The 144,179-nt window shown below is 40.0% G+C and overlaps 3 protein-coding genes, 1 long non-coding RNA gene and 1 pseudogene across 4 annotated transcripts; all 5 read left to right on the plus strand.

Annotated features, from left to right (window-relative positions):
- The first annotated feature begins 2,527 nt into the window (after nucleotides 1–2,527).
- LOC105046493 (protein neprosin-like) lies at nucleotides 2,528–27,931 on the plus strand. The gene is made up of 7 exons (XM_073260134.1): nucleotides 2,528–2,683; nucleotides 19,938–20,022; nucleotides 20,129–20,268; nucleotides 26,756–26,913; nucleotides 27,045–27,090; nucleotides 27,414–27,560; nucleotides 27,704–27,931. The coding sequence occupies exons 1-7, from the start codon at nucleotides 2,528–2,530 to the stop codon at nucleotides 27,929–27,931; spliced, it is 960 nt and encodes a 319-aa protein (XP_073116235.1).
- Nucleotides 27,932–30,205: 2,274 nt separating this feature from the next.
- On the plus strand, nucleotides 30,206–46,347 carry LOC105046472 (protein neprosin-like). Its single transcript, XM_010925066.2, has 7 exons — nucleotides 30,206–30,401; nucleotides 33,234–33,320; nucleotides 33,435–33,686; nucleotides 33,766–33,927; nucleotides 34,054–34,107; nucleotides 45,700–45,846; nucleotides 45,982–46,347. Exons 1-7 carry the CDS (start codon nucleotides 30,243–30,245, stop codon nucleotides 46,345–46,347), a joined length of 1,227 nt encoding a protein of 408 aa, XP_010923368.1. The 5' UTR covers nucleotides 30,206–30,242.
- A 4,160-nt stretch (nucleotides 46,348–50,507) lies between these two features.
- Nucleotides 50,508–54,578, plus strand: LOC105046471 (protein neprosin-like; annotated as a pseudogene).
- An 18,760-nt stretch (nucleotides 54,579–73,338) lies between these two features.
- LOC105046470 (cytochrome b-c1 complex subunit 7-2, mitochondrial) lies at nucleotides 73,339–79,282 on the plus strand. Its single transcript, XM_010925065.4, has 4 exons — nucleotides 73,339–73,608; nucleotides 73,734–73,891; nucleotides 77,720–77,767; nucleotides 78,958–79,282. The coding sequence occupies exons 1-4, from the start codon at nucleotides 73,497–73,499 to the stop codon at nucleotides 79,024–79,026; spliced, it is 387 nt and encodes a 128-aa protein (XP_010923367.1). The 5' UTR covers nucleotides 73,339–73,496; the 3' UTR covers nucleotides 79,027–79,282.
- Nucleotides 79,283–102,401: 23,119 nt separating this feature from the next.
- On the plus strand, nucleotides 102,402–104,184 carry LOC114914309 (uncharacterized). Its single transcript, XR_012141935.1, has 3 exons — nucleotides 102,402–103,448; nucleotides 103,705–103,763; nucleotides 103,865–104,184. It is a non-coding gene; the product is annotated as an uncharacterized lncRNA (long non-coding RNA).
- The last annotated feature ends 39,995 nt before the right edge of the window (nucleotides 104,185–144,179 follow it).

A 144,179-nucleotide genomic window follows, 5' to 3' on the forward strand; every position in this document is an offset into this window, starting at 1 on the left:
TATAATTTCATAAAAATAAATGAAAAAAGATATGATTTGGACTAGCTTTGTCATGTGGAATAGCCACCAGGAGCTTATGTCTGGGACAACCCCCACAGGCTTATGCATGAAAGAATTTGATCTGAGAAAGATCATAGATATTTGGATCCGAGAAAGATCATAGATATTTTGATCTGAAAAAGATCATCAATATTTTGATTCGAGAAAGATCATAAATATTTCATCCAAGAAAGATCATAAAAATCGATGCGATAAAGATCATCGCATGATCCTGGTTAGTCCAAAGCCAGAAAGAAAGAAAAAAATTAAAAATTATATGATAATGAAAAGAGAAAAGAAAGACAAGACATGAAATAATTGCTGAACAAAAATATTTCACCTATTATCATATGATGATGCATCTCTTTTAACAAGATACATAATTTATAGATGTTTGCATTATTCTGAATATTAAACATGGGATTTAATATTTTATTATTTATCCTTATTTTCAGACTATATTATTATATTAGTGTGATATGAAAATTCTTATTGGACTGTAAAGCTCACACCCTTTCATTTCTCTTTTTTTTTTCTCATAGTTACAGGATACTCATGATTGTCTATGGTTTGGATTTGCGGGTGAGCAGATGGATAGATAGAGTGTCATAATACCTGATGAGAGAAATGAAAAAAAATTATTTATAATTATACAAGTTTTACTAATTATTATTGGAATCAGATGTTATGGATGTTGGGGTTATAATGAATTATTTTTGGCCTTGCATATTTTTTAGGACTTGCTCTAAGGAGTGTGCGGCCATCATGTATCCGATCTGGGTGTTGGGTTCTGGGCATGATAGAAATGGCACGATTTTGTAATTTTTGCTGCCATTGCACTTCTCCTCCCCGGCAAAAGAGGTAAAGTATCATGATGTAGAGGTCTTAGAATCAATACCATTAGCGATGCATGTCAGCATCCATTTATCTGCCCGACTTTGGTTTATCATCATCGAAACAAAGGGACATAACCCGAAAGTGCTACTGAGATATCTAAGAATATATTTCACAATTAACTCATATATGTTGTTTGCCAGGATTCAAGAGAAACAGACCGACAACAGCAACTTCGTTAGTGATTCTAGACCTTGTGCAAACCATGATGAACATCAAACTATTAACTGTGGATTTATAAAAATGCACTACACATAAATTGATGTAGTCCTCAGATAGATGCCCATATACAAGAGAATTCTATACAGAAAAATTACAAATAAGTTCTCCAAAATAGATAAGCAATCCATTGATAAAATTTGCTCAAGTTTCTCTAAAAATAAAGAATCCATTATAGAGTAAAGAATGAACATAGCTTATTGGCCAAGATGCTTAAAATTTGACTTTGTCACAATATAAATGTCCATACATACAACGGATGCTCTTAAATATCTCATTAGCTTGTAGATCCTTGCTAACATCAGGATGATACTAAAGAAAGCCAAAATGAAAACGAAAACACCATAAGTCACAGCCCATTCCGTGGTTGACATTTATGAACATATTCACAAATCAATAAACGACTGTTAAATGCAGATTTTCTTGGCCAAAACAAGAGGTGAAAAACCACACAGTGTACTAATTGTTGGGAAAAATTGTAATCATAAACAATAATATCATAAACTTTTTTCCTCTTTGTGTAATTAAATGATATATGGTAAAGCAACCTACAAAAAATATGACACTACAATTTTGATATAAATCTTCCACTATTTAGAATAATGAAATTATTACAAGTCTTCTCTATAATAACTAGAGGTTACATAAATATACTATAGTATAATTAAATCTTAGGTTGTACAATAAAAACAAAGGTTTTGTTATGGTGCTTCAAAGGATAGTTTAATCCTTTTATAATTAATATATTTTTAACCATCAGATCAAAGACGGATGGTTTAGATTTCTCCATCAACCATCACTTGGGGTATAAGATGTGCATGACTAGTATAGTAAATACCCCAAACATATTCTATTAAAAAAATACCCCAAATATCAGGGTTAAATTGAATTCTATTTTTTATTTTTCAAAAGCTTCGATGAGATGTGCACGGAGTGCAGAGGAGGAGGGGTAGGGCGGCTACCAGGAGGGGGAGGGTGGGTGGGGAGTTCTACAGTAAAAATGAAAAAAGAAGAGAGTTAGAGGAGGGGGCTACGGTGGAGAAGAAGAAAAGAGAGGGTGGGGGAGGTCGGGGCCGGCACGAGTAGGAGGCAGCATGCTTGAGGGAGGGGGCCCAATGGTGGCCTGCGGCAGAGAAGAAGAAAGGAGAGAGGGTTGAGGGGGTGGCAAAGGGAAGAAGAAAAGAGAGCGGGTGGGTGGGGGATGGGGCGGCACAAGCACAAGGAGCCGGGGGGAGCGGCACCATGCGGCAGAGAAGAAGAAAGGAGAGAGGGTGGGGGGGCACAAACACGGGGGCCAGGGGATGGCAGCATTTGGTGGAGAAGAAGGAAGGAGAAAGGGTGGGGGGGCGGCATGAGCATGGAGGGCCAAGGGGCAATGGCGGCCTATGGCGAAGAAAAAGAAAGGAGGAAGATGGAGGAGTGGCCCAAGGAGGAGGCGGCGTGCTCACAGGGGGGCAGGGAGTGGAGGCCGCCTATGGTGGAGAAAAAGAAAGGAGGAGGGCAGAGAGGGGGCCGGCACAAGCAAGAGACGGTGCACTCACAAGGGAGGCAGCATGAGCACAGGGGCCAGGGGGGTGGTGGCCTATGGTGGAGAAGAAGAAAGAAGAGAGGGTGGGGGGGTGGGGGCATGAGCATCGATGAAAGGGTGTTGGAGAGAGGGAGAAGAGATTGTTGGTTGGGATGCTCATGTAGGAGGTAAGGAGGTGGGAGATAGTGGGGATGGGGGGGGGAAGACCCTCAAGGAGGCGAGCAGTGTTGAGAAAAAGTGGAGAAGAAGATGGAGGAGGATAAAATATTTTTATAAAAAAATATAATAAAATATAAGAAATAGATAGCAGTGTAATGTCTAAATTGCCCTTCATAATAGAAAAATATTTATAGAGTGCCATAGCCAAACTCTAAAAACAATCATCACAAATAAAGTGAATTTCATAATAATAGAAATAGAGGGCATACCTCACCAAATGAATAGATGCTTTAATTAATTAATGAAATAGATTTTTCAAATACCAAGACCATTCAACTTGTCTTAATGTCAAGAATAATATATTAAAATTTTATCAAAATCAAGATATACAATCAACCATTCGATTATCTAACAAAGTAGCATCAAAATTTTCTATTTTCTTCTTCTCCATCTTTTTCTTTTTCTCACCGCCTATGATTCTGTGCCACATCTCTTTTACATACAAAAGCTAGAGCTATGTTCTCCTTTATTTTTTATTTTAACATTATGGGCCCCATATGAGGAGGGATCGCATAACAAATCTCACCCTTCTGACTCATGTGGGAGGTTCTACCAAGTCCGCTTTCTCTCTCCAACTAATCAACATTTTTATGAATAAGATTTTAATCATTATATCCAATCCATTATCATTGGTATGGATTTTTTCAAGACAAAACAACTTCATCTCCAAAGCATCCTAAATCTAATGATATCTCCATCAATATACTTGGATCTTGAATGAAATTTTGGATTATTTGAAAGATAGATGATGCTTTTGAGTGTCACAATAAAGAATATACTTCACTTGCTCTAGGCTTAACTCTTATAGAAAAATTTCATCCAAAAAAGTTTTTTACAAACTTCTACAACTGCAATATATCTAGCCTTTGTAGTGGGCAAAATAACATATTCTGTAATTTAGAGTACTATGCCATGCTCCCACTGAAAAAATCAAGTACCCTAATGTAGATTTTTTGGAATTGATATCACTGGTCATATTTGCATTTTGCCATCTAATATAGGTTTGCCTTTACCAAAGCACAAACATATTATAGTAGTGCCTTTGAGATCCCTAAGAATCTATTTAATAATTGTCCAATATTTCTTACCAAAATTAGAGAGAAATCAACTTATAGCTAGTACAAATTGCATAAGCAATATTTGATGTGTGCAAACCATAGTATACATCAGGCTATCAACTATGGATGCATAAGAAATCTTCTTCATTTCATATATCTTTATCTTTCTCACTTGTAGCATATTATTTGAAACTTAAAGTAAACTAGTTTGACCTTGCTTATGTTGAACCTTTTTAATTGCTTTTTGATATATCCCTTTTAAGATAATCAAAGTTTTATGTTCTTTCTGTCATAATTAATTCTCATGCCAAGGATTTATTTAGCCAACCCTAAGTCCTTTATGGCAAAAGACTTGCTCAACTCTATTTTCAAGCTTTCCATCTTTCTAGCATTATGGCTAATAATCAATATATCATCTACATAAAATAAGAGAACAATGAAGTCTATATCAGAGAATCTTTTTATAAATACATAATGATCAGAAATGATTTTACTGTACCTATGGTCTATCATAAATCAAACTTTTTATATCACTACTGAGGTGCCTACTTGAGACCATATAAGCTTTTCTTGAATCTACATACAAGATGCTCTTTATCTTTAACTCTGAATCTCTTTGGCTGCTCCATGTAAATTTTCCTCTCAAAGTCTCTAGGGAAAAAAGCAGATTTCATATTAAGTTGTTTAATTTTTAAATTCATGCTGATAGCTAAACCAAAAACAACTTAGATTGAAGACACCTTAACCACATGTGAGAAAATTTCTTCAAAATTGATACCTTTTTTTTGACTAAATCTACTTACAATTATTCATGCATTGTACCTTGGTTATGAGCTCTTCTCTTTAATCTTCAACCTGAACACCTACTTATTATTGAGTGCTCTCTTGCCCTTAGAAAGTTCCACTAGCTCAAATATGTGGCTCTCATGCAAGGACTTTATCACCTCCTATTGGCTTTTAACTACTCTCTCTTTTGCTCATGACACATGATTTTTTAGTAGCATTATTGTTCTCCCCCATTAGTGATCATCACATACTTATGAAGAGAATATCTCTAGAAAAATTGATACATAATAAATCTTCTCAACTATAACTCAATTGGTGGTTCTGAAAGGATTTAACATATTCATCTGGCATATCATTATTAGATATGGGCTTATCAACCATGTTTCTATCATCTTCTTGTACATCTCTATTGTTTTCATCATTCTCCATAATAAAAGGCATCTGATGTAGATCAATATAATTTCTAGTGATAGATTTTGGCTTCTTAACTTTTTTAATTTTGAATAGTTTGATCTTTTAGAAACACAATATCTTTGCTTTTGATAACCTTCTTCTCAACTAGATCTCACAATATGTAATCAAAATCTTTATGTGTGTAACCTAGGAAGATACACTATATAGACTTGTCATCAATCTTAGATCTCTTATCTTTGGGGATGTGAATAAATACTCTATAGCCAAACACCCTCATGTGATTATATGAAATAATTTTTTTTCTATTTCACACTCTTTCTCACATCACCTTGAAGAGGAATTGAAGGTGAAAGGTTGACCAAATCTACTGTAGTTCTCATCGCTTCATCCCAAAAGAAATTAGACAATATTGCATTAGAGAGCATACACCAAATTTTTTTCATCAATAGTATGATTTATTCTCTTAGAAACTCTATTATGTTGAGATATTTTAGAAACAGATTTCTTAAGTCCAGTGTCATGGGCTCTATAATATTTCTAAAATGGAGTGCTATATTCACTACCATTATCTGATCTAATACACTTTAGTGAAAGAATAATGCCCTACAAGCTAATCGCATATGGGATGCCATCGGATGTTTTCTGTAATTTATCTTCCAAACTCATGTTATAGATATTGATATTTTATAAAATAGATATTTTGATTCATTATATGCTACATCTTATTATTATTTTTAAGATTATAATGAACCCTATAGGTCTGGATAATGATTTTAGGACCGTGATGAGGTCACGTTAGTGAGACCTAAATCCTTGATAGCCATGACTAAAATATTTTCAGTCATTGATTTATTGAGTCAGAGATCAATAATACCAATAAGACTGACATATCTTATATATGCTCATTGATGAGGATGATTGATCTCACAATCACTTGTGTGGCGACACTAATATAAGGATGTGGATACTCATTAGAGAATAAGTTCTCTGAATAGACCTATAAGAGAACATCTGATGGAGTCTTATTTATATGTCAGCTGATGATTTTCTAATGGAAGTTGTATAAATGATCTTTTAACCTGAGATCGCCATGATATCTTGTGTATATTAATCTATATTTTGATTCACTTCTTAACTTGGTTCTTTGATCTTTGTGTGGGATGTTCTGAAAGTGATGAAATATACATAGAGATTGTGAGTAATCAATAAGGAATTAGTTACTCTTAATTAGAGAAGTGAACATCCTATATAATCTCATAGGTCGATAATTCTAGAAGTCCTTAATCAAAGCAGGATGATAATTAGAAAGAAATTTCTATTATATCATCAACTAAATCATCGACTTCTGATCGAGATACATACAGATAAGCAATTAAATTTGACATGATTTTATGCCCACAGCTTATCTAAAATATTATTTGACTAAAAGATTGAATTACATGATAACTTACCATCGAAAGATATTTTGATAATTTTTTATTAAAAATTTTAAATTTTTTAAATAGTTATGACACATTGCTAGATATTAATATTGACTTATGAACTTATCAAAATTAAAAAATTTAATTTAAAAATTAATTAAGAAGAATCCTAGTTGATTGAGACTCTTGAGCTAACCTAATCTGATCGGATTAGGATTATGTTAAGAGTCAGTATCTACTGTTGGCTAGATTTAGAACCTAACAGGTTACATACTTTAAAATTTGATCTTAATCTAATTTAATTTAAATTTAATTTAAATTTTAGGGGTTAATTTGATATGCTAGCATATTGTGTTAACCTAAGTTCCTATTAGGTTCAGTTCAAAGCATTTGAGCTAAATTAGATCAGTTGCCTTTGACCTATTGGGATTGGATCTATTTTAATTTGATTCTTATCTAACTTAGAAGTGTTTCAAGTATGAAAAGAGTCCTCTGCACCCACCAGGTCTCACACCCAAAAATAAATGCCGTCCCCTCCTTAATCACGTTGAGAATTGGAAGAGTCCTTCTTAATGAAGACTCTTATCCAACTCCTCAATTCCCATCAGATTCTTAGTTATTGCATGCCAAATTAATGTGATGAATTTATGAGGTATAGAAGAGGAGGAATCTTTTTGTGTGAAGGCTCTTCTATGCGAAATAAAGACACGAAGAATTTATTCTCTGCGTGAAGAGATGGAGCACCAAGAGTTGGTGCCCCTTGATCCATCTTCACATCTCCGCTTAGCCTATTTATATGGGGCATCCCACATAGGCTATGGGCTGGATTTTACATGAAATAGAGCCAACTAGTGTGTGATATAGGAGAAAAATTTTGGAAAAAAATTGAGAAAAAAAAGTAAAGAAAAATTGAGAGGAAAATTTGTAAGAAGGGTGGTGAAAAAATTAGTAAGTGTTGCTAGTTTGTCCTAAGGTTTGATTTTTTCATGTGTTGGAGCCCAAAATCAAATCTTAGATTGTGAGATTTTTGAAGAGAATTCTCTTGGTATGATTCTAGTGGCAAAATCAAAGGTGATTGGATGTTGGTGCGATCATTTTTCAAGTTTGAAGCCGGTAGTATTCTTGTAAAGAAAAGGTTGCAGCAGTGCATCGGTTAAGAAAGATCTTGATCCATTTTCATGTGAATCATCATTAGAGAGCTTCTACTTTAGAGTCTCATAGAGATCACCATCTTACTATACTGCTCATTAGAGAAAGGATAAACTTCTATCTCTTTACATGCTTGTTTTTATTTTATTTATCTATAAGGTAATTTTAGGATTTGGGCTCCGATTTAATAGTTTTAATTCTTAAAGCTTTCGATATATTTATTTTAAAATTTTCAAAATTTATTTTTTACTATATGATCGAAATCCAATAGTGGTATCAAAACCATCCTTGTTAAATTCGATCAAATAAGTATAAAAGTTATAATACAGTATTGTTCTAGTTCATATTTTCTCAAAAATGTTGCATCGATTTCTAACATTGATCTTAAAATTCAAAAATTATTTTTAATTTTATTTGAATCATGAATTTAAATTTTAACTATTAAAATTTTAAATTTATAATAATATGAAATTTATAGTTTCATGGTTGCTTGATGCTTCAATTTTTGATTAAGAATGTTATGCATGCCTAATTTGATTAGGGTTATTTTCAATTTGACTAAGCTTCTAATATGTTAAGTCATTTTGTGCACCCTTATATGATCATTTTTGGCATGTTAATATGATTGTTATTATAACTTATAAAAGCATGCCAAATTGCATAATCATATACTATATTTTATATAGTAGTAGTTAGGTTGTACTAAGATCAGTTTAAAGACCCTCTATGAAATTATATTAAGTTGTAATATCGGGATTCACTTTCAAATCAAATGTCAAATTCATTTGATCAATTAGTGTCTAAGTAAGTAAGAAAGGTGATTTTCTAATTAGGTCCATATGCTGACCTTGCCAACTTTGTTGTGGTCTAAGAAAAGCTACAGGATGCCTTCCACCTACTGACCTGGTCAATTTGGTCTTATTGAATTTTGAACTTAAATTGATTAATGATGTAGACACTACAAGGGCTTTTCTTCAAGCTTAGTTAACATAATATGTCAAGATCTTAGTGAGCTTGTTGTGCTATCCACAAGGCTTACTATAAAAATTGATATGATATTGACTAAGTACATATTGATGCTTATGGCATATTTGAATAGTATTACTTTATTGTGCTATCCATAAGGGCAGTATTATTTTGATATAACCATATAGGATTGCAGATTAAACTTAACTAGAATACTATAGTTTGTTGTACTATCCACAAGACTATGAGTGATCTAGAGACAAGAGAAAAAAATATTGAGAATTGTATAAAGTATAATTAGTAAAAAGTTACCTACTCTTGAACTCATGAATGCTTATTGTACTATCCACAAGATATTTATGAGGAATAGGGATCTCAACCCTACTTAGAAAAATAAGGATGTTTCTCATTTTTTATATTTGAAGGTTATGAAATTCGTTAAAATAGTGAAAGAGCAAATCAGGTACAAGTTGAATGATCTATTTATGGATTAAAACAAGTATCGAGGATCTAGAACATCTGTTGTGATGAAACAGTCAAATCATTTGGCTTTACCAAAAATTATGGATGAATCTTGTATATACAAGAAGACTAGTAGGATTGCTATTGTCTTCTTGATCTTATATGTGAATGACATACTGCTTATCGGGAATGATATCCCTATGTTACAATCGATCAAAATATGGCTATCACAAAAATTTTTCATAAAAGATTTGGGTGAAGCATCCTATATACTTGGTATAATAATCTATAGGGATAGATCAAAGAGGATGCTTGGCTTGTCTTAGTCTAGGTACATAGACCTTGTATTGAAGAGGTTCAACATGGAGGGAAGTAAAAAAGGTTACTTGCGTATGGGTCATAGCATACAACTCTCTAAGAAGATGTCTCCTAAGGCATCTGAAGAGAGAAATAGAATGGATTTTATTTTTTATACTTCAGCTATAGGATCAATAATATATGCTATGCAATGAACCAAGCCTGATGTAGCTTATGCTTTGGGCATTATAAGCAGATTTCAGATTGATCTCGGAGAAGATCATTGGAAAGCTGTAAAAAATATACTCAAATACTTAAGAAAGACTAGACATATTTTTCTCATATATGGTGATTCTGATTTGAAACTGAAAGGTTATACTAATTCTAGTTTTCAATCTAATCAAATGATAGCAAATCCATATCTGGATATATGTTCACCCTTTATGGTGGAGCAGTAAGTTGGAAGAGTTTCAAACAATAAATTGTTACTGCTTAGTCATTAAGGTCGAGTATATTGCTACTAATGAGGCTGCTAAGGAGGTCGTCTGGATGAAGAAGTCCATCTTAGAATTGGATATAGTTTCAAAAATTGAACAACTAGTGCCCCTTTATTGTGATAATACTGGGGTAATTACTCAAGCCAAAAGAACTGAGGTCTCATCATAAATTCAAACACATCCTAAGATGGTTCTACCTCGTTTAAAAAATAGTCGAAAGACATGATGTGATCGTAAAGCGAGTTGATACCAAGAACAATATAGCAGATCCATTCACTAAGTCTTTGTCATTGTAGCACTTTGATCACTACCTTGATTGCATAGGCATCAAGTATAAAGGCAATTAACTTTAATGGAAGTGGGAGATTGAAAGAATAATACCCTACAAGCCAATCGCATATGGGATGTGATTAGATATTTTCTGTAATTTAGTTTTCAAATTCATGTAATTGACATTGATATTTAATAAAATAGGTATTTCGATTCATTATATGCTGCATCTTATTATTGTTCTTAAGATTATAATGAACCCCATAAGTCTGGACAATTATTTTAGAGCTATGATGAGATCATGCCAGTAACACCTAAATTTTTTATAGTCACAACCTAAAATATTTTTAGTCATTGATTTATTAAATCAGAGATCAATAATATTGGTAAGACTGGCATGTCTTATGTATGTGTAGTGATGAGGGTGGTTGATCTCATAACCACTTGTGTGGTAATACTAATATAAAGATGTAGGTGCTTATTAAAAAATGAGTTTACTCAATAGATCTATGAGAGAATATCTGATGGAGTCTTATTTATATGTCAGTCGATGATTTTTTAATGGGAGTTAAGTGATCCTTTGACCTGAGATTGCTATGGTATCTTATGTATATGAATCCATATTTTGGTTCACTTCTTAACTTGGTTCTCTGATCTTATGTGGAATATTCTAGATATGGTGAGGTATGTATAGAGATTGTGAGTGATCAATAAGGGACCAACGACTACAAATAAGAGGAGCGAATATCCTATGTGATCCCGTAGGTCGATAATTTTGAAAGTCTTTGGCCAAAGCAAGATGATAATTAAAAAGAGATTTCTAATATATTATCAACTGAATCATCAACTTCTGATCAAGATACATATAGATAAACAATTAGATTTGATATGATTTCATGTCCACAGCTCATCTAAAATATTGTTTGATTGAAAGATTGAATTATACGATAACTTACCACTGAAGGATATTTTGATAATTTTTTATTAAAATTTTAAATCTTTCAGATGGTCATGACACATTGCAAGACATCAATCTTGACTTGTGGACTCATCAGAATTAAAAGAGCTTAATTTAAAAATTAATTAGGAAGAGTTCTAGTTGATTGGGACTTTTGAGCTGATCTAATCTGATCAGATTAGGGTTACGTCAAGAGTCTGTATCCACTATTGGCTAGATTTGAAACCCAAAGGAACATACACTTTGAAATTTGGTCTTGATCTGATTTAGTTTAGATTTAATATAAATTTTAGGAGTTAATTTGATATGCTAGCAATTGTGTTAACCCAAGTTTCTAATTAGATTTAGTTCAAAGTGTTTGAGCTAAACTAGATCAGTTGCTTTTGACCTAATGGGATTGGGTCTATTTTAATTTAATTCTTATCCAACTTGAAAGTGTTTTAAGTATAAAAAGAGTCCTCTACACCCACTAGGTCTCACGCTCAAAAATAAATGCCACCTCCTCCTTAATCATGCTGAGAAGTAGAAGAGTCCTTCTTAATGAAGACTCTTATCCAACTCCTCGATTCCCATCAGATTTTTAATTATTATATGATAAATTAATGTGATGAATTTATGGGGCATAAAAGAGGAGGAGTCCTTCTATATAAAGGTTCTTTTGTGCCAAATTAAGACACAAAAAAAATTATTCTCTACATGAAGAGATGGAGTGCCAAGAGTTGGCGCCCCTTGGTCCATTTTCACATCCCCTCTTAGTCTATTTATATGGGGCATCCCATATGGGCCAAGGACTGCATTTTGGGTGAAAATTAGAGCTAATTGGCATGTGATAAAGAAAAGAAATTTAAAAAAAATTGAAAAAAAGATAAAAAAATTGAGAAAAAGTTATAAGAAGGGTGGTGAGAAAATTAGCAAGTATTACTACTTTATCCTAGAGTTTGATTTTTCTATTTATTGGAGATCAAAATCAAATCCTAGACTATGAGATTTCTGAAGAGAGTTCTCTTGGCATGATTCTAGTGGCAAAATCAAAGATGACTAGATGTTGGTGTGATCGTTCTTCAAGTTTGAAGCCGACAGTATTTTTGTAAAGAAAAGGCTGCTGCAGCGCATCTGTTAGGAAGGACCTTGGCCAACTTCTGTATGGATCATTGTTGGAGAGCTTCTACTTTGAAGTCTTGTAGAGATCACCATCTTAGTATACTATTCATTGAATGAAGTAGAAACTTCTATCTCTTTGCATGCTTATTTTTGTTTTGTTCGACACCTACAAGATGATTCTCGAATTTGTGTTTCAATTTGATAGTTTTAATTATTAAAACTTTCGATCAGTTTGTTTTAAAATTTTTAAAATTCATTTTTCACTGTGTGATCAGAACCCAACATTTAGTTGCCTTTCTATTTCTCTTTCGATACTAGTATGACAATACTTGAATACAATGAGCATCTAATCTTTAGATCTCAAAACAAAAGTCTATACTTTTCTATAGTGATCATTAATAAAAGTAATAGAATATATAGCATCACCAAAAGTTCTAGCATCCGTAGTACAAACATTGATATGAAATAAATCCAAAACATATGATCTTCTATGTAGAGGGGATTTATGAAATATAACTTTATTTTATTTGCTAATTAAACAATCAATATATGTCTTTAGGGGTGTATTTTTTATAGAAAGGAGTTTCTTTCTAGTAAGGATGTCCAGTCCCTTCTTACTCATATAGCTAAGCCACTTATGTCATAATTCAATGGAGAAATCTTTATCTATATTTATCTCTACCTTATACAATTTTGCTTACATCTTATAAAGTGTGCTTGATTTCTTCTTTCTTACTATCACTAAAAAAATTTTAGTGAGCTTCTATTTTCTTTCACCAAAGTGGATATGATAACCTTCATCATTAAGTATTCCAGTGAAGATCAAGTGGAGGTAAATATTTGGAATATGTCTCATATTTTTTGGTAATAGTTGATATAGTTGACATTCAATGCTGATTTTCAAGAAAATATTTCTCATATCGACAATCTTAGTTACTCTATCATTTTCTATCCTGATGCTATCAAAATCACTGCTAGTGTAAGATGTGAAGAAATTACATTGAGAAGTAACATGAAAAGAAGCATCTAAACCAATAACCTTAGTACAATTATGCTATGTAAGGTCTACATAATCTTCATCATAAATAATGGCAATATTAACATCAGATGCAACTGCTATTGTATCATTTTCTTCCTTCTTTTCTTTAACTTATTTCTTTCATTGCTCTCTTTTAGATTTTTTGCACTTCCTTTTCATATGCTTTGACTTACCATAATAAAAATATTTTATCTCTTTTGGACTTTGGACATTTTTCTTGACTTATCATGATTGTTAAAATTTTATGAATTTTTGATTTTACCCCTCCTCCCCCCATACACACCTTTCTATAACCAATGCCTATGACTATGTACTTACATCCTGTTCTTTTCTTCTAATTTTCTTATTAAACATACCGTATTTTATCATTTTCAATATTATGATACTATTAGGAGCTGAATTATTGAATGATATAACTAGAGTTTTCTCACTATCAAGTAAAGAACTAAGCAATAATAATACTTGTAACTTATCATCTAGCATTATTTTCATAGCAACCAATTGATTTACAACATTCTAAAATCTACTCAAATGCTCGACAATTGAATTTTTCTCCTTATACTTCACACTTACAAGCTTCCTGATCATGAATGCCTTGTTCTATGCAATTTTTTACTCATAGAAATTCTTCAATTTTTTCATAAACTATGAGTATTAGTCTCTATGGCAACATGATGAAAAATATATTATAATCTATCTACTGTCTGATCAGTTCAGCTATCTTTTTATTTATTTTCTCCTACTCTTGCTGAGTTTTGTTACTTGATTTGGCACTATTTTTTTTAATGGGATCAAATCTTTGCAAAATAATAAATTTTTCTTTAGGGCTTTCAAATTAAATAACTAAAAAATGTGAGTTTAACCACATCTCTACCTATATATTCTTCTATTTAATCAATACAAGAAAATTCAACCAGCAACCATTTTGTTGATAAAAAACTACAATCATAAACAATCATATCACAAGCTTCTTTTTCCTCTTTGTGCAATTAAACAGGATATTATAAAGCAACCTACAAAAAAATAATAAACACCACAATTTTGATATAAATCTTCTACTATTTAGAATAATGAGATTACTAGTGGTCATCTCTAAATCAACTAGAGGTTATATAAACATACCATCAAGAATAATTTTGGGTTTTAGAATAAAAACAATCATCATTAATAAAGTAAATTTCAACAATAATAGAAATCGAGGATAGATCTCACCAAATATATGCATGCTTAAAATAATTAATAAAGAAGATTTTTTAAAAATTGAAACTGTTCAACTTATAACTCTTGATATCAAAAATAGTATATTAAAATTTTATCAAAATTGAGATACAATCAACTATCCAATTATTTAATAAAAATAGTACCAAATTTTCTATTTCTCCTCCTCCAACTTTTTTCTTTTTCTCGCCACTTATGTTTCTGCACTGCATGACTCTTTTTCGCACAAGTAAGGCTACATTCTCCTTTATTTTTTATTTTAACATTGTGGCCCACATGAGGAGGGACCGACAACACTGATTTCCTAACAATAATAGACATAGAAATGCCAAAGAAATCTCAAATTTATTAATATTTCCTAGTTATGCTGAAATTTAAAGGCAAAATTTCCTTTTCCTATAATTTCTTGCAACTGAACAACGTTTCTTTCTGGTAACAAGCATATCATGACAAAAAGCAACAAGCTTTATCCTTCTGGTTTTTATGACCTTCATCAATCTTCTTCTACATCCATTGCTACCATGTGCCACATAATCACTACATCACAAGCATTTTGGAATCTTTTCTCATTACCTTCATCCTGGTTTCTCCTCCTTTCTTACCATTCCCACAAATCTGAGCCCTAGGCAAAATTAATGTGGGCTCTATCAAATGGGTCATGGCCTAGCCATGCATGGCATTTATTTGATTGGAGAAAAGGAATTTTTCATTAAACCCATGCAAATAGAATCTCACCATGAAAAAAAAATAGAACAAGAGGAGAATTTTCAAAAATAGGGCTTAAGTCACTTTTCTTTCTTTTTTATTTTTTTATTAACTAAAAATGAAGTATATATCTTATATTTATAATAATGAGGTCTATCCTTATACAAATTGCATTGAATTTATCTTCTAGTTTTGAAGGGACTTTTTCACCTAAAATAAATGTATTTAGTAGAAATAATCTAAAAAAAGCTAAGACGAAAATTTGTAACGAAAAAATTTATTTTTATCAATAAAAATTTTTTCATCACAATTTTAGTGATGAAATAAAAAATTTTATCGCAATATATAGTGAAAATTTGAATATTTTAGGATTGTCAAAATTTTCTAATTTTTTTTATGATGAAACTAATATTTTATCACTAAATTAAATTATGGATGAAATAAAATATTTTTTATTTTTTTATAATGAAAGCACCTGTTTAAATGCAAATTTTTTTCAGATCAAACATATTTCACATAAAAATATATTAACATAATAAAATATTCAAATTCTAAATAGTAATTTTAAATAGCAATAAGTTTCATAGCAATCATTGTTATATATAAAAATATGAGTTCATACACCATTTAAATTTTAAAAAAACTATAAACTATATATCATAAGAGTCATTGGTCTCATTTCATCCTCCAAGCATCGATCTCTGGCCTGATATATGTTGCGATGGCTGTGCAGAGACGGTATCATGCGGCTATAAAGGAGTTAACTCGGAGGCATCGATACCAAACTGTCCTGTCATCGCAGCCACTATCCTCTCGAGCATCTGACTATAATTTATCCAGTAAGTAATTTGATCCTATATCATGCTCATTGATGTCCTAATTACCTCTGGCACCGAGGCATCATCAGATCGATCGGACGATGAACTATAGGATTTTTTTGATCACATGCTATGCCCAAATCCTAGCTGCCGCTTGAGGACGGCATCTAAGATCACATCATTTGTCATTGAACAAACTTACTATGATCCAGCATCGCTATCAGATCCAACCTCCCTCGTCGCCTACTCTCTCAATTGTAATATTTTTTTTTCACAATAGACCAAGTAACACTATAAATTTATTTCAAAGTCTTTAAAAGTATTTAAAATATAGGGTAATGATACTTACATGATGCTATCTCGCCTCTTCGGTCACAAACTCACCATTCTTGTTTTGATGGAATTTATCGTAAGCATCGACCGTGGATAGTTCCTATTCAAACAAAAAATAAAGGATATCAAAATAATTTAAATATTTAATAAGAACTTACAATATAATTACAAATATAGTTACATACCATCCTCTTCATTCCCTGTGCAAAAGAGGCACTTCCTTGCATGTGAATAGAATCAATCTTACTCCTATTCACCTTATTCACCTTCAATCGATACTACAAAATATACACAATTATAACCAATAAAGGACATAATAATATCAAAATAATTTGAAACACCAGATATACCAAAAATGTCTCACTTTCAAAATGCTCGCATAACCACCGCTAATTGTCACTAAACCCAGCCCGATTTTTATAAGACTGGGTCACAAGGTCAATCCCCTTCATCTGCAGCTCATTACAATATTTATGAAGCCTACATCGTGGATCACTGATCTCTATATCTATTTGCAGCCATTTTGAGAATATATGCCGTCACTTGTCATTGGTGCAATCCTTGAAGTCAATATTATCCTACACATATGAACATTCATCATAACAAAAAGTAAATATATAGAATTATTTATATAATAAAAAATTGTGCTAGACATTCAAAGTTAATTCTTACCTTTATGTGAGATACTAGAGCATCAAGGTATCGAGAGGCTACATGCTTGAAACTTTCAATGGCCCACGAAAATTGATTCCATGTATACAAACTGATCTCATTTGCGACTATACTAACTTCTGTGCCAACTGAATGATCCTGAAATATTTGTATTTTCAATTTTTTATTATGTGTATGCACGTATTTCTCCAAAATAAGGCCCCTACTAGGACCACGCACTGTACGTCGCTGCTGTGTTCCTGCATATGAAAATTCATGAAATGAACATATATCATCTACCAATAGATGTATATAACAAAAAAATATACATAATTTATAAATTGATACAGATGTACCTGTAAGAGGATGATGTTGCGGTGCCATGACCTCCGACTGGGCAAGCTCTGACTGAGCACTAGTCTGCTCTGTGAACTCGGACAATTGAGTTTCATCTAAATCCTCTGACTCATCATGCAAAATGCTAAAGTGAGAATATGTATCATCAAGTGGGGCTTGCTGTCTATCCTACGAATGTCCACGTCCAGAACTAACCATGATGCTGCAACGATTAAAATAATTTATATCAGCACGTAAGCAAAAAAACTTAAGTATTATATGATGTAATAAAAAAATAAATTAAATTATTTATTCATATTAATTATTGTTCTCAGAATCTGAACTCGTGTCCATATAGTTATCCTCAGTAGAACTCATAGAAGGCATCGGCCCTGAATTGCTACCATCATCATCGTTGATGAAGTCATCATTCATATGTGATTATGATCTCAAATTATTATTGAATCGTGTCCGTGCCCGGCCCTTACCGACGTTCCAACAATAAGAACATCCTCAAGTTCCAACAATAGCCATGATGCAACAACTGGAGGTGCAGCAACTCTTAAAGCAATTGAATAAGCCCGTAGTCAAGAGCATCAAAGTCATCCATCCAACTATTCATTCATTTATTCTTATATCGGATTCTTTTGGCTTTTCATGATCAAAAAATATTTTTTGTTCATTCCAAGAGAGTTCTCAACAAATTTTCTGAATGACTTTTTCCAATAAAAATCTATGTTGCAAAGTTGTTATTTATTTAAAGAAGAACCTTAATTTGATTAGAATTTTTTGTATTACTTAATTAAATATTAATCTTCTAAAAAGAATTTTGATCTCTCTCTCACATACTTTTTATTGTTGGTCTTCTATCATTTTTTAAGGATTTAGGTGGTTTTCTTCCCATATTATCCCTACTTAGCGAAATCCCCCATGGTGGCATTTGGTGACCCAAATCAAATCACCATGGTTATCTAAGATCATCAATGATCTGCATCCTATAGTCATCTGATCCCCGGTGATCTAACATCACCATGTTTTATAAGCCATGGTCCAGTAAAATAAAGATTTCCTGATATCCATGAGTAATCTAATTGGTATTCTATAGGAGCCCAAGATTATTGACCATATAATATTAAAATTGCCCATAATATATTCCATAAAAATATATTTTTTAATCATATGAATATATTTTAAATAAATTTTGAATATATTTATTAACATATTAATAATTAATAAATTTTATAAAAATATATTTATTAGTCCTATAAATTATTAATCTTATAAAAATACATTAATTATTATTATATAATTAATATTTATATTTATATTTATAATATGCTATTTATTAATATGAATATTTATTTTGATTAGAGAAAAAGCTAATATATTAGCTACTTTTATTATATAAATATAAAGTATAATAAAATATTTCTAGCTTAATTTAAAATTATCACTGAATTATAATATGTCAATAATATGACTAATATATATTATAATATAATATTAAATATAATATAATATATTAATGGCATACTAATATATCAATTTTTTTGCTTGATCGAGGGATATTTTTGTTTTTAAATTTCAATTCAAAATCACTGTCTAGGGATGATCTTAGATTTGCAACTTTAAAGATAGATATCCCATCACTAGATTGGTGATTTGAGATTATTACCATGTTGGATCATCATAGTGTAATCAAATATGGTGGCCTCATCATTTCCACCCACATCATTCTCGATCTTGGATCGGTCACCCCACGCTAAATGCCCCCTATGGAAATTAAGATATTTTTTTATTTTTTTGTCTAAATATAGAGAATCATCCTAGCCGTTTCTTGTTAGTATGGGAGATTTATCTTAAATTAATGGTCGTTAACTGTTTATCTAATTGCTATTTTTTAATTATTTTCTGTCAAATTTGGACGGCTTCCTCTCGGCTCCATTCCCTCCTCCTTCTTGACTCCTCCCCACCCCCAATCTAATTCAGTATCCCCGATCCCCAGATTCTTACAAGTGGCCCTAAATCCTTCCATTGTGGCCCTAATCTCTAATCTACTGATACATCATGACTTCCTTGCATGGCATCGCTGACTGTATCTTTCCATTCTTTCTGTCGTTGGCCCGATCCGTTGGTGGTTGGGAAAAATCTGGATTATTTTTTATATAACAAATGATAAAACAATTATTCTACATAGTATTTTAGGAAGCACACGGTAGCGAGAAAAATATTTTCGTCCGATGCTATCATAAAACTAAGAATTTTATTGCATTTCTTTAAAAAGAAATTGTTATCTATCATTTACTTGCAGTAGTGCCATCTAATTTATAGAGTTAAAATCATTCCTCTGTACTTATCTGGGCATTATAAATTCTATAGCTATGCTCTTTGTCTAATCTGTTGGCATTTTGTTCTCAGTTTTTAAAAATAATTTTTATTCCTTTCGTTTGTTCATACAACCCCATCTAGTTTCTACTGTAATCTTCCTGGCATTTTTCACTGTGATGCATCTGAATTTGTTGTTTCATTTGTTCTCATGTTTGTTTTCCTTTTAAAAAGAGTCCGGATGGAGATATCATAGACTCTGTCCGCATCTCTCATCAGCCAGCCTTTCCTCTACTCAAGAACGTACCACACTGTCCAGGTGCGCTCTTTCCCCTTCACTTCCTTTTCTTTTGAAATTCTTCCCCCTATCACTTAATGTTTACACCTGGTGGTCTCGTTATTTACTTTGTCTTCACTTTGTGCAGAATCTTCAGATGAGTCCAAGTTTCCCCCCATCGATGAGAACGAGGAATGTAGCTCCATACCTCAGCTTTGGCATCAAAATGGGAGGTGCCCCGTGGACACCATCCCTATTAGGAGGAACAAGAAAGATGATGTTTTGAAGGCCAGTGTCACACCCCGAACCCAACACCTGATCGGATGATGGCCACACACTCTTTAGAGCAAGTTCTAAAGAATATGTAAGGTCAAAAATAATTCATTCAACCTCAACATCCATAGTCTCTAATTTTAATAATAGTTAGTAAAACTTACATAATTATAAATGAAATTCCTTCGATCCTCTGATTAGATATCAATGGCACTCTATTTATGCATCCGCTCACTCACAAATCTATACCATAGCCAACTATGAACATTCTGTAACTCTGAAAAGAAAAAAAAAAATAGAGGGATGTGAGCTTTACAATCTGGTAAGAATTTTTATATCACACCAATATAATAATATAATTTGAAAATAAAGATAAGTAATAAAATATAAAATATCATATTCAATATCCAAAATAATGCAAACATTTATAAATCATCTGTCTTGTCAAAAAAGATGCATAATCATATGTTAAAAAGTGAAATACTTTTGTTCAGCAATTATTTCATGTCCTGTCTTTCATTTCTCTTTTCATAATCATATGATCGTGAACCTTTTTTTTTTCTGGCTTTGGACTAATCAAGTCTATACCTCAATTTCCATCCGTATAAAATTTTACTCATAAGCTTGTCAAGGCTATCCCAGGCATGAGCTCCTGGCCGGCTGTCCCACGTACAAAAGTCCGTGGGGGGCTATCCCAAGCATAAACTCCTAGCAAGCTATCCCAGGCATGAGCTCCTGACCGGCTAATCCATGTATAAGCTCATGGGGCTGTCTCAGGTATAAACTCCTGACGGGCTATTCCAGGCATGAGCTCCTAGTGGGTTGTTCCATATGACAAGACTAGTCCAAATCATATTTCTCTTTTTTTTATTTTCATGAGATTATAATACTTTGACTTCTTTAATTAATTTCAATTTGCAGCGTGATCACAATGAAAATATCATATCCATATAATCATGCCACCAATCACTGATATATATATATTGACATAACATACTCATGCTCAAAAAATCATATAAGCAAATAACGGTGTCTCAAACATAGCAAATTCATTGGTCACAAATTCAATGATGCAAAATTAACATTACAATACCAACGATAAAATAGCATATATAATGGTGATCATGTATTGAGATTCTTACTTTTATCAGTAACCAATCTAAATGCAAAATTCAATGAGCCCCTCAATCTACAAATCCAAAATCATGATATTTTGCTCCATATCTTCTTGTAAAATAATTATATCTCTACATGATCAAGATTAAATATAAAAATCATATATAGAGAAATTATAGATAAATGACCCTCATAACATAAATCCAGGATCTCTCCTAGGATTAACCAAAATTAAAATTTATCTAAGTATCTGGATCCTCCATTAGTCCATAAGAATTCTAGAGTGAGAAAATCCATAAAGAGAGAGAAAATTCTAGAGAGAAAAAGTAGAGAGAGAAAGTGGAGAGAATCTTCGTATCCTTTAGATGAAGCAATGATGATCGAGATTATCGGAAATCATACCAAGATGACTCAATATAAATTTACTAACATCAGATGCTATAAATTTCGAATAAGAGCCAGGCTGGGATCCACCTACTGCATGAATTTCGAAGTAATTTCAGATCATTTTATTTTTATCTCAACTTTATCTTAGGATCTGTGATACAATTAGAGAGGAAAAAAGAGAGTAGAAAGATCTTAGAGAGAGAAAATTTTAGAGAGAGAAAGTAGAGAGAGAATCTAGAGAGAGAAGTTGGAGAGAGAAAGGTAAAGAGAAGAGAGGAAAGAGAGAAAAAAACTCTCTCATTTTCTTTCCCTTTTTTTCTTTTCTTTTCTTTTTCTTTTCTTTTCTTTTTTTTTCTTTTTTTCTTTTCTTTTCTTTTTCTTTTTTTTCTTTCACAGGAGCAGAGGACCCGCACGGTCCTCTTCTTCACAGAACAAGGGAGGTCCTTCCTCCCTCTTGATCCCAAACTAAGAGCCTCCCCCCCAACCGACCATCACTCCGGTTGGTGGAGCAGTCCCCAACGATGTCGAGCAATCGGGTCCGGTGACCAACGATGGCAAACACTGACGGGAAAAACCAAAATAACATGGGAAAAAATAGGGGATCTTCTTTGAAATTTGTTTCCAGCAAAGCTGATAGCCGGTGATAAGATCTGGGGTTATGAGAAGATGAGCAAGTGAGAGAGAAAGAAGGATTGGGACCTTACCTTGGTTCCGATGGCATCTCCGGTCTTGATTTCCTATGGGCATGGTGAAGGCAATCAGTGACTTCAACAGAAGAAAAGAGGGAGAAAGAAGAGAGAGGAAGCCTGATGTTTTCATGGCTTGCTTAAGATTGAGAAGAGAGAATTTATAGATGGGATCTAGGGCTCCTAGAGTCTCAATCCCATTCTGATTCAAAGAGGGAATACAAACTCTATCAGGAGTCCTCTTCCATTCTCTTCTTTCTTCTTTTTTTAAAAAAAATCTGAGTTATTACATTCTCCCCCTTAAAATAATTTCATCCTCGAAATTAACTTTGCTTGATTAATAACTTTGAAAGAACATCGATTATGTCAGTCTCGAACTTTTAATAGTCAGTCTTATATAGTACTTGTTTCACAAGATTTTGATATAACAAAATTATGTGAGATCTCAAACTCATTCTCTTCATGCTGGTTTCTCTTTTTGTTTTAACAAACAATAACATCTTGACCTGATATTTAAATACCAAAATTCTTTATTCATTATGTTAATTGATTAACTCATTACCTTTAGTAGAAACTAAAGATAGCCTAAACATCAAACATTTCTCATAATTACAAGCTTCTTTTTCTCTTTTAACCTTCCAACAAATTTAACAACTGGACTTCCATCTTAGGAAAACCTCAACCTTCTACATCAGTTCGAGTAATAATATTAAATCTAAAAAAATGAGATCCATGTCAAAATATTCTAAGTTTGAACTGACAGAAAAACTATCAAGTTATTAACAATAAACCTTGAGATATATAAAGTTTTTTGGCATTATCTGTAATAAAATAACCTACTGATAAAAAATATGGCCCGGCTCTGATCAGATTAGCTCAAAATCTATAGTATTTTTTCACTATCAATAAACTCTTTATTTACAACTAATGCATTCCATCATAATATCTTCTAAATCAAGAAATTAATATTTCTAATCGATTTAAACCATCATGCTTTTACTGCGCACTCTGATCTTAATTTACTAAATTATATAGGTTTATTGAAAGATAAGAATATCCTTGTATATTAGATCAATCAAAGATAAATCCAACTTTCAAATTTCATATAAAACTTAGAGCAAAATTTTAAGTTTCTTTGTCTTTACTATCTCTTAGACATAGCACATTAAAATTAAATCTTCATCCACCTTCTATATTTGAACTCATTACATAAGCTTCACTACTCTTCAAGAATCCAATATATCTATAATTAATTTGAGTTAATCTTTAATTTATCTTACAATCATTTAGATAATTTTCAAACCAATCTTTTTTTACAAAAAAATTAACTCCAACTTGAACAAACTAGAAGAACTTAAGTCAATATTTTTGTAAATAGAATCAACTTAGTTATTTCTTATGAAGCTCCCTTTATCACAACCCTTAATATTAATTAATAAATCTAGAAAAAAATCTTGTTCCTTATATGTTAAGATTTATGTAAGTCATTCAAAATTTAATACTAGCAAGATATCTTAGCTCAGCTCAGAAATCTAAATTTTGATCTGAATTACAGTGCATTATCTTCAATAATCACAAGAAAAAGTAAGAAATCTAATCATTTGATCCTAACATGTATATCATACTCTAATTAAACTAATTTTCTTATTCAATTTAACAATAATATTAAAATACCTTAGATCCACTTAGAAAAGTAAACTTTTGACTTGAAATTAAAATACAACTTGAAAGATCAAGAAATTATATTCAAATATAATATTTTGAATAACCAAAAATTTCACCAAGACATATATCTCATATTTTCATAATAAATTTTAAATATATTTTTCATCTAAAATTGAGTTTCATATATGACCTCCTATAGGTTCGATGTTCAAAATATTTCTCTCTCGTATGATGTAATTTCTTTTTAGACCACATCCTAACTAATCTTTTTTTGATAAATTTAAAAATTTATAATGATAAGATAATTAACATCAAAATCAGAAAAGTTATCATGATCTCCACTCATATAAATTTAGTATTTCAAAATTATAAAGTATATCCAACATAACATATCAATACCTCCTACTTCATTTCAGGGTCATCACTTCTCATACTCAGGTCAACCCTACTAATTAAAATCCAAGATATAACTCATTAATTCTATTATAGACATCATATATCACTTATCTATAAATTTTATCATAGTATTTATTGATTCAAAATTCAAATATTGATTTCTTTCTTTTATGTCCATCACATTCCTTATGATCATAACCTAAGTTCAAATATCATTTTATAACCTTAAGATCAAATACCACTTAAGTTATATTCTCTGATATTACTCTATCATATACTATTGATCATACATAATGTTTTGATATCACTTCATAATCCCTAGTGACTTAAGCTCTGATATTATTTTCTCATATCCTAATCACTTATATCATAATCTCCAAATGATCATAACCTGAGCTCTGATTCCATTCTATCACACCCCGAACCCAACATCTGGTCGGATACATGATGGCCGCATACTTCTTAGAGCAAATCTTAAAGAATATGCAAGGCCAAAAATAATTGATTCAACCTCAACATCCATAGTCTCTAATTACAAATGGAATTCCTTCAATCCTCTGATCAGATATCAATATCATTCTATCTATGCATTCGTTTACTCGTAAATCCATACCATAGCCAACTATGAACATCCTCTAACTCTGAGAAAAAAAAATGAAGGGGTGTGAGCTTTATAACTCAGTAAAAATTTTCATATCACACCAGTATAATAATATAATCTAAAAATAAGGATAAGCAATAAAACATAAAATCTCATGTTCAATATCCAGAATAATGCAAACATCTATAAATTATCTGTCTTATCAAAAGAGATACATCATTATATATTAAGGGTGAAATACTTTTGTTCAGCAATTATTTCATATCTTGTCTTTCATTTCTCTTTTCATAATCACATGATCTTTAACCTTTTTCTTTCTGATTTTGGAATAATCAAGTCTATACCTCAATCTCCATCTGAATAAATTTCTACTCAAAAGCCTTTTAAGGCTGTCCTAGGCATGAGCTCCTGACCGACTGTCCTACGTATGAAAGTCCGTGAGAGACTATCCCAGGCATAAGCTCTTGGCAAACGGTCTCAGACATAAGCTCCTGGCCGGCTGATCTACGTATAAGTCCGTGAGGACTGTCCCAGGCATAAGCTCCTGGTAAGCTGTTCCAGGCATGAACTCCTAGCGGATTGTTCTACATGATAAAATTAGTTCAAACCATATCTCTCTTTTTTTTATGAGATTATAATACTTTGACTTTTTTAATCAATTTCAATTTGCAGTGTGATCACGATGAAAATATCAGACCCATATAATCATGCCATCAATCACTGATACATATATATTGACATAATATACTCATGCTCAAAAAATCATATAAGTAAATAATGATGTCTCAAGCATAGCAAATCCATCGATCACGAATTTAATGATACAAAATTAATATTATAATACCAACGATAAAATAGCATATATAATGATGATCATGTGTAGGGATTCTTATCTTTATCGGTGATCTATCTAAATACAGAATTCGATGAGCTCCTCAATTTACGAATTTGAAATTAAGATATTTTGCTCCATATCTTCTTGTAAAATAATGACATCTCTACGTGATCAGGATTAAATATAAAAATCATATATAAATAATTATAGATAAATGATCCTAATAATATAAATCCAGAACGTCTCCTAGGATTAACCAAAATTAAGATTTGTCTAAGTATCCGGATCCTCCACTGGTCCACAAGACTTTCAGAGAGAGAAAATCTATGAAGAGAGAGAAAATTTGAGAAAGAAAAAATTTTAAAGAGAGAATGAGAGAGAAAGTGGAGAGAGAATCTTCGTATCTTTTAGATGAAACAATGATGATTGAGATCATCAGAGATCATATTAAGGTGACTCGATATAAATTTACTATCATCAGATGCTATAAATTTTGAATAGAGTCCCAATCCCATTCTGATTCAAAGAGGGAAGACGGACTCTATCAGGAGTCCTCTTCCGTTCTCTTCTTCTTCTTCTTCTTCTTCTTCTTCTTCTTCTTTTAAATCTGGGTTATTACAGCCAGCTCTGTGGAAAGATATGGGAAGAAGAGCCAGGGGACAATCCCACATCCCGCTTCTGCCAATCCCACTGTTGTCAGCAATTATGGCCATGAGATAATATTTACTTGTAGGTTTCTTTCCCATGCTTTTCCACTTCTTTCCCATTCTCTTTCGCCTTTCTCATTTGTGTTTGTTGGTGGATCTTCTTGAGTAGCATGCGATTGTTTATGTACAAGGAGGTTTCTACTATGGAGCAAAGGCAACCATGAATATGTGGAACCCAAAACTGGAATCGCCAGATGCGTTCAGTCTGTCTCAGCTTTGGATTATTGGAGGACCTGATCAACTTCTAGATACCATCGAAGCTGGCTGGCAAGCATGTTATTGTTTCGATTTCGAATAAATAGGAAGTAGTTTTAATTACATAAAATTCTGAAAGTCCTCTCTTCACGCATTAACTAACTTCTGCTGGTTACTTTTGATTTGTTGCGGAAAAAAATCAGGTTTATCCAGACGTGTATGGAGATAATAAAACAAGACTACTGGACTGTAAGTTAATATTGCTTTCATTTTTCGCTTGTCCTCAACTTCTCCTACCTTGTCTTCCATGTGTTGTTTCTATTAGTTTCTCCTTTCCTCAACTTCTCCTACGTGGTCTTCCATGAGTTTTTTTTTTTTTTTTCCTTCAATACATTTATCTTATCAAATAAAAGGGATCGTTGGATTGTTCATTATCTTGAGTTTTTCTGTTCTTTTCAAATCAATTATATGAAAGAGATGAGGTGGCACAGGCATTCTTCATTTAGATGGATGATTTACATGGCAAAAATTATAAATTTGTGGCTTCTAATATTTTGCTATGAAAATTTCAGCAAGATGGTTATCAATCAACAGGCTGCTGCAACCTAAAATGCCCTGGGTTCATTCAAGTCTACAAGAAGATAGCATTGGGTGCCGCCATCGACCCCATTTCGAGCTATGGTGGAAAACAATATGACATCACTTTATATGTCTGGAAGGTAAAATAACAAATGCATGTGGTTTTTATTTCTCATCCCAACTCGTAAACTCTTGGTGTAGCAAAACTACAACAATCATATTTTACTGCTTCACTTTTCTTTTTCTTTTCTTTTCCTTTTTTTTTTTTTTGTTTAATGAGTAGGATCCAAAGACAGGGAATTGGTGGTTGCACTATGGGAATCTGTCTCCATTAGGATACTGGCCTTCATCCTTGTTGCCTTATTTGACATATGGTGGCCCCCAAAGGGGGAGGGGATATCGTGAACATAAAGTTAAATGGTCAGCACACCTCGACAAAGATGGGCAGTGGCCATTTCCCAGAAGAAGGTTTTGGCAAGGCGAGCTACTTCAAGAACATTCAAATAGTTGATAACTCCAACAAGTTTCAAGATCCTCAAGGGATTGCCACCATCATTACGAGACCCAACTGCTATAATGTGCAGAATTACAGCAATGGTTTCTTCTACTATGGGGGCCTGGTAGAAATCCCAATTGTTTTTAGAAGACTTAACTTTTTGGCTTGTTGAAAAAAAAAAAAAAAAACCGTGCAAAACATTTAAGAAAAAATAATTTGCAAACAATCAATGCATAATGAAATTGAATTGTCTTTCTTATCATCAAAAAAATAATAATAATAAATTATTTTTCTTTTTTGTATAATCAAGTTAACCGTCAAAATCACCGAGCAGTAACAGTCAAACCACATAATGAATAATCAATATGAAAGTAAATTTTGTAGCCCACATGTAAAAGAGATATAAAGAACTTTAAGAGCAACAACTTCCTATACCTTCTGCCATGGGAGATCATCATACAAAGAATTAATATTTGTTGGTCCTAAATTCTCCATTGAAAGAACTTGCTCAATTCTTTGACAAAACAGGAAGTAACTACAAAGTGTGCAGATTTAATTTGGACATAGAACGGCTGAAGGAATCTCAAATTTATTAATATTTCCTGGTTATGCTGAAATATAAAGGCAAATTTTCCTTTCCCATAATTTCTTGCAACAGAACAATGCTTCTATCTGGCAACAAGAAAATCATGACAAAAAAAAAAAAAAAAAAAACAAGTCTTATCCTTCTGGCTAGTATGACCTTCATCAATCCTCTTGCACATCCATTGCTATCAAGTGCCACATAATCACTACCGTAAGCATTCTGGAATCTTTTCTCATTACCTTCATTTTTGTTTCTCCTCCTTTCTTACAATTCCCATAAATCTGAGCCCCATAAGAATATGGGATTATCGAATGGGTCATGGTCTAGCCACGCATAGCACTCAACCCTAAGGTTGCATTTGGTGGCTGGCAATCTATTCAGATTGCTGGAAATTTAATATGGTAATCTAGATAACTATATTTGGTATACTTTTTGGACGGTAATCCATATTGCCTTAGCAATCTAGACTGCCTCATGGGAGGCAATTTAGATTTTCTTAGGAAGGGGTGGCTATCCAGATTATTACTTTTTTGGCAATATTTTAATAAAAATTTTGGATAAAATTATTTCTCAAAAAAATCATACAAAATCTATTGCCTAACACTGCCCCCTCTCCCTTTTGTGTGTGCCCCTGACCTGTGGCTCCTCCATCTTCTTTTGTCTATCCGTGGCTCCTCTACTATTGTCCCCCACCACCTCCCGTGCCATCTCTACACCCATCTCCACCATCACCATGGCTCCACACGTGCCCAACCCCCTCCCCACCCCCTAGTGCCTGCAATTTTTCACACCCCTTAACCCGCCACTTCTCCGCACCATCACCATATTCACATCATTTTTGTTACTTTCCATTAGGAAAAAAGAAGAGCATCAGAGCAAAATTATTAGAGATATTTTAAAATTTTGATTTTATATTATCGATAATCTGATTATTATACCAAACATGTCAATCAAGATTTTTCAGTAATTTTACTGCAACATTACCTATGTAAATCAAACATAATAATCAATATTATTGATAATTTAATGATGGTAATCTATCCTAAAGGCAATCGACATTACCTTCTAAGATTGTTTGGCGATACACCAAATACAACCTAACACCCGTCCTTAGCAACTCTCCGTGATAGACAATGTTAACCATGTTGAACACCATTCTCCCCTCCCCTCAAGCCACACCCCCAAAAAAAAAAGAAAAGGACAAAGTTCAGCACATGAGTTACAAGCATTAAGGTCCCATTCAGCTTATTCTTGGGCACGCCAGCCCATCCATACCAGCTCAGGGCTGATTATAATGTATGCACCACCTTGTGCCCAGCGTTCCGACGCCACAAAAAGATCCTGTTTGAACACTTTAAATACTCATCTAAATGAATCTACCATCTTACAATCAAGTTAAACATGAATATTGTTGCTGATATGAGGAAGAAATTGCTGCATAACATAAGGAGGTGTTGGACTAAAATTGATATGATTGTCTCTTCGATGTTGATTGTCTTGCTAAGGGAAACAGATCTAAACTTTAATTATTTGGGGAAAGAAAAGGAAATAATTGACGCACGATGATTAGATATACCGAAGAATTTGTACCTTTTGGGGTAAATGGTAGCATACAAGATACTCTTTATTAATATAAAATATACTTAACATAAATGGCAATGAGAGAGAAGAAATTCAGTTTATATATTGGATGATAAATTTATTTTGTTTTCATTGAAAAGGGGTTGAAAGAAGGAGGCCATGATGGTGCATGTTAGCATGACCTATGGCTTGGTAGCACTATTATTGGTGATGATCTCCATATGCTGCACTAGGGCCACGGTGCAAGCCATGACGCAGCAATCGGAGGTGCGTCAGCTCCTAAAGCGATTGAATAAGCCTGCAGTGAAGAGCATTAAGGTCTGCCTCTAACTATTCATTTATTTATTCTTTTTTTGGATTTATTTTGGCTTTTTAGTGTCAAAAAATATTTTTTTGTTCATTTCAAGAGAATTTTCGATAGATTTTCTGAATTATTTTTCAATAAAAATCTATTTTACAAAGTATCTATTTATTTAAGGAAGAACCTTAATTTGGCTAGAATTTTTTAAATTATTTAATTTAATATTAATCTATCTAAAAGGAATTTTGATCGCTCTCTCACATACTTTTTATTGCTGCTCTTGTGACATCTTTCCCAAGTTTAGATGGTTTTTTCTTCCCATATTATCTCTGCTTAGCAAAATCTCTTTTAGGAATTGATAATTATTAAATTTTATTTTTTTGTTGTCAAAATATGGAGACTTGTCTTAGCCATTCCTTGTTAGTAGATGAAATCTATCTTAATTGGTTGTTCACTTGTTATGTGTTTATCATTTTTTAACTATTTTCTATCAAATATGGATTATTTTCTCTCAAATATGGATGACTTCCTCTTGGCTTCATGCCCTTCTTCCTCTTTGACTCCTCCCCGCCCCTCTCTCTATCCCCAATACATCATGGCTTAATTTGTCCCGTGGCATTCGCTCACTGTATTTTCCCCTTCTTTTTTGATGTGAGTGTCGGGGAAAGCATAACTCAAGATTTTAGTGCTTGTTTGCCTTTACATGGAGAACTTTTGTTGTTGAATACAAAAAGGAGTGTAGATGGGTTTCTCCAATCTGTGTCAGGTCTCTCGGTGGCTCAACCATCTATGGTTTGGGACGTGCATGTCTCTCAAAATAAAAGCAAGACGTATGCCAGAAATACTTACCTAGTATACCATTGACCAAAATGGAGGATTTGGATGATGTTAGTAGATGCTTCATCCACAAGCACCAGCGTTGGGTAAAACTCTTGCTGAGAGTAGCTGGAGAAGGAATGCCTGGTCGATGTTATCAAATGCCTTCTCCAAGTCGACTTTGTAAAGGATGCCTTTATGTTTATTTTACCATGCAGTAGGATATGATCTCAGAGGCAGCAGCAAAGATTTCTGAAATACACATTTTCCTTATGAATGCACCGTATCTTGTCCTTCTTTTTGTCCATGTCTTGATCTATTGGTGGCTGGGAAGAATCTAGAGAATGTTTTATATTAAAATGGTAAAAAGAATTATTATACATGATAGTTTGGAAGCACGGTAGCAAGAAAAATATTTTTGCACAATGCTCGCAAAATGTAGGAATTTTATTCCGTTGCTTTGAAAAAATTTTGTTATCTGTCTATTTTACGTGCGATATTGCCCCTCTGTTTCGGGAATAGAAGGGGAGCAAGCATCCCTATTTCGCCAAGGGAAGAAGGAGGAAAAAAACAAAAGAAAAAAGAAAGAAAGAAAGAAAGAGGAATAAAGAGGAAAAAATAAAGAAATTTTCTCTGTATATTTTCCTTTAATTTCATCATCTTTTTCTGATATCTGTGGGAAAGGAGAGCACTTGATTGAGAGAGAGATTAAAGGTTTTTTTTTAGGTTCTGATTTAGTTTTTTCTATATGTGTGGTGGGGCATGGATGTATCTAGCAGCGGGCAATTCTTCTTATTTTTATTTGTCTACTCATCCCACTCTGCAAAGCATGCTGGTGCCTTCTGGGGGTGGTCCAGATTATGAGGTGTTCAGCTATCAGCTCGTTGGTGCTCAAGTACGTGTGGACCAATTGATCCTATATTCTTCTTCCCCTCATTCTTGAAATGGCTTCTTTGTTGCATGTTTAATAGCACATGAAGTGATCTGACGATCACTAATAGAGATATTGGGTTTGCTAGGTTTTAATAATAAGCAGCGCCAGGTGTTGTGAGGTGGTTGAAAGCACCATCAGTCAAGAATAATCCTGATGGTGCTAGACTGGGAATTTTGAAATCTTCCCTCTTGTTGATCTGTTGTTCACACTGCTTTATTTACCTATGGTTTAATGGGTGGGGAAAAAAAAGGGTAGGTAAGCTGAAAGAGCCAATAGGAGCTTGATAATATATGACATCTACTTGCTGCATTAAATTTGTTATCCAACTTTGTTGATCCTTTCAGTTACATGGTGATTAGTTTTCCAATTCGAAGATTTGGGTTTTCAAGCATATCCTGTCTTGGAGATTTCTGCGTAGGTATGCTTAGTTTAGCTGTATTTATGAGATTGGGTTTTTTTGTCACAAACTTATGTTGGTTTTGATGGGATCACTTGTACATACTTCTTTTATATAAATTAAATTTATAATTTGGCCATGCATATCTATGCCATTACTCCCCAGCTAAATCTGAGTGCTGTCTGGTGTTTTTATTTGTATAATGTAAGTGAAACGAGATAGTTTTAACCTTTTGTCCACTAAAATATGCTGAGTTATTAGAACACGAAGGATTTTTCGGAAAATCATATCCCTTATAATCTATACTATATGTAAAATATATTTTTTTATTATTTTAATTATTGTTGAAATACATATAGAATATATTAACAAATTAATAAAATAAAATATTTTCTCAAGAAAAAATTGCATGTCATGAATGGTATGGGGTTATAAGCTAGTTTATAGAGTTAAAAGCATTCCTCTGTACTTATTTGGGCGTTAAAAATTCTTGAGCTGTGTTATTTTCTAATTTGTTTAGCATTTTATTCTATTAATATTCAAACATAAAAGTTTTATTCCTTTTTTTCATTTAGTAAAATGCCATCAAGTTTTCACTGTAATCTTCCTTTTTCGTGGCACTTATTTTTGGCATTTTTCACTGTAATGCTTCTTAATTTGTGACTTCATTCGTTCTAATATCTGTTTTTTTCCTTTAAAAAGAGCCCGGACGGAGATATCATAGACTGTGTCCATATCTCTCATCAGCCAGCTTTTGATCATCCTTCACTCAAAAACCATACTGTCCAGGTGTGCTCGCTTTCCCCTCACTTCGTCTTCTTTCCAAATTCTTCCACTATCACTTAATGTTTACACCTGGTGGCATGGTCTCTTTATTTTGTCTCTACTTGTGAAAATCTTCAGATGAGGCCGAGTTTCCACCCATTAGGCCTACATGATGACAACAAGGTGGCATCAAAGATGGAAACTAAATCCATACCTCAGATTTGGCATCAAAATGGGAGGTGCCCCGAGGACACCATCCCTATTAGGAGAAACAAGAAAGGTGATGTGCTGAGGGCCAGCTCTGTCGAAAGATATGGGAAAAAGACCCACACAACAGTCCCAAATCCCACTTCTGTAGATCCCAATGATTTTAACATTGTGCATCATGAGGTATATTTACTTTTCCATTTTTTTTCCTATTCTCCTTCACCTTTCTCATTTGTGTTTGTTGATGGGTCTTCTCGAGAAGCATGCGCTTGCTTATGTAATGGGAGGTAGCTACTATGGAACAAAGGCAACCATGAACGTGTGGAACCCGAAACTGGAATCACCATTTGAGTTCAGTCTGTCTCAGCTTTGGATTGTTGGTGGTCCTGATAAAGTTTTAGATACCATCGAAGCTGGCTGGCATGTATGTTATTGTATCTATTTCTAGTAAACAGAAAATACTCTACATTACATGAAATTCTGAAAGTCCTCTCTTCATGCATTAACTAACTTCTGCTGTTTACTCTTTGTTGTGGAAAAAAAAAATCAGGTTTATCCAAGTCTGCATGGAGACAATAAAACAAGACTATTCATTTACTGGACTGTAAGTTAATATTCCTTCATTTTTCTCTTGTCCTCCATGTGTTGTTTCTATCAGCTTCTCCATTCCTCATGTTCTACTACCTTGTCTTCCATGAGTTTTGTTGGGGAATACCGACCGACCCACTCATGCCGACTCATCGTCGGACTTACATGACCGGCGCCCGACTCTACCGACCGACCGACGGCTGCCGACCGACCAAGGATGCATCGGTCGGGCGGACCTTCTTCTCTCTCTTGATCGGCTGCATTATGGAGTCCGACGCCTGACTTTGGCAACGCGCCCGACTGACTGTCGGAGGGGCCCGAGTTTCTACCCGACGTCTCTCAACCACCCACTGACCTATAGTCGGTCGGCTCCCTCAGATGCCGTACGGCTGCCAAAAACTGTCAGCCCTGACAACGGCATGCGGCACTGCCGCCTAGGGGCATTATCCCACCTAAGGCATGGGTCAACCCTTGCGATTTGATAGTCCCATGGCGATTTGACAGCCTCACGGCGATTTGACACCCTCACGGCGACTCTGACAATCCTCAGTGAGTTAACAATTCTTCAATTGTCCGCGCCATTAATGACGGCGCCATACCATGCTCCACTATATATATCGGAGAAGGCAACAATGCTAGAGGTTGATTCGAAACCCCCTAAACCCCTCCTCTCTCTCTCTCGTTGAGCTCCTTGTTTTCTTTTCACTGTTGACTAGTCTCCTCTCTGACTTGACCGTCGGAGGGTCCCCGCCGGAGCCACCTCCGGTCAGTGTGGACTTTCTTTTGCAGGCGCTCGTTCCCGACGATCAGGCGACGAGGGGATTGGCCGCAACAGATTGGCGCGCCAGGAAGGGGACGCAGTGACAAGTTAGTGCTTCATTGACAGCACCAGGGATTGCGACCCCCACGGAACTTGAAACATCTTCCAAGATGACAAAGACAAGAGCTCAGCGATCGAGGGTCACTGGATCGGCGAGGCGCTCTTCCCACCGGGAAGAGGCCTCTCCTCCACCCTCCATGGCGGAACCTAGCTCTCCGCACCCCGCGGTGATCACGGAGGTGCAGATCGCAGCGATCGTGCGGCAGATGACCATGCTGACAGATGCGGTCAAAAGCCTTCAGCAACAACTGGTCCGGCTGCCGCCTTCATCGGTCAGGCAACCGGCGGTGCATCCGATGCCCTCCAGGAGTAGCCACCGATGCCCGTATCGGTCTCCATCGTCTCCGCAGGAGCACCTGCCCCAGCGCTCCTACCGAAAGGAGGAGGGGCGGCCGCGGCGCGACACCCATCGATCTCGACGGCCTTCTCCCTCCCAACTGCAACGAGCAAGGAAGGAGAAGCGACCGCGAACGCCGTCTGCCTCTCTCTCAAACTCCTCCGGAGACTCTACTCCTGGGGTCTCCCAGCACCGACAGATCGACGACTACGAATGCAGGTTCGAGGAAATCGACCGTCGGCTTGCCCAACTGCAGGTGGACGGGCAGAAGTCTTTAAATGACGTCGACTTCCAGACCGTCCAACCTCTCTCCTGACTCATCCTCGACGAACTGATCCCTAGTCGGTTCAAGATACCGCACGTGGAGCCCTACGACGGCTCCACCGACCCAATCGACCACCTGGAGAGCTACAAAGCTCTCATGACGATTCAAGGGGCAACCGACGCTCTCCTTTGCATCGACTTCCCCGCCACGCTCTGCAAAGCTGCCAGGGCCTGGTACTCCGATCTTCGATCGGAAAGTATCCACTCCTTTGGACAGCTCGAGTACTCTTTCGTGGCCCACTTCAGTACCAGCCAGAAGCCGCCACGAACCTCGGACAGCCTTTTCTCCCTCAAACAGGGAGAAAACGAGATGCTCCAACACTTCGTGACGCGATTCAACACGGCCACGCTTGAGGTCTAGGACCTCAACGAAGACATGGCCATCTCGGCCATGAAGCACGGGCTGAGGGCATCCCGATTCACCTACAGCCTGGACAAGACCCTCCCCCGGGCGTATGCCGAACTATTGGAGCGTGCGTACAAATACATGCGCACGGACGAAGGAGCCTCCGATCGGTGCTTGACCGAGTTCAAGGGCCCGAAGAAAAAGCGAAGGAAGGGTCGGGACCCTGCCGTGCCCAGCAGGCCCCCGACAGACAGTCGGGTCTCACCCCCACAGCGGAACCAGAGGTCGCCCCGATGGCGGAGCCCAAGGCCGACACGCCCCAGGTACGACTCCTACACTCCTCTCTCTGCTCCTCGTGCGCAGATTTTGATGGAGATTGAAGGAGAAGAGTACCTGCGACGGCCTCCGCCTCTGAAGGCAAAGGGCCTCGACCAATGGAAGTACTGTCGATTCCATCGGGGCCGCAGCCACAATACCGAGCAATACATCCAGCTCAAGGATGAGATCGAAGCTCTCATCCGTCGGGGATATCTCGATAAATTTTGGAGGAATCCGCCAACTCAACCCGTTGCCGACCGACGACCCCAGCCGACTGAAGAAGCGGCGACTAATCAGCCTACGACCGGGGTAATCAATATGATTTCCAAATGACTGAGCCCGGGGACGTCTGCTGGAGGGGAGCCGACGAAGAAGCCGTGCTCGGACGACGTAATTACTTTTACAAAAGAAGATGTTCGGGGCATCCAAACTCCCCACGACGACGCTGTTGTTGTCTCGACAACAATAGCGAACTATGATGTAAAAAGAATCTTTGTAGATAATGAAAGTTCAACGAACATTTTGTTTTACTCGACCTTCTCCCGGATGCAACTATCGACCGACCGACTCAAGAGGGTCTCTACACCCTTGATAGGCTTCGCTGGAGACGCTGTCACGATGGAAGGAGAAGTTACTTTGTTCGTGACGGTTGGCACCGAACCACGATAAAGCACAGTCCATTTGACTTTTGTGGTCGTCCAAGTATCTTCGGCTTACAACGCCATACTTGGAAGACCCGGACTGAATGCCCTCAGGGCGATAGTTTCGACGTATCATCTCCTGGTTTGGTTTTCGACCAAGAACGGAGTCGGGGAGATGTGCGGAGACCAACAGCTCGCTCGCCGATGCTTCCAGATCTTCGCTCAAAGCGAGGAGTTGAAGGGCTCCCTAACGATCGACAAGCTAGACCAACAGGAGGAGGAAGAACGGGAAAAACTGGCCGAACAGCTCATTCCCGTCTCAATAGCGGAGAATCCCGATCGAAAAGTATGGGTCGGGTCTCAACTACCCGACCCAGAATGACGACGGCTGGCGGAGCTGCTGAAGGCCAATGCCGACATATTCGCTTGGTCGACAGCAGATATGTCAGGCATCCCTCCGGAGACAATAATGCACCGACTCAACATCGACCTAACGACGAGGCCGGTGAGGCAGAAGAAAAGGTCTTTTGCTTCTGAAAGACAGAAGGCCATCGACGAAGAAGTGGATAAACTACTCGAGGTAGGCTTCATCAAAGAAACTACATATCCCGATTGGCTCGTCAATGTTGTCATGGTGAAGAAAGCCAACGGAAAGTGGAGAATTTGCATCGACTACACCGACTTGAATCGGGCCTGTCCGAAGGACAGCTTTCCACTTTCGAAGATCGACCAGCTGGTGGATGCGACGTCTGGATTTCGACTGCTCAGCTTCATAGATACCTTCGTTGGGTACAACCAGATCTGGATGGCACCTGAAGACGAGGAGCACACTACCTTCGTGACCCCCAAGGGCCTCTACTACTACAGAGTGATGCCCTTCGGACTGAAGAACACCGGAGCTACCTACCAACGACTCATCAATAAGGTCTTCAAAGACCAAATCGGGCGCAACATGAAAGTATATGTGGACGACATGCTGGTAAAGAGTGCACAGACTGCAGATCATGTTCGGGATCTCGAAGAAGCTTTCCGCACTCTACGACAATATTGAATGAAGCTGAATCCGACTAAGTGCACTTTTGGAGTGACCTCGGGGAAGTTTCTCGGGTTCCTCGTTTCGCAACGAGGGATTGAGGCCAACCCCGAGAAAATCAAAGCGATCATCGACATGCGGCATCCGAACACCAAGAAGGAGGTCCAGCAGCTGAATGGAAAAATCATCGCCCTCAGTCGGTTCATCTCTCGGTCGGCTGAAAGATGCCTCCCGTTCTTCAAGACCCTGAAGCAGGTGAAGGGCTTCTCTTGGCCGGATGAGTGCCGATGGGCCTTCGAGGATCTGAAGAGGTACCTGGCTTCTCCGTCGTTGCTTGTGAAGCCAGAGGTCGGGGAGACGCTGTATCTCTATTTGGCCACTTCCCTCGAAGCGGTTAGTTCGGTGCTCGTCCGAGAGAATGAGAGCCAAACTCATCAACCTATATACTACACCAGCAAAATGCTCCGCGGCGCTGAAGCTCGATACTCGGAGACAGAAAAGATGATTTTTGCCCTGACTGTCTCCACACAACGACTCCGCCCATACTTCCAAGCGCACGCCATTGTGGTCCTCACCAACCAGCCCCTAAGGGCGATATTGCACCAACCCGACACATCGGGACGACTGACGAAGTGAGCGATGAAGCTCAGCGAGTTCGACATACAGTACCGACCGCGACCTGTCTTAAAGGCCCAGGTCCTGGCCGACTTCATCGCAGAGTGCCTGACGACCGACCAAGGATCGGAAGGCGAGAACCCCGAAGGAGCTGCGGTCTCCGAGCCTGACCCGGTGTCCACCTGGATACTGCACATCGATGGAGCTTCAAACGCTCAGGGGAGCGGGACCGGTTCCTGCTCACCAACTCAGAGGGGGTAGTCACTGAGTACGCCCTCCGATTTGACTTCAAAGCCTCCAATAATCAAGCCGAGTATGAAGCGCTCCTCGCCGGCTTGAGGATGGCGAAGGAACTTGGGATCGACAGCCTCCAGGTATTCTCCGATTCTCAGCTAATCGTGGGGCAGGTCAAAGACGAATTCGAGGCACGAGATCTAGCTATGGCAAGATATCTCCAGAAAGTGAAGGATCTTGTGGCGCGCCTCAGATATTTCGAGATCTCCCATATCCCCAGGTCGGAGAACGCCCAGGCCAACGCACTCTCCAGGCTGGCGACTTCAGCTTACGACGCTTTGGGCCGGACGCTCGTGGAGAATCTCGAGCAGTCGAGCATCGACAAAGTCGAGGAGGTGCTACAACTGACGGCCGAACCAAGCTGGATGGATCCGATTGTTCAGTATCTGACCGACGGGATTAGCCCTGAAGATCCCGCAGAGGCCAGGCGACTCTGATGGTCGGCCTCCCAATATGTGATAATGGATGGCCGACTTTACAAAAGATCATTCTCCCTTCCCTTGCTCAGGTGCTTGGGACCGACCGACGCAGACTACGCACTCAGAGAAGTGCACGAAGGGATCTGCGGGAGTCACTTGGGGGGCAAATCCTTGGCCTACAAGGTCCTGCGGTAGGGTTACTACTGGCCCACCATGAGGAAGGATGTGGCTGAGTTGGTCTGAAAGTGTGAACCATGCCAAAAGTATGCCAACGTACAACACCGACCAGCCAGCCAAATCACTCCTATTGTCGCCCCATGGCCCTTCGCCCAGTGGGGGGTCGACATCCTCGGTCCCTTCCCTCCGGCATCTGGCCAAAGGAAGTTCATAGTTGTCACCATCGACTACTTCACCAAGTGGGTAGAGGCCGAGCCCCTGGCGCAGATTACCGAGCGAAAGATGGAGGACTTCGTCCAGAAGTCCATCATCTTTAGGTTCGGATTGCCGCATACCATTATCACCGACAATGGACGACAGTTCGATAACCAGGACTTCAGAAATTTCTGCGCGAGGTTTCACATCACGCACCGACTGACTTCCATCGGGCACCCACAATCCAACGGTGAAGTCGAGGTGACCAACCGGACCATACTACACGAGCTCAAAACCCGACTGAATGAAGCCAAAGGCCTCTGGGTCGAGGAGTTGAACTCCGTCCTATGGGCTTATAGGACGACCCCCCGTGTTCCGACCGGGGAGTCACCTTTCAGTTTGGCCTATGGGATGGAGGCAATGATACCGCTCGAGATCAGGCTGCCATCAACTAGGGTTGAGCAGTATCAAGAGCCGAACAACTCTGAGTGCCGGAGAGCTGACCTAGACCTCCTCTCCGAGCTTTGGAGCGAGGCTCAACTTCGCATGGCTTCTTACCAACAGAAAGTAGCCCGATATTACAACGCCAAGGTCAAGCCAAAGCTTTTCAGGCCTGGGGACCTAGTCCTAAGAAAGGCAGAAGTCTCGAAGCCCCTAGACCAAGGGAAGCTAGCTCCGAATTGGGAAGGGCCCTACATGGTAGCAGACACCTACGGGCCAAGAGCTTATTGGCTGGAAACTCTGGAGGGGAACCCCATTCTCCGAACCTAGAACGCCGACAACCTAAAGTTGTATCACCAATAAACTTTGTACCTATTCACTCGGAATACAAGTTCAGCTTCAAATTTTAGAGTCTGGAATCTCGACTCTTCGACTATTGGTCGGTGCTCGCCAAGGAGTACGAGGCCCTATGTCCCGACTCAGACTTCACGTCCCACTCAGAACCGACGGCCCGATCGCCGACGATGCACCAGACGCTTACAAGGGCCGATGCATCCATGACAACGGGAGTCACACTCCTTCTACGGTCGAACCTATGGGCCAAACGATCGGCTAACTCACCGACTCAGCCCTGACCAAGAAAGGCAAAATGCCGGTGCGATCGCTGTCATGTTCGTGACTTACCGATCGAGCTACGGCCGATCGAAGGATATTCAGCTTACCACCGTCTATCGCACGACACGACCACTGTCGCGTTCATGACTCACCGATCGAGCTACGATCGATCGAAGGATATTCGGCTTACCACCGTCTATCACGCAGTGCGACGTAAGTACCCGACGTAAGGGTATCGGGATCCGACTTATCATCACTTCCCCGACTAAACACGTCGGATGCCATTCGACTGAATGCATCGAAAGATATCCGACTGTCGAGTCTTGCCCGACGGTCGGTTGGCTTTCGACTCGACGAACACGCCCGACTCACAACCGGGCGACGGACGTCCGACTTAAAGCCTTCGATCGTCGGATTACATGATAGTCGGGAGGCTGGTCCAAAGTCGAGATTTGCTCTGCCTTCGTGGAGGCACGCATTGCTGAACGTCCTAACTAATCTATCGGGCTAGCAACTTATGTGATCAAAAGCATTCCACGACACATGAAAGAAGAAGAGACATACAAAGGAGAAAAGTTCAAGTCCAAAAGACTTTGACTTTGATTTCATTGAAGTTCAGGTCAAGTTTACAAAACTGGGCCGAAGCTCGAATACAAGTATGACAAGCAGAAGTAAAGAAAAAATAAAAAATGAACTAGTCCTCAGAGTCGGCTTCTTCCACTGGATGATGGCTGGGGACGGTCGGCGAACCCGCTTGGGCTTGACCTTCGGTGGCTTGCTCCGCGCCTGCTTTGGCTTCCGCCCTGGTGGTGAGACCTCCCGGTGATGGGTCGGCCGTCTCCTCCATAGCTGGGGCCTCCGGCTCTGACAGAATGATGTTGCCGAGGTCAAGCCCCGGATACAAGCTTCGAACGGCTTTCCGAGCATCCTCGTACCCCACTCGGTACGAGAGGAAGCCGCCCTCCAGAAGTTCCTCCCGGTACTCTTTCGAGTCACGGAAGTCTTCTATGGCCCGACCTATGGCCTCCTTCGCTGACTCCGCTTCCGCCCTCGCGATGTCTGCATCGGCCTGGGTGACGAACAGACCTTCTTCGGCCTTAGCGAGGTTCCCAAGACTTACTCGGAGCTGCTCGCATTCGGCCTTCAGCTCCTTGGCGAAGCTGCCCCTCTCGTGCCGAAGCCGACGGACGGTTCGGGACTTCTTCTTGGCGTCGTCCCGGGTCGATTGCAGCTCGGACTCTGAAGTCGCCAAGGCACCCGTAAGTCGGGAGACCTCCTCTGTGAGTCAGGAGACCTCCCCCTCAAGTCGGCCCTCCCAATCGACCGACTGCTGCAGCTGGTCGACCAGAATGACCCTGTCGGCTTCAGCGGCCGCGACCTTGTCTCTCCAAGCCGCGCGCAGGTCACCAAATTTTCAATATCCGGCCTCTAGCTCGGATATATTGTAAACCAGCTGCACAAAACAAGACCGACCGTCAGAAGACCGAACTCACAGAAACAATAATGAATATAAAGAAGAGAGAAACTCACCCGGATCATCATCGGGTAAAATGAAGACAGCATATTGGAGATCCGTTGATTCTTCATGGCCTCAATGTCGACCGGGAGAAGGAGCGCTTGGCACAGCTTCCTGGCTAAGTCATGGTTGGCCAGGCCCGACGCACCTTCGAAAAGTGGGAAGTCGGTTGACCCCCCACCACCGGCCGACCTCCCTTCATCGTCGGACGTCATCAGGGCCTTCCCTCAGTCGGACATCCAGGCCCTGATGTCGGAGGAGGACGGCAAGCTTGAGCCCGACCGAGTTTCCCCCGAAGGCGCGGCAGCAGCAGGCGCGGGTTGCTCGGGCTCGCGTGCCTCCTCTCGATCCTCCTCTGCCAGTTGAGCAGCCGACGCACCGTCGATCGATTCCTCGGCCGCCCTTCTCTCGGGCGAGGCTGCACCCTCGCCCGACGGTCCCTCGGATGGGACTTCAACAAGCACCGTCGGTGTCGATAGTGCGATGATGGGCTCTGCCTCCGACCCCGTCGGCTCGCCCGACGGAGCTACTTGGGGCCTCTTGGGAGGCCGCGACGGCCCGGCCCCTTGTGCCGGCCTCTTCCGTACGGTGTGCTGCCGTATGTCGGCTGCCGTCAGTCTCGACCTCGGTGGTATATCTGCAAATGACGACAGACGGTCAGCATCATAAAGGAAAGGAAAGAAGAAAGGAGAAGGAAGATGAAAAACCGACCTAAGCGAAGGACCAGGCTGAGACCGATGTCGTACAGGGCCTGCTCGGTGACGAGCTCCCTCTGCTTCGGCATCGAAATATCTTTCAGACGGTGGAAGTCTTCCCGATCCTCGGCTTCCATCCGACTGTTCTCGTTCGGTTGGGTTCGGGGATTCCCCCAACGGGCAGGGAACCCCCAAGGGATAGAAGAGGAAACAAAGAAGAATTGGTTCTTCCATCCATGGATTGACGATGGAAGATCGGTGATGAAAGAAAGCCCCTTCTGAGGATTAAAGTACCACCACCCTCGGGCTTTAGGGTGGGGTCGGAGGACGAAGAAGGCTCGGAAGAGAAAAATTCGAGGGTCAATCGACAAAAGCCGACACAGCAGAGCAAAACTGACTATTAGCCGAACCGAGTTCGACGCGAGTTGCATCGGGCATAGCCCGTAATAGTCAAGTACGTTTCAGACGAACTCTGAAATCGGAAAGCGAAGGTCAGCCCGGAGGTCCTCAACGTAGAAGGCCACCTGGCCCTCAGGCAGGCTATTGACCCGACCATTGGCACCAGGGGCGAACAGTCAAAATTGCTCCGAGATGCAATATTGCTCCCGAAGTCGATCGACGTTCGGCCCCGAAAGTGAAGAGACCTCCACCTCCGGGATCGACCGAGGGTCATCGGTCGGATCTCCTGACCGACCTCCTCTTGGAGATGTTCTGGCCATGGACTAAAACAGAAGATAGGAAATAAAGAAAAAGAAGGAGGAGACTGTGAGAAGACAAGGGAGAAGACGATGAAGATGATGAAGGCCCTCAGAAGAAGAAGAGAGAACTCCCAAAAAGAAGGAAAGTGGAGATGAGTACCTGGAACAGGGGACCACACGGGCAGAGTCTCGACAGCAAAATGGGGGGGTAGAAACCTGGATATGGGCGATCCTGTATATATAGTACCCCCGACGGTCGAGATGAAGGCACGACCAATGAGGGATTCCCAGATCGTGCCACGTGGCATCATCCGGGCCGTCTGTCGGCCCGACGGTTCAACGCACCCATCCTCAGATCGAGCTACGTCACCTCCATCTGCTCAAACCAACCCGGCCCAATAGCCACCTGCCACGTGGCGCAGAGGCCGTGACGTTTCGTATCTCCGAAGGGGCGGGAATGACGGTTTTCATTCCCAAAGAGGCAGGATGTCTGACGCCGATGGGACAGGACACCTGACACCGACAGGATGTCTGACACCGATGGGACAGGACACCTGACACCGACAGTGCGTCTGACACCGATGGGACACCAACGGGACATCTGACGTCGGTGAATCGCCTGGCATTCATGAGGCGCATGGCACCATATCAGCCTACGGTACGGTCGTCAGAATCAGAACTTAATATGATGAGAATCCACTCCTTTCGCTCGACGCTGCCGTCCAAACAAAGACATTGGCCGGCGCACCATCTGACTCAGGAGTGGAGGGGGGCAACTGTTGGGAAATATCGATCGACCCCACTCACGCCGACTCATCGTCGGGCTTACATGACCGGCGCTCGACTCTACCGACCGACCGACGGCTGTCGACCGACCAAGGATGCGTCGGTCGGGCGGACCTTCTTCTCTCTCTTGATCGGCTGCACTATGGAGTGACGTCTGACTTTGGCAACGCGCCCGACTGACTGTCGGAGGGGCCCGAGTTTCTACCTGACGTCTCTCAACCACCCGCCGACCTATAGTCGGTCGGCTCCCTCAGATGCCGTACGGCTGCCAGAAACTGTCAGCCCTGACAACGGCATGCGGCATTGCCGCTTAGGGGCATTATCCCACCTAAGGCATGGGTCAACCCCTAGCGATTTGATAGTCCCACGGTGATTTGACAGCCTCACGGTGATTTGACACCCTCACGGCGACTCTGACAGTCCTCAGTGAGTTGACAATTCTTCAATTGTCCGCGTCATTAATGACGGCACCATACCATGCTCCACTATATATATCGGGGAAGGCAACAGTGCTAGAGGTCGATTCGAAACCCCCTGAACCCCTCCTCTCTCTCTTTCGTTGAGCTCCTTGTTTTCTTTTCACTGTAGCCTAGTCTCCTTTCTGACTTGACCGTCGGAGGGTCCCCGCCGGAGCCACCTCCGGTCAGTGTGGACTCTCTTTTGCAGGCGCTCGTTCCCGGCGACCAGGCAACGAGGGGATTGGCCGCAACAAGTTTTTTTTAATACATTAATCTTATCAAATAAAAGGGATCGTTGGATTGTTCATTATTTTGAGGTTTTCTATTCTCTTCTAATAAATTATATGAAAGAGAAGAGGTGCCACAAACATTCTTCATTTCAATAGATGATACAAGGCAAAAATTATAAAAATTGGTGGCCTTCAAGCTGCCAGGCTGCAGCTCTACTGCTGCTCTCCTATGAGGCTGTGATAATTGGAAAGCTTCTTCTTTTTCTTCACTTTTGGGATTTTTGTACTATTGTCTTTATGTCTTTATCTCCGCTAGCGACTATGATGGAGAATTCTCTAGCCTTGTGATCATCCAGGAGATGTTTTTACTTGCTACATTCTAATTGCACCCAGATGGTTTTCTTCTGAGTCTCTTTTCTATCTGTAACCTATGAAAGTGTTTTCTTTTGAATTCTCTTAGAAGCAACAGTTTCAGTTTCTCTTATAATCCTATATATTCTTGTAATATCTACTTCTCGCCTATGTAGAAACTTGTGCTGATTGTACTCTTCAAAATGGTGGCTTCTAATATTTTTCTGCAAAAATTTCAGCAAGATGGTTATCAATCCACAGGCTGCTACAACCTAGTTTGCCCTGGGTTCATTCAAGTCAACAAGGAGATAGCATTGGGTGCTGCCATCAGTCCCATTTCTAGCTATGGTGGCCGCCAATATGAAATCACTTTATTAGCCTGGAAGGTAAACACAAAAATTCAAGTGAATTTTACTTCTTGTCCCAACCCCTAAACTCTCGGATAGTCATATTTAATTACTTTCTCACTTTTCATCTATAAATCATAATAAATATTCATATGGTTTTTATTTTTTGAGCAGGATCCAAAATCGGGTAATTGGTGGCTGCAGTATGAGAATCTATCTCCATTGGGCTATTGGCCTTCATCCTTATTCCCTTATTTGACAAATGGTGGCTCCCTAGTAGAATGGGGAGGGGAGATTGCAGACTTAAATTCAAATGGTCCTCACACCTCCACACAGATGGGCAGTGGCCATTTCCCAGAAGAACGTTTTGGTAAGGCGAGCTACATCAGAAACATTCAAATAGTTGATCGGTCCAACAAGCTTCAAGCTCCTCAAGGGGTTGGCACTGTCATTACAAGACCCAATTGCTACAATATGAAGAGTTACAGCAATGGTTACTTCTACTATGGGGGTCCTGGTAGAAATCCCAATTGTCCATAGAAGGCCTTAACTTTTTGGCTTGTGGGAAAAAACCAACCGTGAAAAAATATTTGAGAAAAAATAACAGTGAACAATAAATGCACAATTAAAATAAATAGTTTTTCTTTTTTGCATAATCAGGTAAACTGTCAAAATCATTGAGCAATAATAGTCAAGCCACACTGAATAATCAATCTGAAAGTAAATTTAATAGCCCACAAGGAAGAGAGACACAATGAATTTTAATGTGGAAACCCTTCCAATTTGAAGGATGAAAATTTCTAGATCTGTTTCAGCAAAATTTTCACTATTGTGAATGTAATGGGATTACATAGAGTATTTCTACTAAAGCTAGAGATCAGCACAAAGCAATATCAGGACATATAGGTTGGAAATTCAAGAATGCACCAACAATATCTCACCAAGCGAGTATGCTAAATCTAAGTAACAAGAGAAGAAATCAATGATCCAAACACTTAAAGTTGAAGAACAAATGTCAAGATTCACCACCTAAAATTAGAGACAAATTACAGCTAAAATTATCATTCAATCTTTAGGCAAAGTCTCTTATCCAAGAGGCTCATCAAGTTCAATGTGGACTACTTTGGTCATTAAGAAAGAAGAGGATAAGATCCAAGAGCAAGATATATTACATTGTAAAGTCAAATTTTCTGTCTAACTAAGATGACTTTTATTTTCTAAATGGGCATCTTTTCAATGCTTGTGAACTGGCTAAATTAAATTTTAGGATTTTGCTATGATACTTTTTTATAATATTTTATTATAAAAAATATTTTAGATATTTCATATTATCATTTTTATATATTTTATTTTTAAAAAAATAATATTTTATTTTTTAAAAAATAATATTTTATTTTTTAAAAAATAATATTTTATTATTATTATGTTTCTTTCTTCTTCTTTGTGCCCTCACCCCTGGTGCCCGTGGCTCCTCCACCATCGACCTTCACCCCACCACCCCAACCCCTCATGCCCCCCACCCCCAAACCCCCCCCCGGTCCGCACCCCAACACCGGTGGCTTCAGCGTCCCCTCCTCCCGCCCCCCGTGGTTCCCCAACCACATAATCCTCCTCGGGTGCCGGTGGCTTCTGCGGCCCTCCACCCACCCCCTACCCCCCCTAGGGCCCCTACCCTATGTGCCCACGGTTCTCCCATCTCCCGATGTCGAAGTCTTGTGCGGCCCCCTACTCTGCACACTCCCACCTGGGCGATGGCTCCTCCACCATGACGGCCCACAATAATTTTTTTTAAAAAAATTTAATTTAATTATTATATAAAATAGTCCTAATCTTTGAAATATTTACCATACCAGCAATATACACGAATACTTCAGCCAGTTGAAATCCGAATGATCCATGTTTGATCCGACTGTTAGAAATAGATAAATAATAAAGAGACCAAAATACCCTTTGTAGCAGCATAGCAAAATCCTAAATTTTATTATTTGGGATGGTTAAATTAAAAATTTTTCTTTCAGAAAAAATTTTGACTGGGTGTATCTCCTAATCCAAGAAAAATTAGGTAGTATAGCTAAAGGTAAAATGAATATAGAAATCGAGATCTATCTTTCATAAATTTTAGTTTTTTTATATTTATTACTAATAATTATATTTGTTTTGAAAAAATTAAGTTTTATATAGACTAGAAGAGGAATTATACCCATATTATGTAAGAATGAATGCCACCAATGCACATACAAGTTGCATATCTTAGTTTATTATGCATCAATGAAAGTAATGGGGACCTTGATCTTATTTTTGCCAAATGCGCTACTTTTCTTAAATCTTATTAAGAGATTTGAGTTAAGCAGGTTGGGGGAATTGCTTTCTTATCTCTAGCAAGATCAATCTTGGCCTTCTCAACGAAGCTCCTCTTCTCTTCCTTATTTTTTGTTGTACATAAGAGAAAGGGGTTAAAGCCCATGGGTAAGGGTGCCATGTCATCCTTACTTCTTCCTTTTCCTGTAAGTGTGCATCTATCCCATCACGTTGGTCAGGACCCACCCAACAAAACTCGCCTTCCAAACTCATGCAAAGGGTTTCACCAAACCCACTATCTTTCTACACATCTCAAGCTTTTCCCTAGGGAATGATTTTGCCTTCATATCTGACCCATTCTTGCCAACATGAATTTTCTCATGACATAATAACTTAGGGTTACTACCATCAAAATCTAAATATACTTTGAAAGTGCCTTTGAGATATCTGAAAATCTATTTTACAACCTATTAGTGGATGTTGTTTGCCAAGATTAAAGAGGAATTGATTGACAATAGCAACTGTATGAGCAATACTAGGTCTTGTGCAAACTAACTATGGATTTATAAAACACTTTCTTCATATCTTCTTTATCTTTAGCACTCATAGGATATTGCTTGGAGCTTATCTTGAAGTGATCACCTACAAGTAGAGCATACACTAGTGTCAGTTTACTCAAATTAAACCTATCTAATATTTTCTCAGTATATATCTCCTCAGATTAGAGAGCAACAACTTCCTATACTTTCTCTTGTGGGAGATTATCATCCAAAGAATTTAATTTTTGCTGGTCCCAAATTCTCCATTGAAAGAACTTGCTTAATTCTCTTACTAATGTCTTGGTATACAACAACATATCATTCACATAAAGCAAGAGAAAACTAAAATAACTATTAAAAAGTCTCTCGAAAATATGCAATTATCAGAAGCAATTTATTATACCTATGAAAGAATCAAACTTCTTATATCATTATCCAGATTCTTGTACGAGCCTATAAAAACTAATATCGTGCTCTTGAGACTTCATCAGAGAACACCTCATTCAGAAAAGGTAATTGGAATTAACTTAAAGCAATTTTCTTTAAGTAAGATCAGACGAAATTTGTGAAGCGCTGACTATTTAAAAAAAATCATAGTATGGGACGTGTCTCTTTGCATGGTGAGCTTTGTCGTTGCGTTTAGTAGAGGATGTCATATGCTCTAATTCTAGGGCACTGTCTCAGTTGTTACGGTTGGTGGAGGATGCCATATGTTCTAATTCTAAGAGTACCGTGTCTTTGTTGTTACGGTTGGTGGAGGATGTCATACACTAATTCTCTGGAGTACTGTATCTACCGTAGGAAAAATCTTTAAGAAACTTCATCACGTAAGTTGATGGATCATATATTTCTCGTTCCTAACCACCGGCCCGCGAGTGACCAAAAAAGGAAGACTCTCTTCTTTCCCTCCGAAGACTCCGGCTAAGATCGGAGTCCTAGTACCGCCGGACTCTTGCGGAGCCCTCGAGCTGGACTCCTCTATGAGACCTCGCCACCCCTTCATGACTCTCCACCGCCAAGAACAATCCTTCTTTCTCTCTCTTTTTCTCGTTGGAGTTCGACTCCTCCCCACCGGAACTCCGGGATACGACGCTCATGGTAGCCAAAGTAAAGCTTACCCTTATTCTCATTTGCTCTCCCTAGCTTGAACCATTGTTTCCGGCCTTGATTTAGCTGGAAATCAAGTTGAAAACCACCTCCCCTGTTTTTCCGATCACTTTTCTCCTTTTTCCGACGATCGCCACGGCTGTTATTCTTTGTGGAGCCCTCGGCCCAGTTCCCCATGGTCACCTGATGACCAGAGAGTGGAGCGATTTCCGCCGGCGGACGACCAATGCTCAAAGCATAAAGAACTCCCTGTTTTCAGCCCTTTTCATTGTTGTTTTTGCCGGCCGGTCGCCGACGCCCGGTGCTATCAGCCGCTAGGCACCGCTGCATGTCGTCGACCCTCCGGCATTGATCACCACGACCACAGCTGCGTTCCACCTTTCTTCCCCTGTTTTGCCAATGAAGAAAAAAAAAAATAATAATAATAATCCTCATAAGCCACACACTCATCTGACTGAATCTATCATGGGTTAAATATGCATGTTGTTGCTAACATAAATAACGAATTGCTGCGTAACATACGCCAGAAACACACCACTGCTTATAGGTTATGTTGGACTAAACTTCTTTTCATTGTGTTGCTACGAGAATTCATATATTTTAATTAATTGGGAGAATAATTGATGCATGAATGATGATCAGATATGCTGAAAAATCCATGTCCTTTTGGATAAATTGTAACATAAGATACACTTCATTAATATAAGATATACTTTGACAAAAAATTTTGATTTTTATATTGGATGGTATATTTATTTTATTTTCTTTGAAAAAGGGTGAAAAGAAAGGCCAATGGCAGCACATGTTAGCATGAGTCCTGGCTTACCAGCGCTATTGTTGATGTTGACCATTTTATGGTGCGCTGAGACTATGGTGCAGGCCACAACACAGCAATTGAAGGTGCGGCAACTCCTAAAACGATTGAATAAACCTGCCGTCAAAAATATTAAGGTTTGTTATTCTACTATTCTCTTATTTTATTTTTTTACTTTATTTTTTTGACTTTCTAGAGTTAAAAAATATTTTTTGTTCATTTTGAGAGAATTTTCACTAGATTTTTTGAATTATTTTTCAATAAAAAACAATTTTATGAAGTATTTATTTATTTGAAGAAGAATCTTAATTTGGTTAGAATTTTTTAGATTATTTAATTTAATATTAATCTTTTAAAAAGGATTTTGATCTCCCTCTCACACACCTTTTTTTTGTTGGCCTTGTAGATGGTTTGCTTCCTATGTTATCCCTACTTAGCAAAATCCCCTTTAGGAATTGATATATTATTTTTTTTAAAAAAATCTTCTATTAAAATATAGAGACTCATTCCAGCCACAAGTTGTTAGTAGATGAAGTTTATCTTAATTTTGTTAACTTGTTATCTATTTATTATTCTTTAATTAATTTTCGTGTTCCTCTCAGCTCCATTTCATTCTTCCTCTCGATTTGTCCCTGCCCCTACTCTGGTTCAGTATATATAATCTTTTAGGATGCGTGGAAGCAAGAAAAAATTTTTGTACAATGCTTACATAAACCAAGGAATTTTATTATGTTTTTCTTTAAAAAAGATTATCTATCATCTACTTGCAGTTGTGCCATCTAATTAATTTATAGAATTAGAATCGTTCCTCTATGCTTATTTGGGCATTAAAAATTTTTGAGTTGTGCTGTTTGTATAATTTGTTGGCATTTTATTCTGTCACTTTTTTGAAATAAAAATTTAAAAAAATTACAAAAATATCTCTTTAACTTCAACCTAATTTCATTTATACCCTCTACACTTTAAAAAAATATCAAACTAGCTTTCTAGTTATCGATATGTTCTGATGTAGTCTAATCATCTATTTCCATTAATAAAATTTTTTAAAATGATAAAAATATCCATTTCTTTATCTCTTCCCTCCTCTCTTCTCTTTGATTGATCTCCTCCTCTATCGTCGGCATCTATCTTTCTCCCTCTTCCTTTCTCCTGCTCCTCTTTCTTCTCATCCATTTCTCTTCCTCCCTTTCTCCCCTTTTTCTCTCCTCTCCTTTCTCCACCTATTCCTCCATCTCCTCTCCTTCCTTTCTATTCACTTCTCCCCCTTATCCTCCTCCTCCAAGTCGCCCATAAACCATTCTCCTCCACGGTGGCCTCTACCTCCATTCCTTCTTCCCTTTCTCAACTTCTTCCTCCCCATCCTCTTCTCCTCTTTTTTCTCTTCCCCAATCATATTCCTTACCGACGGTCCCTTTCCCCTCCCCCCTTCCTCCTTACTCTCATTCTCCTCCTTATCCTCTTTCTCCTTTAAATTAACCAATCTATAAGCTCTATCTTTTTAGATGGCCTCATCTACATCCGTCTCTTCATATTGGCAAAAAATCTTTTCTTCTCCCCTTCTTTCTCACTCATTTCTTCTCCTCTATTATTGCTCCCTCTATCTCCTTCCCTTTCTCCTTATTCCATTCATTTCCTCATCCTCCAAACCATTTATAAGCCATCTTCTTCATAGCGGCCCCTTCTACTTCTGTCCCTCTCCATTGGCAACTCATTCTTCTTCTCTTCTTCCTCTCCACCCTCTTCTTCTTCTTGTCCTCCTTCTCCTCCTCTAACCCGACATCCCTTCTCCCCTCCTCTCCTTCCTCCTCATCTATTTTTTCTTTACATCTTCTTCCTCCTCCAAGTCCATCCATGAATAAGAGGTATTTTCATTCATTAAGAGAGAAATCTAGTATCATTGATTGAAAAAATAAATGGTTGGATCACATTGAAACATATCAATAAGTAGAAATGTTGATTAGATACTTTTTAAAGCATAGGAATGTAAATGAAATTAAACTAAAGTTGAGGGGTGTTTCTATAATTTTTTTTAAAAATTTTATTCTTTTTGTCATTAATATTGGCTGTGTAGTTATTATTGGCATTTTTCACCGTAACGCTTCTTGATTTGTGGTTTCATTTGTTCCAATATTTGTTTTTCTTTTAAAAAGAGCCTGGATGGAGATATCATAGACTGTGTCCATATCCATCGTCAGCCAGCCTTTGATCATCCTTCACTCAAAAACCATACCGTTCAGGTGTGCTCTTTTTCCTCCTCACTTCCTCTTCTTTTCAAATTCTTCCTCTATCACTTAAGTGTTTGCACCTGGTGGTCTCTTTTCTTTGTCTTTATTTTGTGCAAAATCTTCAGATGAGGCCAAGTATCAGCCTATCAGGCCTATATGATGAGAATGAGGTAGCATCAAAGATGGAAACAAGCTTTATACGTCAGCTTTGGCGTCAAAATGGGTGGTGCCCCGAGAACACCATCCCTATTAAGAGGACCAAGAAAGATGATGTGCTGAGAGCCAGCTCTGTCGAAAGATATGGGACGAAGAGCCATAGGACCATCCCAAATCCCACTTCTTCATATTTGCAAGACATTGTCAAAGGACATGAGGTATATATTTTTGAAAATATATGAAAAGGCGTAGCTTAGGAACAAAGTATCTCTTACTTTTCCATTTCCTTCCCATGCTTCTTCGCCTTTCTTATTTGTGTTTGTTGGTGGGTCTTCTTAAGTAGCATGCGGTTGTTTATGTAAAAGGAGATAGCTACTATGGAACAAAGGCAGCCATGAATGTGTGGAACCCAAAACTGGAATCACCATTTGAGTTCAGTCTGTCTCAGCTTTGGATTGTTGGTGGTCCTGATCAACTTTTAGATACTATCGAAGCTGGCTGGCATGTATGTTATTGTATCAATTTCAAATAAATAGAAAGTAGTTTTAATTGCATGAAATTCTGAAAGTCCTCTCTCCATGCGTTAACTAACTTCTGCTGGTTATTCTTTGTTGTGGAAAAAAAAAACAGGTTTATTCAAATCTGAATGGAGATAATAAAACAAGACTATTTATTTACTGGACTGTAAGTTAATATTCCTTCATGGTCCTCTTGTCCTCCATGTTTGTTTCTATTAGCTTCTCTTTTCCTCATGTTCTCCTACCTTGTCCTCCATGAGTTTTTTTAAATAAAATTATCTTTCCAAATAAAAGGGACCGTTGGATTGTTCATTATTTTGACTTTTTCTGTTATCTTCTAATAAATTATATGAAACAGATGAGGTGTCACAGACATTCTTCATTTCGATAGATGACACGGCAAAAATTATAAAAATTGGTGGCTTCTAATATTTTTCTGTGAAAATTTCAGCAAGATGGTTATCAATCAACAGGCTGCTACAACCTACTCTGCCCTGGGTTCATTCAAGTCAACAAGGAGATAGCATTGGGTGCCGCCTTCAATCCTATTTCTAGCTATGGAGGACGCCAATAAGAAATCTCTATATTAGCCTGGAAGGTCAACACAAAAATTCAAGTGATTTTTACTTCTTGTCCCAACTCCTAAACTCCCAGTGTAGCAAAACTACAATAGTCATATTTAAATACTTTCTCACTAGTCATCTATAAATAACAATAAATATTCATATGGTTTTTATTTTTTGAGCAGGATCCAGGCTCGGGGAATTGGTGGCTGCAGTGTGGGAATCTATCTCCATTGGGCTATTGGCCTTCATCCTTATTCCCTTATTTGACAAATGGTAGCTCCCTAGTAGAATGGGGAGGGGAGATTGTGGACTCAAATTCAAACGGTCCGCACACCTCCACACAGATGGGCAGTGGCCATTTCCCAGAGGAACGTTATGGTAAGGCGAGCTACATCAGAAACATTCAAATAGTTGATCGGTCCAACAAGCTTCATGCTCCTCAAGGGGTTGGCACTTTCATTACAAGACCCAATTGCTATAATATGAAGAGTTACAGCAATGGTTACTTCTACTATGGGGGTCCTGGTAGAAATCCCAATTGTCCATAGAAGGCCTTAACTTTTTGGCTTGTGGGAAAAAACCAACCGTGAAAAAATATTTGAGAAAAAAAAATAACAGTGAACAATAAATGCATAATGAAAATAAATAGTTTTTCTTTTTTATGTGACTGAGCAATAATAGTCAAGCCACACTGAAAAATCAATATGAAAGTAAATTTAATAGTCCACAATTAAGAGAGGCGCAATGAATTTTAATGTGGAAACCCTTCCAATATGGAGGATGAAAATTGCTGGACCTGTTTCAGCAAAATTTCCACTATTGTGAATATAATGGGATTACACAGAGTATTTCTACTAAAGCTAGAGATCAGCACAAAGCAATATCAGGACCTATGGGGTAGAAATTCAAGAATGCACCAACAATATCTCACCAAGCGGGTATGCTAAATCCAAGTAACAAGAGGAGAAATCAATGATCCAAACACTTAAAGTTGAAGAACAAATGCCAAGATTCACCACCTAAAATTTGAGATAAATTAGAGCTAAAATTATCATTTAATCTAGTGAAGTCTCTTATCCAAAAGGATCATCAAGTTCAATGAAGACCACTCTGGTCATTAAGGAAGGGGAGGATAGCATCTAGGAACAAGATATGCTATATTGTAAAGTCAAACTTTATGCCCAATTAAGATGATTTTTTTTTTTTGCTAAATGGCATCTTTTCGAAATGTGTGATTTGGTTAAATTAAATTTTATTGTTTGGGATGGTTAAACTGAAATTTTTTCTTTTGGAAAAAATTTTGATTGAATATATCTCCTAATCCAAGAAGAATTAGGTAGTGTGGTTGAAGGTAAAGTCGATATAGAAATCGAAATCTATCTTTCATAAATTTTAGCTTTTTTATATTTATTTCTACCAATTATATTTGTTTTGAAAAAATTGAGTTTTATATAAACCAGAAGAGGAATTATACCTAGATTGTGTAAGAATGAATGCCACCAATACAAATACAAGTTGTATATCTTAGTTTATTATGGATCAACGAAAGTAAAAGAGACCTTGACCTTATTTTTGGCAAATGCACTACTTTTCTTATATCTTATTAAGAGATTTGAGTTGAGTAAGTTGAGGGAATGGTTTTCTTATCCCTATCAAGTTCCGTCTTGGCCTTCTCAATGAGACTCCTCTTCTCTTCCTTCTTTTTATGTTTTGTCGTGCACAAGAGAAAGGGGTTAAAGCCCATGGGTGAGGGTGCCATGTTATCCTTACTTCTTCCTTTTCCTATAAGTGTGCATCTATCCCATCACATGAATCAGGACCCACCCAACAAAACTCACCTTCCAAACTCAAGCAAAGGGTTTCACCAAACCCACTATCTTTCTACACATCTCAAGCTTTTCCCTAGGGAATGATTTTGCCATCATATCTGACATTATCAGCACGAATTTTCTCATGACATAATAACTTCATCTCCAGAATATCTTGAATTCAATAATATTGCACTTGAATATGCTATCACTTTGAGTGAAAATCTAGATTCTTACTAAGATGAAGGATGCTTTGATTATCATGAAAAACATTCTATTTTTCTTGTTTCAAGCTCAATTCTTAGGAAGTTTTCCATCCAAAATATATCTACACAGACTTCATTTGCTAACATATTCAGGTTCAATTGTAGACAAAACAATACCTTTGTAAGATTGACTACCATAACACTTTTCTCACGGAAAAAGAAATCAAGTACGGTAATAATGTTTTCTTAGAATCAATATCACTAGTCTTGTCAGCGTCATGTATGCATCCAATATAAATTTACCATGATGAAAACAAAAACACCCTAGAAGTATATCTGAGATACATGAGAATCAATTTCACAACTGACCAGTATTCTCTGCTAGTACTAAAGAGGAACTAAATGACAACACCAATTTCATGAGGGATTTTAAGCCTTTTCTCAGCCAAGTGTCCCTATGGAAAAGTTTTGAAGTCCATCATTTTTGTTAGAATGGACCGAGGAACGTAGCAGGGTTGGCATACAATATTTTGGATAGAAGAATTAATTGATTATAGGAAAGTAATTCGACTAGCAAAGAAGAAGGCCTTCCACTTCTAGCCATCAAGTTTCATGCAGATTTTTTCGCTTATAAAATTCAAGTCAGCCACAATTTGCTTCCAGATAAAGGCACTCCAAGTTATGTTTATGTCTAGTTGTCCACCCTCCAACTTTAATATAATTTTTAAATGGTGTGCAAAGGAGCATAATATAGGAAGCTGCATCAAATGTGCTTCTAGTGGGTATATCTGTGGATCTCATTGGGGATATCAACTATATTATTAGTGGCAACGCAAAGCCTTTCATAGTGACATAAATTGTAGGAATTTAGATTTTTTTCTTTTCAACCTGCTGGTCTGATTAACTTGGGTTTTGAGAGCCCAAATTACACTCGGCGCAATAGTAGACTACGTCTTGCATGTGCTTAGGAAAGATTAGGCTGTTTGTTAGCTTCGAACAAGTGGATGGTTCTATTTCCTGAATCAAAGGTGTGTCATGTGGCTCATTACTTGATGCTAAGGATAAGTTCCGTCATATTATTAATCAATTTTGCTTGCAAAAATTTTGATTGCCTTGCAGGAGAATTCAAGAGGTGGTTTGACAAGCTTGGAGATGCTATGGCCATTATTCTCCTTGTGTTTAAGTAGCCTTGATGCCAAAGAATACCAAAGAAGGCCTTAGAAGATGGAACCATCGCCTTGATCGCAACAGTTTCAAGAGGTGAGCAAATCTCAAAACTTGAAATTCATACCAAGGAGGCCTAAAATGGAGGCCTCTATGAACAAGAGTACATGAAGTTATTGAAACTGCTTCAGCTATATGATAAGAATTTATGTATACAGAAAATCTTTTGTAGACAAAAGTCAATAATCCAATGGCCCAAAGAGGGCAATTCGAACACTAAATTTTTCCATTGATCCATTATCTAACAAAAGCAGTCCTCTATGTAAGTTCACATATTACATAATGAATTAAGATGGTTTATATTAAGTTGAGGGATGATTTTTGATTAAAAATTTTGAATGGTTAACTTTTTTTTTTTTTTGGTAATAGAAATAAGATAAAGCTTAAGTTACATCCGGTGTTAGCATAAATCTTACAGAATTACACTCTTTTCTAAATCGGATGATGGCGATTTCACATTGATGATCCAAAAAACTTGTAATAACCCAGATTTTAAAAAAAAAAATCCAAAACCCTTACACGTGCACGTGAAGCTGGGAGAAGGAAGACTCCCATCGGGAGTCTTCCTCTTCTCCGACTTTGGCTAGGAAAAAAATGGTGTTTGGGGCTTTCAAAAATTTGGATTAAATCCCTAAAAATCCATCTATAAAAAGGCTCTTCTCCTCCCTTGAATTTCCTCACAAATTCTTCAAGAAACCGTCAATGATTCCTTGGAAAATTTGCCACCGATTTGGGTCTGTTCATCGAGTTCTTTTCTTGGGATTTTATCGAAGAAATCGTCGGAAATCTCTTATGGCTCCCCTAGACTGTGGTAACTCCTTTCTTTTCCTCCTTTTCTTTCTTTTTGGTCATCCTCTCATCGTCAATCCTCGGATTGGAGCCGACAGTCGTCGGATTTACTTTTGAAACTGGGTAGCCAATGTTTTGTTCTTGATTTCACCTTTTGCCACCGACAACAACCGCCGTTGGGGGCCGTCGTCGGTGCTGTGGTGTTTGCCGCCGCTGGGAGCCACCGTGGGCGGTTGGTCCCGATGGTCTATGGCCATGCATGGGAGAGGGAGAATGGGGCACGATCCCCTATTTGAAGAGAAGAAGGGAAGAAGAGAGTTCTCCTCTCTCTTCTTTGATTTATTAATTAATTTTATTTTGTTGGTCAAATAATTTTTAATTATTTTTTTCTTAGATGGATTATGAAAAATTCTAGAAAAAAAATTTTGAGATCGGGTGTGGATCCTGGTGAAGCCCAATAGAGAATTTTAGATGATTAATTTGATTTATTTGATTTATTTCTAAATATTAATTTGAATATATAGAAGAATAATTTCTCGGACAAGAGGACATCGAGAACGGTTCGATCCAGATTATAAACCTAGTGAGTTTTTCTCTCTATTTTCTCTCTCTACCAGCTTCTCTCTCTACTTTCTCTCTCTAAAATTTTTTTCTTTCTTCATGAATTTCTCTCTCTAGGAGTCTTACAGACTAGTAGAGGGTCCAGGTATTTAAGTAATCCTGATCTTGGTTGATCCTCACAGAGGTCCTGAATTTATGTTATTAGGGTCGTTTATCCGTAATTTCTCTATATATGATTTTTATGTTTAATCTTGATCATGTAGAGATACAATTATTGTACAAGAAGATATCGAACAAAATATCTTGATTTCGAGTTTGTATATTAAGGAGCTCATTGATTTCTGTATTTAGATCGATCACTGTTAGAGGTAAGAATCTCTGTACATGATCATCATTATATATGCTATTTTATTATTGGCCTTTTATCATTGAATTTGTGATTGATAAATTTACTATGTTTGAGACACTATTATTTGCTTATATGATTTTTAAGCATGAGTATGTTATGTCAATATATATGTATCAATGATCGATGGCATGATTATATGGGTATGATATATTTATTTTCATCACACTATAAATTAAAATTAATTAATAAAGTCAACATATTATAATTTTATAAAAAAAGATATGATTTGGATTAGCCTCATCATGTGGAACAGCCTATCAGGAGCTTATGCCTAGGATGGCCGGTTAGGAGCTTATGCCTCTACGCGCTTATACGTGAATCAGCCGGCAAAGAACTCATGCCTAGAACAGTCTGTCAGGAGCTTATGCCTAGGATAGTCCCACAGACTTTCATACGTGAGACAGCCAACCAGGAGCTCATGCCTGAAACAGCTTTGATGGACTTATGAGTGGAAAATTTGATCAAATAGAGAATTGAGACATAATCTTGATTAGTCCAAAGTCGGAAAGAAAGGATTAAGAAAACTGGATATGTGATAAAAGAAACAAATGACAAGACATAAAATTCATACTGAATAAAAGATTTTCATTGGAGATATATGATAACATATCTCTTTTGACAAGATAGATAATTAACATATATTTGGACTGATGTTTGTATTATTCTGGATATTTGATATGAGATTTTATGTTTATTGTTATTTTCAGATTATCTTATTATAATGGTGTGATATATGGGATTCTTACTAGGTTGTAAAGCTTACACCCTTCTATTTCTCTTTTTCTTCTCAGAGTTATAGGATACTCATGATTGACTATGGCATGATTTGGATTTGTGAGTGAGCAGATGAATGATAGAACATTATTGATATCCAGTCGGATGATAAAAGAAAATGAATCTGTAATTGTATAAATTTTGCTCATTGTTATAAAAATAGATCATTATTATTTATAGATATTGAGATATTGTAATAAATTATTTTTGGCCTTGTATATTCATTAGAGCTTGCTCTAAGGAGTGTGCGGCCATCACGTGTCCGATCTGGATATTAGTTCGAGACGTGATAGAGTGGTATCAGAGCGACAAATTATGATCTTAATTGATTGAAGAATATTTAGTAAATCTCAAAAAATTTGATAAATTTAAATCAGAGTGCACAGCGAAAGTATATTGATTTAAGCAAAATATTATGGTAGAGGATTTGAATTTTATTTTCTCAATAAAGAAGGTTATCTGAGAGCACGAAGATAAGATGAAAAGTTTGTACCCTTAAGATTTCGACTTGCAGCACCCTAATTTTAAGGACGAAATTATTTTAAAGAGAGAGAATATAATAACCCAGATTTTTTTAAAAAAAAATTTCAAAACCCTCACACATGCACGTGAGGCTGGGAGAGGGAGTCGGGAGTCTTCCTCTTCTCCAACTTTGGCTGGAAAAAAAATGGTGTTTGGGGCTTTCAAAATCTTAGATTAAATCCCTAAAAATCCATCTATAAAAAGGCTCTTCTCCTCCCTTGAATTTCCTCGCAAATTTCTTAAGAAATCATCAACTATTCCTTGAAAAATTTGCCACCAATTTGGGTCTATTCATCGAGTTCTTTTCTTGGGATTTCACCGAAGAGATCGTCGAAAATCTCCTATGGCTCCCTTGGACCGTGGTAACTCCTTTTCTTTCCTCCTTTTCTTTCTTTTCCGATCATCCTCTTGTCATCAATCCTCGGATTAAAGCTGGCAGGCACCAGATTTACTTTTGAAATAGGGCAACCTATGTTTTGTTTTGGATTTTATCTTTCACCGTCGACAACAACTGCCATTGGGGGCCGTCACTGGTGCCGTGATGTTCGCCGTCACTAGGAGCCACTGTGGGTGGTTGGTCCCGGTTGTCTATGGGCATGCATGGGAGAGGGAGAACCGGGCATGATCCCCTGTTTGAAGAGAAGGGGAGAAGAGAGTTCTTCTCTCTCTTCTTTGGTTTATTAATTAATTTTATTTAGTTGGTCAAATAATTTTTAATTATTTTTCTCTTAGATGGATTATGAAAAATTCTAGAAGAAAGATTTTGAGATCGGGTGTGGACCCTGCTGAATCCCAATAGAGAATTCTAGATGATTAATTTGATTTATTTCTAAATATTAATTTGAATATATAGGAGAATAAATTTTCAGACAAAAGGACATCAAGAAAGGTTCGATCCAAATTATAAACCTAGTGAGTTTCTCTCTCTATTTTCTCCCTCTACCAGCTTCTCTCTCTAGTTTTTCTCTCTAATTTTTTTATCTTTCTTCTTGAATTTCTCTCTCTAGGAGTCTTACAGACCAGTGGAGGGTTTAGGTATTTAAGTAATCCTGATCTTGGTTGATCCTCAAAGAAGTTTTGGATTTATGTAATTATTAGGATCGTTTATCCATAATTTTTCTATATATGATTTTTATGTTTAACGCTGATCATGTAGAGATACAATTATTGTACAAGAAGATATTGATCAAAATATCTTGATTTTGAGTTCATAGATTGAGGAGCTCATCGATTTCTATATTTAAATCGATCACTGATAGAGGTAAGAATCTCTGTATATAATCATCATTATATATGTTATTTTATCATTGATCTTGTATCGTTGATTTTGCATTGTTGAATTTATGATTGATGAATTTGCTATGTTTGAGACATCATTATTTGCTTATATGATTTTTAAACACGAGTATATTATATCAATATATATATATCAGTGATTGATGGCATGATTATATGGGTATGATATATTTATCTTGATCATACTATAAATTAAAATTAATTAATAAAATCAATATAATATAATTTTATGAAAAAAATGATTTGGACTAGCCTCATCATGTGGAATAGCTCGTCAGGAGCTTATGCTTGGGACAGTCTGCTAGAAGCTTATGCCTGGGACAGTCTCTACAGACTTATACATGGATCAGCCGATCAGAAGCTTATACCTGGGATAGTCTGTCAGGAGCTTATGTTTGGGACAATCCCCATAGACTTTCATATGTGGGACAGTCAGCTAGGAGCTCATGCTTAGGACAGTCTTGATGGGCTTATGAGTGAAAAATTTGATGAGATAAAGAATTGAGGCATGATCTTGATTAGTCCAAAGTCAGAAAGAAAGAAATAAGAAAAATGAATATGTGATAAGAGAAACAGATGATAAGACATGAAATTCATACTAAATAAAAGGCTTTCACTGGTGATATATGATAACACATCTCTTTTGATAAGATAGATAATTGACATATGTTTATACGGATGTTTGTATTATTTTAAATATTTAATATAAAATTTTATATTTATTATTATTTTTAAATTATATTATTATAATGGTGTGATATGTGGGATTTTTACTGGGCTATAAAGCTCACATCCCTCCATTTTTTTTTCAGAGTTATAGGACACTTATGATTGGTTATGGTTTGGATTTGCGAGTGAGCGGATGAATAGATAGAGCATTATTGATATCCAATCGGATGATAGAAGGAATTGAATCTATAATTATATAAATTTTGCTTATTATTATGAAAATAGATCATTATTATTTATAGATATTGAGATATTGTAATGAATTATTTTTTACCTTGCATATTCTTTGAGGCTTACCCTAAGGAGTGTGCGGCCATCACGTATCCAATCCGGATGTTGAGTTCAGGATGTGACAAAACTAAAAATGATCTATCATTTTGAAATTATTTATCTACAAGAAATCATATGATTTATCGTATGATTTAGAGACTTTTAGCATATACAAATCAAATGGTCAAACATTAAACACTTTAAATGATTTGAAATAATTGATGATTACTAGATGCACATAATAGGTATCTCTGAATCACATGATTTTTGATATGTAGCAGTAGGTGATGGATCATTTCTAGCAACTCAAATCATCAACCAATTCAAAAAGGATATAACTCTATAAGAGTTACATCAAGTGTACCCTACCCCTTACCCATTCAAATAGTCAAGAATTACAAAATGATAAATTAAACATATAAGGCTAGGTCCATCATGGACATCTCTTTATAAAATATATCAAATTACAAGTCAAAAGGATATCAGCTAAGAAATGTTGACCTGGAGATAAATATGATTCTAAGGTTCCTGATCCACAATATAGCATCTTGTCATATATAGATCAAAATCTTTTATCTATTGTTGCAGTCAATCCTCTGATGTGCCCATCGTCAGAGTAAAGCACCTGTAAAATGAAGTCCACACTGACTGAAATTGTGTCCGGTGGGGATCCTCTGATACTTAAGTCAGTGGAGAGTGGTGAGCAGCAGATGAGTATTTAGAGAGATAGAGTTTTAGTTCTAAAAAGTCCTTACCAAATACTGTTCATTTACCTCCTTTTATAGGTAAATAGTTGGTAACCATTTATAACGGTTAAATACGTAGATCCCGCTTATCTCAATATTATGTGATCATGGGGTGAGTGGTTATATCCATCACTGATCATGTTTTGGTCATTATGCGCTTTCTGCACTAGTGATTTCTGGTAAGCCGGCTCTATGTCGATAATTAGAATATGTGATTTCTGACAGTTGTGAAAGTCCGAATGACCATCGATCGACGACTCTGATATATCGATGATTATCAGTCTGAAATTAATCGAGTCATCATAGTTGAAGTTTGTTAAAGATGGTTGAGGATAGCCGACTGTTGGTCGGCTAGCTAATTGATAGTCAGAAACAGAGAGTTGGCTAAATTGCCCCAACAGTTGCCCCCCACTCTCAAGTCCAAGGTAGTCTGATATGTGAATTGGCATGTGGTTTGACACATTTGATAAAGGGAGTTGCCATGTGTTGTCTCGAGTCTCGAATCGACTATAGACATTAATGATTTTTTTTGAAAAATAAAGAATCTCCAATCATTTTGTCATTCCGAACGATTTAATTCTGACTAGTCAATTTTGACCACGTATTCAAATATCATTGGCCCTGTGTTGTTCACACGGATAATGATGAGGTGGCATGATCTGAAGGTAGATATTTCGAACCATCTGATCAATAATCAATTTTAATGTTGCCACATATCGAAATTTGAAAAAGTCCTAATTTGAATGACTTCATCCAGATCGTTGAAGGGTCCTATATACATATATTGTCACTTTCATTTGAACTTTCTGCTTTTACATTCATCATTTTTCTTTTGTAGCAGAGAGTCCCGTCTTAGGTGCTGAGAACTTTCAAAGTTTCTCTGTTCTTCACATCATTCCCTAGCTCCAAGTCAAGTTTTCATTCCTTCCTCTTAGGTTTTTCTCTTTTCTTCTAGATTCTGTCATTTTCAATGGCAAGTAGGGGTAAGAAATTGAAGGCTTCATCTTCTCGAGATGGTCAGAGAATTCGATCGATGATTCTCCTTCGGATCTAGAGATAGAAGTTTTCTCCTTATCTGGATCCAATGTTGATCGGCTCCAAAAACAGTATCATATCCTGAAGCAATTTTAGCTTTTTGCTCCTGATTCGGATGGTCGGATGAACTCTCCTCCTCCAGTTTAGGTTGTATTTTATGTAGAAGACCTTTGGATCGATCTTCGATTTTCAATTTCGGAGTTCGTCTGGAATCTTCTTGACCATTACCATCTTTGCCCTGCTCAATTAGCTCTAAATTTCATTCAGCTAATTATCAGCTTTGCTCTATTGTATTGTCTTATTCCGACCAACCCTCATCCTTCTCTTTTCTGAGCTTTCTTCATCCTTCATCGTCACCCTAAAGCCAAAGATTGGATTGATAGTTTTTCAAGCCGAGGAAGGGTCTTTCTTTTATTTTCGATCTTCTATCATCCATTCATAGGTGGAAGAATCATTTTTTTTATTTTTTCTTCATCTGCTTGGGGCTTTCCTTCATCCTGGGGTGATCCGAGAACCAGCCCCAATGAACATAGTCGGGTCGACATCATTGATCGGGAGGATTTTTTCTGACTTAAAGATATGAAAGTCCCAGCACAGCAAGAGATGATGACAGAGCATGCTCTCTATGATGCCGGACTTAGTTCGGTAACTTCTTTAGGTATAGCATAATCAGTCGATTGCTTTGTTTTTCATTTGCTTCTGAATTTTATACTATCTTTGATTGTAGCTATGTGATCAATGGCATGCATCTCAACTACCGACATCCATCTTTATGCTGCTAAGAAGAGAGTAGTGACCGATGCTGGACCATCCCGAATGACAAAGAAAAGTCGGGTTGACTCTAGGTCGGCACCGATGAGGGAGTCCGATGTTCCATCGATGATAGCTCCCGACGTCGAGCCGATTATAATGTTGTCGGCTCCAACAATGCTTCCTCCAATTGAAGTACTATCGGCTAGAGTTGAGACGACAAGAGACGAAGATGCCGCACCAAAACCATCAGTAGCTCCATCAGTGGGGGTTCGGGCCAAATCTGCAGTCGTGGTCAAATCTAAACTATCTATTGCTGCGCAAGCAATACCTCAAGTGATGCGGTCTTGGGTGCAGTCAAGCACCGACTTTATGGCGATTTCGAGCAAACGACCACCGATTGAGGAGCGAGGAAAGGCGCCGGCTACTTCTGCCGACAATGGATCATTGATGGGTCTGCTCACGCTCTTCAATGTCTAAATTTTGATCGATGAGTCAGCTTTGGCCAATCTGACATTAGCCAAACGGCTTATCGAGGCAGCTCTTCTCCCAACTGATCGGGAGAGTAGGAAAGATCAGACAGTGTCTAAAATATTTTCTTCTTCTTATTTGATGATGCTTGGGGTAAGTTGATGATATTTCTCTCTCTCTCTCTCTTTTTGACCTGACTTGACTTGTCCTTTCTTTTCAGCTGGCGCATGACATGCATGCTCTAGAGAGTGGGTATCAAAAAATCATGGAGCTTTGTCAGGCTTGGTCGAACAGGGTTGCGATCGCCAACGTCGAGAAAGCTGTTGTCGTCCAGCAGCTTCAGGCGACAACTGAACGGAAGAAGAAGCTCCAGGAAGAGATCTCCCATGCGATGGTCGAGCTACAGTCCGTCAGAGCCAAATTAAGATCGGCTCAACAGAGTATCGCATCCTTGAAATCCCAAATCAAGAGCAAGAAGCATTTAATCAATCGGCTTCGAAGAGAAAGGGATGGATGCATAGAAGAGCTTGAGGCAGAGCGCGAGAGGCATCGGGCCACCATAAAAAGGTTGGCATCGGCCGATGCAGAGTCGATCTCCACCAAGAAAGAAGCTGGATCGATGATAGGTGCTCTGAATCTGACCATCAAGAATTTTAGAGAATCACAGGAATACAAAGATAAAATTTTTGAGGATGGATTCACCTCCTACTGTGTCAGATATGAAGATAGCAGAGATATAGTTAGAAAATTATATCCAAACTTGAATTTAAGCAGCATCATCCCTCCTAGTTTGGGAGAAGAGGCTACTGAGGAGACCACCGCATCGAATAAAAAAGATGCACCGACTATACCAGAACCTCCTCCAACCACCGAAGTTGTATCGAAGCAAGGTAAAGAAGCTGATTGGTGACCGATGTAATATCTTTCTTTCTTTTTTGTAATTGGACAATAGTCCAATTTTGTAATCAGACTTTGAGTCTAATTTTATAATCTCTTCTTCAATGAATAAAAAAAAATTTTCTAAGTATGGAATCCCTTTTTAAACTTATACTATCAATATCGTTGAATAACTATCAGATTATCGATAATCTATCGATGAATTGAATATCGATCAATAATTATAGTAGAGTTTGTTCGCTAGTCAGACATCAGCCGACTTAGTTTATAGATTTTTTTTTTAAATATTGATAAATGGTGACAAGCTGAATATCCTTCGACTAACCATGATCAAATCGGTATATTTTTTATTCGATCGGAATCGAGTCGGCATAATATTTCACTTACTTAAGACTAGGTCGGCATGAGTAGTCATTTGACTTGAATAGGTTTTTACAGTAAGAAATCGAGATATAGTCGGTATGAACTGATCAATTATTTGTTGATGCTGTTATTTGATTTTAGTCAATTTTTATAGTGAAAAATTGAGATACAGTCAGTAAAAATTGATTGATTATTTATCGATCTGATACCATTTTATAGATAACTTATAGATGATTGAAGATTTCAAGATTCTAAATCCTAATGTTTCATTCTGAATATCGTATATGTGAATAATTTTATTGATAGTACATCTTCAAATTATCGACATTCCAAGTCGAGGAATAGTCATTCCATCGAGAGTTTCTAGCCAATATGCATCCGAACGAAGTGTCTCGATTACCTTGTAAGGTCCTTCTCAATTTGGACATAATTTTTCTTAGCTGGAGGTTTTGAAACTTCTACTTTTCTTAGGATCAAGTCTCCTGAATGAAGGACCTTCGGGTTGACTTTTGTCTTATAATATCGGGCTACTCTTTGTCGATATGCTACCATTCGAACTTGAGTTTGTTGTCAAATTTTTGAAAGTAAGTCTAGATCGGCTCTCCGACATTCAGAATTGCTCGACTCGTAGTGATGGTAATCCAATCTCAAGTAGAATCATCACCTCAGTTTTATAAGCTAGATTGAATGGTGATTCTTCTATCGGTATACGAGGAGTTATCTAATATGCTCATAAGATCGAATATAATTCTTCCACCCAAAGGCCTTTAGCTTCATTCAATCTGATCATGAGACCATGTAGAATTATTTGATTTGTTACCTCCACCTCACTATTGAATTGTGGATGACCGATCGAAGTGAGTTTGTCTATAATTTTGTACAAAACTCTTTAAAATTTTGATTATCAAATTATCAACCGTTATTAGTGATGATGGTGTATGGTAGATTGAATCTACATATGATTAATTTCTGAATGAAATCTTCCATCTTACTTTTAGTAATTTGTACCAAAAGTTCAGCTTCCATCTATCTGATGAAGCAATCAATGGCAACCACTATAAATTTTTTCTGACCAAATGTCAGAGGAAAAGGACCAAATATGTCGATTTCTCATTGTACGAAGGGCCATGGTGCAATAATTGATGTCAGCTGGCTGGTCGGTTGATATTGTATGTTAGCATATTTCTGACATGGTTCACATCTTCAGATAAATTCAGCTGTATTTTTCTTCATGATGGGCCAATAATATCTTTGCCGCAAGACTTTATAAGTCAATAATTTGCCTCCCAAGTGTTTTCTACAAATTTCTTTATGAACTTCTTAGAGTGCATAATCGGCATCCGTTGGTCTCAAGCATTTTAGTAAGAAAAGAGAGAATGACCTTTTATAAAATTATCCATTCATCAAAATATATTGTGAGGCCATCCATCATAGTTGCTTGGCTTCTGAAAGATCTACAGGTAAAGTTCCATCAGTCAAGTACTGGATGATTGGATCCATCCAGCTCGGTTCGTCATTGATTTGTAGTACTTCTTCGACTTTGTCAATATTCGGTTGTTCAAGATATTCGATGAATGTCCGATCAAGTAAGTTGAAAGAAGTAGTTGTGAGTCAAGAAAGTACATCAGCTTGAGTATTTTCTACTCTTGGAATGTGAGAGATCTCAAAGTATTTTAAAGTCGATGCAAGATCTTTCATTTTTTAAAGATACTTCATCATAACGGGATCTCCGACTTCAAACTCGCCCTTAACTTGTCCAGTAATCAAGTATAAGTCGGTAAAGACCTTTAAGTTGTTATTGTCAAGTTCTTTGGCAATCTTCAAGCCGGCTAAAAGGACTTTATATTCGGCTTGATTATTTGAGATTTTAAAATTAAATCAAAAGGCATATTCGATTATGATCCCTTTGGAGTTGGTGAGGATGAGACTGGCTCCACTTTCTTTTACGTTGGATGCTCCATTAGTATGTAGCACCCACATCGATGCTAAGTCGATCTCAAAAATTTCAACTTGCTTTGATTTGTCATCAAGTTTATTCTTAGGATTATCATCGAATATGATGCACTCGATGATAAAATCGATCAAAACTTATGCCTTCATTAACGGTCGTGGGCGATATTGAATATCAAACTCATTGAGTTTTATTGCTCATTTTATCTTTCGATCTGAAGTATTAGGTCGGTATAGAATTATCTTCAACGGTTGATCTGTCAGGACAACTATTAGATGCGCCTGAAAGTATGGATGAAGTCACTGTGATGATATGATCAAAGCATAGATCATCTTTTCTGCTCTTGAATATCTTATTTCAGCATTATGAAGTACTTTACTGGTGAATAAATCGATCGTTGAATTCGATTTTCATCTTCCTAGACGAGTACTAAACTAACTGTCTCCATCGAAGTCGCCAGATAGAGATATAATATTTCTTCCACCTTTGATTTTGTGAGTAATGGTGGAGATGTCAAATAACTTTTCAGATCTTCGAAGGATTGTCAGTACTCATCTGACCATGAAATATCTTTTGCTTGTCGTAAGGTCTTGAAGAAAGGTAGACATTTTTCTGTTGACCTTAAGATGAATTGGCTGAGTACGACGATCCTTTCATTAAGTTGTTGTATCTTTTTGTTGGAGCTTGGATGCTTCATATTGATGATAGCCTTTATTTTCTCAAAATTAGCTTCAATTCTTCATTGTGAGATGAGAAATTCGAAATTTTTTTTGAAAGTTATCCCAAATGTATACTTAGTCAGATTTAATTTCATCTAATTCATCAAAGTATGTCGAAAGCTTCTTCCAAGTCCCAAACATGATCAGAGGTTTGAGAACTTTTTACTAATATATCATCAACATAGACTTTCATGTTTTATCCGATTTGTACCTTGAATATTTTGTTGACTAACCATTGATAAGTAGCTTCGGTATTCTTTAAACCGAATGGTATTACTTTGTAACAATAGATATCTTTATCGATTATGAAGACAGTATGCTTCTCATCTTCAGATGTCATCTGAATCTAATTGTAGCCCGCGAAGGAATTCATAAAGCTCAGAAGTCGATATTTCGAAGTCGCATCAACTAGCTGATCGATCTTTAATAAAAAAAAATTATCCTTCAGATAAGTTTTATTTAAATTTGTATAGTCGATGTAGATTCTTCATTTTCTATTGACTTTTCTCACCATCACTACATTGACGAGCCAATCGGGATAATTAGCTTCTCTAATGAAGCCAGCCGCAAAGAGCTTGTCAATTTCTTCATCGAGACCTTTTATCTTTCAGGAGTAAAAGATCTTTTCTTCTATCTCACCGGCTTGACTTTAGGATTAATGTTCAGCCGATGAGTTATTACTTTCGAAAGAATTTGTGGCATGTCGGTCGCCGATCAAGTAAAAATATCGATATTTGCTCTTAGTAGATTCACTAGCTATTGTCGTTCTGGATCAGACAATTACGATCCAATTTGGATCATCTTTTCAAGATTTTTTTAATGGGATAGAAACCAGTTGTTCAGCTGGTTCACCCCTTTCTTCATTTTTTTTATTCAATTTATCGACAGACAAAATGTCTTCAGATTAGTTATTCTTTGTAGAGACTATGAAACAATATCGAGCAAGTTGTTGATCTCCATGCATTTCTTCGACTTCATTTCTTGTTAAGAATCAAACCAATAAGTGATATATCGAAACTATCACCCTTAAGGCATTGAGTCCTGATCGTCCAAGTATGGCATTGTAAGCCGAAGAAACTCAGACGACTGTGAATGTCAAGAGGATGATATTTTATTATGGATCTGTTTTCGTGATTAGTAGGAGAGTAATTTTTTCTTTCACGATTACTGCATCTCTAGTAAAACTGACTAATGACATTGAGACTCTTCGGAGTCGGTCAGTCAGTAGTCGCATTCGAGAGAAAGTCGAGTAAAAGAGAACATCGATGGAATTTTCATTATTGACTAAATTTTTTTTTACATTATAGTTTGCTATTATCGTCGAGATGATGACAGCATCATCATGAAAAGTTTGTATTCTTCAAACATCATCTTCTAAAAAAAAGATTACATTATCAAATCGTCGTTTCTTTGTCGACTCTTCTTCGAAAGTTGCCCCTAATCTTTCGATCGTCCAGAGATCATGTTGATCACTCCCGCCATTGGCTGATTATTGATCGTTTTCTCAACTTGTGGCTGAGGCTATTGGTCGGTGGGAGGTTGAGTCAGACGGTCTCGTCAAAATTTTTCGAGGTAGCCATGTTGGATCAGGGCTTCTATTTTATCCCTGAGTTGAATGCATTGTTCGATATCGTAACTGTGATCATGATGAAACTGATAATACTTCTTCTTGTCGTGACTCCTCGATGATGCTTTCATCGATGGAGAATGTCGAAGATACTCCTCTCCTTCGATCTCCATTAAGATCTACGCATGAGGAGCAGAAAGAGGAGTATGGAAGTCATACTTGCTGTCATAATTATTCGACTTTGGACTTCATCGATGGGGTGAGCTCCTTTACTGATTGTTGACCGACTTGGCTCGATCAGAGCTCCACCTTTCTTTTGTTTTTTTTTTTGACCTTTTTCTTCTGTTTGATGCTGATCAGAAGCGCCTTCATCCGTGCGAATATACTTGTATGCACACTCCAAGAGTTCAGCATAGGTCCGAGAGAGAGTCTTATCCAGAGAGTAGATGAATCTAGATCCCATTAGACCTCTATTCATGATCGAGATAGCCATATCTTCATTGAGATCTCTAACCTCAAGCGTGGCTGTATTGAAGCGAGCCACGAAATCTCTCAATATTTCTATCTCATTTTGCTTGATAGAGAAGAGATTATCCAATATTCATGGCACCTTTCAGCTAGTACTGAAAGTGGGTCATGAAGGAATGCTCGAGCTGCTCGAAAGAGTTTATGCTCTCCGACTGAAGTCCAGAATATCAGACCCGAGCAACTTTCTGAATAGTTGTCGAAAAGCCAATACATAGGAGGACGTCGGTCATCTTTTGGATCATTATGAGAGCTTTGTAACTCTCTAAATGATCAATTGGGTCGGTGGAGTCGTCATATGGCTCCATTTATAGCATCTTGAATCGAGATGGGATCGGCTTATCCAAGATACACTGAGAGAGAGGTTATACAGTGGGAAAGTCGTAGTCGTTGAAAAACTTCCGACCTTCCACTTGAAGTCGGACAAGTTGGTGATCGATCTCTTTGAACTTGCATTCGTAGTCGTCGAGCCGTCGTTGCTAAAAAAATCTAAGGGTAGAATCTCCTGAAGAACTTGAAGATTGAAAAGTAGAAGGTACACATGGCTTTTTTCTCTTCTTGATACTATGTACGCGGGAAGGAGAGGAAGATCACAGTGAATGATGAATGGCATGATCAGAATGTCGAGAAAGCTGTTGCTCAACTCGATGAGAGCATCGAGACGGTGGTCGTTCTGAAGATAAAGAGGGTGAGTGTCGTGGAGGACGGTGGCTGTGCCTAGATGGCACTGAATGAGCCACTGGCTCTCCAGTCAGTGGTTGCTGCTGTTGCTGTGTCTGTTGTTGTTGGAGGCTGTGCACCACCTCCGTCAATACTTTCATTTGCTGCATTAGAGCAGCAATTTATACGTCTGTAATGATTACAGGACACAGAGCTGAGCTCTGTCAATGGAGGTGGAGGAGGAAGATCTTTTCCATGGGAAGATCACCTCGCGGATCCTGTAGAATTATTTTGAGCTCTAGTCTTTGCCATGATTGCTCGTATTCTCTCCCTACCTAGCGCACTAATCTTCTGCGGTCAATCCCCTGATGCATCCGTCACCGGAGTAAAGCACCTACAAAATGAAGTTTATACTGATCGAAATTATGTCCGACGGAGATCCTCCGATGCTTAAGTCAGTGGAGAGTGGTGAACAGCAGATGAATATTTAGAGAGGTAGAGTTTCAACTCCAAAAAGTTCTTACTAAATGCTATTTATTTACCTCCTTTTATAGACGAGTAGTTGGTAACCATTTATAATGGTTAAATACGTGAGTCCTGCTTATCTCGACATTATGTGATCGTGAGGTGGATGGTTATATTCTCCATTGATCATGTTCTGACCATTATGTGCTTTATGTGCTAGCGGTTTTTGATAAACTGACTCTATATCGGTAATCAGAATATGTTGATCATATGTTGGCAGTTGTGAAAGTCTGAATGACCATCGATCGACGATTTTGATATACCGATGGTCATCGGTTTGAAATCAATCGAGTCGTCATAGTTGAAGTTTGTTAAGGATGATTGAGGATAACCGACTGTTGGTCGGCTAGTCGATTGATAGTCGAAATTGAAGAGCCGATTGAATTATTTCAATATCTATAATATAAATTTGACCCGATCCAATCCATTGCCACCTTAGATCTATCGGCCTAGCAGGACTCAATCTCGATCGAGACTCATTAGCCGAAGATTGAGCTCAGGCCTCCATTTGGTGCGGCCAAGGAGCTCTCGGCAAGTTCTCGTGACTTCTATTCTCGCGCTGGTTGGATCGAAGGTTCCAGGCGAAACGAGGGAGGCCGGAGCTGAAGGCACGGTATTCGCCGAAGGGGTATAGAGAGAGAAAGAGGGAGAGGGAGAGATCGTGTTGGAATGGCGGCGTCGTCGTCGTCGTCGTGGTTGCAATCCTTTTTCCTCAACCCCCGCCGCAACTGGTTCGCTGCCCAGCACTACAAGGCCCTCACCAAGCGCCTCAAGAAATACGGTAGTCCCCATCGATCTCCATCTGTCTCTCTTAGGGTTTCTGATCCGGAATTTTGGATCTTTTTTGGTGGATTATACTTTGTTTATGCTTTTTTTTTTTTAAATTTAGTTTGTCTCTCGATTTAGGATTGCGTTACGATGATCTCTACGATCCTATGTACGATCTGGACATCAAGGAGGCGCTGGTGCGGCTCCCACGTGAGGTGGTAGACGCGAGGAACCAGCGCCTTAAGCGCGCCCTGGATCTCTCCATGAAGCACGAGTACTTGCCCGAGGACTTACAGGTCTGATCGTTTTGTTTTTTCATGCTCTCTTTTTTTTTTTTCCCCTTTGCTCGTTTTCTATATTAGTAAGCTGAAGAAGATTTACAGAGCTGCATGTGGTTCTTGATTTGTGTTAATAAAGGTATGCGTCGATAAAATGATTGATTTGTTAAGGGTTCTTTAAGAAGTAGATAGCTCTTTAGATTAGATGATGTATGATATCCGGAAGATAGGTTTATGGTGATTTTGAATGATGTATAGGAAACTAAAGTAGCCTGAGTCTTGCTTCTGTGGGTATATGTATGCTTTGTTAAATTGATTTATTCGTTGAGGGCTTATGTAGAATTGGATTCTTTTTTGGTTTGATGAGATATGATGGCAGATAGTTGATATTTTGATGATGTAGGATGTTGCTTGAGAGGAACCTGCAAACAGATCAGAATGTAATAGTAAATGCAATTAAATCGACAGCATGGAACATGCAGTTTTCTATAAGAATCAGCTATCTCCAGAGAAGAGTCCGGTGGTGTTATAGTCACCTCTAAGTATATGGCTATTAATGAGGAAATTTCTACTTTTGACTAAGTTATACGTGGTGCTCTTCACAAAATCTGGTTAGTACCCCAGAACATACTGCGTGGAGGGCTGGATTGTAGTGCCACATGTTTGGGTGAGTGTTTTTTGAGAGCAGAGTAGAAGAGTCTTATTGTAACAAAGGAAACAAAAAATGTGCCCAGAAGTAATCATTATTTTCTTTCTGAGATCCTTTTAGTAAGTTAATGTTGATATCAAATTATCAGGTTCTCAAGAATTCAGGATGGTACACATGGTGTGAATCATTTACCAGTTTTTACTAACCTCGCCTGTGGTGTTGTGTGGTGCTTGTGCTTTAAAGTGCCTGAAGCTGCTTGAACTTATGATAGTTTTGTTGGTTTCACATGACTCATTCTTCAATTTTTTTCACCCAAATTTTTTGCTTGATTTGAGGTGGGAGAAGCTCTTCTTTCAACATGTAAACCACATATTTAAGAGTTCTATATGTCTTTCTATTAAAGTATGGAGGGTCTGTTTTCTGTTTTGTACCATAAATTGTGCTTCCACAATCATGACAAATCATTGGATTCTATGTTCAGTTAATTTTGAAAAGATCTTTCCTTTTTCCCCAACAAAATATGAGTTTTGAAATGATTAGAGGTATATTTGTCCAAATGAGTTATATTTGGAATTACAAAGATCCTAACCTTTTACTCTTCGTTTAATCCGAATTTCCCAGAAGTTAGGAAATATAGTAAAACTTAATAAATTTAAAAAGAATCAGGTTATAACTCTAATGCGCCGTTGTTGACATTTAATCTGTGGGCGTTCTCTTTTGTGTATAAAACATGGTATTTTTTGAGTTTATTTCTAAGTGGATAAAAGATTCAGAAATTAATATAAAAAATATAATTAATCAAAACTGCATTGTAGTAAACATTTGATAAAAGTAATATGCATCGTTATATTTATTAAATGATTTTATTGTTATCTTGCAAAGATAATGCTTCAAGATGGGTCTTGAGGTAGGAATCTATTGTGAAGGAATGGCAAAGATACCATATTGTGGATATAGTTCCTACTAAGCTTTTGTTGGGCCACTAAAAACAGCCACATCCTTTTAATTATAGGAATGTGGTTTGAAGATTGTCTTGGCTTGCATTTGGAAGTGGAACAAAAAATTCAGAATAATTGGGTTAAATGGAGTAAGTTGTAGGGAAAGGGAGGGTTAAATTATTCCACCTTTTAAGTTATTCTTGGTCAAGTGGGGTAAATGGGTTAGGAGGAGAAAAATAAAGCATTTGTGGCACACCATTTTTTGAAGTCCCTCATTTGCCCTTCTGAAAAGTGGTTTGTTTCATATGCTTGGGTGATTGTTTGATTGAAAACAGGTGGAATGGGTATGTTAAGAGACTTTCATTCCCCCTTATTCTGCTTCCAGATACAGCCTTGGTGTGATATCAGAATATGATCGAGAAAAATAGCTCGTATATTGCTCGCACCAAAAAGACAGAAAGTAAGCTTCTACTTTGGTTGCATCAAAAGGACATCGTGGTGTATATTGGTGGATCATTCTGAATACTTGGCCATGCAAGCTTAGCACCAAGTAGCAGACAACCTACATTACACACAGACATATATATGTACATGCACACACCTAGTCCTCAGTTGCATTCAGTAACTCTAGTCTGCCTTGCAAGTGCTCCACATTACTCGTATTTTTAGTACCATTCAAAATGGAAGTAATCTTTGCTACTGCAAATTTTGGGCCCATATACAACTATAACACCTGAATAACAAATATGCTTAAGTCTCTATTCATTCTAATTTTGATTTTTTTTATTATTCTTGTGGGGGGGCGGGGGGTGTGGAATCTAACACGACCTTTTGCTACTTGAGAAAACCTCCCTCACCATTGTCAACCTCATTCATCTGAAATGTGAGTCTAGATATGGATTGTTAGATAGTCCCATTCTTTGAAAGAAATCTCAGCTTGTAGTACATGAAAGCTGTTAATGCAAGTTATTGCAAGTCAATACAGACATTCAAGAGAAAGTCTTTATTAATCACAAACAATCTACCCTTTCCACTCCCTGCTCATGTATTGACCAAGATGTACATTCATTGTACATGTTAGATATTATACTTATGAAAATCATGCAATGATTAAGTTATTATATATGCCCACATATCCATGGATTATGGACTCTGCTGCTTGGTTGGGGTTCCAAGTTATAACCTTGTAGCATTCCTTTGGATTATAGAAAGAATTCTGAATCCTACAAAGCAAACTTCAAAGAATTCATTTGTTTTGTCAACTCTAAGGCTTTGTTTGGTTGCCAAGAAAGTGAGAGAGAAGAAAATTTGTTAATGAAGAATTTCTTTTCTACATCGATTGGCAGTAAAAGGAAAATGCGGGAAGAGACAATATAGGGCCAGGGATGCTTTAACAAGTTTAACAATTTTTTTTAAAAAGGTAATGATTTTGAGAGAAAGTGAAATGCAGGTTAGTTCCTTAAGATAAAAATAACCACTCTCCAACAACCTTTTTTATTTTTAAATTTCATCGGATGTGAGAAAATACTCAATTTTCTTTCCTTTTTCTTTTCTCCTGCTGATTTATCTTTCTTTTCTTACTTTATTGGCAACGAAACAGTGCCTAAGCCAATTTGTTTAACAGAACTTTTTCAAGCGACTTAATATATAGGAAACATGTTGTGTTTAATTATGAGGTATAGGTGGTCTTACTTAGGTTCATGTAGAGAAATCATTTGATCCAGACAAATGTCTGCATGGCATTTTTCTGTATGGGCTAACTATTCTGGCTTTATTCATAAAAGTTATTTTAAAGATTATATGTAAATCAGCTCTTGTTCTCCACCTTTTTTTTTTTTGGCTTTTACAGACTATTCTACCCCTATCATGTTTTTTAAAAAAATATAGAAAATACTTGCATAGGACATCCAATTGTGGCATCAAATGCTTTTGTTTGCTATGGATAATCCAACTCATGTAATAATGTCTATATGTATTTAAACAACCATAGCTGCATGCCTTTTATGACTCATTTTTTGTTCCCTAAATATGTGTCAACTATACTTCAAGGTGGTGCTGCTGATAGCTTCTGATATTTCTTGTTTGGCAGTACATAACTTTTGCAAGGGATCGTTGTTCCTGAAGATCTTAATTTTCTATGCACCAATTACTTTTATTGAAAGAAAATCCATGTATATATTGTGCCAGTCTGGTTGTAAAGTTTTGCCTTTCACATGTATCTTAACCACCAATATCAACCACTTTTTTTGTTCTTTGCAGGCATTGCAGACACCATTTAGAAGCTATCTTAAGGATATGTTGGCTTTGGTAAGTGTTTCTATGAGCAAATTTTACCTTGAGTATTTTTTTTTTTGGCCAATCAGCTTCTGGCAGAAACTCAGAATTATTGTTTATGTGATGTGTATGATATCCTTCTGCAATTGACCTCTTCAAACCTTCTAGGTGGGTGACCTTTATTGCTTCTCTGCCTATTAATTGGAGTTGCATTATGTAGTTATATACTTGTTTACTTAAATCCTAATTCTAATGATGAGCTGTTTGAAAATCTGCTGACGTTGGCATGTCCATTTCATTTGCTGAACCTTTTAGATGAACATATGGCCAGTCAATTTGAAAACTTGGTGTGCTTAATGTTCTTTATATTTGATTATATTAATATTATAACAGATAGATTGTGTTTTTATTATATTTGGTATCACTTTTTCTGATTATATTGCATAAGATGCTGCATTAAGTATGCCTAGCTATGTTCTATGCTTTTTTATGTCCATATATATTCACCTAAAACCTGCATTAGTCTCTGTTTCATGTAAGCAAAGTGCTTCGGTTTCTCTACTATTAAAAGCCAGTGCACAGGTTGAGGTATGCCTACCACACCTTTTCATTGAGCCCGATAAAAAAAAAAAAAAAAGAGTTTAATGCATTCTTCATTTGGTAATGTGCGCTTCTTGCTCTTATTCTTTTTGAGAAAGAAATAAGAAATGCAATCGAATAAAAAAAACAAGGTATATATCGTTCATTTCTCTAAATAAATTTCATTACATCACCAACTGATGGAATCACATGCATCCATTAAGCAGTCCTTCATTTGCTTGCACATGCTGCATTCACGGCGAAGAAAAGCCTCTCTCTTCCAACTACCAACCAAATGGTTTCTACCTCATTCATCTGCATCTCTAGTCCACTGTCTATTTCTTCAAACTAGTCTTTTCATCTTCAACAACTGGAATCACTATTACCTTTTTTTGTGACATCATCAAGACCCAACCTTTGATCAACATGACATTATATCTGAATTGTTGTCAGAATTTAATTGTAACAGGCTGGACAATGCCAAATTTCCTTTGGATTATGGTACTTAATTCTTGCAATCAGCATGTGTTGCATTTGACTGATATAAATGGAGTATCTGATGAATGACTTGTTAAACCACCGAGTCTGCTCATTTTTTTTTCCAGCTTAAGTATGCTATTAATGGTCACTTCTATTTGTTGCAGGTGAAAAAGGAGAGGGCAGAACGAGAGGCATTGGGAGCTCTACCTCTCTATCAGCGAACCATTCCATGAGACATCTTGTGAGGATGGTCCTTTTTAAAATTGCAAGAAATAAAATAAAATGCAGTCAGTGAAATTGGATGCTGATTATGGTTTGTCGTCTGCTTTTTAGGATGCTTTATCTTTTATTTACTTGGTTTGGCAATCCTCACTGAGATATGCACTCTCAAGCATTTTCATATCAGTGAGGCGAACCTGGCTCTTATGGAAAGACTACCTTATTATTGAAGGGTAATAGAGAATAACCAGTTGTTATTAGTTTTGAATAGATTTTTTGAATCACAGGTTGTGGTGATGTCATGTTAATTACCTTTTTAAGATGGATCTGCTGATCACTTGGCACAATCTCATAACTGATCCGTGAGTTTTCTTTATTCCTTTTTGCATGACTAACTTGAAGGGATGGTGAGGATTTTAAGAAGTGCTTGTTATCAAACAATAGGGTCTCTGATGGTGGAGGACGTACATTCATGCTTCACAAGCCGTAAAACATTCTATAACATGTTTGTTTGTTTGCCATGTTGGATATTCTATTTTATTTGTAGTTATTTGTCTATTGCGGCTATTTTTATATCGAGACTTGGTGATGGTTGCCTCACACATCTGGCGTTGGCCTTTGTACATGGATAAACTTTGTTATGTATGAATCTATTCCAGCATTTCTTTTAGATTTTGTTGACTGGGGTTAATTACAGACATACGAAGGGCAGAATTGAATTTGATTTACCAAATGAATAGAATACGAGATTTTTTGGTGGGTGCATTCTCCATTTTTGAGCTGATTTTTTAAGTTTTCCTATTTTGAGCAGTTTGTGGGTTTGACTGTACTCATCTAATACTGTTCTCAAGATTATATGACAATGAATGAAAGCGCCATCCACTTGGGAACATGAGTTCTGGAATTTTGAGAATCATTCAGATCCTGATTGTGGTGGCATTTTAGTTATACCAGCCACATCAGTGAGTTAACATTGTTTTTATTGGTCAATGTGGACTAAGGTTCCAAGCTCAAAACTCTAAAAGGTCCTTGAAACTAGATTTGTGTTTTTCTGTTTACTTTTGTCTGCTTGTCGACTCTTATAAGAAAATTTGTTCATGTTTTACTTGATTAAAAAAATAGAAAAGAAAGGCTGTCGTGTGTTGCACTGGTGACACTCTTTATATGACGACCGGTGGTCGTTGGTCAGAGATCAGAGCACAGCTATAGAAAACGTGGAAGTTAAACATTGGTTTCACAATGAGGGACATGCGATTATCTGTTGCGCTTGGGCATGGGGAAATGTGATGACGCTAGTTTTTGGCTCCAAGTCGGTCCAATATTTAGAGAGCTATTTTGTTTGGTTTATGATCCAAATGAAATCGAATTGGAATGGATCGGAATGGAAATAGAAATAACTAGATGGTAGAGATTTGAATTCTAAGGATTGGGCTATCTCATTTCATCTCAGAATCGGAATGGAATTTTTAATAATTATTTAAAATAGAGTCATCTATTTTCATTTTTATCGTAGATCTCAATTTTTTTTAAATAACTATATATATATATATATAGCAATTCACGGAGGTAATACTGTTATTGTGAGGTGCATCATTGTTGCATCCTCATACCATGCCAGTAAAATTGACTATGTTTCTTACTGTTCATGCATGATTATATTATAGTCAATTTTTTTTTATTTTAAGAAAATAATAAATAGTATATAGTAAGCTTTGCTGTATTATATTAAATCGGATTGTTTGGAGCATACCGTATCAATTTGGCATCGATCTATCGTACGGAAGTATATGGATATTTGGTATGTTAACCAGGTCTTCTATCAATACAATAATAGATTGGAATATGGGGCTTGGTAATGGGAGCGTGAATCTTGGTATATAGGATGCATTTGGATGTTTTGCGAACTTGTTACATTTTATCTTTTACAAAAAGTAACCAACATACTTCGGCTATTACCTGATCTATGTTTGTTTGAAGAATATTAAGAGGAAAAAGTATACTCCTACTAGGAAAATTTGCATCACAATTGAGAAAGAGATTCCAGTTTTCTTAACGGAGGGTGAAGATGGATTTGTCTTTTCCTTGTTTCCTTGGGAACCTTCATGGATGAGGGTGGAAATCCAAATTGTTGGGATATACCGACCGACCCCTGACTTACCTTCGGATCGATCCGATCGACATCCGACTCTACCGACCGGATCGACGGACGACTCCGACGATGACTGTCGACAATGACTGCCGATAATATCCGACCGAAGGTATGTCGGTCGAACAGACTCATACTGTTTCCGACCGGCTAAGCGGTCGAGCCCAAATCACTGACTCACTGTCGGGGGTGGCAGCCGACGTCCGACTTTCGCAAGGCACCAGACCAGCCGACGGTGTCTTCGGGTCATCATCCGGCAGCCGAATACCGACATATAGTCGGTCAGTCCACCCAAACGCCGTACGACCGCTATGAGCAGTTGTCCTATCAAGGACATGTGGTATGGCCGCCCTGGGGTATTGTCCTGTCAAGGACATGGATTAATCCCAGTGACTTGACAATTCAGGGCGATTTGACAACTCCCCAGTTGTCTGCACCATTAATGACGGAACCATACCGCATTCTACTATAAAATGGGGTAAGGCAACAGTCTTGGTAAGTTTTGAGCAAGCTTCCTCAAGCTCTCTGAAGCACCTCTTAGCTCTTGAGCTCTCTCTCTCTCTCCCGCTGAGCCCCTGATTTTTCACTGTTGCCTAGTCTCCTCTCTGACTTGACCGTTGGAGGGTCTCCACCGGAGACGTCTCCGGTCTGTGAGGGCTTTTCTTGCAGGTGTGCGACACCGGCGATTGGGCGACGGAGAGATTGGCCACAACAGATTTGGCGCGCCAGGTAGGAGTATTCGACAGAGGTAAGCCAGCGAGCTCCATAGAGCTTAAAAAAATCTCTCGAGATGACGAAAACTAGGACTCAGCGATCGAGAGCTACCAGATTGGCGAGGCGCTCTTTCCGTCGGGAAGAGGCCCCTCCTTCACCTTCCATGGCGGAGCCCAGCTCTCCGCATCCGGTGGTAACCACAGAGGTGCAGATCACGATGATCGTGCAGCAAATGATCGTTTTGACGAATGCGGTCAAAAACCTCCAACAACAACCGACTCAGTTGCCGCAACCACCGACGGAACAACCGGCGGCGCACCCTATGCCGTCCAGAAGCAGCCACCGACGTCTGCGTCAACTTTCGTCTCCTCCTCAAGAGCAGCCGTCTTAGCACTTCCACCGAGAAGGGACGAGGCGGTCACGGTGCGACACCCATCGATCTCGGCATCCTTCTCCTTCCCAACTGGAGCGGGCGAGGAAGGAGAAGCGGCCGCGGACACGGTCCGCCTCACTCTCAAGTTCGTCGGGAGGTTCGACCCCTGGGATTTCACATCACCGATGGTTGGACGACTATGAACGTAAGTTCGAAGAAATCGACCGTTGGCTTGTCCAACTCCAGGCGGATGGTCAGAAGTTTTCGAATGACGTCGACTTCCGGACCACCCAACCTCTCTCCTGATTTGTCCTCGACGAACCGATCCCTATTCGGTTCAAGATGCCTCACGTGGAGCCTTACGATGGCTCCACCGACCCAGTTGACCATCTGGAGAGCTACAAGGCTCTCATGACAATTCAAGGTGCAACCGATACCCTCCTCTGCATCGGCTTCCCCGTCACGCTCCGTAAAGCTGTCAGAGCCTGGTACTCCGACCTCCGTTCAGGGAGTATCCACTCCTTCGAGCAGCTCGAGCATTCCTTCGTGGCCTATTTCAGCACTAGCCGAAAATCGCCACAAACCTCGGACAGTCTTTTCTCCCTCAAACAGAGAGAAAATGTGATGCTCCGACACTTTGTGGCCCAATTCAATGCGGCCACACTTGAGGTCTGGGACCTCAATGAAGACATGGCTATCTCGGCTATGAAGAGGGGGTTAAGGGGATCCCAGTTCACATATTCTTTGGACAAGACCCTCCCCCGGATATACGTCGAATTGCTGGAGCGCACGTACAAATACATGCGCATAGACGAAGGAGCTTTCGACCGATGCCTGACCGAAGGCACAGATCAAAAGGAGAAGCAGAAGAAAAATAGGGCTGCTACTGAACCCAGCAGGTCCCCGACTGATAAGCGAGTCTCGCCCCAATGATGGAGTTTGAGATCACCTCGACGGTGGAGTCTAAGACCGACGCATCGCAGGTATGACTTCTACACTCCTCTCTCTGCTCCTTGTGCGCAGATCCTGATGGAGATCGAAGGAGCGGAATATCTGCGACGGCCTCCGCCTCTGAAGGCAAAAAGCCTCGATCGGAGAAGGTACTGCCGGTTCCATCGGGGCCACGGTCATACCACCGAGCAATGCATCCAACTCAAGGATGAAATAGAGGCCCTCATACGATGAGGGTATCTCGAAAAGTATTGAAGAGACCCATTGGTTCGATCCCTTCCCGATTGACAATCCCAACCAATTGAAGAGGCAGCGAATAATCAGCCTACTGCTGGAGTCATCAACATGATCTCCAGACGACTGGATCGAGGGGCGACTGCTGAAGGAGAGTCGACGAAGAGGCCATGCCAGGACAATGTAATCATCTTTACAGATGAGGATGTTCAGAGAACCAAACTCTCCATGATGATGCTGTTGTTGTCTCGGCGACGATAGCGAACTATGATGTAAAAAGACCTAGTTAATAATGGAAGCTCCACTAATGTTTTGTTTTACTCGGTCTTCTCCCGAATACGACTGTCGACCGACCGACTCAGGAGAGTCTCTACACCCCTAGTGGGTTTCGCCAGGGAAGCCGTCGTGGTGGAATGAGAAATTACTCTTCCCATGACAGCTGGGGCCGAACCACGATAAAGCACCGTCCACATGACATTCAAGGTCGTCCAAGTACCTTCGACCTACAATGCCATACTTGGAAGATCCGGACTAAACGCCCTCAGGGCGATAGTCTCGACGTATCAATTGCTGGTCCGGTTCCCAACTAAAAACGGAGCTGGAAAAAAGCGCGGGGATCAACAGCTCACCCGGCGATACTTTCAAATCTCTACTCAGAGCAATGAATCGAAAGACTCCCTAACGGTCGACAAGCTGGACCAACGGGAAGAGGAGCGGGGTGAACCGGCTGAACAGCTGATTTCCATCCCGATGATAAAGAATCCTGAACAGGTCATCTGGGTCGGGTCACAACTGTCCGACCCGGAGCGACAGCTGTCACGTCCCAAATCTGGGACATAACACGGCCATGCTATCGAGGGATGGACCCACAATAACACGAAGCCAAAATTCATCTTCTTTAACATAATAACAGGTATATCATAAATAAATATAATAATAAAGTTCAATTCAAATATTTAATTAAACCAAAACTGATTCAGAGCATCTAAATCCAAAGATGAAATAATCCAAGCCTTAAAATTCATAATGACTACAATCCATAAATATAAACTGAATTCCTAGTGCAAAATTTTCAAGCTTGCTTTGCTGATCCTCAAGTCTGGATTCTCTTTCCTTCAGTCCTAGCTTTATTTCTCTGTACATGAAAAAGAAAACAAAAAGAATATGAGCTACACCAGCTCAGTAAGTAGACTTCCGCTTCCTTACCGATCAAGCATAAGTTTTCTATGATAATACATCATTTAGCAAATAACAATTATTATAAAAATAAATATTTCATAGAGCATATAATAAAATAAGTTATAAGCTCATCATGCATGCATAAATCATGTATATTTCACAATCATGAATCGTAAATCATTTTTATCATGTATTCATATCATGTTTCAAAATATTGTTCACAGATATTCGTGCTAAGATTACTATTATATCCGTAACAGTGCCATGTTTCTTAATCGACGGAGTTCTTAATTCATGTGCCAACTTTATACTCGCTGGCAGGGCCATGTTTCGTATGGATACTAGCTCCGGATGTTGACCTTCCCGAAAGGATTCATTCATAGCCATCTGAGAGCCTTTGAAATCATTATATCTTTTTCTTAAAGCATACATATACATAGTTGGAAAAATAATAAAATTCATGCTTCATAATCATGCTATTTTCATAAGACATATTCATGAAATCAATGCTCATAATAAAATATGCTATTTCATATCACATATGCCGATCCTTATTTTATGAAAAATTATGATTTCATTAATAGCAATTCTTTACATAAAAACATGATCATTTAAAAATAAATAAGGAGCATAAGATCCACTTACCTCGATCGTCCTGGACCTTTTAATCTTCCTTAAAAGAATTGAACAGTCCTATTTAAAATATTAAATCATCAATAAATTTTATTTTATATATTTAATAAAATTACATAATATAAAGAGATGATTGATTTGATGATCAGTCCAATAAATCTCTCCCTTCAACTCTAGATCGATTTAAGGTCATAGGTCCCTAGGAGTGGAGAAGATGGCCTAATAGGAGATCCATAGGGCTTCTTAGAGAGAGAAAATTTTTAGAGAGAGAAAGTAGAGGGAAAAAGTTCAATTTTAGAGAGAGAAAGATCTTAGAGAGGGATGAAAGAAACATTTTCTCATGTGTATTATTTATTATTATTATTATTATATTTTTCTTTTCTTTTCTTTTTTCTTTTTCTTTTCCTTTTCTTTTCTTTTTCCTTTTCTTTTCTTTTTCCTTTTCTTTTCTTTTCTTTTTCCTTTTCTTTTTCCCGTGGCCTTCTTTGGCTGAAACAGGGGACCTAGAGGTCTCCTTGTCTTTGATCGATCGTTCACGATCGTACTTTGCCCGACGATGGCTGGCGGCAAGGGACAACCTTTTCGAGTTCGGAGAGGCCAGAGCCGACGGTCGGCGTGACCGTCGGCGCCTTAAAAATCAGAAAAATGGAGAGGCCGAACAGGGCTTCCCTTTTTCTGACGAAATCCGACGACTCCTGTCACCGGCAGTCATGCCCACCGGCACGAGAAAGAAGGGAGAGAAGGGAGGAAGAGGAGGAAGGACTTACCACAGCCTCCGATGACCCACACCAGCATGAAATCGCAGCGAGCACGAGTAGAGGGGCTGCGGCTTCAATCGAAAAAATCGAAGAAGAACTCCGACGATCGTCGGTGACTGTTGTATCCTCTCTTAGAGGAGAAGAGAGAGGTTCTTATAGGGCTTGTCCAAGGGTCTTTTAATGGTCCTAGGACTTCGATTCCTGATCGAAATCGGGGAAGGGAAAGACTCCGATCGGGAGTCTTCTTCTCTATTTTTTTTTCCTAAGTGGGCTTAGTGGGCTTTTGGCCCATCGGGCTGGGTTATCACATTCTACCCCTTTTAAAAAAAAATTCATCCTTAAAATTTAACATACCTTCATTTTCAAATAAGTGTGGATATCTCATCTTCATATCATCTTCAAGCTCCCATGTGGCCTCTCTCTCTTCATGATTACTCTAATGAATCTTTACATACGGAATGATACGCTGTCTTAGAACTTGCTCTTTTCGATCAATAATTCGGAAGAAAAATTTTTCATAGGTTAGATCTTCATGAACTTGCAATGGCTCATACTTTATCACACTATTTGGATCAGGTACAAACTTTCTCAGTAGTGAAACATGAAAGACATTGTGTACTTTGGATAAATCTGGTGGTAAGGCTAGTTCGTAAGCAACATCTCCTACTTGATTAAAAATTTTAAAAGGTCCAATATATCGCGGACTCAGCTTGCCATGTCTCCCAAACCTCATGACATCCTTAGTAGGTGATACTTTTAGAAAAACATGATCACCGACCTGAAATTCTAATTCTCTTCTTTTTTTATCTGCCCAACTCTTCTGTCTATCCTGTGCTGCCTTGAGTCTTCTCTTGATTAGATAAATTTTGTCTCTAACATCTTGAACTAACTCAGGACCTATTAATTTCTTTTCACCTACTTCATCCCAATACAGAGGAGATCTACACTTTCTTCCATATAGGGCTTCATAGGGTGCCATCCAGATACTAGAATGAAAACTGTTGTTATATGCAAATTCAATCAATGTCACATGATTATCCCAATGTCCTCCGAAATCAAAAGCACAAGCTCTTAACATATCCTCAAGAGTTTGAATTGTCCTTTCAGATTGGCCATCGGTCTGGGGATGGAATGCAGTACTAAGCCTCAATTCTGTCCCCAAAGCATCTTGAAAACTTTTTCAAAATCTAGATACGAATCATGGATCTCGATCAGACACAATATTTATTGGAACACCATGCAGGTGTACAATTCCATCAATATACATCTGGGCTAACTTATCAAGTGGAGTGCCAACTCGAAAAGGTAGAAAGTGAGCTGATTTAGTAAGCCGATCAACAATCACCCACACTGCATCATTTTTTCTTGTTGTCCTTGAAAGTCCAGTAACGAAATCCATCGTGATATGCTCCCATTTCTATTCTGGTATCTCTAATGGTCTTAGCAAACCAGCAGGTCTTTGATGTTTGACTTTTACTTGCTGGCATACCAAGCATTGAAATACAAACCGAGCTATCTCCTGCTTCATTCCATTCCACCAGAAGAGTTATTTTAAATCTCTATACATCTTTGTACTATCGGGATGAAAGGAGAAACAGAATTTATGGACTTCTTCCAAATTTTTTTTTTTAGTTCAGGATCTCCTGGTATACATAATCTGTTCTCAAAATAAAGAGTTCCATCTGTATGTAACCTAAACTCAGTTCGTAGCCTTTTTTTCATGTCCTTCTTAAACTGACATAAATAAATATCACTTTGTTGGGTCGCTTTTATCTATTCGATCAATGCTGGTTGTACCATTAAATTTGCTAACACATTCTTAACATCAGTACAAGTCACTTCAATTTGTAAATCTTCAAGATCCCTCAGAATTTGTTGCTGAAAGGATAGCAGAGTCATCACATTTGCTGAAGACTTTCTACTAAGTGCATCTGCCACCACATTGGCTTTTTCAGGATGATATTTAATATTTAGATCATAATCTTTTAATAGTTCAAGCCACCTTCTTTGCCTCATGTTCAGCTCTTTTTGAGTAAATAAGTATTTCAAGCTTTTATGATCAGTAAAGATTTCACATGATTCTCCATATAAATAGTATCGCCAAATCTTTAAAGCAAAAATAATAGCTGCTAACTCCAAATCATGTATCGGATAATTTTGCTCATAGGCTTTTAGTTATCGAAAAGCATAAGCTATGATCTTATCGTTTTGCATCAACACACAACCTAATCCCTTTTTGGAAGCATCACTATAAATGACAAATCCTTCCTTGTTAGATGAGTAAGAACTGGGGCAGATATCAATCGTTGCTTCAGATCTTGAAAACTCAGCTCACATTCACTGCTCCATTCAAATTTTATTCGTTTCTGAGTTAAGCGAGTTAGAGGAATTGCAATTTGAGAAAATTCCTCGATGAATCTTCTATAATAATCAGCCAAGCCTAAGAAGCTTCTAACTTCCATCACATTAGTCGGACGAGGTCAATTCACCACGGCTTCTATCTTCTTTGGATCGACTGAGATTCCTTCTTTAGATATTATATGGTCGAGGAAGACAATACTATCCAACCAGAACTCACACTTGTTAAGCTTGGCGAAGAGCTTCTCTTCTCTCAAGGTCTGAAACATGATCCTCAAATGTCTCTCATGTTCCTCTATATTTTTAAAATAAACTAGGATATCATCAATAAAAACAACAACGAATTGATCTAGATATAGCTTGAAAATCTTGTTCATCATATCCATAAAAGCAGCCAGTGCATTGGTTAGTCCAAAAGGCATTACTAAAAATTCATAATGGCCATACCTGGTTCTAAATGTAGTCTTAGGTACATCTTCATCTCTAATTCTTAGTTGATGATAGCCTGATCGTAAGTTAATTTTGGAAAAAACTTGTGCACCCTGAAGTTGATCAAATAAGTCATCTATTCGAGGAAGAGGATATTTATTCTTTATGGTTACCTTGTTCAACTCTCGATAGTCAATGCATAAATGCATGCTCCCATCTTTGTTTTTCACAAATAACACAGGAGCTCCCCAGGGTGATGTACTTGGTCGGACAAATTTTTTATTCAAAAATTCTTGCAGTTGATCCTTTAATTCTCGTAATTCTATGGGAGCCATCCGATAAGGAGGTTTTGATATAGGTCCGGTTCCTGGTGTGATATCAATTTTAAATTCAACCTCACGCTCTGGGGGCAGTCCGAATAGTTCATCTGAAAAAATATCAAAAAATTTTTTGACAATTGAGATATCATCCAACTTTATCTTTTCCTTCTCGACGTCTACTACATGGGCCAAAAATACTTTGCATCCTTTCCTCAAAGCTTTTCTTGCGTTCATAATTGAGATAATACCCAAAGATTGTTTGGGTTCCGTATTATGAACTTCGCCTTGAAAGAAGAATTGCGGTTCATCCAGAATTTGAAATACCTCTCTTTTTCTAAAACAATCAATATATGCATGGTACGAAGATAACCAGTTTATCCCAAGAATAACGTCAAAATCATACATATTTAGCTGAATCAAATCTGCTGCTAATTTTTTTTCTTCTATTTAGATTATGCAATTCTTAAAAATAATGTTAGCAACAACAATATTTTTAAAAGGTGTGCTAACATATAATGGTTCATTTAGTTTTCCAGGCACACAATTCAAAGAAGTAGCAAACTTGAGAGATATAAAAGAGTAAGAAGAGTCAGAATCAAATAACACACGAGCATGAATAGAATTGACTGGGATAATACCTGTCACCACTTGATCATTTGCATTGGCCTCCTGCTAGTTTAAAGTAAACACTCGTGCATTTTCTTTCTATTTTTGATCAACTGGTTTGTTAGGTCTAGAGTCATCTCTTTTTTTATTTGGACAATCATGAGCCATATGTCCTTTCTCACTACATAAGAAGCATGCTCCTATCCTCTTGAGACAAGGTCCATTGTGATTTTTTCTATAATAGGAGCAGGATGTAGATTCTTTCTTCTTATCAGAGTTATTATTTTAAAAAAATTTTTACTGATCCTTTAGATTTTCTGGTGATCTCGGTCTCTTCTTATCTCCTCTTTCTAGATCTGCTCTTTTCAATTCAGACTCCACTTTCAAAGCTCGCTCTAGTACGTCCTTATAGTTATTGAAAATATGAGAAGACAGACGGGATCGAATTCCATATCTTAGACCTTGTTCGAATATGTTAGCTTTACTCCTTTCGAACTCCATAAGCTGGGGGCAGAAGCGACCTAGCTCATTAAATTTGTTAGCATATTCTAACACCATCATATCATCCTTTTACTTTAAGGCTAGAAACTCTTTTTTTTTACCAATCTCATTATCCCCGAGAAGTACTGATCATAAAATATCTCTTTGAATTCTTTCCAAGTGAGTTGATCATCATTATTCTCATAGACAGCTTTTATTGCAGTCCACCAAAACTCAGCATTCCCTTTTAACATAGGAATGGCTAATCAGACCTTCACATTCTCAGGGTATTGCAGGGCATCAAACATCTTTTCCATCTCTCGAATCCATGTCTCTGCAGCCATAGGATCAGATCCACCCTCAAATAGAGGTGGGTTGAGCCTTCTGAATCTCTCGTAGTATGACTCCATAGATAATGTCGGTCGAAGAGTAGTTTGTGCCTGCTACTGGATAAGCTGAGCCATGACTTGACATACACCAGTAATATCCGCCTGAGTGGTCGGTGCGTCAGGAGCCCGCTCAACTGGTTGATTGGCAGCTCTCCGTGACATCAATCTTGCTCCTCTTGCTCCTTTTGTCCTAGCAGCCATATTTGCCAAAGTCTCGCCCTCCCTATCGCTCATCGCTTCCTATTCAAATGCCAACATTATTACATTATTTTATAACAGAGTTGTAGTACAGTTAATAATTTAAGTCAGAGTCTAACTATGCGTAACCTAACTACCCACTGTTAGGTTTTAAGTTCTACCCTTGATTAAACCTATCGCTCTGATACCATAAAATGTCATGCCCCAAATCCGGGACATAACACGGTCATGCTACCGAGGGATGGACCCACGATAACACGAAGCCAAAATTTATCTTCTTTAACATAATAACAGGTATATCATAAATAAATATAATAATAAAGTTCAATTCAAATATTTAATTAAACCAAAACTAGTTCAGAGCATCTAAATCCAAAGATAAAATAATCCAAGCCTTAAAATTCATAATGACTACAATCTATAAACATAAACCGAATTTCTAGTACAAAATTTTCAAGCTTGCTTTGCTGATCCCCAAGCCTGGATTCTCTTTTCCTCAGTCCTAGCCTTATTTCTCTGTACATGAAAAAGAAAATAAAAAGAATATGAGCTACACCAGCTCAGTAAGTAGACTTTCGCTTCCTTACCGGATCAAGCATAAGTTTTCTATGATAATGCATCATTTAGCAAATAACAATTATTGATTTAAAAATAAATAAGGAGAATAAGATCCACTTACCTCGATCATCCTGGACCTTTTAATCTTTCTTAAAAGAATTGGGCAGTCCTATTTAAAATATTAAATCATCAATAAATTTTATTTCATATATTTAATTAAATTACATAATATAAGGAGATGATCGATTTGATGATCAGTCCAATAAATCTCTCCCTTCGACTCTAGACCGATTTAAGGTCATAGGTCCCTAGGAGTAGAGAAGATGGCCTAACAGGAGATCCATAGGGCTTTTTAGAGAGAGAAAATTCTTAGAGAGAGAAAGTAGAGAGAGAAAATCCAATTCTAGAGAGAGAAAAACTTTAGAAAGGGATGAAAGAAACTTTCTCTCATGTGTATTATTATTATTATTATTATTATTATTATTATTATTATATATTTTTTCTTTTCTTTTCTTTTTTTCTTTTTCCTTTTCTTTTCTTTTCTTTTTCCTTTTCTTTTCTTTTTCCTTTTCTTTTTCCCGTGGCCTTCTTTGGCTGAAACAGGAGACCTAGAGGTCTCCTTGTCTTTGATCGACCGTTCACGATCGTACTTTGCCCGACGGTGGCCGGCGGCAAGGGATGACCTTCCCGAGTTCGGAGAGGCTAGAGCCAGCGGTCGGTGTGACCGTTGGTGCCTTAAAAATCAAAAAAAAGGAGAGGCCAAACAGAGCTTCCCTTTTCTGATGAAATCTGGCGACTCCTGTCGCCAACAGTCATGCCCACCGACACAGGAAAGAAGGGAGAGAAGGGAGAAAGAGGAGGAAGGACTTACCACAACCTCCGATGACCCCCACTGGTGTGAAATCGTGGCGAGCACGAGTCGAGGGGCCGCGGCTTCAATCGAAAAAATCGGAGAAGAACTCCGACGATCGTCGATGATTGTTGTATCCTCTCTTAGAGGAGAGGAGGGGGGTTCTTATAAGGCTCGTCTTAGGATCTTTTAATGGCCTTAGGACTCTGATTCCTGATCGAAACCAGGGAAGGGGAAGACTCCGATCGGGAGTCTTCTTCCTTTTTTTTTTTTGGGCTTAGTGGGCTTTTGGCCCATCGGGCTGGGTTATCACAACAGCAGTTGATAAAGCTGTTGAAAGCTAACACCGACATATTCGCTTGGTCGACAGTGGATATGTCCGGCATACCTCTGGAAATAATGATTCACCGACTCAACATCGCCCCTGGCGTGAAGCCGATGAGACAGAAGAAACGGACTTTCGCCTTCGAAAGGCAGAAGGCCATCGACGAGGAAGTGGACAAGCTACTCGAGGTGGACTTCATCAAAGAAACCACATATTCCGACTGGCTCGCAAATGTTGTCATGGTGAAGAAAGCCAACGAAAAGTGGAGGATCTGTATCGACTACACCGACTTGAATCGGGCCTATCCGAAGGACAGCTTTCCACTGTCGAAGATCGACCAACTGGTGGATGCGACGTCCGATCATTGACTACTCAGCTTCATGGATGCCTTCGTCGGATATAACCAAATCCGGATGGCATCTGAGGACGAAGAGCATATGGCCTTTGTGACCGCCAAGGGCCTTTACTGCTACAGAGTAATGCCCTTCGGTCTGAAGAATGCTGGAGCCACCTACCAACGCCTCGTCAATAAGATCTTCAAGGATCAAATTGGATGCAACATAGAGGTGTATGTGGACGACATGCTGGTGAAGAGCACACGGGCTTCAGATCATGTTCAAGACTTGGAAGAAACCTTTCGCACTCTTCGACAATATCGGATGAAACTAAATCCGACCAAGTGCACCTTCGAGGTAGCTTCGGAGAAGTTCCTCAGGTTCCTCATTTCTCAATGTAGAATCAAGGCCAACCCTGAGAAGATAAAGGCGATCATCGACATGCAGCATCCGAACAAGAAAAAAGAGGTGTAGCAGCTCAATGAAAAGATCATCGCGCTCAGTCGATTCATCTCTCGATCGGCTGAGAGATGCCTCCCATTCTTCAAAACGTTGAGGCAGACGAAGGACTTCTCTTGGCCGAATGAGTGCCGGCAAGCCTTTGAAGATTTGAAGAAGTACCTGGCTTCTTCAGCCCTACTTGCAAAGCCAGAGGTCAGAGAAACATTGTACCTTTTTTTGGCCACCGCCCCAGAGGCTGTAAGTTTGGTACTCGTTCGGGAGAACGAGAGCCGAACTCACCAGCCCATATACTATACCAGCAAAGTACTCCATGGGGCTGAAACTCGGTACTCAAGGGCGGAGAAGATGATATTTACCTTGGTCATATCCGCACAATGACTCCGTCCGTATTTTCAAGCACACGCCATCGTGGTCCTCACCGACTAGCCCCTGAGGGCGATCCTCCACCACCCCGACACATCAGGATGACTGACAAAATAGGCGGTGAGGTTGAGTGAGTTTGACATCCAGTACCGACCGCGACCTGCTTTAAAAGCCTGAGTCTTGGCCGACTTTATTGCGCAATGCACGACAGCCAACCAAATGTCGGAAGATGGGAGCTCCAAAGAAGCTGCGACTTCTGAATTTGACCCCGGGTCAACCTGGGTGTTACATATAGATGGAGCTTCCAATGCCCAAGGGAGCGGGGTCGGGTTCCTGCTCACCAACTCAGAGGGAGTGGTTACCGAGTATGCCCTCCGATTCAACTTCAAAGCTTCCAATAATTAAGCCGAGTATGAAGCACTTCTCACTGGCTTGAGAGTGGTGAAGGAGCTCGGGATCGACAGCCTCCAAGTCTTCTCTGACTCCCAGCTGATTGTGGGGCAAGTCAAAGGTGAATTCGAAGCGCGGGACTCGACCATGACGAAATATCTCCAGAAGGTGAGAGATCTCGTGGCACACCTTAAGTATTTTGAGATTTCGCACATTCTCAGGTTGGAGAATGCTCGGACCGATGCACTCTCTAGGCTTGCGACATCTGCCTACGGTGCTTTGGGCCGGACACTCGTGGAGAGTCTTGAGCAATCGAGCATCGACAGGACTGAGGAGGTACTCCAACTGACGATCGAGCCAAGCTGGATGGACCCGATCGTTCAGTACCTGACTGACGGAACCAGCCCCGAAGATCCCGTGGAAGCCAAGCGACTCCGGTGGGTGGCCTCCCAGTATGTAATGATGGACGGACGACTCTACAAAAGGTCGTTCTCCCTTCCCTTGCTACGGTGCCTGGGACCGACGGATGCAGACTACGCACTTAGAGAGGTGCATGAAGGGATCTACGGGAGTCACCTGGGGGGCAAATTCTTGGCCTACAAAGTCCTGTGGCAAGGTTACTACTGGCTCACCATGAAGAAAGATGCGGCTGACCTGGTTCAGAGGTGTGAGCTGTGTCAGAAGTATGCCCATGGCCCTTCGCCTAATGAGGGATCGACATACTCGACCCTTTCCCTCTGACGTCTGGCCAAAGAAAGTTTATAGTCGTCGCAATCGACTACTTCACCAAGTGGATGGAGGTCGAACCCCTGGCATAAATCACCAAGCGCAAGATGAAAAACTTTGTCCAGAAATCCATCATCTCTAGGTTCGGACTACCGCACACCATCATCACCGATAATGAGCGACAGTTCGATAATAATGATTTCAGAAAATTTTGTACGAGATTTCATATCACGCACAGACTAACCTCGGTCGGCCATCCACAGTCCAACGGGGAAGTCGAAGTAACCAATCGGACCATTCTGTATGGGTTGAAGACTCGACTGAATGAAGCCAGAGGCCTCTAGGTCGAAAAGTTGCACTCGATCCTGTGGGCATACCAAACGACACCCCGGGTCCCGATCGGGGAATCTCCTTTCAACCTGACCTATGGGATGGAGGCAATGATCCCACTAGAGATCGGGCTACCATCGACTAGAGTTGAGCAATATCATGAACTGGACAACTCTGAGTATCGAAGAGCCAACTTGGACCTCCTACCCGAGCTCCAACGTGAGGCTCAACCCTATATGGCTTCCTACCGACAAAGAGTGGCACGATACTACAACACTAAAGTTAGGCCAAAGTCTTTCAGATCCGGAGACCTGGCTCTAAGGAGGGCGGAAGTCTCGAAGCCTTAGGATCAAGGAAAACTATCTCCAAACTGGGAAGGACCCTACAAGATAGCAGACACCTACAGGCCTGGCACCTACCGACTTGAAACCCTGGAAGGGACGGCCATTCTCCGGACTTGGAATGCTGACAACCTAAAATTATATTATCAATGAATTCTGTATGCCCCTCTTGCTCGGAATACAATACAATTTCAAAATTCTAGAGTCTACAAAGTTTGGCCCTCCGTCGAGGGTTGGCCCTCGTCAGAAGTACGAGCCTCAACGTCCCGACTTGGGCCCCACGCCTCGTTGGGAATCTATGACTCGATCGTCGAATCTACGACTCGATCGTCGAATCTATGACTCGATCGTTGACTCTACATCGAGTCTACGACTTGATCGTCGAATCTACGACTCGATTGCCGACTCTAGCCGAGTCTACGACTCGATCGTCGAATCTATGGCTCGATCGTCGATGACACATGACTCTTACGAGAACCATTTTGTCTACACTAATGGAAGGCCAGCACTGGCGATGAAACCTCTCTAAGTTAAAGCCGCGCTCCTTCCACAGTCGGCTCTCGAACAACGCGGCTAGCTAACTTACCGACTTAGCTTCGACTAAAGAGGGCAAAATGCCAAGACAACTGCGACGTACCTGCCCGATCAAGATCTGGGCAACGGGTATTCGACTTACGACATGCCGACTTGGTTACGACCGATCGAAGGATATTCGACTTGCCACCATTTATCATACACCGTGACGTACCTGCCCGACCAAGGTCTGGGCAATAGGTATTCGACTTGCGACAAATCAACTTGGTCACGACTGGTTGAAGGATATTCGGCTTGCCACCATTTATCATGCATCCCGATGTGCATGCCCGATCAAGGATCAGACAACAGATATTCGACTCTTCATCGTTATCCTATCCGAATACGTCGGACACTACTCGACTATCAGACTCTATGGAATGATCGTGTCAATGAGCTACGTTCGGTGATCGACCGACACTCGGCCTGACGTACATGCCCGACCAAGGTCTGGGCGGCAGACATTCGACCTACAATCGGTATGGTTCTTGACCATCGGATCCTATGCTATCTGTATGACGGTCGAGATGCCGGCTTGCGATCGAGGCTTGTGCTGTCCTTGGCACGGTGCATGCTACTGACTACTTTGATCGACTATGCTAGATCCTACCGAACGTCCTAATGAGATATGTCGGAGCTACGACCTATGCACTCGGAGATGGCTCGGTAAATTAAACACATTCAACCGCATGCGGGAAAAAGTGTGAAAAGTCTTTGATTTTGTTAAGTTAAAATGACTTACAAAATTAGACCGAAGCCCGATTACAAAATTGGATCGAAGTCTGGTTACAAAATTAGGACGAAGCCCGATTACAGATATCAAAGACTAAACAGAAAAAAAGAAATACAAAGATAACGGGCAGATACTCTGACTATTCATCGGAGTCGACTTCTTGCACCGGGTAGAGTTCGGAAGCAACTGGCATGCCCGCTTGGGTTGGGGAGGGACCGGGGGTTGGAGCCGCCTCATCTTTGGCAACTCGTTTCGTCGGCAGTGGGTCAGCCTCCCCCTCTGCGGCTTGGTCCTCCAACCCTGAAGGGACAATGCTGCTCAGGTCGAGCTCCGGGTGCAGACTCTGAATCGTGTCCCGGGCGTCCTCATACCCCATCCGGTAGGAGGCGAAGTTGCTCTCGAGGAGCTCCTTCCGGTACTCATCCGAGCCATGAAAGTCCTCCACCGCCCGGCTCAGCGCCTCCTTGGCCTCCGCCTCCACCTTCGCTATGTCGGCGTCGGCTTGGGTGGAGGATAAGTTCTCCTCGGCCTTAGCCAGATTCTCCAGGCTAACGTGAAGCTGTTCGCGCTCGGCCTCAAGCTCCCTGACGCAGCCATCCCGCTCCCATCGTGGTCGGTGAACGGAGCGGGTCTTGCGCTAGATCTGCTCATGAGCCGACTGAAGTTCGGCCTCCGAAGTGGCTAGGCCATTAGTGAGTCAGGAGATCTCCTCCTCGAGCCTAGCCACATGGTCGACCGACAACTTCAGCTGGTCCACCAGCATTTCCTTCTCCGCTTCGACGGTTTCAGCCCAATTATTCCAGGCCGCCCGGATGTCGTCGAACCTCCGGTACCCGGCCTCCAGCTCGGACATGCTGTAGATCAGCTGCAAATAGAAGGCTGGTCGTCACAAAAATGAAGTGATAGAAATAACAATGAAGGGGAAAGGAAAAGAAGAAGAGCTCACCTGGATCATGGTCGGGTAAAAAGCAGAAAGCATGTCGGATGCCGGCCGACCCTTCAGAAGCTCCCGATCGGCTGGGAGGATGGTCGCTTGACACAACCTCCTAGCCAAATTGTGGTTGGCCAGGGCCGACGCTCCTTTGGGAACCTGGACATCGGATGACGCGACGCGGCCCACCGACCTTGTGTCGTCCGTCGGTGCCATCGGTGCCTTCCCCTGGTCGGTCGCCCAGGCTCGGAGGTCGGAGAGAGATGGGAAGCTCGAGCTCGACTGGGTCCCTCCCGAGGACGCGACGGGGGCTGTCGCAGGTCGTTCGAGCTCACATACTTCGGCCCGAACCTCTTTCGTGAGTGGGGGAGCCGACACTCCTTCAGCTGCCCCCTCAGCCGCCCCTTCCTCGGACGGCGCCTCAGGTGGCACCGTCGGTGCCGACAGAGTGATGACCGGCTCGTAGCCCGACACACATTCGGTGTCGGGTTGCGCTGCCGCTGTCGCAATGTCGGTCGGTGATGATATCTGAGGCCTCTTGGGAGGCCGCGAAGGTCTGGTCCCGGGTGTCGGTCTCTTTCGCACCGCATATTGTCGAATATCGGCATTTGTCAGCCTCACTCTCGATGGCATGCCTGCAATTTCAACAAAAGATTAGCACAAGACCAAAGATGGATAAAAAAGATAAAAAAAATGACCGATAGATCGAACTGTACCTAAACAGGGAATCGAACTCAGGCCGACGTCGTACAGAGCTTACTCGGTGATGACCTCCCTCTGCTTCGGCATCGACACATCCTTCAGTCGGTGAAAGTCCTCTCGGTCTCCAGTCTCCACCCGACTGTTTTCATTCGGCTGAGTCCGAGGATCGCCCCAGTGGGAAGGGAACCCCCAAGGAAGCGAAGAAGAAGCAAAGAAAAATTGGTTCTTCCATCCGTAGATCGATGATGGAAGACCGGTAATAAACGAAAGACCCTTCCAAGCATTGAAGAATCACCACCCTCGAGCTTCCGAGTGGGGTTGGAGGATGAAGAACGCTCGGAAGAGAGAAATGCGGAGAAAGATCGGCAAAAGCCGACACAACAGAGCAAAACTGATTATTAACCGGACTGAGTTCGGTGCCAGTTGCGCCGGACAAAGCCTGTAATAATCCAAAACATTCCGGACAAACTCCGGAATCGGGAAGCGAAGACCTGCTTGAAGTCCTTGACATAGAAGGCCACCTGGCCCGAAGACGGGTTGTTAACCCGACCCTCAGCCCCAAGGGCAAAGAGTTCGAACTGCTCCGAGATACCGTACTGCTCCCTGAGCCGTTCGATATTCTGCTCCGAAAGTGAAGAAGCCTCTACCTTCGGGGTCGATCGAGAATCGTCGGTCGGGTTCCCCAACTGACTTCCTCGAGGAGAGGTCCTAACCATAATGCTAGCCCCAGAAAGGAGAACAAAGAGAAAAATGGCAAAGGAGAAAGGATGCAAGGAAACAGGCACGGAAAAGAAAACTTCGAGAGGGCTTTCAAAGGAAGAGGACAGAGATAACTACTTGGGACTAGGGGACAACTTGACAGAGCCTCAACGTCAGGAATGGATTTGCAGCAAAAAGTGAAGTTTTGGATATAAGTGGCCGCATATATATAAGGCCCTTCAACGGTCGAGATGAAAGCACGCCGAACGAGGGCTTCTCGGATGTTGACACATGGCAGCACCTGGATCTTTCCTCGGTCCGACGGTTCGACGCACCTGTCACCAGATCAAGCCACGTCGCCTCCATCCGTGTGAACGGTTCCGGCCTAATAGCCCCCTGACACATGGCAGAAAAATTGCATCTCAAAATTCGTTAATCGACGGTGGTTCGTGTTCTCAAGGAGACGGCGGTTCGCATTCCCAAAGAGACGGTGGTTCACATTTTCAAGGAGATGGTGGTTTGCGTTCCCAATGGGACGTCCGACACCGGATCGCTCGTTGGTACGATCGTCAGAGTCAGAGCATGACGTGATGGAAAACCACTCCTTTCGCTCGAAGCCGTCGCCCACGTGAAAACATTGGCCAATACGACATCCGACTCAGGAGTGGGGGGAGGCAACTGTTGGAATATACCGACCGACCCCTGTACGCCGACTTACCCTCGGACTGGTCCGACCGACGTCCGACTCTACCGACCGGACCGACGGACGATTCCGACGATGACTGCCGACAATGGCTGCTGACAATATCCGATCGAAGGTATGTCGGCCGAACAGACTCATATTGTCTCCGACCGGCCAAGCGATCGAGTCCAAATCACCGACTCACTGTCGGGGGTGGCAGCCGACGTCCGACTTTCACAAGGCATCAGACCAGCCGACGGTGTCTCCGAGTCATCACTTAGCAGTCGAATACCGACATATAGTCGGCCAGTCCACCCAAATGCCGTACGACCGCTATGGGCAGTTGTCCTGTCAAGGACATGCGGTATGGCTGTCCTGGGGCATTGTCCTATCAAGAATATGGATTAATCCCAGTGACTTGACAACCCAGAACGATTTGACAACTCCTCAGTTGTCTGCACTATTAATGACGGGACCATACAGCATTCTACTATAAAATGGGGTAAGGCAACAGTCTTGGTAAGTTTTGAGCAAGCTTCCTCAAGCTCTCTGAAGTGCCTCTTAGCTCTTGAGCTCTCTCTCTCTCCCTCCCACTGAGCCCCTGATTTTCCACTGTTGCCTAGTCTCCTCTCTGACTTGACCGTCGAAGGGTCTCCGCCGGAGACGTCTCAAGTCTGTGAGAACTTTTCTTGCAGGTACGCGACACCGACGATCGAGCGACGGGGGGATTGACCGCAACACAAATTAATCCTGGCCGGCTTACACCACCTTCATGGATCAGGGTGAGAATCCAAATTAATCCGAACTGGTTCACATCTATATTTCAAATTTTCTTTTGAACCATGTGGGTATGGAGGAAGCTGGCACCACCCATGTTGACGCACACCCCTCGTTTTGTGAATGTTGGTTTGGCTTTGGCCCTACATTGTATTCCATACGTTCTCAGACACAATGGCCAAGCTTGCTTTGTAATCCCCTAAAGCCATGCATGAACCCAACTACCCACTCTTGCAGGGTTCAGGTTGTATCTTTTATGTGAACGGATGATTGATTTTTTTTTTTTTTTCCTTTTTCCGCAACACCAATCATTGGATCATGTCTTGTACGGATCTCACAGCATTTCCAACTCCTTTTTTTTCATCTACCTACACAAATCTCATATCAGCTATTGTACGATGCAACGATGCACATCGCAAAAAGAAAATGAATCATTCTTTCGCACAAAATGTATGATCCGAACAACATCAAAAGGGTGTTTGTTGGTGGGGTGCAGTGATTTGGCTAAAGTATATGTGGAACGTAGAGTAGTCGTGCCCTTTTATTTTGAGTTGGCTTCATGTTCAAAATTTGTTAAGTGTTTTTACGAGCATTTTGCATGGTTAATTTTCATACAAGCCAATTAGTACTCATGTTGGAAGGATGTGTTCTTCCTGTCGATGTACAAGTTGACACAAAGCTCGAGGGAAAAGTGGAGCTAGTGGAAAAGATTGTTCCAATAAAGTAGCTCAACGATCTTGCCAAATTTTTGCTAAGCCAACCATAGGTTGGTTATTTTCCTTTGTGAGGCCAATTTTCCGCCTCCAAGTCTCATTTTCATGGCATTTGAGAACTTATTTCTGGGATGCAATTTTTCTTTTGGCATACGCAGTAGCATTACAAGGCCAGGAGGAGTTTTGGAGTTTGGTAAGGTTTACCGCAAATCTCTCTGTCTTGGTTTTAGAAAAATATGTTGCCATGATCATGAGTCCATAGTAATTAGGAGGGTGTCTGGTATATAATATATTCCTGTAAGAGTCCACTAGCCTCCAAGGAAGAAAGAGTATCTCAGAGAATTTAACAGATGTTATCTACCATATTTAGTCCAGCTTGGATTTGTTTATAAATAAAATAATTGTTGCCGAACATTATGCTCAGAAATAAGAGAACATGATAAGAAAGTAATTGTTTTGCTTTTGCCATCGTTGCTGCCAGTAGTCGGAAAATATTTTTTGTGACTTGAAGATCTGAATTTTAAAAATATTATTTTATTCAGGTAAAGAGTGAAAATGTCAAATAGCTGTCATCGTATCTGTTTGCCAAACATGATATAAAAAACCATTATCTCTCTCCATACACATATTGACATAGAGAACGGCAGATGAAATAATAATAATTCCAAGATTAGCTCACTTTTGCATTTTGACATTCACAGTTAGCAAATAATAATAATAGTGATGATGCTAATAATAATAATTTATAAGTAGTATTACAATGATGTAGTTAGATAATAATAATAGCGTTAATCATTGTTTGATATATATATTCACTATCCATCCAGATAAGGTATTAACCATACTAACGAGGGAAAATTTATTTGTTTCATAGTGGCCGCAGATTTTCTGTTGCATGTCACGTGCATGATTTATTTTACATAACAATATAATCATAAGTGATCAACTAGCACCTTAGTTCGGCTATCTTGTTGGTTGATCTATCTCTTTCTTCCGCCGCTCCAAGAGCAAACTCCCTACTAAAAGCCATCCTTATCCCTAGCAACTCTTGCCTATCCCTTTCGAATTCAAATTCAGATTGCCTCCTTCAGTCCACCAGGTCAAACGGCAACGGCTTGTTTGGAACTCCAACGGCACTTGAATGACCGCTCCCAGTTTTTCAGGAAAGCTCCGAGTTTTCCATAGAGAGTACCGTATCTACCGTACAAAATTTTTTTTAAGAAACTTCATCACGTTAAGTTGATGGATCATACATTTCTCGTTCCTAACCACTAGCCCACGCGTCACCGGCTCTCGTTCTTTCCGTCCGAAGACTCCACGCTCACGGAGCCAAGGTAAAGCTTGCCCTTACTCTCGTCTGCTCTCCCTAGCCTTGAACCATTCTTTCCGGCCTTGATTTAGCTGGAAATCAAGTTGAAAAAACCGCCCACCCTCTTTTTCTGATTACTTTTTCCCTTTTTCCGACGATCGCTGCGGCTGTTATTCTTTGTGGAGCCCTCGGCCGAGTTCCCCTGATGATCAGAGAGTGGGGCGATTTCCGCCGGTGGACGATCAATGCTCAAAGCATACAGAACTCCCTGTTTTCGGCCTTTCTCATAATTGTTTTGGCCGGGCCGTCTCCGACCCTCCGGCATTGCTCACCACGACCACAGCTGCGGTCCACCTTTCTTCCCCTGTTTTTCACCCCAATGAAGAAAGAAAAAAAAAGAAAAAAAAAATCCTCATAGGCCATATGCTTATCTGACTGAATCTATCAACAGTTAAATATGCATGTTATTTCTGACATAAATAACGAATGGCTGCATAACATATGCCAAAAACACACCACAGCTTATAGGTTATGTTGGACTAAACTTCTTTTGATTGTGTTGCTAAGAGAATTCGTATATTGTAATTAATTGGGGGAATAAATTGTAACTTAAGATACACTTCATTAATATAAGATATACTTTGACAAAAAATTTTGATTTATACGTTGGATGGTATATTTATTTTATTTTCTTTGGAAAAGGGTTAAAAGAAGGGGACGATGAAGGCACAGCTCAGTATGAGCTATGGCTTATTGGCGCTATTGCTGGTGATGATCTTCCTTTGGTGAATTAAGATCATGGTGCACAGCAATTGATGGTGCGGCGGCTCTTAAAGCAGTTGAATAAGCCTGCTGTCAAGAGCATCAAGGTCGGCTATTTTACTATTCTCTTATTTATTCTTCTTTTTATTCTTTTGGCTTTCTAGGATTAAAAATATATTTTTTGTTTGTTCCGAAAGAGTTTTCACTAGATTTTCTGAATTGTTTTAAATAAAAAGCAATTTACAAAGTATTTATTTATTTAAAAAAAAAAAGAAGAAAGCCAAAGTAGTCAACATTCTATATTATATATGGATAGTTTATATACTTCAGTTTTATTCTTTTCGTTCATTCGGTGCAATCTAGGCTCTGTGGTTTTTTTTTTACAAGCCCGGACGGAGATACCATAGAGCCAGCCATACCAGGTGCGCACTCTTTCCCGCTCACTTCCTCTTTTTCTCGAATTCTTCCCCTATTACTTGATGATTCTGTTGGTCTCTTTATGTACTTGGTGCAAAATCTTCAGATGAGGCCAAGTTTCACCCCATCAGGCCTATACGATGAGAACGAAGTGGCATCAAAGATGGAATGTAGCCCCATACCTCAGCTTTGGCATCAAAATGGGAGGTGCCCCGAGGGCACCATCCCTATTAGGAGGATCAAGAAAAAAGATGTGCTGAGAGCTAGCTCTGTCGAAAGATATGGGAAGAAGAGCCCAGGGACAATCCCATATCCCATTTCTTCAAATCTGCCAGTGAATGTCGAACATGATGTATATGGTTTTGAAAATATATGAAAAGGACTAGCTTAGAAACAAAAAGCATGCTTGGTCCCCCCTATTTTCTATTCTCAGTTTTCATTTTTCAGTAAAAATAAAAATCTCTGTGATTCCAAACACACTCAAAGCATCTCTCGCCTTTCTCATTTGTGTTTGTTGTTGAGTCTTCTTGTGTAGTTTGCGGTTGTTTTTGCAAGGGGCGATAAGTACCATCAATCAACAGGCTGCTACAACCTAAAATGCTCTGGGTTCATTCAAGTCAGCAAAGCGTTGGGTGCTGCCATCGGGCCCATTTGTACCTACGATGGACCCAATATGAAATCACGTTACATGTTTGGAAGGCAAAATAAAAAATTCATGTGATTTTTATTTCTCATCCTTACTCATAAGCTCTTGGTGTAGCAAAACTGTAATAGTCATATTTAATTACTCTATCACTTATCTTTTTGTTGATAATGGGAGGCATAGGCCATCCAGTAATTTATTCCGAGATAAGGGGTGGATTTACAGTATCTTTTCTATGGGCCACTTGAGGATCTGGTCCAAGCAGTGTTTAAGATGTCATCTTATGAATTGCATGCAGCAAAGGGCTTACGTTGCTCATGCAACCTTCTGAAGAAGGTACCTACCTAAAATACAGGTGTTGACTTTGGCTTATATGTGTGGAGATGTTATAGAACTAGTGGTGCAGTGGAATAATTAAATAAAATTGTGTTACTACGAGCATATTTGTGTGCCAAAGATAACTAATACAGTAAAATAGATAAGAGCAAATCACATAAAGACATTAGGATTTACGTAATCCAAATTTTCTTTACCAACGAAAAACTCCCAAGCCACTGCCATAGCTCCAAATAGATGAGAAAAAAATAATTGCTACTATACCTAAATATATATGGCAAATACACCTCTTATATAGAGGTACATAGAAGGGACTAGAAAGAGTTTTAAATAATAGAAACCTCGTACTCTGCGCTACATCCCATCACATCTCTGTGACCTCCAAACAACCTACGTAACCACCAATGGATACCTCGCACTCTCTACATCCCATCATGTCTCTGTAACCTCCAAACAACCCATGTAACCACCAAACAAACCTACATAATGTGGGTATCTTGGTTGACCAAGTCAACTACAATATTTTTTATCTTTGACTTGGTCAAATTTCTGCACTTAAAACAAAAGCATCTCTCTACAAAAGACCACCACCTCACTCTAGGGTTTTCACACCTCAGCGCTCCTGAACATAAGTCTAGACAATGCTGGAACTTGACTGTTGGAAGTGGCTTAGTCATTATATCTACAACATTCTCCTATACTCTGTCTCTGTTGTTGACAATGCTATGATATCCTGAAGCATCGCTTTCCAACTAATAGGATCTCCACCTAAAACATCAGTGTCAGTGCTCTTCTGAAATAACAAACCAAAATTTGATGTGCCTTGTAGATAATGCAGAACCTATTTAACTGCATTCTAATACTCTTTTCCTGGATCTACCATGTACCTACTCAAAATACTAATAGCCTGTGATAAATCAGGTTAGCATAAACCATAGCATACATCAAACATCCAACTACACTAGCATACAGTACATCGAGCATCTTGATGCTCTTCCTTAGACTGAGGACATTGCTACATAGACAATCTAAATTGCTGAGCTAGAGGTGTACTCACAACTTTGGCCTCCTTCATATTGAATTTGGCCAACACCTTCTCAATGTATCATGTCTGGATCAACAACAGTTTCTCATTATGTCGATATATCTCTATGAATTTGCATACCAAGATTTTCTTGGCACTTTCTAGGTTTTTCATCTTAAACTCAAAATTAAGTTTCTATTTCAACTTAGAATCTCTTGTACATGCTTACAGGTAATAAGCATATCATTAACATGTAGCATTAGCAATACGATAGAACCATTATTGAGAAAACTAAAATAAACACTGTTGGAAAATATGTCCCAAAAGTTAATCATCAACCTGTTGACAGTTGAGCAATCTTATATTGTAATTTTTATCATAAATTTTTATCTTCTAATGAACTCCGTTATTGTGATGAAGATCTTAGGACTATTTAGGTTCGATAAAGAGAGGATTTATCGATTAGTCCTTAAAACTGTTCATGATCAAATGATAGGCTGTTAATAAGGACGACAGCTTCTATCGAGCATAGATCGCTGTAGGCCATATGTGTTGGATGTCCTCTTAACCAAGGAGTGTGGAGACACTGGTATGGCATACAGGTGAGATGTAAGGGTACATCATCATTGAACGTGACCAACTCCAGAGCATTTTGCTATCAAGAATGTCTCTGATGGGATATAAGTATAAGTGTCTCTTAGACCTGAGATCGCCTTAGTGACTTGCAAGCAACTCACTGTGCTTTGGTACTGGACTAACGAATTTCTAATTCAGTGATGGAAGGCTTCTGGGTACAGTCAAGTACTTGCAAAGTCAGAGTGTGATCCAGATGAGATTGACCACTCTAAGAGTTGGAGAAGAATGAGTCGCTGTATTTCAATTTAGCAAAATCTTGATCAGGTTAATCTATCAGATGGATTTGATATTTTGAAATACAATATGGACAACCTGATCAGAGTTGACAGTTGAACTCTGAGGTATCCTATGAGCATTTTGGTCAAGGAGATGAATTATATGAAAACTATATCCGCATGGGTTCTGAGGATGTTGTTCTATACATTCGACTTATCTGGTTGGCGGGTATCATTGCTAGATGGTCACTTCGATTGATATAAAAATTTATTCATGTGCTACCAGCTTAGGTTCAGACCTATGAGGTCACACACATTAGAGTTCACGATCCGATCGAATGGTTGATCAACGATTAAGAATCGTTCTAGGATAAACGATCAATACGATTGGCATTTAAACTAGTGCAAGTATTGCAGAAGGATCGATTAGCAATTCGATTGCTAATTGGCTTAATTTGATTAAGCCAATGGGTTGAGATTAAGTTCAGTTGAATATGATTTAATTAGATTTAGTTTGGGCTTGATTGGATTAAATCTAATTGGTTTATTGGATAAGCCAAGTGCAAGTAAAAACTAGTTCTAGTTCAATTAGGACTTGGATCAGCCTAATTTCTAATTTAATTAGAAAATTAAATCATATTTAAATCTAATTTAATTTGATTAAATTAGATTTTTAATTGGATTAAGACTTATTTTAATTAAGTTGATTTGATTTTGGCTTGATTTGGTTTGAGAAACCAAATTTGAACAAGTCATAGATTGAATCCTAGTAAGATTAGGATTTCACCTTGCACCACCTTAGCCCCCCATGCTCACTCTCTTTTATTTTGTACGATAAAATCTTCTCTCCCAAGCCTTCATGTATGCTCAAAGCTTTCCACTCTTTCTCTCTTACATAGAATATGGTTGTGGACTAAGTCAAAGTAGAAATTTGTTTGGATTTCAAATTCTATGAGTAGAATTTTAAGAAACCAAAACTCTTTCTTTATGGCACTGATTTTATCCAAATTTTTTTTTGATATTTTCATGACTTTTATGGCATATATTGTGCACCCTTTGCTAGTGGTCCATGACAGAAAAAGAAAAGGGGGTGCCCAAGAGTTGGGCACCCCTTGTCTTGCCCTGTTTGGATTTTCTTTGACTAGGTATTTGACCTAGACAAGGATTCTTCATATCTTATTATTTAAGATGAATTTTTTCTTAAAATTTTTATAAATTATAGAGCATTGAGAGATCTTTAGAGCATGTGAAAATCAGAGAGAAAGGGTGTTGGAGCGTTTAGATATAATAGACACAAAACTAAGTGTTTGGGTTAGAGCAAAGAGAAGAAGAAGAGGGTCTTCTTCCAGGGTTGCTGTATTCACCTCTTCTCTTCCTCCATCTATGAGTTTTCTGAGAGTATCTCACATCTAAAACTCCTTCTCCTACTTTTCATTTTTGGAAGAGTCCAAATCAAGAAGAAGGAAGCATATGATCGACCATCGAAGAAGAATCAGCACAGTACTAGCATACTATGCTGATTTCCTAGACCAGAACTTCTGATCGTGATTCGTGGGCTCGTGTGAACGACTCCTAGAGGCCGGACGTGTGTGCGGCTCGTAATATTATTCTCAAGTCCGGATCAGCAAAGTTAAAACATCTAACTTGCAAGGTAATAGATCTGATCTATTATATTTTACATACATTAGATGTAGTATAGAAATATGTTGATATGATCAACATGTAGTTCTTGCTCTTTATATTTTAATTTTTGAATTAATTTTATATAATAATCATGCAATAGGATCTTAGATCTAGAAATTTTTTGATTTTATAAGATAAATTTTGATTTATTTTAGTCTTTCACTGCCTGATCTTGAAAAAGTTTCAAGATCTAACCCTGAAACCCTAGATCTGGTTCCTTCAATTGGTATCAGAGCCCAGGTTGTTTATTATATGATTATTAATACATGCTTAAATTATTTTTTAGATTAGATTTAATTTATAATCTGATTGTTAAATCTGAAATTAAAATTTTTAGATCAATCACGAACTGTAGGTTGTCCTGCTGTAAGATTTACCCTTTACAGTGCAAAGGTTGTCCTAATTCGTATAGATCTATCTTTAATCATAAATTTGTTAGATATGATCTAGATTAAATTTATGATTTATTAGATTTAAAAAATATTTAAATCTAAAATAAAATCTCTTTGTTAATAATTCTCGCGCAAAGAACCATCATATATTTATCTGAAAAATTTGCGCAGTTTAAAGTTGAAATTATTTCAATTACATGAACCTGTTTAGATTAGATCTAAAGTAGTTTCATACTTATTTCACTTACATTTTGATTATGAATCAAACATGTAACTTGATTGGTAGAACCATGTTGTAAAAATATTTTATAAATATGAAATTTTTTTTCGAAAAGTCGAACCCCAACCCTCAGCCCAAAACTTAATTGAGAATTAAGAAGTTATTTGATTAGGTTCTAGGATTATGAATTGAAGAACCTAAAAGACACAAATCATAACACATTGGGTTAATGGGTTAGTGAGAATTAGGTCTATTAATTGGATTAGACCTAAGGTTAGATTAAAGATGTACTTAATTAGAGAATTGACTAAATCTAATCAATTGTTGTCTTAGATTAGGTCAAGGATTTTTTAGATCAATTACAATAGTTGTAGTTAGTCAAGTTCATGTCTTTAACGAGAACCAAATGGACTTGATTCTTGGCTAAGCGGTCTAGCACGAACTGTTAGGTTGATCTAATCGAAACTAATTAAATTAGTTGGTGTCTAAGGTAAACCAGATCGATAGTTTTTAATTGGCAGTCCGTTTACCTGACCATTTCTGATGGTGTCTAAGGCAAGCTTTGGCAGACCCTCCCACCGATCGAACTTATCTGGTCTCTTGATGAAATTATGTTTTGATCGGATCACTTGACTATTCGAGCTAACCCATGTCAGCTAGGTAAATCAGTGAGACTGATTTAGGTGCTCCTAGACCAGTCCTTTTAAATGGTCTCCCTTAAGCTAACTTGGTGAAGCCAGTGGGAGGATCATGATAAGCTGGTTCATCTGACCTCCTCCTCTAAATCAATTAAATCTTCTAAAATTATTAGGTCCTTAAAATAAAATAGCTATGGTGATAACTAGATCATAGCTGAATGAACTAGATCTAGAATTTCAGGGTTAGATCTTAAAACTTTTTTCAGATCATGCAGCGGAAGACTAAAATAAATTAAAATTTATCTTATAAAATTAGAAAATCCCTAGATCTAAGATCTTATTACATGATTATTATATGACATTAAATCAAAAATTAAAATATAAAAAGTAAAAACTACATGTTGATCATATCAACATATTTCTATACTACATCTAATGTATGTAAAATATAATAGATCAGATTTATTACCTTGCAAGTTAGATGTTCTAACTTTGCTGATCCAGGCTTGAGGATGATGTTGTAAGCCACACATGCATCCAGCTTCTAGGAGTTGTCTACACGAGCCCACGAATCACGATCAAAAATTATGGTCTAGAAAATTAGCACAGTATGCTAGTACTGTGCTGATCCTTCTTCGATGGTCGATCAGATGCCTCCTTCTTTTTAATTTGGACTCTTCCAAAGACGAGAAGTAGGAGGAGTTTTAGTTGAGACACTCTCAGAAAACTTATAGATGGAGGAAGAGAAGAGATGAACCCAGCAACTCTAGAAGAAGACCCTCTTCTTCTTCTCTTTGTTCTAACCCAGACATCTAGTTTTGTATCTATTAGATCTCCACGCTCCAAGACTCTTTCTTCTTGATTTTTGGACAACTCAAAGGTCTCTCAATGCTTTATGTTTCTCAAAAATTTCATGAAAAAATTTATTTTAAATAGAGAGATATGAAGAGTTCTTGTCTAGATCAAATATCTAGTCAAGGATTATCCAAACAAGGCAAGACAAGAGGTGCCCAACTCTTGGACGTTGTTGGTGCAAAAATCTGCTTGCATCGGAGAAGTTGGAGTTGAGGGAGTCGCGGTCGCCGTCGGGACCTGCAAAAGAAGTCTAAACCAGAGGTGGGGTTGCTCCGACAAGACCCTCCGACGCTCAAGTCAATTCTCTGCCTCAACAAGAATGGAGTGCTCGAACGAAAATTTTAACAGAGTTTTGGGATAGAAAGTAGAGCTTAGAGAATAATGTATCTGGGGTCCCCCTTTTATAGGCGGAGGGGGCAACAAACTGATAGCGATGTCCGTAACCGTCTGGCAGTGGGCCGTCCAGAGTCAAGAGGAGTTTGTTGCGGAGAGTAGTGGAGTGGACCCGTGGCTATCACCGGGGCATGCCACATGGAGTCTGTCACGGGGAGCGGAGCGGCATCTGTTGTCGCGACTTGCCAGAGAATGGAAGAATCGTGCGGTATTTGTCGCAGGAAGTGGAGCAGGATCGTGGCCATTATTATGGCCTGCCAGGGAGTGATGGAGCCATGTGGAATCTGTCGCAGGAGGTGGAGCAGAGTCATGATTGTTGCTATGGCCTGCCAGGGGGTGATGGAGCCGCGTGGAATTCGTCACAGGAGGTGGAGCAGAGTCGTGGTTGTTGCTGTGGCCTGCCAGGGGGTCCAGGCCTATCGGCCGGAGTTCGGCTGGGGTGTCTGACGGATTGAGGTGGCTGGCCACCCGTCTGAGAGGAGCTTGGAGTCCGACTCTCACAGGAGTCCGGATGGAGTCTTCCTTCAGTTGAAGTCAGGGACGAGGTCCGGCTCTCACAGGAGTCCGGACGGAGTCTTCCCGCGGTTGGAGCTGGGGACGAGGTCTGGCTCCCGTAGGAGCTCGGGCGAAGTCTACCTGCAATCAAAGTCAGGGGTGAAGTCCGGCTCCCTTAGAAGTCCGAACGAAATTTACCAACAATCGGGGTCGAGGACGGAGCCCGATTCCCGTAGGAGTCCGGGCGAAGCCTTTCCGCAGCCGAGGTCGGGGATGAGATCCGGCTTCCGTAGGAGTCCGGGCGAAGTCTTCCTGCAATTAAAGTCAGGGGCGGAGTCCGGCTCCCGTAGGAGTCCGGACGAAGTCCACCTGCAATTAAAGTCAGGGGCGAAGTCCGGCTCCCGTAGGAGTCCGGATGAGGTTTACCTGCAGCTGGAGTCGCGGGCGGAGTCCGGCTCCCGTAGGAGTCCGAACGAAGTCTGTAGGTGAAATCGTGGGCGGAGTTCGGCTCCCGTAAGAGTCCGGACAAAGTCTGTAGGTGAAGTCACGGGCGGAGTTCGGCTTCCGTAGGAGTCTGGGCGAAGTCTGCAGGTGAAATCGCGGACGGAGTTCGGCTCCCATAGGAGTTCGGACGAAGTTTGCAGGTGAAGTCGCGGGCGGAGTTCGGCTCCCGTAGGAGTTCGGGCGAAGTCTACCTGCAATTAAAGTCAGGGACGAAGTCCGGCTCCCGTAGGAGTTCGGACGAGGTTTACCTGCAGCTGGAGTCGCGGGCGGAGTCCGGCTCCCGTAGGAGTCCGGACGAAGTCTGCAGGTGAAGTTGGGGGTGGAGTTTGGCTCCCGTAGGAGTCCGGACGAAGTCTACAGGTGAAGTCGCGGGTGGAGTTCGGCTCCCGTAAGAGTCCGGGCGAAGTCTACCTGCAATTAAAGTCAGGGGCGAAGTCCTGCTCCCGTAGAAGTCCGGACGAGGTTTACCTACAGCTGGAGTCGCAGGCGGAGTCCGGCTCCCGTAGGAGTCCGGATGAAGTCTACCTGCAATTAAAGTCAGGGGCGAAGTCCGGCTCCCGTAGGAGTCCGGACGAAGTTTGCAGGTGAAATCGTGGGCGGAGTTTGGCTCCCGTAGGAGTCCGGACGAAGTCTGCAAGTGAAGTCGCGGGCGGAGTTCGGCTATCGTAGGAGTCCGGGCGAAGTCTACCTGCAATTAAAGTTAGGGATGAAGTCTGGCTCCCGTAGGAGTCCGGACGAGATTTACCTGCAGCTGGAGTCGCGGGCGGAGTCCGGCTCCCGTAGGAGTCCGGACGAAGTCTGTAGGTGAAATCGTGGGCGGAGTTCGGCTCCCATAGGAGTCCGGGCGAAGCCTTTCCGCAGTCGAGGTCGGAGACGAGATCCGGCTCCTGTAGGAGTCCGGGCTGAAATCTGGTAGTTGTAGGAATCTACCGTTGGAGAAGTTCAGCCGTTGGCGGAGTTCGGGGTAGTTCAGATTGGAGTTGAACCTGGCTGGAAGAAGTCTGGAAGGGATTCGGGGAGCAGCTGATAGTCATAGAAAGTCAGCTGGCGGCGGAGCTTAGTGAGCGCTTAGGGCGGTTTAATAGATAACTGGGGGAACTCATGTTGAAGGAGCTCGGGTGGTGCAGTGGGAGTTCGTCCATCGGGGGAATTCAGTCAGTACTGTGGGAATCCGGCTGTTGGAGAAGTCTGGGGAGATACCATCTGCGGTTGAAAGCCGAAGGGGTCTTGGGAGGGTCAACCCTGTTAAGAACTTTGACTGAGGGTATTTTATACCCAACACCAGTACCCCTACTTTCGAGTTCGAATTTTGAATGAAGGAAGTGAGAAAGATTGTCACAGCCAAAGTTGCTCCCTCGATGTCCGCACACGATCGTCCTCAGATATTTTGGCATTTAATGCGCATGCGCCGGAGTCTTTTCAAATCGAGGCGATCCGAAGAGGCTCTTTTGGAACCTGCAGCGGAACGGTGCTCAAGGCGTGACGCAATAAAGGCACTATCAGCCATCTGCCACTTTTTAACCGCCCGCTGCGGCGAGTGGGACATGCGGTGGAAAGAGACCGGCTAGAGGGGATTCGCAATCATCATTATGCCGGATCTCAGGGCCTATTTAAACCCGTGCTCCTCCTCCAAGAGTCCCGCTCTATCCGACGGTCTCGTTCTGGCATCCTTCTTCTTCCTGAGAACTTCGATTTTTCTCAGCGTCCTTCCCAGCCTTAGGCATTCCTTGAGCCGTCCCCCTTTCCGCACCTTCGTACTTCTTCGAATCACCTAGGTTAGTCTCGAAACTCCTTCCTCTTTTTGTTCTTCCTTTTGTCGTTCGATTTTTCTTCCTCTTGGTCTGCACATCAGTCCCCCGGGACCTTGTCCGTGATTTTTCTCGATTTTTAGGGATTTTGCCTCTGTAAGTGGTCTTCGTGTGATTCTAGATGTCTTCCAGGGGTTCTTGTTCTAGCGGCTCTAGGAGTTCGTCTGTCTCGGTCTTCCAGGGTCCTCAGACGGTAGATGAACCGGTAGGTAGAGCCGAACCTCATCCGATTTTTACACCGGATGCCATTCTTTGTTCTCTGACTCCGGACGAACTTCAACTGATAAGAGTTCAGTATGGGGTTCCTCCGGAGTACGAACTGGAACTTCCTGGCCTGTCCGATCGGGTTAGTGCCCCTCCCCTCGGCTGCTTCTGCCTGTACCAGGAGGCCTTCCGTGCCGGACTCCGACTTCCTCTGCCACCTTTTGTCATTGCTCTTTTTCGATTTTTGGATATTTCTCTGGCATCGGTTGCACCGAACTCCTTTAGATTTTTGATAGGATTCCTCTCTCTTTGTCATGTAGTCGAAGTCCAGCCCACCTTTTCCTTGTTTAGATACTTCTACACCTTCAAGCGTCATCCCACGGTGAAGGATTGGTAGTATTTCTTCCCTCAGTTCGGTAGGAAGGGGTTACTGAAGGGTGCCCCTTCTTCTATCCATAACTGGAAGGGGAAGTTTCTTTATGTTCGATGCCCGACCTTGAGGCTAGAGTTGCCCCCTTGGGACTCCCTGAGGGACTCCATCCATCGGGCGCCCAGCTTGGGGGGAGACGACCATCAAGCCTCCCAGAAACTCCTCAAATATCCAACTCTTTCTCTCCCCAACCTCTTGAAGGAGCAGTTTCTGTTCAACATCGGTCTGAGCACCCTGGATCCCAACGGTATTTTATCTCTCCTCTCTTTTTTTTTCTACCTCTCTTCTTTTCTTCTTTTTCACACCTTCCTTTTCTTTTCTCTTTCTCTTCTTCTCTTTTTTTTTTTTTTTTTTTAGGCATGGACGCCGAAGAAGCACAGATGCTTGCCAGGGGCCTGAAGGCTCTCAAAAGAAAGGGTGCCGCGGCCTCCGGGCCAGCGAAGAGGGCCAGAGCGGAGGGGACGAGTTCGGTCGCGCCCGCCCGAGCGACCTCAGCCATCGACGTCCTTCCAGACACTGAGCGTCCCGTCGCTCGGGCTTCCCTGAGGGGTTTGAGTTCTCCTACCGAGGTCCCCGCTTCGGAGACCCGTCCTGAGGAGGTGCCAGGGGGTGAGAGGAGGAAGACCTTGGCCCACAGGGCCGGCAGTCGCCGGGCTGCCACTGAAGAGTCCCGCGTCTCTGAAGAGGAGCAGGGGGATGATCCCTTTAGTGACAGGGATCTAATAAAAATGCTGGTAGACGGGTGCTCACTGCCCGAAGTTGTCCAGAGGATCGTCCGCGTCGATCTTACGCAACGAGTCTGGGACTTGCTGGGGGCCTTCCTCGAGGTAAGTAGATTCGTCCTCCTTTTTTCTTTCGCTTCTTCATTTAATTAACTTCCCAACTCTCATTCTGACTCTCCTGTTGCCCTTGCAACTCGGGCATCAACTCCTCGCCAACATCGAGATGACAAACAAGGTGGTGGAAGGTCAGCAGGCCGAGGCTGCCCACCTTAAGGAAATGGCCCTCGAGGTGGCCGATCTCCGAGAGGTGCTTGAGAGAGAAAGACAGACCTCGGCGGAGCAGAAAGCCGACCTGGAGGAGATGGTGAGGAGGGCGGAGGCCGAGGTTGCCAACATGGCGAAACTGATCCCGACCCTGGTCTCGGAGGCCAGGAGTCAAGCGGTGGAGGAGTTCAAGACTTCCACCGAAATGAAGAAGTTGAAGGTTGAGTTCGGTCAAGCCGCATTCAATAAAGGGTTCGAGCTCTATCAGAAGAAGATGGTCATGAAATTCCCCGAGCTCGACCTCAGCTTCTTGGATGAGGCATCCGAGGATGAAGCCGGACCCTCCACCGTCGTTGCAGCCATCGCGGTTCACCCCCCAGAGATGTCGAGTCCCCCCGTTGATCCAGAGGTCCAAGACCTCTAACTTTGTATTCTTCCTTTATTGCCATTTTTCTTCTTTCTTTTGTCTTCAAGAAACGTTCGGTCAATAAAATTGGTCTCCTCCTTTTGGGAGACTTTTCTTCTCTTCTTTTTCTTTCTTTCTTTCTTCTTCTTTGTAATGAGCTGCGTTTTAATGCGTTGACCTCCCGATGGCAGCGCCCTGTCGAAGCACTTCCCTTGCCTCAGGAGATTCCGCTGAAGTCCACGATCCAGCGGTTGAAGAAGGAAGTTCTCCATTTAACAAAAAGGTCGAAGAAGATGGAAGGCGAGCTTCGCAGGTTGAGGGAGAGTCATTTCGAAGCCACCGTGGAGGCCACCTACTTTCAAAATCTCCACGTGAAGGGGATCATGGAGTACAGTTGGAGGAAGGTGAACTTTGAGAAGGAGCTTGAAGAATACAAGAAGCATGCCAGTGATCAGATTTGGGCTCAAGCTGCCAAAATCAATTCCCTCAGGGTGGAGCTGTCGGCTGTCCGGGAGAGGATTGGCCAGCTGGAGGGAAGTTCATCCCGGCTTTTGACTCAGGCCGACAGCAACCGGGAGTGGTCGAAAAAAGTCTCTGACCTCCAGCAGCAGCTCCAGGATGTCGAGGCGAGCTACGATGCATACCGGGCCGACTGACGCAAGCAGGTGGACGAATACAAGGGGAGGTTCAGGATGGCGACCGACGAGGTTACCCACCTTCGAAGGTAGCTAGCTGAGGGGGCTCAATCCGCTTCCGCTCGGGATTCTGACGAACTCCAATCCCTGAGATGGACCGCAGAAGAACTATCCACCGCTCTTGGGGAGGGGAAGGCCGAGCTGCAGCAGTTGAAGATCTAGCTAGTGTGTGAGCAGCAGGCCGTCAAGGATGCGGAGGCAGAATCCAAGGTCCTGAGAAAGAGACATCGAGAGGTGGAGAGTGAAAACCAGTGATATCATCGAAGATACATGGAGATATTAATGAGAGAGAGAGAATTGGAAGCAGAAGTTGGACGTTTAAGGGATTCCCTGGCGAGGGTCGAAGCCGAAAGTCCGAGGTCGGAGGAAGTCGGAACCCCTTAGGGCTCTTTTTGTATTTCCGTCTTTTCATGTATATATTTTTTCTTCTGTTGTTTCGTCTTGTTCTTGTCATTTTGCTTTTCTTTCTTTAGCCTGCTGGGCTTTGTAGTGTATATTTTGTGAATGAAATGAAAAGAGGATTTTGTGTTACCTCGTGTTGTATTAAATTATCGTCCGTCGAACTTCTTTTATCTTTTGACTTGTCCGACGTCGATGTCGTTTGGAGGTGCCCAATCATCGCCACGCTGATTTGCTTTTCTTGTCATCCATGGCCGTAGGCTCGAGCTCGATGGTCCGAACTCTACATTACCTCGAAGGGATCATTATTTTCTTGACCTGTGTCGGGAGCCTTCTTCGAGGCCAGGGATGTTTGGTAGAAACTTCCTGTCTTTGTTGAGACGAGGCTCCCTAGATCTTTGGTGTGGTTTGTTTTTCATCTGTAGCCGATGTAATTCGTCACTTTCCTTTTTAACTTTTCTCCTCGTTTTCGAGCGAGGATCCTCCCCTTGCTCTTTGTGGGGTCGCGTAGAAGTGTAGAGGTGCCATTGAGGAGACTTTTCCTTTTATCCAATTTTATTGGGCGATCGAGTTTTTGTCATCGTCGGGATGAGGTTCTCCTTCTGTTCTTGACGTAGTCGATCTCAGCTCAGGTTAGGATGAGGTTCTCATCCTATTCCCAACGGAGCTGTGGGGGTACATAAGGGTCGTTGCAAGGGTCTCTCCCCTCATCCAGTCTAAAAGAACTGGGCCTTCGACTTTGCTCATGTTAGGACGAGATTCTCCTCCTGTCCTTAACATGGCTGTGGGGGCACATGTGGGCGCTGTTCGGCCTCTCCCTCCATCCGGTCTAAGAGGAATCGGGCCTTCGACTTTGCTCATGTTAGGGCGAGATCCTCCTCCTGTCCTTAACATGGCTGTGGGGGCACATTAGGGCGTTGTAGGGCCTCTCCCCCCATCCGGTCTAAAAGAACCGGACCTTTGACTTTGCTCATATTAGGGCGAGGTTCTCCTCCTGTCCCTAACATGGCTGTGGGGGTGCATAAAGGCGTTGTAGGGCCTCTCCCCCCATCCGGTCTAAAAGAACCGGGCCTCTGACTTTGCTCATGTTAGGGCGAGGTTCTCTTCCCATCCCCAACATGGCCCAGGGGGCATCCAAGGGCCGCTATATGGGCCTCTCCCTTGATCCGATCTTAAAATAATCGGACTTTCATTTTGCTCATGTTAGGATGAGGTTTTCCTCCTATTCCTAACATGACCTTCTTTTAATTGTTTGAAGGGGTTATCCCCAATCGTAACAAGTCCCTGCCAAAAAGGAAAGACATGCAAAGTCAAAAGAAATTTTGATTCAAAGCAAAGTCGTGAGTAGTACATTTACAGGTTTTTCGAGTCCCATGGTCGCGGAAGGTCTGCTCCTCCTTGAGGCCCTCCGATGATGGAGCCGATGGTCCCGATTGGAGGCCGATCTCCGGACTGCTCCTCCTTCCTTGGCGGTTCAGGTCACGGCAGGGCCCTTGGCTGATCTTCTCTACCCTCAGGCCGGCGTCGAATGAACCTATCGAGTCGACCTCGCCGGATGAGCTCCTCGATCTCATCTCGGAGCCGGATGCATTCTCCATGTCATGGCCGTGGTCGCGATGGTAGAGACAGAACTTGTTGGGGTTGCACTTCCTGCGATGTGTACGCATCCTCTCTGGCCTAGGGAGCTGCTCCCTGACCTCCATCAGTACCTAGGTCTTCGAGGCATTGAGGGGGTGTAGTTGCGGAATCTTTTCGGAGGAGAACCCCATCGAATTTCACGGTCCAGACTTCTCTGCCTACGTACCCAGGGAGGAGTACGGGCACGCTTGTGCCCAGGAGGAGTTCGAGAACGTGGCCGAGCTTCTCTTAGCCCTTTTTCGACTGCGGGCTTACTCGAGTCTCCCGCCTGTCACTCTCTCGCGGTCTCCTCATCTTTCATTTTGAAGGCTTCTTTCGCTCGGGCGTACCCTTCAGTCTGAGCTAACAGATTAACAAAATTCCTAGGATACTTCTTCTCTAGGGAGAACAGAAGGTCATTCTTCTGAAGGCCGCCCTTCAGAGCGGCCATTGCTACCGATTGGTCCAAATTTCGGACCTCCAGCGCTGCGACATTGAAACGGTTGATGTAAGCTCGAATGGACTCCCCCTCCCTCTGCTTGATATTGATGAGGGACTCCGAACCCTTCCGGAGGCACCGACTGCTGACAAAATGGGCCACAAATTGGTGGCTCATCTGATCAAAGAAAAAGATGGTACCCGACTTCAGCGTCGAGTACCAATTTCTCGCCGCTCCCTTCAAGGTGGATGGAAAGGCTCGGCATAGAATGACGTCGGGTGTGCCATGAAGCAGCATCATCGTCCGGAAGGCCTCCAGATGATCAACCGGGTCCGAAGTCCTGTCGTAGCTTTCGAACTGGGAGAGTTTGAAGTTTGACGGGATCGGTTCCTGCATGATCATTTGAGAAAAGGGAGGGTCAGTGCAAATATCCTCACCGTAAGCGGAGGGTGCGTGGTGGAGTTCTTCAATCCATCGGTTCATCTCCTGGAGCCTCCGGTCCAGGAAATCCTCTTGATTATGGGTCTCGAGGGTCCTCTGGCAGAATGGGGGTAAAGATCTTCCAGGGGTGGAGTCGTGATTCGACTGAGGGCTCTCCACCCTCGGGTTCGTCTCCCCAGAAAAGGTGGGGTGGCTGGCCCAAGTGGCCCGCCTCATCACCGGATTTTGGTGTTCCGGTGACACTCTCTCCAGACGCACTAATGCCTGTGGCTGCTGCTGCATGGCCTGCACAGCTTCAGTGAGGCCTCTGACCTGCTGTGCCAGCAGATCAAATTGCTCCGCACCGATCGCCGTTGTCGGAGGAGGAGGAGGAGGAGGAGGAGGCTGAAAAACTGGAGGTGAGGCCGGAGCCTGAGATCTGGCTGCAGAGGCCGTGGATCACCACGTGGATGCTTTGCGGGGAGACATCGGGCGAAGATCAAGTGGGGGAAGGAGGAGCGGATGTCGGAGAAGATGACCAGAGGTGGTCCCGTTGAGTGCTCCTTTAAGAACAAGGGTACTGCGAAGACACAACCCCTTCCTCTAGCGCCAATCCTGTTGGTGTAAAAATTCGCTTGCGTCGGAGAAGCTGGAGTTGAGGGAGTCGCGGTCGCCGCTGGGACCTGCAAAAGAAGTCTAAACCGGAGGTGGGGTTGCTCCGGCAAGATCCTCCGACGCTCAAGTCAGTTCTCTACCTCAACAAGAATGGAGTGCTCGAATGGAAATTTTAGCAGAGTTTTGGGATAGAAAGTAGAGCTTAGAGAATAACATATCTGGGATCCCTCTTTTACAGGCGGAGGGGGCAACAAACTGATAGCGATGTCCGTAACCGTCTGGCAGTGGGCTGCCCAAAGTCAGGAGGAGTTGTTGCAGAGAGTAGTGGAGTGGATCCGTGGCTATCACCGGGGCATGCCACGTGGAGTCTGCCACGGGGAGCGGAGCGGCATCCGTTATCACGACTTGCCAGAGAATGGAAGAATCGTGCGGTATCTATCGCAGGAAGTGGAGCAGAATCGTGGCCATTATTATGGCCTGCCAGGGAGTGATGGAGCCGCGTGGAATCTATCACAGGAGGTGGAGCAGAGTCATGGTTGTTGCTGCGGCCTGCCAGGGGGTGATGGAGCCGCATGGAATCCATCGCAGGAGGTGCAGCAGAGTCGTGGCTGTTGCTGCGGCCTGCCAGGGGGTCCAGGCCTATCGACCGGAGTTCGACTGGGGTGTCTAGCGGAGTGAGGTGGCTGGCCACCTGTCTAAGAGGAGCTTGGAGTCTGGCTCTCGCAGGAGTCCGGATGGAGTCTTCCTTCAGTTGAAGTCGGGGACAAGGTCCGACTCCCACAGGAGTCCGGATGGAGTCTTCCCGCGGCTGGAGCTGGGGACGAGGTCTGGCTCCCATAGGAGCTCGGGCGAAGTCTACCTGCAATCAAAGTCAGAGGTGAAGTCCGGCTCCCTTAGGAGTCTGGACGAAATTTACCAGCAATTGGGGTCGAGGACGGAGCCCGGTTCTTGTAGGAGTCCGGGCGAAGCCTTTCCACAGTCGAGGTCGGGGATGAGATCCGACTCTCGTAGGAGTCCTGACGGAGTCTTCCTGCAATTGAAGTCAGGGGCAGAGTCCGGCTCCTGTAGGAGTCCGGACGAAGTCCACATGCAATTAAAGTCAGGGGTGAAGTCCGGCTCCTGTAGGAGTCTGGACGAGGTTTACCTACAGCTGGAGTCACGGGCGGAGTCCGCTCCCGTAGGAGTCCGGACGAAGTCTGCAGGTGAAATCGTGGGCGGAGTTTGGCTCCCATAGGAGTCTGGACGAAGTCTGCAGGTGAAGTCGTGGGCGGAGTTCAGCTTCTGTAAGAGTCCGAGCGAAGTCTGCAGGTGAAGTCGCGGGCGGAGTTCGGCTCCCGTAGGAGTCCGGACGAAGTCTGCAGGTGAAGTCGTGGGCGGAGCTCGGCTCCCGTAGGAGTCCGGGCGAAGTCTACCTGCAATTAAAGTCAGGGGCGAAGTCCGGCTCCCGTAGGAGTCCGGACGAGATTTACTTGCAGCTGGAGTCGCGGGCGGAGTCCGGCTCCCATAGGAGTCCGGACAAAGTCTGCAGGTGAAGTCGGGGGCGGAGTTCGGCTCCCGTAGAAGTTCGGACGAAGTCTGCAGGTGAAGTCATAGGCAGAGTTCGGCTCCCGTAGGAATCCGGACGAAGTCTACCTGCAATTAAAGTCAGGGGCGAAGTCCGGCTCCCGTAGGAGTTCGGACGAGGTTTACCTGCAGCTGGAGTCACGGGCGGAGTCCGGCTCCCATAGGAGTCCGGACGAAGTCTACCTGCAATTAAAGTCAGGGGCGAAGTCTGGCTCCCATAGGAGTCCGGACGAGGTTTACCTACAGCTGGAGTCGCGGACGGAGTCCGGCTCCCGTAGGAGTCCGGACGAAGTTTGCAGGTGAAATCGTGGGCGGAGTTCGGCTCCCGTAGGAGTCCGGACGAAGTCTGCAGGTGAAGTCGCGGGCAGAGTTCGGCTCCCGTAGGAGTCTGGGCGAAGTCTACCTGCAATTAAAGTCAGGGGCAAAGTCCGGCTCCCGTAGGAGTCCGGATGAGGTTTACCTGCAGCTGGAGTCGGGGGCGGAGTCCGGCTCCCGTAGGAGTCCGGACAAAGTCTGCAGGTGAAATCGTGGGCAGAGTTGGGCTCCTGTAGGAGTTCGGGCGAAGCCTTTCCGCAGTCGAGGTCGGGGACGAGATCCGGCTCCCGTAGGAGTTCGGACTGAAATCTGGTAGTTGTAGGAATCTACCGTTGGAGAAGTTCAGCCATTGGCGGAGTCTGAGATAGTTCGGATTGGAGTTGAACCTGGCTGGAATAAGTCTGGAAGGGATTCGGGGAGCAGCTGATAGTCGTAGAAAGTCGGCTGGCGGCGGAGCTTAGTGAGCGCTTAGGGCGGTTTAATAGATAACTGGGGGAACTCATGTTGAAGGAGCTCGGGTGGTGCAGTGGAAGTTCATCCGTCGGGGAAATTCAGTTAGTACTGTGGGAATCCGACTGTTGGAGAAGTCCGGGGAGATACCATCTGCGGTCGAAAGCCGAACGGGTCTTGGGAGGGTCAACCCTGTTAAGAACTTCGGCTGAGGGTATTTTATACCCAACAGACGTCTTCTCCTTCTTTTTCTACCATGGACCACCAGCAGAGGGTGTATATTATGTGCCATAAAAGCCACAAAAATTTCAAAAAAAATCTGAGTAAAATTAGTACCATAAGGAAAGAGTTTTGATTTCCTAAAACTCTATCTCATAGAATTTGAAATCCAAATTGATTCCTACTTTGACTTGATCCACAACCACATTTCATGTAAGAGAGAAAGAGTGGAGAATTTTGGGTATGTGTGAAGACCTGGGAGAGAGGGTTTTGTCGCACAAAATAAGAGAGAGTAGGCGTGGGATAAGAGAGAGTGGGTGTGGGGGGCTAAGGTGGCGCAAGGTGGAATCTTAGTCTTACTAGGATTTAATCTATGACTTGTTCAAATTTGGTTTCTCAAACTAAATCAAAATAAAATCAAATCAACCAAATTAAAATAGATCTTAACTCAATTAAGAACCTAATTTAATAAGATTAAATTAAATTTAAATCTGATTTAATTTTCTAATCAAATTAAAAATTAGGTTGACCCAAGTCCTATTTGAACTAGGACTAGTTTTTTCTTGCACTTGACTCATCCAATAAACCGATTGGACTTGATCCAATCAAGCCCAAACCAAATTTAATTAAATTATATTTAATTAAACTTAATCTCAGCCTTTTGTCTTAATCAAATTAAGCCAATTAGCAATCGAATTGCTTATCGATCCTCCTGCAACACTTGCACTAGGTTAAATGTCAATCGTATTGATCGTTTAATCCTAGAACGATTCTTAATCATTGATCAACCATCCGATCGAATCATGAACTCTAATATATATGACCTCATAGATCCGAACCTAAGTCGATAATATAAGAATAAATTTTTATACCAATTGAAGTGACCATCTAGCAATGGTACCCGACGGTCGGATAGGTCGAATGTGTAGAACAACATCCTTGGAACCCATACAGATATAGTTTTCATATAATTCATCTCCTTGACCAAAATATTCATAGGACACCTCAGAGTTCAACTGTCAACTCTTATCAGGTTGTTCACATTGTATTTCAAAATATCAAATCCATCTGATGGATTACCCTGGCCAAGGTTTTGCTAAATTGAAATACAGTAACTCATTCTTCTCCAACTCTTGGAGTGATCAATCCCATCTCGATCACACTCTGATTTCGTAAGTACTTGACTATGCGCAGAAGCCTTCCGTCACTGAATTAGAAATTCAGTTAGTCCAGTACCAAAGCACAGTGAGTTGCTTGCAAGTCACTGAGGCAATCTCGGGTCTAAGAGACACTTATACCTATATCCCATCAGAGACATTCTTGACAGCAGAATGCTCTAGAGTTGGTCATGTTCCATGATGATGTATCCTTACATCTCATCTGTATGCCATACCAGTGTCTCCACACTCCTTGGTTAAGAGGACAACTAACCCATATGGCCTATAGCGACCTATGCTCGATAGAAGCTGTCGTCCTTATTAACAGCCTATCATTTGATCGTGAACAGTTTTAACGACTCATCAATAATCCTCTCTTTATCAAATCTAAATAGTCCTAAGAACTTCTTCATAACAACGAAGTTCATTAGAAGATGAAAACTTATGATGAAAATACTAAAAATATATTTTATTTATTAACAAATTAATTACAATACAAGGTTGCTCAACCTTCAACAGATTGACGATTGACTTTTGGAACATATTTTTCAACAACTCCTACTTGTCCTAAAGCCACTCGGCACAATATCTAATACCTATCTTCGAACTTAGAGGCAACGGTCCTTCTACCTGTTGAACTTCATCAAGTTCAACCTTAGAGGCAACGGTTCCTTCACCAAGGAACTCCTTTTCTAAAAAAGTTGCCTTAAGGCTGACGAACACCTTTTGTTCATAAGAATGGTAGAAAAAATATTCTTTGATCACTTTGGGGTACCCTATGAATGTGCATTTATCAGATCTAGGTCCATGTTTATCTGTAACTAACCGTTTGACATAGGCCGGGCACCCCCAGACCCTAAGGTGTGAAAGTGCTGGCTTACGTCCTGTCCATATCTCATATGGAGTCTTAATTACAGACTTACTTGGAACCCTATTTAATAGATAACAAATCGATTTGAGTGCATATCTCCAGAAAGATATCGACAAGCTGGCAAAATCCATCATAGATCGGACCATGTCTAATAGAGTCTGATTTCTCCTTTCAGACATACCATTATGCTGTGGTGTTCTTGGAGGAGTCCATTGGGAGAGAATTCCATTCTCTCCTAGATATGTGAGAAACTTACCAGAAAGGTATTTCCCTCGTCGGTCAGACCGAAGAATTTTAATACTCTTTCCAGTTTATTTTTCTACTTCACTTCAGAATCGTTTGAACATTTCAAATGAATCTGATTTATGTTTCATCAAATAGACATATCCATATTTGGATAGATCATCCATGAAAGTAATAAAGTAGAAATATCCACCTCTAGCACTTGTGCTCATGAGCCCGCATACATCAGTATATACTAGGCCCAAGAGCTCAGTAGCTTTCTCACCTTTTTCAGTAAAAAGTGACTTGGTCATTTTATCAAAAAGACAGGATTCACAGGTTGGAAGTGATTCACAATCACTGACTTCGAAGATTTTCTCTTAAGTCAACTTGTTTATCCTGTTCTTGTTTATATGACCTAGCTTACAGTGCCATAAGTAGATATCTGATACACTATCTAATCTAGGGTGCTTGCCAGTAGAATAGACTACGTTAACAGGTTGTGATAATATATACACACCATTATTCAAATATCCATAAAAAATAGTAATACCATTCATAATGATATTATAAACTTATTTCTTTATTGAAATTTTATAATTATTTTTGGCTAGAAGGCCTACAGAAATGACATTTAAAAAGAAACTAAGACAGAAATGACAATCATTAAGAACAATGGTATGGGACTCAAATACAAATTTCAAGATTTCTAATGCTAGAACTGAAACTAGTCTTCCATCTCCAACGTTCAGGAACCTCTCGCCTTGCTTGAATCTCCTACTAACCTGCAACCCTTGCAACGAATTGTAAATATGATAAGGGCTATCGGTATCTAATACCCAGTTAGTTATATCACAAATAGAGAAATTGCAAGGAGTTATCGTATAAATATCCTGTCCAGCAACAGCTTGCTTCTTTCTCTGCCTGTTCGGGTCTAGGGAGGTAATGTACTGAGGACAGTTCCTCTTTCAGTGCCCCCACTTCTTGCAAAAGAAGCATTCAGCTTGACTCTTATCGGGCTTGATCTTTTTGGTCTGGCCCTGCACTGATGTCCCAGCCTAAACTTGCACTTTCTTCACTTTCTTCTTCTTGTTCTTCTTCACATTCTTAAAGGGTCGAGAATCAGAAGACGAACCTCCCACTAAGTTCACCGACTCCTTGTGGAGTTGGTGATCCTTCTCAAAGTTTTGAAGCAACCCCAGTAACCCATGGTAGTTTACTTCAGGTTTTGTCATTCTATAATGAGTGAGAAATAGGAGATAAGACTCGGATAGTGAGTTCAGTATTTCATCTTTCCTAAGCTGCTCATGCAAGAAAAAGTTGAGCTTGCTCAAACACTCCATCAGCTCGATCATGTAAAATACATGATTAGTGATAGAGGCACCATCCCGCATTTTGACGTTGAAGATGACACAACTAGTTTTGTGCCTCTCCACGTCGTCGGATGTGCCAAAGATATCCTCCAACACTTGAAATATGTCCTTTGGCTGAGTCGTCTCAAATCTACGACCGAACTCATCGCTCATGGCAGCCAGCATGATGCAGCGCACCGTAGTCTGATCACTGAGCCACTTCTGGTAAGTGTCTCTGACTGTTCCACGTGCATTTGGCAGCTGGCTCCTCAGGTGCAAGATTCGTTATCACATATAGGATCCGTTCATGCTCCAGGACTATCTTCAACTTTCGGTACCAACTACCGAAGTTGGATCCCACCAGCTTATCATTGTCTAACAATGATCGGAGCGATAGGAAAGTGGCCATATCTGCATAAAGAAAAACCATAACCTAATTAGTAATTGATTCATTAAACCTAAAGATTTGAAATTTAATCGAAAGATTTCTCTCACTATTTTATTCGAATTAGTAGCCTCTACCTCTAATTCGAAGAATTATCCTAATTCTATGGTGGGTACTAGAATCCACTTAGACTGCACACAAGCCCAACTTTGGTTGGCCAACCCATGTACATCTAAGGGTAGGTTCATAACCAATTAGTTCTCTAAATAATTTTTAGTAATTTTAATTTTGCCCCAGTCCATAATCAGTAGGCTTTGGCCTCCACTGAAAAGGTCTGGTTAGGTCCAACCATTAACATGACTATACTTGGCCCATCTAGCCAATGAATGATTAGTTCCAACTTTGGTTGGCTAACCTAACCACTATTTAGAAAGATGCAGTCAAGAAATCATATTATGAATGACAATTCCATCAGCCGATAAGCACCAGGCCTTTGGGCCTCTAATGATTATCCAACTGATGGACCCGTTATCATCGACTTAATGGGAGGCTATGATGTAGTTATCACTATAACTATTGCATTTTAAGGACCTAATAATTTTAGAGGATTTAATTAATTTAGAGGAGGAGGTCAGATGAACCAGCTTATCATGATCCTCCCACTGGCTTCACCAAGTCAACTTAAGGGAGACCATTAAAAGGGCTGGTCTAGAAGCACCTAAATCAGTCACACTAATTTACCTAGCTGACATGGGTCAGCTCGAATAGTCAAGTGATCTGATCAAAATATAATTTCACCAAGAGGCCAGGTAAGTTTGATCAGTGGGAGGGTCTGCCAAGCTTGCCTTAGACACCATCAAAAATAGTCAGGTAAGTGAGCTGCCAATTAAAAACCACCGATCTGGTTTACCTTAGACATCAACTAATTTAATTAATTTTGATTAGATCAACCTAACAGTTCGTGCTAGACTGCTTAGCCAAGAATTAAGTCCATTTGGTTCTCGTTAAAGACATGGACTTGACCAACTACAACCATTATAATTGATCTAGAGAATTCTTGACCTAATTTAAGACAATAATTGATTAGATTTAGTCAATTCTCTAATTAAGTCCGTCTTTAACCTAGCCTTAGATCTAACCCAATTAATGGACCTAATTCTCACTAATCCATTAATCCAATGTGTTATGGTTTGTGTCTTAGGTTCTTCAATTCACAATCTTAGAACCTAATCAAACAACTTCTTAATTCTCAATTAAGTTTTGGGCTGAGTGTTGGGGTTCGGCTTTTCGAAAATAATTTTCATATTTGTAAAATATTTTACAACATGATTCTACCAACCAAGTTGCATGTTTGATTCATAATCAAAATGCAAGTGAAATAAGTATAAAACTACTTTAGATCTAATCTAAACAGATTTATATAATTGAAATAATTTTAACTTTAAACTGCACAAATTTTTCAGACAAATATATGATGGTTCTTTGCACGAAAATTATTAACAAAGAGATTTTATTTTAGATTTAAATATTTTTTAAATCTAATAAATTATAAATTTAATCTAGATCACATTTAACAAATTTATGATTAAAGATAGATCTACACGAACTAGGACAACCTTTGCACTGTAAGGGGTAAACCTTACAGCAGGACAACCTACAGTTCATGATTGATCTAAAAATTTTAATTTTAGATTTAACAATCAGATTATAAATTATATCTAATCTAAATAATAATCTAAGTATATATAAATAATCATATAATAAATAATCTAGGCTCTGATACCAATTGAAGGAACCAGATCTAGGATTTCAGGATTAGATCTTGAAACTTTTTCTAGATCATACAGTGGAAGACTAAAATAAATCAAAATTTATCTTATAAAATCAGAGAATTCTTAGATCTAATATCTTATTATATGATTATTACATGATATTAAATCAAAAATTAAAATATAAAGAGCAAGAATCTCGATCACACTCTGACATCGCAAGTACTTGACTATGCCCAGAAGCCTTCCGTCACTGAATTAGAAATTCAGTTAGTCCAGTACCAAAGCACAAGGAGTTGCTTACAAATCACTGAGGCGATCTCAGGTCTAAGGGATACTTATACCTATATCCCATCAGAGATATTTTCGACAGCAGAATACTCTGGAGTTGGTCACGTTCAATGATGATGTACCCTTACATCTCACCTATATGCCATACCAGTGTCTCCATACTTTTTGGTTAAGAGGACAATCAACCCATATGGCCTACAGCGACCTATGCTCGATAGAAGCTGTCGTCCTTATTAGCAGCCTATCATTTGGTCGTGAACAGTTTTAAGGACTAATCGATAAATTCTCTCTTTATCGAACCTAAATAGACCTAAGGACTTCATCATAACAATGGAGTTCATTAGAAGATGAAAACTTATAATAAAAATTCCAAAAATATATTTTATTTATTAACAAATCAATTACAATACAAGGTTGCTCAACCGTCAACAGATTATAATTGACTTTTGGGACATATTTTCCAACAATAGCCTCCCATTAAGTGGATGATAATGGGTCCATCAGTTGGATAATCATTGGAGGCCTAAAGACCTGGTGCTTATCGGCTGATAGAATTGTCATTCATAATATGATTTTTTGACTGCATCTTTCTAAATGATGGTTATGTTAGCCAACCAAAGTTGGGCCTAATCATTCATTGGCTAGATGGGCCAAGTATGGTCATGTTAATGGTTGGATCTAACTAGACCTTTTCAGTGGAGGCCAAAGCCTACTGATTAGAGACTGGGGCAAAATTAAAATTACTAAAAATTATTTAGAGAAATAATTGATTATGAACCTACCCTTAGATGTACATAGGTTGGCCAATCAAAGTTGGGCTTGTGTGCAGTCTAAGTGGATTCTAGTACCCACTAAGGAATTAGGGTAATTCCTTAAATTGGAGGTAGAGACTACCAATTCGAATAAAGTAGTGGGAGAAATTTTTTGATTAAAGTCTAAATCTTTAGGTTTAATGAATCAATTGCTAATTAGGTTATGATTTTTCTTTGTGCAGATATGGCCACTTCCCTATCGCTCCGATCATTGTTGGACAATGATAAGTTGGTGGGATCCAACTCCGATAGCTGGTACCGAAAGTTGAAGATTGTCGTGGAGCATGAATGGATCCTATATGTGATAACGAATTTTGTACCTGAGGAGCCAGCTGCCAATGCACGTGAAACAGTCAGAGACACTTACCAGAAGTGGCTCAGTGATCAGACCATGGTGCGCTGCATCATGTTGGCTGCCATGAGCAACAACTTCAGTCACAGATTTGAGATGGCTCAGCCAAAGGACATGCTTGAAGTGTTGGAGGATGCCTTTGGCACATCCGATGATGTGAAGAGGCACATGATTAGTTGTGCCATCTTCAACGTCAAAATGCAGGATGGTGTCTCTGTCACTGATCATGTATTGTACATGATCGAGCTGATGGAGTATTTGAGCAAGCTCAACTTTTCCTTGCATGAGTAGTTTGAAAAAGATGCAATACTGAACTTGTTGGCCAAGTCTTATCTCCCATTCCTCACTCATTATAGAATAACAAAGCCTGAAGTACACTACCATGGGTTATTGGGGTTACTTCAGAACTTTGAGAAGGATCACCAACTCCACAAGGAGTCGGTGAATTTAGTGGGAGGTTCGTCTTTTGGTTCTCGACCCTTTGAGAAAGGGAAGAAGAACAAGAAGAAAAAAGTGAAGAAGGTGCAAGTTCAGGCTGGGACATCTGTGCAGGACCAGACCAGAAAGATCAAGCTTGATAAGAGTCAAGCTGAATGCTTCTTTTGCAAGAAGCGGGGGCACTGAAAGAGGAACTGTCCTCAGTACATTGCCTTCCTGGATCCGAATAGGCAGAGAAAGATGCAAGCTATTGCTGGGCAAAGTATTTATATGATAACTCTTTAAAATTTCTCTATTTATGATATAACTAACTGGGTATTGGATATCGGTAGCCCTTACCATATTTGTAATTCGTTGCAGGGATTGCAGGTCAGTAGGAGATTCGAGCAATGCGAGAGGTTTCTTAACATTGGAGATAGAAGATCAGTTTCAGTTCTAGCATTAGAAATCTTGAAACTTGTATTTGAGTCCCATACCGTTATTCTTAATGATTGTTATTTCTGTCTCAGTTTCTTTTTAAATGTTATTTCTGTAGGCCTTCTGGCCAAAAATGATTATGAAATTTTAATAAAGAAACAAGTTTGTAATATCATTATGAATGGTGTTACTATTTTTTATGGATATTTGAACAATGGTGAGTATATGTTATCACAACCTGTTAATATATTCTATTCTACTGACAAGTACCCTAGATTAGATAGTGTATCAGATATCTACTTATGGCACTATAGGCTAAGTCATATAAACAAGAACAGGATAAACAGGTTGACTCAAGAGGGAATCCTCGAAGTCAGTGATTGTGAATCACTTCTAACCTGTGAGTCCTGTCTTCTTGGTAAAATGACCAAGTCACCTTTTACTGAAAAAGGTGAGGGAGTTACTGAGCTCTTGGGCCTAGTACATACTGATGTATGCGGGCCCATGAGCACAAGTGCAAGAGGTAGATATTTCTACTTCATCACTTTCATGGATGATCTATCCAGATATGGATATGTCTATCTGATGAAATATAAGTCAGATTCATTTAAAATGTTCAAACGATTCCGAAGTGAAGTAGAAAAATAAACTGGGAAGAGTATTAAAACTCTTCAGTCTGATCAAGGAGGGAAATATCTTTCTGGTGAGTTTCTCACATATCTAGGAGAGAATGGGATTCTCTCCCAATGGACTCCTCCAAGAACACCACAGCATAATGGTGTGTCTGAAAGGAAAAATCAAACTCTGTTAGACATGGTTCGATCTATGATAGGTTTTGTCAGTTTGCCGATATCCTTCTGGGGATATACACTCGAATCGATCTGTTATCTGTTAAATAGGGTTCCAAGTAAGTCTATAATTAAGACTCCATATGAGATATGGATAGGACGTAAGCCAGCACTTTCACACCTTAGAGTCTGGGGGTGTCCGGCCTATTTTAAATGGTTAGTTACAGATAAACTTGGACCTAGGTCTGACAAATGCATATTCATAGGGTACCTCAAAGAGATCAAAGGATATTTTTTCTACCATGTTGATGAACAAAAGATGTTCGTCAGCTTTAAGGTAACCTTTTTAGAAAAAGAATTCTTTGATGAAGGAACCATTGCCTCTAAGGTTGAACTTGATGAAGTTCAATAGGTAGAAGGACCGACACCAATAGCTGAACCTGACTCAGATTTGATTAGATCAGATCTGGACCTCAATGTACCTGCACCATTAAGGCGATCCGATAGAGTACCGCGTCAGCCAGACAAATACTACAGTTTCTTGATCCGAGATGGTGATCCCATCAAACTAGATGAGAATGATGAGGATCCGATCATCTATATGGATGCAATGCAGAGATCTGATTTCGAAAAATGGATTGAAGCCATGAAATCCGAAATGGAGTCCATGAAGGTCAACGATGTATGGACATTGGTTGACCCACCTGAAGGAGTTAAACCCATTGGGTGTAAATGGGTCTTCAAAAGGAAGAGAGGCACAGACGGAAAAGTGAAGACCTATAAAGCCTATTTGGTTGTCAAGGAGTATCGTCAACATTATGGTATTGACTATAATGAGGTTCTCCCCTGTGGCAATGCACAAATTCATTCGGATAATGCTTGCAATAGCTGCCCATCTAGATTATGAGATCTGGCAAATGGATGAAAAGACAGCTTTCCTGAATGGAGAGCTGACCGAAGAGGTGTATATGATACAACCTGAGGGGTTTACATCCACAGATGAGTCCAAGGTGTACAAGCTTCAGAGATCCATTTATGGATTGAAGTAAGCTTTTCGGAGTTGGAACATGTGTTTTGATAAGATGATCAAAACGTATGGCTTCGTTAAGAATGGAGAAGAGCCCTACATCTATAAATAGATAAATAATCTGGTTGTGGTATTTCTTATCTTGTACGTGGATGATATTCTCTTAATCGAAAATGACATCCCCGCACTACAGAGAATAAAAGTTTGGTTGTCATCGCAGTTCTCCATGAAGGACTTGGGTGAAGCATCCTACATCCTAGGGATGAAGATCTATAGGGATAGATCTAAAAAGATGCTTGGGTTATCCCAGTCCACGTACGTAGACACTGTGCTGAAGAGGTTCAGCATGAAGAATTTCAAAAAGGGCTATCTACCGATAGGTCATAGAATTTCTCTCTCTAAGAAGGATTGTCCGACAACTCCTGAAGAGAGAGAGCGTATGAGTAGAGTCCCATATGCTTCGACCGTGGGATTTATCATGTATGTCATGATATGTACAAGGTCAGATGTGGCATACTCACTAGGAGTAGTGAGTAGATACCAATCTGATCTTGGAGAAAATCATTGAAAATTGTTTAAAGCCATCCTTAAGTATTTGAGAAATACTAAGGACTAATGGTTGGTTTATGGCGAGTCAGATCTGAAACTTGGGGGGTTCACAGACTCCAGCTTTCAATCTGACTATGATGACAGTAAAAGCATGTCGGGTTATATCTTTACTCTGAATGGTGGAGCCATCTGCTGGAAGAGTTCCAAGCAGCATTCTGTGATAGATTTTGTTTGTGAGGCGGAGTACATCGCAGCATCGGATGCCGTGAAGGAAGCTATGTGGCTGAAAAACTTCACCACTGAGCTCGGAGTAGCACCCTCCCTTGATGGTCTGGTCTTACTCTACTACGACAGCACTGGTGCCATAGCTCAGACGAAAGAACCTAAAGCACACAAGCGGACGAAGCACATTTTGTACCGCTTCCACCTGGTCTGAGAGATCATGGATCAAGGTGACGTCGATCTTCAGAAGATCGATGGAAAGGAGAACCTAGCCGACCCCTTCACTAAAGCCCTGCGATAAAGGAGTTCGACAATCACAAGTCGAAGATGGGTATTAGATATTATGCTGAGTGGCTTTAGGACAAGTGAGAGTTGTTAGAAAATATGTCCCAAAAATCAATCATCAACCTGTTGACGGTTGAGCAACCTTGTATTGTAATTGATTTATTAATAAATAAAATATATTTTTGATATTTTCATCACAAGTTTTCAACTTCTAATGAACTCCATTGTTGTGATGAAGTCCTTAGGACTATTTAAGTTCGATAAAGAGAAGATTTATCGATTAGTCCTTAAAACTGTTTACGACCAAATGATAGACTGTTAATAAGGACAACAGCCTCTATCGAGCATAGGTCGCTGTAGGCCATATGGGTTGGTTGTCCTCTTAACCAAGGAGTGTGGAGACACTGGTATAAGGGTATATCATCATTGAACGTGACCAACTCTAGAGCATTCTGCTGTCGAGAATGTCTCTGATGGGATATAGGTGAGATATAAGGGTATATCATCATTGAACGTGACCAACTCTAGAGCATTCTGCTGTCGAGAATGTCTCTGATGGGATATAGGTATAAATATCCCTTAGACCTGAGATCGCCTCAGTGACTTGCAAGCAACTCACTGTGTTTTGGTACTGGACTAACTGAATTTTTAATTCAGTGATGGAAGGGTTCTGGACACAGTCAAGTACTTGCAAAGTCAGAGTGTGATCAAGATGGGATTGACCACTCCAAGAGTTGGAGAAGAATGAGTCGCTGAATTTCAATTTAGCAAAACCTTGGCTAGGGTCATCCATCAGATGGATTTGATATTTTGAAATACAATGTGGACAACCTGATCAAAATTGACAGTTGAACTCTAAGATATCCTATGACCATTTTGGTCAAGGGGATGAATTATATGAAAACTATATCCGCATAGATTCTAAGGATGTTGTTCTACACATTCGACCTATCCGACCGTCGGGTACCATTGCTAGATGGTCACTTCGATTGGTATAGAAATTTATTTCTGTACTATCGACTTAGGTTCGATCTATGAGATCATACACATTAGAGTTCACAATCCGATCAGATGGTTGATCAACGATTAAGAATCGTTCTAGGGTTAAACGATCAATACGATTGACATTTAACTTAGTGCAAGTGTTGCAGGAGGATCGATTAGCAATTCGATTGTTAATTGACTTAATTTGATTAAGCCAATAGACTGAGATTAAGTCCAGTTGAATATGATTTAATTAGATTTAGTTTGGGCTTGATTGGATTAAGTCCAATTGGTTTATTGGATAAGCCAAGTACAAGGAAAAACTAGTTCTAGTTCAATTAGGACTTGGATCAACCTAATTTCTAATTCAATTAAAAAATTAAATCAGATTTAAATCTAATTTAATCTGATTAAATTAAATTTTTAATTAGATTAAGACTTATTTTAATTGGGTTGATTTGATTTTGGTTTGATTTGGTTTGAGAAACCAAATTTGAACAAGTCATAGATTGAATCCTAGTAAGATTAGGATTCCACCTTGCACCACCTTAGCCCCCCACGCTCACTCTCTTTTATTTTGTGTGACAAAATCTTTTCTCCCAGGCTTTCACATTCACTCAAAGCTTTTCACTCTTTCTCTCTTACATGAAATGTGGTTGTGGATCAAGTCAAAGTAGGAATTTGTTTGGATTTTAAATTCTATGAGATAGAATTTTAGGAAATCAAAACTCTTTTTTTATGGCATTGATTTTATCCATTTTTTTTTTTAAGATTTTCATGGCTTTTATGGCACATATTGTGTGCCCTTTGCTGGTGGTCCATGGTAGAAAAAGAAGGAGGGGGCGCCCAAGAGTTGGGCACCCCTTGTCTTGCCCTTTTTGGATTTTTCTTGACTAAGTATTTGACCTAGACAAAGATTCTTCATATCTCATTATTTAAGATGAATTTCTTCTTAAAATTTTTGTGAATTATAGAGCATTGAGAGACCTTTAGGGCATATGAAAATCAGAGAGAAAGGGTGTTGGGGCGTGGAGATATAATAGACACAAAACTAAGTGTCTGGGTTAGAGCAAAGAGAAGAAGAAGAGGGTCTTCTTCTAGGGTTGCTGTGTTCACCTCTTCTCTTCCTCCATCTGTGAGTTTTCTAAGAGTATCTCATATCTAAAACTCCTTCTCCTACTTTTCATCTTTGGAAGAGTTCAAATCAAGAAGAAGGAGGTATCTAATCAACCATCAAAGAAGGATCAGCACAGTACTAGCATACTATGCTGATTTTTTGGATCAGAATTTTTGATTATGATTCGTGGGCTTGTGTGGATGACTTCTAGAGGTCGGACATATGTGCGGCTCACAACATCATCCTCAAATCCGGATCAGCAAAGTTAGAACGTCTAACTTGTAAGGTAATAGATCTGATTTATTATATTTTATATACATTAGATGAGTATAGAAATATGTTGATATGATCAACATATAGTTCTTGCTCTTTATATTTTAATTTTTGATTTAATGCCATGTAATAATCATGTAATAGGATCTTAGATCTAGAAATTCTTTGGTTTTATAAGATAAATATTGATTTATTTTAGTCTTCCGCTGCCTGATCTTGAAAAAATTTCAAGATCTAATCCTGAAATCCTAGATCTAGTTCCTTCAAACACAACTATCGTACCAGCTCCTTATGTAGCCATGTTTCACCATAAAGGTATCAAACCTCTTATACCACTGATGCAGAGCCTGCTTCAAACCATAGAGAGACCTCTTCAACTTACACACCAACTTCTTATTATTCTTTTGCACAAAATAATCTGGCTGTAATATATAGATCTCCTCATCCAGACTGCCATGTAAGAAATTAGTCGTCATATCAAGCTGCTCCAACTTCAAATCTGATATAACCATCATAGAAAGCATAACCCTGATAGAACAGTGCTTTACAATGTTGACTGAGGAAAAAATATATATCATCAAAGTCTATCCCTTTTCTTTGACTATAGCTTTTCGCTACCAATCTCGCCTTGTATTTGGGTGGTTCACCTTCTTATGAAGCTTCTTCTTTCTGTACACCCACTTGTAGTCGATTGCCTTTTTGTCCTTAGGAAGAGTGACAAATTTTCAAGTATCATTCTTATAAAGAGAGTTCATCTCTTCCTCTATAGCAATCTGCCACCTATCACTATTCTTTCTCTGCAAAGCCTCCTAAAAAGTCATCGGATCAGAAAAATAATAGAAAAAGATTAAGTAACTGTATCTCTCAACTTTAATGGTGGTTGTACTTCCCTTCTAGCTCTTTCTATAGCAATAAAACAAGGCTCCTTTTGTTCCTATGGATGTACGATTTTTATGTCCTACTTTGAAGATTCCTCCGAATCAGCATTACTGCTGCCTGTCTTGGTCAATGGCTCCACCTGAATCGAGGTATTGGACTTCTTCACACTTTGGACCTAGTGCTGAATTTTCTTCTTCAACATTAAAGCTTCATCAAATATCACATCTCTGCTGAGCTCTACCTTTTGAGTAACTGGATTCTAAAGCTTGTAGTCATTCACATCGACCTTATATTCCAGATAGATATAAATTTTGGACTTCGCATCAAGCTTAGTCCTCTGATTCTCCTGTAACAACATACGTAGGGTAGCCAAATATATGAATGTCAGAATAATTGACCTCTAGCTTATCAGACCAAACGTCTTGTGGTGTTTTGAGTCCCAATGATGTCGAAGGAGACTGATTCACTAAGTAGCATGTGGTGCTGACTGTCTTAGCCCAAAACTACTACGAAAGATCTGCAAATAGTATCATGCATCGTGCTCTCTCAAGCAGTGTCTAGTTCATTCTTTCAGCTATCCCATTTTGTTGTATCTTGCTTGAAATGGTGAAGTACCGAGCTATGCCTTCCTTCTGACAGTAATCCACACTCTCTGGAGATGTATTTTCCACCATTGTGAGTGCGGAGAACCTTTCTCTGCTTGTCTGTCTGCTTTTCAACTTCTGCTTTTTAGCTCTTAAATTTCTCAAAGATCTCTGACTTATATTTCAAGAAGGAAATCCAAACTTTTCTGAAAAAATTATCAATAAAAGTAACAAAGTACCTAGCTCCTCCAAGCAAAATGACTTATGCTACTTCCCAAACATCTGAATGAATATATTCAAAGACCTGTGTGCTCCTTAATTTTGGTTGAAATGACAAACTTTACCTTGTATTGCTTACCAAGAAAACATGTTTCACAAAAATCAAGTTTGCAAGATTTAATACCCTTGAGTAAATTTCTATTATGCAATTCTAACTTCTCTCTTTCACTTATATGGCTAAGTCTAGCATGCTACAATAATGTAGCATCATCATCATCAAAAAAGGATATAACAGTAGCATCACCTATAATAGTTTTTCCAATTAACCTATATATATAGGGAACCTATCTTTTCTCCTTTCATCAATACTAAGGCACAATGTTTAATTTTCAATATGCTATTAGCATCGGCAAATGTACATCCATTTGCATCTAAGGTACCAAGGGAGATAAGACTTTCTCAAATTAGGAATATGCCTGATATCTGTTAAAGTTCTCACAACTCCATTAGACATCTTAGTTTTGACTGTTTCTATCCTAATAGTTCTACACTTGGTTTTATTATCTATAAGAACTCTACCCCTATCATGGAATGTATAAGAAGCAAACCAGTCTCTATGTGGACACATACGATAAAAACAACCAGAATCAAGAATTCAAATAACTAAAGAGTCTGTATCTGAGGAGATGGTCAACACATCTCCCTCCTTCTTTGACTTAGTAGCAACTCCAGTCTCATCAGGATTTTGTTTCTTCTTGGACTTTAATTTCGGGCAATCTTTCTTCTAATGACCTTCTTGCTTACAGTAGTGGCACCTATCATTCTGTCCTCTTGATTTGGAGTTGAAATGGTTCTTCTTGGCATCTTTTTCTTTCTGACGTCCTCTTTCTTGATCCAAACTCTTTGCCATCAAACTATCACCTGCATCAAACTTGTGCCTGGCCTCATTTGACAGAAAGATTGTCTTGACCTCCATCTTTAAAGTATCTTTGCCATACAAGATGGTGGTCACCAAGTGATTATAGGTCTTGGATAAAGATGAAAGAAGAATAATAGCATGATCTTCTTCCTCCACCTTTAGTCTTAAATTGTGAAGCTATGAAATCAACTTATTGAACACATTTAAATGCTCCAAATGATCACCACCTTAAGACATACGTAAGCTATAAAGTTATTTTTTAAATATAATTTATTTGTAAGAGACTTTGCCATATAAAAATTATTTAATTTCTTCCATAAATCAGAGATAGTTTTGCAATCTTCAACATTATACATTATCTCATCTACCAAGCACAGCTCAATAGTGCTAGAAACTTTCAGATCAAGCTCTGACCACTCATCTACATTGATAATGTATACCTAATTTCTCCTTTCCAAGAAGAGTCTTGTGAAGATTTTTCTGAACCAGAGCCGCTTTCACTCTCTTCTTCCATAAATTGAAGTCCATTTTGCCGTCAAATTTCAACTTCAAACTTCGTCGATATCTTAGATGCACACACCTGATCAATTTAGTAAAAACACACAAAATCTGGCTCTGATATTAGATGTTATAGAATTAGTGGTATAGCGCAGTGGAATAATCAAATAAAATTATGTTACCCCAGGCATATTTGTATGTCAAAGATCAAATGAAAAACTAACATAGTAAAATAGACAAGAGCAAACCACATAAGGATACTAGGATGTATATGGTTCGACCACAGCCTACGTCCATGGAGAGAGCAGAGAGAGATCTACTATGTATAGAAGAACAAACGGAAGGAAAACCTTATACCAAGCATCGGTTCTCTTCCTAAAGACAAGAAACGCAGCAAATCCGAATCTTCTTTACCTACGAGACGCTCCCAAATAGCTGCCATAACCCCAAATAGATGAGACATCTTACAAGCTCACAACCATCATAACTAATAGAAGAAGAAGAGAGAAAAATAACTACTGCTATACCTAGATATATATTGTCACGCCCCCGACCCGAGATTTTGAATCGAAGGTCATGGCAACTGCCGCATACTCATAGAAAACTCTTCCCATAAGCATGCAAGGCATCTTATCATGTTATCTTAAAACAACAATGGAATAATTAGTCAATAATTTAAATCCAAAATACAACGACCTAAATTTCTTTCTTTAATATCTCAATAAATTTAACAATGATTCATAGGGCTTACATCAAATTCAATAAGACTTTCCATCTAAAATAAAAGTATAAAAATTCTGCTTCTGATCACTCTTTCATTCATATCTTGTATCATCTTAATTTCTCAACATCTGTGAAAACAGTAAAATAAGAAGTAATGAGCTAGACAACCCAGTAAGCAATGATCACTTCCCAACAGATTTCATCAGGCATTTAAGTAAATAATCATTTATAGAAAATAAGTATATAGAGTTCATCAATTCGAAAACAATTTCAATTATGCAATATAATTCATGCCAAATTTATTTTTTTTTTTGAAAATTCAAGTTTCTTTCCAAATTTCAATTTCTTTTGTTCTTCAATTTCTTTTCATCAACCATGAGCTATGACCATATTTTTCCAGTGGCAGGATCATAATACCGCGTATCTGCTTGTGGTAGGCTGCGAACATCTGACAGCCATGTCCTTTGGAACCGCTGGTCTCGCTGGCGGTTTGTCGCTGGTCTCTCTGGCGACATGTCACTGGTCTCGCTGGCGACATAAACCCTCAGGACAATCAATTGCCAACGTACATGCCCCCATTGGCAGGGTCCTTTACATAGTCAGGTTGTCAATTCTTATTGTTTCTTATATCATAATTCTTCATAAATCATGTTTCATATTCTAATTTCGATAATAAAATATATAATCATGTAGTATCGAAATCAATCAATATAATGCATCATGAAATCAATATATTCAATCATATTTCATCATAACATTTCAAATAAGATATTTTCATAACAAAATACCATTCATCCAATTCATGCATCGTTTCACAAATCATGTCAGAAGAATACATTATAATTTGCTGATAAATCTAGAAAAGTGAAACATTACTTACCTTAAACGCATTCCAATAAATCCACATAATTCTATAAATTTTCTTTCAAAAATTTTATTCGTAGATCATATCGCGATATCCCATGATCAAACATCCACAATCCTATACAGAATCAATTTCAATAATTAGAAAGAATATGAATACCATATTTCAACGGTTTAGATTGGGTCCGATCATCTAATTTCATCTAATCAAAATCTAATTAGGACCTAAACGATCCAAGGTTTGACTATCAGATCAATCGGATTCGAAGTGATAGGACTGAGGTTTCTTCATCGATTTCATAAAATCAAGTGGAGAGAGAAAATCAGAGGAGAGAGAATTCATGAGGTACAATTCGAATTGATCAGGTGATACAATCCAATATTACGATTGGTCCAATATCTTGATTGGTGAAATCAACATGATCAAATCAAGTCATGGCTAGATCGAAATCATGGATAATCAAATCTAAAGATTCATGGTCTGATTAAGGTGGGTGCCAGTACGCTGTCTGACAATCATAGATCAGGATTCTTCATTAGAATCAGATCAGGACTATTGAAAGAATTTCCTCATTGATAAATCGATCAAGAGAGAGAAATCGATTGAGAGAGAGAAATGACTTTAGAGAGAGAAAATTCTAGAGAGAGAAAACTCATCTTGAACTCCTCAAACGATATGATTCAACAAATTCGATCGATCAGATCAAATCATGCTAAGATTATCATGTGGACAATTCAATAAGATCATGAAAAATAAAATCTAAAAATACTTGATTGGATCAAAGTGGATGTCGGTGTACCGTCCGATGATCACGGATCAAAAATCCATCACGAGGATCATTTAAATTCATCATCATTCTTCTCAAAATTCTAGAAATCTTAGGAGAGATAATCTAGAGAGAGGATTCTAGAGAGAGAAAGTAGAGAGAGAAAGTCCAATTCTAGAGAGAGAAAATACTAGTTCAGGTTGAAGAGAGAGAGGGAAGAGAGAGAAACTCTCTTTCTCATATTTTATTATTTATATCATTATTTATTAATTAATTTTATTTTTCTTTCTTCTTTTCTTTCTTCTTTTTTTTTTCTTTTTCTTCACGAAAGAGAGAGGAGAGAAAATCCTATTTATTATATTATTATATTATTATTATTTTATTTTTCTTCTTTCTTTTTTTTTCTTTTCCTTTTTCTTTTCTTTTTCTTCTTCTTCTTTTCTTTTTCTTTTTCTTTTCCTTCTTCTTCTTCTTCTTTTTCTTTTCTTCTTCCCGTGGACTTGTTTTGGGCTGAAACAGGGGACCTTGAGGTCCCCTCATTGGGTGGTCGGCCGGTGGCGCAGCCGGCGTGGGGCGGCCGTCGGCAGGAGGGGGTGACTCACCGATAAGAAGAGGGCCAAACCGGTGGTCGGCGGTGACCACCGGCGACAGAAATCAAAGAAAAACGAGCAAAATATAGAGGTTCTTCCGCAACAAAATTCGGCGACTCCGGTTGCCGGCGAGCGTGCACATCGGTACGGAAAGGAAGAGGGAGAAGAGAGGAAGGGGAGGAGGCTTACCTCCGTCACCGGCGAAGCTTTTCTGGCGAGAAATTGGATGGCACAGGGACGGTCTTCCGCTGGATTTTTCCGGCGATTGCCGCCGTTTGAGCTTAGGATTTTCGGTGGAAAGGAGAGAGGAGGGATCTCCTCCTTAAATAGGGTCGGAGGGAACTTGTTTCCGACTCCGATTAGGAGCCAGTGAACGGAGGAAGAAGACTCCCTTCGGGAGTTCTTCTCCTCTGTTTTCTGTTTTTTTTTTTTTTTTTTCGTTTGGGCTGGCTGGGTTATCACATATGTCTTTTTTTACGGCAAATACACCTCTTATATAGAGGTAGATAGAGGGGAGAATAAGATCATCGGTACGGGTGACATGACCAGAAAGAGTTCCAAATAATGGAAACTTGGCACTATGTGCTACATCCTATCGCGTCTCCGTAACCTCCAAACAACCCACGTAACCACCAAACAAACCCACATCATGTGGATATCTTTGTTTACCAAGTCAACCACTACATGGAGATTCCTACTTTAATCCTGTGTATGAATTGTTCCATTGGTTGTCTCCATTCGAAATTTACATAATTCCAAGTTTCCATCTCAGCGATGTAGAGGTTGAGCAGTCTAGACTGGGCATTAGCCTCAAAACAAAATCTGCGATCATTTCATTCTTTAAATAGTTTCTGACATACTACAGATTACTTTTTGACTTCTCATCTATAAATAATAATCAATATTCATATAGTTTTTATTTTTTGGGTGGGATCCAGAAACGGGGAATTGGTGGTTGCAGTATCAGAATCTATCTCCATTGGGCTACTGGCCTTCATCCTTATTCCCTTGTTTGACAAATGGTGGCTCTTTAGCAGAATGGGGAGGAGAGATTTTGAACCATAATACGAGTGGTCAGCACGCCTCCATAGAGATGGGCAGTGGCCATTTCCCAGAAGAAGGTTCTGGCAAAGCGAGCTACTTCAGAAACATTCAAATAGTTGACCAGTCCAACAATCTTCAACCTCCTCAAGGAATTGACAGTTTCATTACAAGCCCCACCTGCAATTATCTGTGCTATGCCGACAAAGGTTACATCCATTATGGGGGTCCTGGTAGAAATCCCGATTGTCCATAAAATATCTTAGCCTTTTGGCCTGTTGGGAAAAATAATAACCGTGAAAAAGTATTTGTGAAAAAATAACCGTGGACAATCAATGCATAATGAAAATAAATAGTTTTCTTTATTGGTCAATGTGGACTAAGGTTCCAAGCTCAAAACTCTAAACGGTCCTTGAAACTAGATTTGTGTTTTTCTTTGTGAGTACCACAGAAGATCTCATTCCTCTCTGTTTACTTTTGTCTGCATGTCGTCTCTTATAAGAAATTTGTTCATGTTTTACTTGATTTAAAAAAAAAAAAAAAGGCTGTCGTGTGTTGCACTGGTAGCACTCTTTATATGACGACCGGTTGTCGTTGGTCAGAGATCAGAGCACAGCTATTGAGAGCCTGGAAGTTAAATATTGGTTTCACAATATGGAACATGCGATTATCTGTTGCGCTTGGGCATGGGGTGATGTGATGACGCTAGTTTTTCGCTCCAACTCGTTCAATATTTGCAGAGCTATCTTGTTTGGTTCATGAATCGAATCGAAACCGGAATCGAATCGAAACCGGAATCGAATCAGAATGGATTGAAATAAAAAGAGAAATGAAATTTGAATTCTTAAGAGGATTGGACCATCTCATTCCCTCTCGGAATCGGAATGGGGCTTTTAACAACCATTTAGAATGAAGTCATCCATTTTTATTTTTATTTCAGATCCCAACTTTTTTCAAACAAACATCTTCTTTCTTCAGTAATTCACCATCAATTGCCCATCCCATTCATGGAGGTAATACTGTTATTGTGAGGTGCATCATTGTCATTGTTGTATCCTCATACCATGCCTGATAGGCAGTAAGGTTGACTATGTTCCTTGCTGTTCATGCATGATTATATTATAATCAATTTTTTTTTTAATTTTGAGAAAATAACAAATAGTACATAGTAGGCTTTTCTGTATTATATTAAATCGGATTGTATGGAGCATATTGTATCGGTATGTCATACGGAAGCATATCGATATTTGGTACGTAACCAGATCTTCTATATCTATATTTGTATTCATATTTCATGTATCTAATTAGTATCTATATCTGTTTAAAATAGATACGGATATAAATTTTTTTATTTGATTAATATTCATATTTATATTTTGTATTCGTTAGACAAAACAAATATGAAAATGGATATACTAATTTCAAT

The sequence above is a fragment of the Elaeis guineensis genome, chromosome 6 (genome assembly GCF_000442705.2).
Source record: "Elaeis guineensis isolate ETL-2024a chromosome 6, EG11, whole genome shotgun sequence".
In the NCBI taxonomy this organism is placed as follows: Eukaryota; Viridiplantae; Streptophyta; class Magnoliopsida; order Arecales; family Arecaceae; genus Elaeis; species Elaeis guineensis.

Excerpts from the sequence above, each read along its gene's own strand:
- LOC105046470 (XM_010925065.4), top strand. The coding sequence starts at position 73,497 with ATGGCGGCGTCGTCGTCGTCGTCGTGGTTGCAATCCTTTTTCCTCAAC. Across the intron at positions 73,609-73,733 it reads CAAGCGCCTCAAGAAATACG|GATTGCGTTACGATGATCTC; the intron begins GTAGTCCCCATC and ends CTCTCGATTTAG. Across the intron at positions 73,892-77,719 it reads ACTTGCCCGAGGACTTACAG|GCATTGCAGACACCATTTAG; the intron begins GTCTGATCGTTT and ends TGTTCTTTGCAG.
- LOC105046472 (XM_010925066.2), top strand. The coding sequence starts at position 30,243 with ATGATGGTGCATGTTAGCATGACCTATGGCTTGGTAGCACTATTATTG. Across the intron at positions 33,321-33,434 it reads TCAAAAACCATACTGTCCAG|ATGAGGCCGAGTTTCCACCC; the intron begins GTGTGCTCGCTT and ends GAAAATCTTCAG. Across the intron at positions 45,847-45,981 it reads TCACTTTATTAGCCTGGAAG|GATCCAAAATCGGGTAATTG; the intron begins GTAAACACAAAA and ends TTTTTTGAGCAG.
- LOC105046493 (XM_073260134.1), top strand. The coding sequence starts at position 2,528 with ATGGCGGCCTATGGCGAAGAAAAAGAAAGGAGGAAGATGGAGGAGTGG. Across the intron at positions 27,091-27,413 it reads TAAAACAAGACTACTGGACT|CAAGATGGTTATCAATCAAC; the intron begins GTAAGTTAATAT and ends TGAAAATTTCAG. Across the intron at positions 27,561-27,703 it reads TCACTTTATATGTCTGGAAG|GATCCAAAGACAGGGAATTG; the intron begins GTAAAATAACAA and ends TTTAATGAGTAG.